The following is a 141,093-nucleotide window of genomic DNA, read 5'->3' as shown; positions in this document are numbered from 1 at the left end:
TTAATACACAGGGGTCTGTTCGCTGTGAATCCCCATTTCATATCTGGTTGCTCTGTGAGTCTCCCCAGGACAAAGCCAAAGGGCAGCATCACTCTGTGTGTGTTGGGCACCAAAGACACTGGTCAAAGGGATGCTTCACACTGCCCAGCCTGGCCAAAGGGGTTGAGCAGCCCCCTGATACATTCAGACTATGCAGGCAGCATTTCTGGAGGGGTGAACGGTGTGGGAATGGCTCAATGGGAAGGTCAATGCCCCACATTGCACTGGTTATCCAGCTCACTGGACCATACCCTGTGTAGCTGTCAGAGACAAGCAGGTTTTCATCTTGTTTCTCCACTAAAGGGTCACATCATGCATTAAAGCAGCACACGTGTTCCCATCGTGTGGGGAAGTTTTAGGAAGTCTCCCTTGTAAACCACAGAATTGTTACGAATGAAAACGAGCAAACCCAAATTGAGCAGGAGCTCGTGCTGTTGGTTTCTCCCCAGCCCTTTTACAAAGAGCTCCTGTTAGCAGCCTGCAGCCCCCTTGCACCAGCCGGCTTCAGGGCGCAAACCCACTGCAAACAGCAACCCAGGGCTGCCATTGAGAGGGATGTTCTGGAGAACCATGAGATCTCTGGGATCCAGAGGCAGGCAGGGCCATGGCAGCAGCAGGAAGAGCTCTGCTCAATCAGCCCACCTCCATGCCACCAGCCTCCTCTGCTAATCCCTGTTGCCTGCACAACCAGGATGGGTCAGGGTGGATGATTCATCATCTCACATCGGCCACCACCATCACAGTCACTGTGCCCGGGCTCTGGGGCTGTAGCTCTGTACCAGTACACCCTGTGCTGTGCAGAGGAACGGCTGCTGTGCTGCAGGACTCTTCTTTCCTTCTCCAATTTCTCAAAGCCATGTGGTGTGTTTGCATTAAATCTGCCAGATGAACCCAAGCGGGTTGCTCCAAGATGCTAATCAGCATCGGAGCACAGACATGAGCTGATTCAGAGGTATCACAATCCATTTCCTTAGCATGGCTTGGTCCAACTCAGCAGCCGCTTCTCTATGCTGAGATTGCTTGGTCTTAGAAAGAGGGAGCTGGCAGGGAGAGCCCTGGGGGCTTGGGCTCTAGTCCCAGCCTTGCATCCACAATGATGATATCAGAGTGGCACAAAGTCTCTTTGATGTCATCCATAAGCAATCTGAGATCTTCACCTTGAGTGATCTTGAGCTGCAAAAAGAACCACCCCAGGAAGAAGATGCTGTTCTCAAGGTGACACTTGGGACTGCCACCCTGTAGACCCCTCCATGTGCTTCACACTGGCTGTGGGCTGGGAACGGAGTTGTCTGTGACCCCCATCCCCAATGCACTTTTAGAGCAGGCAGGCATGCCAGGCAGTGCTGGAGTTCCAGGGCACTATGGGGATGGGGATGCTGTCCCATGGGAGGTAACCCAGGATCTTCCAGCACCTATCCAGGCAGGCAGGTCCTGCAGCTCTGCAGGGACACCCACCCTTGCCCTTGGGACCCAAACCACTGGCCCAAATCGGTCACCCAGTCTAATACTCGAATCAGTGATTCTGAACAAGAACACCCAACCAAGCTATCCTGAACTGGTTCTTTCTAAATGACATTTGCTAAAAGCAAGAATGAGCAGAAGAGTCAGGGGAAACAGGGAGGCACGTTGCTCCAATCATTTACATCTCAGTGACAGCTTTACTGCATCTATTTCAAGCCAGCTTTGCAGAAGCCTTTTATCAAGCAGTGCACAGGTCTCCTACAGAGGCTGCGGCGCGTGTTTCAAGCCTGTAGAAGCATTTTGGATACGTCGTATGGACGGGCTGTGAGAGCATGGAAAGAAGCACGACCTCCCTTGAGAGCCTGCAGAAAGCGAATCCAAGCCATTTCTGGATGGGGCTCTTGGTTTGACATGATCAGAAACGATTTCTTTTTAGACTTCTCTTTGAAGTTAAACAAACTCAGACACAACACATCCAAACCGATCAAGAGGGTTTTCCCCACCTTTATAATGCTTCAACCTCTACGTGCCATCGTAATCCTTTCAGCTGCACGTGTGACGAGCCAACCAAGAAGGCAAATAGGATGCACAGCCCGGGCTGGTATAAAAATAGGCAAGGAAGGAAAAGGTAATTTCTCCTCCACCGAAGGTTCATCAACAGCTTGTGCTGTTCAACATCTGACATTTGCAGCCAGTGCTACCCACCCACAGCTGACCACAGCCCACCTGCTCTAGAGTGACTTGGTTGCTCATGTTCTGCTCCTGCTCTTTCAGCATCTCCTGTTTCTTTGGCCCACGCAGCAGCCACCTCTGGTGCTTTGCAGTCCTTGCACTTCTGAGTCAAATCCTGCCAATGCCAGACAGCAGGGACGTGCGTGAGTCCCGGAGCTCACAGATGGTGGGTAGAGAGAGCGGTCAAGGAGAGATCCTGAAGATGAGGTTGCTCAGTGAGATAAACACGACCATGAACACGTGGCTGCTCCTAAACCCACAATGATCCATCTTGCACTGCAAGTCTGTCCAAGCATCGACCTGCAAATGCATTTAAGCAGACCAGAGAGTGAGTTCCAAACCACAGCGTAACTCAAAAGCCATATGAAATCTTCCTCTTCCTTTTCTTTCCCTTTTAAAACTGAGCAGTTTCTCTATTCCTCCGAGGTGTGGGTTTAAATCAGCTACTACAGCTTCACAGATTTACCCCTCTGAATTTGCAATACTGGGTAAGGAAATTTGTCTATCAAATCAAATTTTCCCAGGGATCTTTAATAGGAATTCACTGCTGAGCAGTTCATACTCTCCCTAATGAAATCACAGGTTAATCAAAGAGCTTCTTCAGCAGCACTCAGTTGTTTGGATAAGACAGAGTAGAAAATGCTTTGTACTTACAGTTACCGAACTGAACAGCTTGAGGAAGGCTGCCTTAACCTGCCCTGGTTTTTAGTGTCACTGGTTTTGGGATCTCCATCCATGTCGCAGCATGGCAAATACAAACATCAGCAGGAGCAGCAGGATGAGGGCGTGCATCGCTGCACCATCTGGCCAAGAGTCTTTGTATAAACCTGCACAAGGAAAAACAAATATGTGCTCCATAAGTGAGGGAGATGCTCGGCAGGGATGAAGGTTGGGGATGTGGGAGGTGACGGCCTCCCTGGATCACCTCTGAAGCAGCTCCCTCACCTGCATCCACAGGGTTCTGCTGGGAATCAAGGAGAGGGAAGGGGCAACCACCACGATGGATGGGAGCATGGCAAAATCTGGAGGCTGTGGCCATGCATCAGTCTCTTAGACTGGGAAATGGCTCTTGTAGGGCTCAGTGGTAAGTGGCAAGACCAAGGGCTGCTTGGTCCCAGAAGCATCGCACCCAGCACTGTCCATCCATCATCTCTGACTGTCAGCAGCATCTCAGGTTAGTGCTTTGAATAGCATCCGGCTGCTCGGATGGTACCACCTGGAGGGGACATTTGTGCAGAGCAAGGGGCTCTTCTCAGTGTCCTCTGCCTGCCAAGATCCTAAGATGGGTTAAGGATTCCTGCAGCAGCTCCCTACTTTTGCAAGTCTTAGTTGTCCTAGATAATCCCACCACGTTACGCATGGGATGGGCAGCATCCAAAAGAGACAACTCATAGAGCTGTGTTGTCTGCAGAAAGCCCAAACCAACCAGCCCTAAACCCACCGAGATTCCTGGAGGAACCAAAGGAGGGTTTCCCTGCCTCCCTGCACACGGAGGCCTCTCCAGCAGGCACAGCAGGGAACAAAAGCCATTCACCCTCCAAATTCAGGTGGCATTTTTGCCACGTTATGTCATGGCATTGGGCAGGTTTGGGCTGTGGCATGTGGTCATAAAGCAAAGCAGCCACCCAGGGCTGGGGGTGGCAGGAGGGCTGTAAACCCCCCCCAGAAAGGCTGGAGAGTGCCTCCCATGCAGGACCATGGCATCAGTTTCAATTGCCAAGGCTTCTCCGGCTGCTTCAGGAACCACTGTGGAGTCCTCTGAGCTTTTATTAAGGAGCTTTGTGGTCTGCAGTCTGCACAGGTAGTAAACTACATGGGAATTAATCCCAAATATATTTGTAAAAGAGCAAAAAAGCATTTTTTTCTCCTTTTTCCCCCCCCTTTTTTTTTTAAGGAACAGCCTGGCATTTTGGGAGTTTATTTTGAAATTGAAATAAGGATGAATGGGGCCTACACTAAAAGAGGGATTGCGGCAAACAGAACGTCTCTGTATGGAATACAACAAGGAAATTATTCCCTCAAGGTGGAAATTTATTGCTCCGAGGTGGAAGGCAGAGTGTTTTAAAGAGGTTTTTAATTAATAAAGGGAAATGTGCCAAGAATGTGTTGCATGTTGGAGCTCCCTGCATTAAATACTGCTAACCTGTTGAGGGCTAATTGAAGCTTTAATTAATAAACACCAATGCACACAGAGGCATAAACAGCCTCCTGCACCTTCAGCAGAATGCATTCAGCCCTAGCACATTTTAAAGCAAGTTTCAGGCAAAGAGGTGCTGTCTCTGAGGATGCCAAGTGGGTCCCAGCAGGTCAGGACATAATAGCAAGGACCAAATGCCCCTGGAGCTGGGAAGCAGCAGTGCTGCAGGGCTTCGCAGGGTATTTATAGCATCCCTGGAACAGGAAGGGACTGTGAGAGCCTAAAGAGTTTTCCTCTTTGGTGTCTTTCCCTTGGTAGTGCCATTGGAGCCATTCTCCCCCCAAGCCAGGATGCGATTTCCCAGTGGCCCCAGTCCCTTAGGTGTTCAGTCCCGCTGACTTCCACCCAACCCTAGTGTTGCGTGGCCCAGGTTTTCAAGGCATTTAAGCTCTTTAAACTTGCAGGTTTGTGCCAAGCAGGGCTTTTCTCAAAGCACCTCAACATTTTAAGTGTCTCGGGGGGAACGGTGCCAAATCTTATCCTATGCGGCTTCTTCCTTGTGGTCCCCAGACGAGGCATCTCCTGGCTCAGTTCTTCATGTGAATAGCACGAGGCTCAACCCAACAAACACACGCTTACCCTCATTTAAATGTCCCCCCATTTTGCCGCGCATCAATTTGGTCCCTTATAATCAGCCAAACCAAACTGGAGCATCTGATCCCCCATGCTTAACCCATTCATTATTTCATGCCCTCCTACGTGTCCTCCCTTCTCCCAGTGACACGGAATAATTAACATATAAAAGTCTGGTGATAAGTGAAGTTTACGATGCAAACCAGAGGAACGAAGGCTCAGAAGTGAACATTATAAGAGCCCTGTGCCCATAAACATCCCACTTCTGGTGGGCTACCCAGCCAATTAATTACACGCAGAAATGCTGGCTGAGCATTCATTGCCCACATAAGCTCCTTGCTGCAAATCAAACCTCCGGAGTGGTCAGGAGAAAACTAAGGAGGAGATGGTGTGATGGAGGGAAAAATACACATGACAATACATGAGCAAGAATAGGATGTGGCCTATGTCCTATAGGTTGGGCTCTTTTGTGTCTACTCTGCTATAGTAAAAGATCAAATCTCTCCTCTTCTTTTGGGGAAGAAGAAACAGGGGGAAAACCAATGGCCAAGCTGCTTAAAAAATCAGGAATTATAAGTTTTTGCCTTTGCTCATGAACTACCACAAGCATCAGTCCCTATTAGGCCAGGCAGCCCCCAAAACCTGGGTACAGCAAAGCCTTCCTCTGTTCCTGGGCTTGGGATTCCCCATGTCTGCTGTGATTTAACCACCGAGCAGTGCTTTACTCTCATCCTGCTGCTGTGCTTGATGAGCTTGAGTAGGTGGGAGGTCTGGAGGCCTCTGTTCATCCCCTCCACGTGGGTCCAAGTGGTGGTGCCCATGGGCAAGATGTGCTGGAAGGAGGCAACAAGGGGGACGATGGCATCCAAGATGTTGTAGCCGCTCTTCCATTCTCCATCACTCCCAAGTGATGGGATCCACAAACAGCTTCAGCAAAAGCTCAGTGTGATGAAGAAAGCCTCTGTGACTTGGACAGAGGAGGAGGCGATGCCAGGCAGCTGCTGTGGCTGCCAAACCCCATGCACCAAACCAGCACTTCCACATTAAATACCCCCACCAACATCCCTCTGCCCATGGGGACCATCTCAAACGCGAGCCAAGCTCACCCTGCTGCAGCCATCATCACGGGTCACTGCCCAGCACAGGAGGGTCCTGGTCACATCCCAGCACATCACGCACCCCATCTGCCCCTCGGAGCCATTCACTTCCCTGCACAGAGCCTGGTCCTGCAGCCAGAGCTTTCAGAAACCTCCAGCATTCATGACTGGGTTTCTTGACATGAGCCAGGCCTGGCGATGTATTACTGGGATCTATAATTAAGCTCAGAGGTTTGCATACAGTAGCTGGCTTGTGTAAGACAAGGGAATCAAGGAGCGTGACCAAAAGGGATTTTTCAAAGTAAAAATGAAGTATTAAAAGGGTGCTTAAATTATCTGTGCTAAAACCACGGGGAGAAAAGGGCTGCCGTGGAAAGGACAGAACAATTGCATGTTAAGAATGATCATTATTGGGTAATGAAGGGATCTGAAGCTGAAATGCATTTCATCCAGGCCCTGGGCTAGAGCAGGCAGTGGCGCAGGGAAGGACAGCAGGCTGGAAGACACCCTGAGCATCTGTAGGGCCTGGACTCCCATCCCCTCCATCCAACCCCTCCTGGCTACCAAATCTGACCTCCACATAGGAGCCTCAGCACAACAAGCAGCAGCGGTTGGTCCCCACAGCCAGGGAGATGGTGCTGGTGGAGAGGATGCAGATCACGAGCATCGCCCAGCAGGGAGGCGCAGAACTCGGTGTCCTTGTGCTGTCAGAAACAAGGGCAGAGCTGGAGGAGCCCTGACAGCCCTGCCTGGACTCCTACCAACGTTCATGTGCAAATGAACTGTCAGCTCCTCACCAAAGGGTCCAATCCTGCGACAGATCACCAGCCCGAGCAGCACTGACATGAACACGGCCTTTGATGTCAACGGGACAACTCACATCCATGCTTGCTTCTTGCCTTGGGTCTTTAGGAGAAGGACTATTAACAATTGCCAACTTATTTCAATTAGTCAGCATCTCCGTGCTTGCCAGCCTGGGCGCTCTGCGAGCACTTGTTCCAGGACACACACGTTTGGCTGTTCCCGAGGTGCTGCTTTGTGTAAACCACAAATACTTGTTTCTTGGAGCAATGGTGGAAAAACTGAAGGTAGCTCATGCAGAACTCATCAGGTTCAAGGCAATCCCGTCACGAAGCTGAGGGTGGAAAGGCCAGAGGAGATGCACACACCTCTGAGTGTGAAGTGCAAGGCTGTCAAAACGGTGCTTTGCATGACTGAAAAGCACAATGAGGGAGAAGCGGAGCAGAGAGGCCCTGGCAGGCTGCGAGGCTGAGCATGGAGGCAGTGCTGGAGCAGGGATTGGGCAAAGCTGGGAATTGTGCTCATCACCAAAGCGTGGGGATGCTGCAGGCACCCCTGAGCCAGGGCCAAGCCATTGCGGGGGGACAGAAACCAACCAAAACCTCTGGTCCAATGGGATCTGCCCTGTGGTTTCACTGTGTTGAACCCCAAGGGCTCCTGGTGGGGCTGATGCAGAGCCATTTACCACTGGCACAGCAGCTGGGAAACATCCCAAGGGATGCTGCGATCCCTCCAGCCCCATCCTGGAGCTGGGAATGGGTCACAGACAAGAGGGAAGCATCTGGCAAGTAACCATGTCAGTCTGTCCTTCCAGCCTCGAGGAGCTGGGTGAGGACACATCCTCTTCAGCCTTCTGATGTCCGAACAGCCCTGGATGAGAGAGGTTAGTTAAGAGAAAACCAACCTCCTCCCCAGGCACTCCGCCACCGCACCAGTCTGGGCAGCCAGGAGGATGAGGAGGAAGGGCAGGAGGAAGCCCAGCACAGCCTGAGCCTAACTCACAAACCAACCCAGGCTGTTGCTGTCTAATCTGATGCTGCAGAGCTGCCTGTGGGGACTCCATCCCCAGAGCCCTCCCAGGGCCAAAGTCACCCCTTTCAATATGATTTTGGCAGTTTACTGGGCCCGAGCTCCCGCTCTAGGGAGAGGAAAGGATTATCCCCTGGCCCTGGTTCAGAGCAGTCCTGTGAAGGTGTGATCTCCAGCCTCGCAGGACCGGAGCAGTGATCCCAACCGCGTCGCTTGCTGCCGGCATCCTTCCTGCTCGGCTCAGCCTCAAGCCTTTGCTTTTTAATTTCCTGTGGTCACAGAGCACCATATGAGGGTCTCCCAGGGTCGGTGTTTCCCACACTGGGTTGGGGGGAACACAGTGAGCTCAATCAGCCTCTACACAGGGATGTTACCTGCAAGAAGGAGCTGGATTTCACAATGGATTATCCACATACTTCAAGCCACAATCAGTGTTAAAGCAAAGAAAACCCCAAACTTTCCATGGAATACTTAAGCTGGTGGCTGCTAGCCATGAGCTGAGCCTTACAGTGAAGAGGCAAATGGGATTAGTTTGCAGGAAGAGCATTGGGGTGCAGGCACATAGGGACCCAACACCAGCCAGCACAGCCAGGGAAGCTGGATACTGCTTGAGCTGCATCATTACGGAGCATCACATCACCTGGAAAAGACCCAACCCCTGCAGCCTGGCTACTTTCACTCAGAGCAGAGCTGATGCTGCTTTTCACAAGAGAAGGTGCCTTAGGCTGTTTCCTGGCCCAAATCCAGTGCCTGTCATTAAATCCTTGCTGTGTACCTTTGCTGTGAAGTTCCAGTTCCGTCAGGGAAGCTCCCTCCCTGTGGTCCTCAGCATCCTGCACTCACCACACACCAGCAGCACAGTGCTGGTGGAGAAGAGCTGGGGAGATGCAGGAGCATGGAGAGGCTGCAAGCTGGGTGCTGTGGATTTAGGGAGCTACACGGAGGTGGGTCAGGGCTCCTCAGCATCACAGGGCTGAGAGCAGTGAGTTGGGGATGCTGCTGAGATGGGGCGGGAGGTGGCATTCAATGGGTATTCACTGCAGTTTTGGGATGTGCTTCAGAAATGCTGGGAATCTTGTCCATAAAAAGCACCACCCCAAAATAAAAGGTTCTTTATCATGGAGGAAATCCCTGGTTCCTGCAGGGTGAAGCCTCCCAGCTCACACAGGGCAGCAGCCAAACAAAACCAAGCAGGGATGGAGGCAAAGGCACTGCCTGGAAGCCCTGAGGGAACCTCTTCATGCCATCGGCAGCACCAGGATTTCACTTGTGAGGCTGCCCCTGCAGCCAGCACTCGCTGGAAAAGAAAGCAGAAGCTGTTTATTCCCTATTTTCATTCTATTATTGTTGGTGTTGCACAGCAACGCTCACAAAAGGCACTCACAAGTCTGTGGGATGCCCAGAAGTTAACAAGGAATTGTGGCTAAACAAGCGCTGACCTAGAAACCCTGAGTGCTTCAAAGACATCCTGCCCTTTTCGGGGTGTTTTTGCCTCTTGGCTGCTCAGGATCCTCCAAGCACCACGGCTGCATGGCTCTGCCATAGCAGGATGCTGCAGCTCCGCAGCTCAATTGGCTGGTGGGGATTCTTTTTGCCTCGGAGTATGTAAATAAACATCAATATTCTAAACCAAAGACCTCCCAGTAACTAAACGTTATTTATCTTCAATTTCTCTGAAAACTAAACAGCTTTGTCACATATGTACAATAATAAAGCAGCAAATCACAGCGGAGGAATTTGATGTTATTGGTTTTATTCGCAGCGCACGCGTTTGGTACCCATTGCCAACAACAGAGTTTTCACAGCTCGTTAGAGATGTTGAAACTTCGAGGGAAGCTCCTTTCACTCCCCCACCAGTGACAGGAGACATCACAGCCTCCCTGCTTGCTTTAGCTCTATTCATCCCTCACAACAGTGACTGCTTCCAAACCATACCAGGGAGATACTTCACTGGGGAAAGGCACTTTGTGAGCAGCGAACTTTGGAGCACGTACTCGGAATTTGGGTCTTTCCAGGTCTTAACTCGATCCCCCAAGTAGTGTTACCGATAATAAACCCCGACATCTTCCATCTTGCTTCCTGTGACCAATTAGCACATGACCGTGCACTTGCTAAGGCTTAACAAAAAATACCTTTCTTATTTTATCGACACCAACACTCGCGTGGCAGCCACTGGCACCGTGCACCCCAAATACCCGAGAGACCACACACCTCGCGTACAGCCCCCGATATAGACGCTGGCACTTGTGGATCCCCCTTCTCAGTAGCTGGTGGCTGTGTCATGCGAGCAATGCACTCAGGCATTTGGGAGGTGTCAATCTCCCCCGAGCTCCGCACCCAGAGCTGCTTGCAGGGCATGACCGTGCACGCTGGGGACACTGCAGCGGGATTGCAGAGCCCAGAGGCCCTTCTGCAAGCCTTAAGCAGGTTGAAATCTCCCTGCCGGCAGTGGAAATCTGTCTCGGTGAGGATCATCGGATAAAAACAAAGACTTTGAAACCAAGGAAGAAATTAAAGCTCGTCAGCGGGATCTGCAGCTCTTGGAACAATGTCTGCGATGAGTAATTGTAGCTACAGAGGGGGAAAAAAAAGGGTGAGCATAGCTCCAGCCGAGCCCAGCTTAGCAAGAATCCTGCTAATGCCGCTTCCTTCACCGCCGGCAGCTCTGGATGGTGCCCGGATCCAGCAGGTATGAGTGTTACAACACAAATAATGGCTCAATCCTGCAAGGAGATGAGTCCTGACCCGGCCCAGCCACGCACTCAGGCACATGCTGCACTTCATGGTGTGAATCTGGGCTCTTTTTGTATTTGCTGGACCAAAAGCTGAAGCCTTCAGCAGCTGCAGGACCCAGCGCTGCATCTGAGATGGGGAACGGCTCTCAGGCAGCCACACTGCTGCTGGGTATAGCTGCTGGGCTGTGGGTGCAAAAGGGCTCAAAGAGCCATCGGACAAGCACAGAACAAACACTGACTTGCAAAGCTGTAATTGCCAGTTGAGCTGCAACTCCAAGGAAGCAGCAGCAGCTTGCACTGATCTCACCAGCATCCCTTGTACTTGCCATGGGTCGCTGGCAGAGATGGAGGGACCAATTCAGGACTGACCCAGTCTGGCTGCTCTCCCACTGTTTGAAGTGCAGAGATGTATAAAGCTATAGTAGGGAAGTGCCTGGGCATGGAGCAGGCTCCTGTGGGCCCGGGGAACACCAACATGTGTGGCTGGGCTCCTGCTTTCATTCCAGCTTGTTAAGAGTTCCTAGGAAAGCATTGTTCAAAACTTACTCATTGGTGATTTATCTGCTACATCTGCATGCAGAGCCAGCGATGGCAAAGGACAAGCACAGGCATCCAGAGGGGTCACAAGACTAAGATCTTAAAGGCCAAGAAAGCTAAGCCACTCTTTACAAAGCATCCTGTCTCAGGAGATTTGGGAAATAAGGGTTACGAGGAATGAGGGATACCATTTACATAATACTGGTGGACACCGTATTGAAGTGGTTTACATCCTGGTTACACTGAGGCAGCAGCTTTGTCAATAAACTGAGCCAGCTTCACATCCCTTTTGGTCAGTCCACCGCAGTCGTGGGAAATCAGAGTTATCTGGACCTGTCAAAAAGGAAAAGAAAGGGGTTACAAAACCATTCTCATCTCTGCCACAATCAAGCAGCAATTCATCGGGAACGCTGTGTGTCTCTGGCAAACTGGTTTTACACGATGCTCCCCACCAGCAGTGAGCTGGATGTTCATTGTTCATCTAAACCAGAAGACGTTGTAGGCGGGGAGGCTCAACAGAGCCTGAAGTCTACCCAAAGTGAGCCCCTTCATAGAAGAAAACAGGCTTTGCACTCTTGGGCTTCACCCAAGAAGAGGCGTCTGATTAAATAACTCACTCTTCACGTTTAAATCCCACGGATGGGTTTCAGGAAGAACCTGGGCTGGGGACCAAGCTGCCAACGGCCCAGTCAGGGGCTCCGGAGTTTTGTTAAAACCCAGCACCTTGGAGGTGAAGAACTGGTTAAGCTTGCTGCAGATTCATTCCAAGAAGAAAAACAAACGGGCTGGTGCGTTGTGCTGTGACGCAGCTGCCTGCGCCGGTTTGTTTAGACTAAGGCGGATGATGCGTTGGGTTTGTCTCGCCTTCGACTGAGATTTCGGGAGGAAAGAAGAGGGGAAAGATGATGGAATTGTGAATAGTCTGGAAACACACAAAAAGCGTGAAGAGCAGGTGACCAGGACTTTGCCCAGTGGTCATTGCACGTCCCCTTAAACAGGGTGACCTGAAGGGCTGATGGAGAGGAGCCAGTGCGGGGAAGCCGCCACAGGGAATAGAGGTGGAGATGTCCTGCTCTAGTGAGTCCAAGCCATAGGCTGCTTGTCTGTATCTCCTTTCAGTATATTTTTACTGGTATTGCCATATATCCACCAAATATTAAACCAACTTGATACAGTGCAATGAGAAGTATTAGGAAATAAAAACAAAGGGAGAGCAATAATTTCCCCCTTCACACAGCACCTTTCATTCAAGGGTTGCCGTGTACCTTGTAACCCTTGTAAATACGAGACCACCATCAGTTAGGTAATATACTAAACAAATGTTATAAGCTGCTATGTTGAGACGTGGGAGCCTACAAGGTTTAGAAAATCAAACCTAAATTGAGAGTGCCAGGCTCCCATTTAGGTACCTACACAGACACCCTACCACCCCACACTGCTGGGCTCCTGACTTGCTGCACAGAAAGGAATGAGAGTTGGTGAGTAGTTTCCAAACAGTGATTTATTCAGGATGGCTAAATAAGAGTTTAAAGGCTTCTATTTTATTTTGAGAGGTGAAGCTACGGGTCCAAACCATGCAGCTGGCAGCAATCACAAAGAGCTTGATTCTTGATTCCTCACCACTACAAATATCTCAGGGTCTCTCTAAAAATCTCAAATCTCTTTATAAAGACACAATCTATTTCCATTCCCTCATCTTGTATATTATAAGCTACAAAAACAAAGGCAGAGAGTGGTTTGGTCTCCTTAACTTGCCATGCCTGTAAGTAGAGCTGGTGAACACGTTACCTTGCTGTAGACATTAAACCATTCCGGGTGGTGATTCATCTTCTCTGCTTGTAGAGCAACACGTGTCATAAATCCAAAAGCCTGAGGAGAGAAAGAGCAAAGAGGAAAATACTCCTTCACCTGCCAGGACTGGCAGGGGATCTGCAAGGTTCACTCCAAAACTCCTAGAGATGCTCCAGATTGCTGCACCTTGGGTTTGTGTGTGCTAAAGGAACATTTCAGCGTCTCACACCACTGGAGCGTTTCCTGAGACTGCTGAAATCATCTCCTTCAGACCCCGGTAAATCACTGCTCAGTGCTACTTACTCCAGGATTCAAAGCCATTGCATGAGATCAGTGATTTTACCTCTGGCATCCAAGTGATTTTAAACACCTACCCCAAACCCTTCATCACTTACTGCATCTTAGAAACATGCCATTTCTAATTAAGCATCATGCCACAGTGTTAATGATACAACTTCAAGGAACTCATCCTCTCATGTAACTGTTTTGCTATTTATTTTACTGGTGGGAAAAAGGGACAGGTGGGTTTGCCCCTCTGCTTTAGGAGAAAACATTTCCCCTTAAAATGAATTAAAATAGGTTTCCCCATCCTCTGCCCCTATATTCTGCACGGCACACTCCCCCAGGACACAGGTTTTATCACAGCCCCAAGAAGAAACTAATAGCAGGCTCTTGCCCAAACACTTCGGGGCAAATCACTGCATTAGAAAGAAAATTAGAATGTCCATGTAAATCAAGGATGCAATTACACAGCAGGGCCCAAAGGGCCTCGGTCCGTGAGCAGGACGCCTCTAAGTCAGCGGGCTTTGTTCCTACCCAGCTCCATCTACTGAGGTTCAGGACCTGAATTAACAAGCAAAACTAAAGTAACATCCACATTATAGTCTGGTTCATATTATAACACAAGCTCAACAAAACTCTACCTGATTTAGGTAGGTTTTTAGTGCTAATTCATGGAACAGAACGTATGTAGCCAGCATTCCGCCAAGAGATGGCCATTTCAAACAAACATGTGGTCAATGAATAACATATAATGGTTGATAATAGTTTCAAGTCTTTTTTCCTCTCACAAATTACAAAAACCTTTAAGTAAAGAAAGGAGTTGGTGCCTGGATGAAGTATGACTTTGTTAGTTGCTTTGCCAGTCAAACGAATGCAAACGTTATAATCAGAGAAAATCATTCCAATGAGGTTTGTCATTTGGAAATCACCAAACTGTCAGCAATTAAAAAGCTTTTTTCTTTGACCCAAGAGCATTCCAAAATTCAAGAAAACCTGACTTCCCTCGGTTTAGTTTTACTTGGAGCAAACAATTGCTTTCAAAAACTGCAAATGTTTCAGCAGCAGCTTTTGAAGCAGAAAGCTGCAAGTTGTGCATCAGATGTTTGCAATGAGTTGGGAAACTTCTGCATTAATAAAGCCAAAGGATTATTTGATTTAAATGGTTTTAGAGTGTCCATAGAAATGTTATTTCCAATACAGGAATCTATACACAGGAATGTCCCCAGGAATTTAAAACAGCAACCGGATTGCCTTTGTACAAACAATGAGGGTAAAAGATACACACTGTATTTATGAAGATCCCTGCTAGGCTCATGTTTGCTCTTCTGGTCTGTCCATCCCAGGAACTCCCCCGCCTATGCATACACACAGGTTACACTACACAAACACAGTTCATTGACTGTGTGATAATAATCATTGCTCCAATGAGTGAACTATGCAAGCAAATGAGTCCACTAAATTAATCTGCTCTGCAGACGTTCCTTCACACTTTGCGACTACAAATCCTCCCGGTTAGTGGACCACCAAATCCTCTCCAACCAGTGCACCACATCAACCCCCTGCCTCTTCCCCTGCAGACAGTAAAACGTCTTCAAGGTGGACAAAATGGACACCAAGCTCAAAACTGCCCATCTTCCCAAAGAATGCTCAACTTGGGGCTGTACAAGTAATGAAAACGAATTCATTCTGGCACAGAGGATCCTCCCTGGTCCTGCTGCTGATTGCTCCAGCTGACCACAACTGTCCCAGCCACAGCAACCCGGTGTAACAGTCAAGGACAAATGACGCAAGAGGCATGCCTACCTTCATGCATGCCCTGCTCTGCACATGGAATGCTTAGGGTTGGAAAGGACCTTACGATCACCTAGTTCCACCACCCAAAACAAGGTACTTCTTGCATTGTAGCTTATTTTAATGATACACAAAAAGTATCTCCCACTAAGAAAATGAGCTATGGTTCTACCAAGCAATTTCACCGATGCAATCTCCATTAAGGTCCTAAATACTTCCTTTGCTAATTAAACGCATTGCAACGCTATTGTTGATGAATCACCTTTATATTTGTAGAGCCGTAACCTTGCTTAGGGAAAATACAATTGGCTCTGGAAGGAAAAGATATTTAGGTTTGATTGGATATGAAAACACTATTACACAAAATCAGTTTGGACATTTCTTCACGTCTTGAAACTTGATCGGTAATTTGGTCTAATTGGTGATCAAGGAAACTATCTTGTGATCAATTAAAGTAATTACCACATTCCGGCGACACAACCAACCTTAATTGGAGCAGGAGTCTGCACTTCTTCAACGTGAATTAAAAATAATGGGAATTATTCTGCAGTCTGCAGTGCAAGATCATTGTCAAGCCTGCACTGGTGGGCAGAGTTTATCGGACCATCACACGTTTCTTGATGAAAGTCGGACAAGTACTTTACTCACGTCAGTAAGACTCAACGCAGTCTTGACTTTCACTATTAATAACAGAGATCTGCAGCCCCTTGGTCACTAACAAGAACTTTTATAGATCTTTCCTCCAAAAATAAAAGAGAGGAAAAAGAAAGGATCGGTGCATTTTCTAGAAGCCATAAAGAAGTATTAAGTGAGGGTTTGATGTACTAAATATGTGCTAAGTATTCGGATGTTTCAGTGACAGGCATATAAGACAGACATTTTCCACTTAATCCTTTTAGGACATTTGGGCTAAAATAACATCCAGGTTACCTTAAATAAGTACATCAAGTCACCCAAGTAACGCAGACTGCAGAGTCCCCGCAGGGAACCACGAAGAGCCATAGGAGCAGCAACAAGTGAGGCAGTCCTGCACAGACAAGGACATGCCTTGAGATCCCTTCATGCCTGTTAAGAGCATGAAAGAAGCAACTAAAAACTAATGGTGTTTCAGTCATAACGTCCTTTCCAAAATGGTTTTTAAATACTGGCAGCCACAGGATGTCTTTATGAGATAAAGATCAGGACTGCTCTTAGAACAAGTTAACTTAATAAAGTAAAACAAACCCCAAAACAAATCAGGTAACACACAATGCTCCAGGACTGGCCAAACTGCTTTTGAAAGTGACAAAATACATGATCACAACATAAGACTTAATGTGACTTTTGTTGCCTGAGAATGGGAAAACCAGGGCCAGACACTTTGCCGTCAGAAGTGGGAGGAAAGATGAAATTCCATCTGCCCCTCTGCACCACACAACGCGGCATGGCTCCGGGAGAACCACAGTATCCCAGAGCTAATCTGCTATTATTCTTCCTTTCACACTTCTTAAGCAAGGAATCAATTCATCTTAATACTTTTTAAACATGCTGCCTTTTGTACAATGCTTGCCAACATTATCTTGATGAGTTATACATCAGAGGAACACAGGTCGATATGTCGGGCTAATACATCACCCGCCCGCGAGTCCCTGGTGATGGATTACTGCAGTGCATCTCCAGAATGCAGCAGCTGACAGTACTTGACTCAAAAGTGCAGATACTCAAGGAAAACAGCTGAAAGGCTCAACAATAAAACCATACACACTTTTTATTTGTTTGTTTTAAAATGTGAACGCTATGAAGTGCGGACCAGGGCTTCTTAAATCCTTCGGACACTCAGCCAAGGAAACCATATGCTAATCACAAGTACATTAAGGTTTCTGCCTCCCATCTGTCATTATAATGCTGGAGGTAGCATTAACCTTGACCTTCTGCGGTGCGAGGGCTACCTGTCTTCCCTTCCCCACCCACACAGGCTTCATCTGTATCATTTATCAGTGGGGAATGAACAAGTAAAACAAGTTATAGAGTCCTTGTCACACAAAGCAAGAGAGGACTGTGCCTCACACATTTGCTTTCCGTTCATTCACCCAGAGTAAAAAACACTCAGGATACAGCACGTGTTCTCCTTAGCAGCTTGACGCTTACAACAACAATAAACTCAAATCATTAAGGTTCACTTCCAAACTGCAGGAGCTTTCACACATCCAGCTGATGTTACTACCTAAGAGCGAGCTACGGGCCAGCAGATAAAAGCAAAAAGCTCTTAAATGTTGAGCTATTGGAAGTTATGCTTAGCCCATCACAAGGGTTGTCATGATATTTTATGTGGCGCTCTGAACTAAAATGCTGGTTTAATTCCATTTACTCCATTAAGAAGGACTCACAAAGCCACACTCTTCATCTGAGAGTGACAGCGTGGCTAAAACAGCCAAAGAGAGGAACTCAACTAGTGATGGCAGCACAGGAGGACAGGCATTCATTCTCAAAACCATGTACCCATTTTGGGATTCTTCCCTGTTGGCATCATCAACCTACCTGAACCATTCCCAGGGACACTGGGCCCATGTGGCATTAGGTATTTTCCTTTTCCTTCTTTCAAGCCTTGTTTGGATTCATCCATGACATAAATCAGGGGAACACCTTCCCGTTGCCCTCTCCCTTTTAAACATCATTCCAAGAACAACAGGACACAATGCAACTAAAACACACCCCAAAAAAGGGCTGAACTCAGCTTATTCACATCCCTATCCAGTGAGAGTGTGTCCACATTTCCCTACTCCCTCCATCCCCCATCATCCAGGCACCCCCAGAATGGTCTGGAGGTGAAAACCACCTAGCAAACCACTGGCAGAGATCAGGTTTTCTCCTCTTTAATAGCTTGAGCAGCAAAGTATTGTGAACGCAGCCAATCTTCTCATTCCCAACGCATCACTCGTGATGGGGGAGAGCAGTATTCCTAACCCTGAAGGACATTAATAAAGAGAAAGCAGGGAAGAGGAACGCTACCGACACACTGGCATGCACTGAGATGCCGTTTCTGTCTTCATAATAAAATGTGAAGCTGTAAAAAAACCCCCGCAACTACAACTTCCAACTTCATTTCTGTGCTTTCCTGCGTTTACAATATCCCTTTCAAAGCCACGGCTGACCGCTCGCATCCCCCATGCTCCTCTGCACACATCATTTACACAAAAGTAAAATGCTCCTTTGCCCTCCAAAAAAGTTACCTATTTATATTCCTATTCTAGCTGTAAACACTGCTCTCCATGTTAGACCTGCAGCAGCGTATGCGAAAACCTTTACACCATGTCCCACAAAAGAAGGCTGTTTCTGTCTCCCAACACTTGTTTACAATTATGTCGGTGAAGAAACTAGCTCGCCAGCTCTATATCAAACATTTTTGACAGCAAAAGCACAAACACTGATCTATTCTAAGTAGTTTGCCACTCTCTGTAATCTTGGAAAAGGCAGTCTTGCCTTTGATTCTAAAAATGTTTATACTTCATACATTATGCAAATAGTTTTTATATATTAAGAAATAATGCAAGCAAAGCTCAAGTTAAATTTAATTCCCCAACAATAACCTTGCCAAAGCACTGATTTTCCTATTACAAAAATTATTCCAATTTGTTGATCTTACATTGGATGAAACATACTGTAACAATCTTCATAATTTATGTCCTGTTGGGACACTATGATTTAAAGTAACATAATACAGACCAGCATCACTGCTAATCTAAACCACCTGACCAGATAAACAACAGTTTCCCCTTCTCTCTTCATTGAGGGTATTTCTGTTTATTGTCATATGATTTACCAATTTCAAGAACATGAAGAATAAATGGAGGCAGAGAGCAGCGGAGCTCGGAGGCATGGCCTTTCCTCCACGGGAACGTTTCTCACACAGGTACCGGTACAATGTCAAGAGCTGCAGAAGATGACAGAAGGCAATTCCAGGAATGTTGTCCCAGGAAAAGGCCTAGCAGCTCACGGCCAAGGGAAGTTTATGCTCACTCAGCACAATCCAGACCAGGTGCTGCACAAGACGTGCCATGGTCCTAATGATGCTCGAGATGCAGCTCTCAGAAGAAGTCCAAGTCAAAGGCTTCTTCCAAGCCCAAGCCATGACATCACTTTGCCATAAAGCAGGTGTGAGCGTAATTTGCCCCATCTGAGATTCAACTGGTCTGAAAAGCAGATGCAGATTTTCTGCTAAGGCCAAGGGATGTGGATCAATGCGTGAAGAGGGTCCGAGAGGAAGGCAGAGAGCACTGACACGCTCTTACAGCCTTCTCCTTGCTTTGCCTTCGCCGTCCCTCATGCTTAATAAAACCTCAACAGCACAAAACCCCTCAACTTTCACCTTTTCTCAGCCCGTTTATATCAGGATTTTCATAACTGCTGAATTTATACCTATTTTTCTCCTATTCGTGATAATATGATACAAAATGTTACTTTCTATCACCTTCTTCCTCGTCACGTCTTGACTTTTCCAGCAGCCTCAGTGCCAAGGCTCATTTTCCCTATTCCCATTTTTATTACAGTAAGTGATTGCACCTGGATTTCACGAACAGAAAGCAGATAATATTCTCAGTGATTCAATGAACAGACTTCACACCAAAATTAACCACCTATTCCACCAACACGATTTACAGAGTCGATGGAGTAGGAGAACACGGAGATGTCTTAAAGCAGCACAAAAACTTCTGTCTGGGAGTGATAAAAGTCAATACAACCATACTAAAAAATACATTCATTTGCTTATAGGTAGATACAAATAATTATAGTTGCCCATAAAGATGACTGCAAAGCAGACATCCGAAATCCCAACCGAACCAATTCGTGATATATCACTTTGCATAGAAATATGCAAAATAGATGCCTTTTCCCCCCCCCAGTTCCTTAGCATTTTCAGTGAACACAGACTCACAAATGTTATTTTACGCATTAAAACATCTAGATGTCTAAATTGGTTTTTTAAGAAAATGAAGGAAAATAATCCCAGCTTCAGGACTGGATTAGAACATGGAAGAAATCCTCCAGCCACAGCCAGCTAAATGTGGCTCTCCACCTCCCAAGCCATTTCTGTGTGCTTTGTGCTAAAAAAAAGGGAATAGCAAGGTTGCATTTAGAAGGTTTACACCAAATAAAATAGCTATTTCAAGAAACATGACTTTTTAAAATGAGCTTTTTGCACCCTACCTAAAACCATGAAATAATACAGCGAAGCCCCCATTAACCCAGCACCTGCTAAAGCAATCAGTCACTTAGAATAATAAACTCTCCTGGCTGAGCAACTGAAGGAACAATGATAATTTCACTTGTTAACACAAATGTTTGGCCCAGCAAATCAAACCTGAGGCTGCACCCTAATAAAACCATCACACAAACCACTATAAAAATAAACCAGTAACAAGGTGCAGTCAGTCCCCAGTTCCAAGCTTTCCAATCCCTGCTAAGGGACTCTGCTCACTGATGTGCTTCATACTGCACAAGGATGCTGCTGCTCAGGCAATGAACCATCCTTGATCTCTCAGTGCCAGCCCATGACATGAAGCCATTGTAAACCAGACCAAGCAAGAATTAATTGAAGTGAATGCTCCACTTCCAAAAGGTGCTCAAATCCTCTGGCTTTTATAGAGCTCAGGTATGGGTGTAGAAGGGAGTTCATTATCCCATTGCACCACGTTCTGGATGGAACAGGCCTGGCTACAGAATGAAATACCACTGTTTTCCCCAGTGTTTCTTTTTACTTGCATGAGAAGGAATGACTTCATTCTGTAGACATGAAAGTGAAGCTCACATGCCATACATGCTGTTGATATCACAGGGAGTGCTCAGGCAAAATTCTCCTTGGTCTTCTGGCCAAGATTACACACACTACCAGTTTAATATCCAAGATCTTCTCTGCTGAGTATTCAAGGGTAATCATATCCTGCCTCTGATAATCCTCTAAATCTCTGCCATTTATGATGCTCAGAAAACATCAAGGAGTGATAAGAAAGGCATTGCTTTATGATGGATTAAGAGAAGCGGCTGGTCTCATGACCAGCTCATTTCATCTTCCAGCATCCTCCTACCCACTACACTGTCAGCTTTTTTGTTTCTCGTTGTTATGTTAAAGACAAGGTCAGCAACTCAAACATGCAACAAAGAACTCATGAAGGAGGCGCGAGGAATTTGAAGAGGTCTTATACTCACCCTCTTGGCCAAGCCAGAATCTGAAAAGACCTAAAGCTGTGAAATAAAGCAAACTGAGGAATATTTCCTGCAGATCCAGTCAGGGAAACATTTCACTCAACTATGTTGGTAGAGAATCCTCCTGTGTTGTCAGAATGGATCTTCATGCTTGCAAGCCTTTTATAGTAGAACAGAAACCCGGTTTCTCTTCAGGGCACCCTCCAACCTCTAAGCAGTTGGGTACCTTACGTGGCTTACCATGCCCACTGTTCCCTGTGCGATCTGTAGGTCAACCTGGACCTGTGCTTTATCCATCTCCTGCCTCTGGTATTTGGACGAGTGGCTGGAGCAGGTAATGGAGAAATGGACAAAGGCAGCTATGTTAAATGACATTACTACACCGTTTATACATGAGAACATTTGGAAACTGAGATACTGGCTCAGAGGGGAGACAAATACTAATTCTCCAGTGAACATCCAATTTCTGTTAGAAGTTCATAGGAGCACACCACAAAGGAAAACCCTTTGTACACTTCTGGGTTTATTAAGTTAGGCATTACAAGACACATGCATAAACACAACGTCCCGGGCTTGTACAACTAACAGTAGTTTTGCTTGCTACAAGCACCCAGCCCATGTATCACAGAGTAAAGAGTCTCCCAGCCTCGGACACCTTGGTCATACTCAGACATATATAAACCTATCGCTTTTCTCATCACAGCATGAGGAAAATCACAGTAAATCATTAAATCAGGACTCTCTAATCCTGGGAATAGAAAACGTATTCCTACAGAGCACCCTTAGCAATAAATGAACCCAACGGTGCGGAGCTGACTCAGCACAGGGTTCCCACCAAACCCCCTCCAAGCTTCATGTTTGTCCAAGGCAACTTTTCATCTCAGCCCAACAAAACTCAAGGAAGAAAAGGGCAACGGGAAGAGGAAGAAGGGAAGCTCCTACGAAAAACCTACATGAAGAAGGTTTGCAGCTTTACAGAAGAGGAATAAAGCAGTTCCCCTCTCCTCGCCCTGATAAACCGCGGCCCTGGCAGTGGCTTGGGAGAGCAGATGAAACGTTTTAGCCAACCGTGATTGTTTGTGAAAGAAATGATTCTGATCAACCCCTGAAATTGCAGCCAGCAGAAGCGCTGCTCTTTGTCACGTTAATCCGGCCTGACGGGGAGCGGCGAGCGGAGATTCCTACTGCGAGAAGAGCAGATGCGAGAGGTCAGCGCCGGCCCGCGACTTCAAACCCCTTAACGTGTAAAACAGTGTGCATGAAAGCCCGAGACGGCTCACGGCGGGATTAACGGATGTCCGCTAAGTGGGTTTGATGTGCTTTTGGTGAGTAATGGTTCATTTGGAAATAGGGGCGGTGGGGAAGTTCTATTTCAGCTTATTTCAGCCCATTTCTAATTGCAAGTGCAGAGAAGCATATCCCAAAGCGTGTGTCTCCTTCGGGGGATATGGGAAAGTGAGAGCTGTGGGAGGAAAAGGCAATTCATGGTTTGAAAACACAGGCGTTATCCTGAAAGCGAGGGGATGCAAAAGGTGGAACAACCAAGACTGAGGGATGCGCTGTGTGCATTTTATCAGCATCTTTCCAGCATTCCCATAAAAATCCATTTTAGTGCATAAAAAGCTAGAAGATGAGATTTCCTTAAGTGAAAAGGTAAAAGACTGTTCTGAGTGATCACCTTTTCATCAGCAGCATCAGCCTGACTTGCTCCTTCCCAAACAAAGGTGTCCAACTGAATTCAAACCCATTGGGTTTACCATTCCTTTTCCAAAGGTGTTTCAGCAAGGAAACAGCCCAAACTGCAGCTAAAATCAAACTGCGCTGCTCACACTTGCTCTCTGTTGGTACAAACGTGCGGCAGCCCTGTGCCCATGGCTGACAGAACGTTTGGTCTGCTTAATTCAAACAGAGTGAACAATCAATTTGTGCAGCTGAAAAACAGGAGGAACATTTCTCCCACTCCAAAGCTACAGGACAGCTTGTGAAACCCAAAAGGCACCTTGACAAATAATTCCTTCTGCACCTTGAGATCAATGCACGCAGCAAGTGCAGGGCAAACGCTGTAATAATTTCTACTTGAGTGATAATAAATCCATCTTTTAGGGAAAGCAGCTGCATTAGAGCCAACTGGAGAGCAGCCCAAAGGTCAGCTGGGCAGATTTAAGCAATGGCCTGCTTAAATGGAGATACAACAGATTTACTCGGAGGGGGAAACGCAGCAATTGGAAATGCCACTGCCCCCAGTGAGTATAAATAATAAAATAATGGTTTATTCTAGGGGAAATGTGACTTAACACATCAGCATCCCTAATCACAGTTCAATCACAAGAAAGAATTAAACCGATGCAACTTCTGCAACCCGGGATGCAACATCGTGCACGGTGGTGATGAAGGACACGTGCCCACTTTGAGGCTTCAATTTAAATATGATTTAATTTTATTTAAATATGATTAATATAATGACATTTTAAATAATCCTGGCAGCCTGACCCCGGTGGAATTGCCATGATGATATTGGAATGGTCACACCGGTCCTGTTATGGTGCTTGTCACAGGCAGATGGGATGTGAGGGTGGTGGGATCTCTATGCATAGACCTGGCCAGAGAGGAGATGAGATACCCCATAGTATGAAAAGGAGCAATCACTGCTCACCATCTGTCTCACACTGATCAGCCACTAATTGCTCCTATGCATTACAACTGTGAAGTTCTAATAAAGGGACTGAAGGACAAAACTAGGGTTCCCAGACATATAAGAAAAGGCCAGTGGTGAAGACTTTGCCTTTAAAAGATGTAAGAGGCTGCTGGTGCACCAAAGCAACTCTATTTAAAACAGAAGAATGTTGCCAAATGCAAAGCACTGGTCCAAAAACATTCTGGAGCACAGGCTGATCTTACATATGCTGCCCATGAGAAGAAAATAAATCCCTTCTTTCCCAATTCCCAGCATCAAGGATTTAATTCCTGCCTAGATGCAACCCTATTACGTACTTCCACCAATATGGACTTCCTCGCTTTGCATAATTTCCCACCAATGGCTACCAGCTAACTGGAAGCATCACTGGACACAGGACATGCTGACCAGGGAACCGGTGCCATCTCCTCCTCAGCCAGGCAAGGAGACTCATAAGCTTTCAAACAAGCCATCTCCTAAACCTTCTCCTTTCACTTCACCCCCAGCCTGAGCTCCCTGCCTTCCATGGGCAGTGCCAGGTAGCGGTGCAGCAGGACCAAGTCCAGGTCCTGCAGCTGCACCCTTACCCTCCAAGGCCGAGGCGAGAGCGTTATTTCCTGTGTCAATCACTAGAATAAGCTCAAGGAAGGTGCGAGCATCCAGGAATCATATATTTTTACTGTGCTCCACTCCCAGACACTACATTCAGCGCCAGCTCATTCAGCCTGCACGTTAACCTCTGCCAGTGCCCAAAGCTTCACTATCAGTTTCTAATAAAGGAAAATGTCAACGGGCAGATACGCCAGAAATTCATTATTCTCAGATACAAAGATTCTTCTCAACTCTCTAAATCCACTCATAAATAATTCTGATTTATTGTCACTCAGTTACCGCATTCATAAAGGCGGGGAAGTTAGTGAACAACCTAACTACCACCAGAAATACCTTCATAACTTCGCAGGTGCACAAATCACAGCATATGGGAGAGGACTCAAAGGATCATGGAAAACGAAGCAGTTTGGGAAAGCCTATATGAAAACCAGCACCTCCCTAGGTGGATAAAAAACGTTAACTCATTTCCATTCAATGGGCAAACGAATGCAAAACTCTATCAGACCAACAGTGCATTAAAATAGCGATTCCCCCCCCAAATGAATGAAAACAAGTTCATCTTTTGCTTAGCACAAGTGACTGTCGGGGGCTGAGGCTGCTCAGGCTTTGAGGTTAAACACAACTGACATAAGCTGCGCCTGAATCCAATCACTCCCCGCGCTCTGAGAAGATTCACATGCGAGAACTAAATTTGTCACAACTGGGTTGGTTTCCGATCCTCCCATAGCCAACTTGCTTTATTGTGACCCCCATTTAACAAATCAACTTAATGGGCACTGGGAGTGCCATAAAACTTAACAATGGAGTGATTTTTACTTTTAAAATATACTCATGAAGCAAAACGTTGGAGAGCCCCTTCAATACTGGAAATCAAATTAAATCTAGACATTTTTTAGCAGTCTTGACAGATATAATCCTAGTTACCATGTAAATTTATGGTAAGCTGCTGTGATATTAGCCACAGGTGCTACTTTTAATATATGGCCCGCATCTGGCTGGGAATAAAATTTCTCAGAGGACTGAAAATGACCTCACTATCAGACAATGGAGAAGAAAAAAAAACCCCACAAGACCGCTGTGGCATATAAAAGCTGGAGATGTGGCCCACGACCGAATATTTAACATGAAATTCATTTCAGCTCTGCAGATTGTAGGTTAAAGGATATTACATTTTCAATATATAAAAGGTGTGGATGTATTTCAGCCCAACAGCCAAAAGATTAAGTGCATAAAGCAGCAATGAAATACACAGCCTACTTATATAAAAACAACTTTTCCATTCTTTGATCGATGCAGAAGACAAAGCAATGTGCAGGGAGTTGAAATATCAACACCGATTACATTACGCGGACTGGCACCAAGTACTCCCATCAAAATAAGTCTAGAGTATCCATTGCATATCCCACCAAATTCATTCTGATGTGTAACTGGCATAATACAACAAGGATGATGAATTTAAAGGAGCAAATCTGAGCATGTCTCTCTATAGCTAAAGGAAAATAATTGGCATTTCAATGAGGGGAAAAAAAAATCAAAGCCTCTACCATAACATGCTCTGTCTGCTATTTTTCCCCTGGATTACAAGCAAGCAAGCTAGCAGATTTGGGAAGGAAATGCAAAGTGAGAATAAGTACTGATTTAATAGTTCCAGAGGTTTTGCACATCTTTAAATCACTGCTCAAAACCCAAGACTCTGCAATGGCAACGCAGCACATGTGCTTCTACTCTCCCTGCACACTGTGCTCCAAAGCATCTCCTCACTGTCCCCTCCACTCAGGCTCATCTTTCGCCTGGGTCCTGCAGCCTCCAAGCACAAGATGTATTTAAACCAGCTTCTCATGCTCTTAGAGCATTTGATTTCCTGTCATTTCATAAATGACGTTAGAGGTCTTATGGAGACTTCCTACATGATTTATTCCTTTTCTTTAAAAAACAACTTTAATTAAAAACGGACCCTATAAAAGAAAGCAGCTGTAAATGCTGAACCTGACCGTCAGTAAACTTGCCCACCTTTGTAATTTCCTAACTGCATTTTCTGCCTTGGCGTGATTACCTAAGGAAATGCAATCATACAGGCAGTTGCCCCTTAAACCTTCTGGTCAAATCCAACCGACTTTGACAAGAGACATGGAAGACTTGAGAAAGGAACCACGTACCCTATGGAGCCAGGCTGAGAGAGCTGGGCTGGTTCAGCCCCAAGAAGGCAAGGCTCCTTAAGGGGAGATCTTACAGCAGCTCCAGTGCCTAAAGGGGCTACAAGAAACCTAGAGAGCGGCTTTGGACAAGGGCCTGTAAGGACAGGACAATGGGGAATGGCTTCAAGCTGACCAAGGGTAGATTAAGATTAGATATTATGAAGAAATTCTTTATTATGAGGGTGCTGAGGCGCTGGCACAGGGTGCCCAGAGAAGCTGTGGCTGCCCCATCCCTGGCAGTGTTCAAGGCCAGGTTGGACACAGGGGCTTGGAGCAACCTGTTCTAGTGGAAGGTGTCCCTGCCTGTGGCAGGGGTTGGAACTGGAGGAGCTCTAAGGTCCCTTCCAACCCAAACCAGGCTGCGATTCTATGTGCCTGCAAATTTGGACTCACAAACAGCATGAGTGCTTTCAAGCTGCGGGTTACAAATTCCATAAGCCAGAAGTGTCATTAGCTTGTCAGCCTTACAAAGGCAGACCCTGCTGCTGATCGCTTTTAACTGAGCTAATCTCAGCCTGAAAGCTTCAGGAATCTAAATAACTCTTGTTTCACAGAAGTTTCATTTCATTCTCATGCTGAAAATAATACACATAAAGCAAGCTCATGTCTACACATTTGCACGACTTTATAATGAAAGTTGTGTTTATATTCCTAACATCTGTTGACATACACAGACTTTGTAAACCTGGCATAGATTTTAAAGGCACAGAATGTTCCATGCATCATGGACATTATCTGCGAGAAGCAATAAAGAATAGAGAGCAATGAATCCATTCATCATCCCAGTATCATCTGCAACACATAAATCTGAAATACCCTCCATGTCAGCTCAACTGCCTTGCTTTGCTGTTATTAGTATTTTACACACCTGATTTTACACCATCTGTAAAAGGGAGTGGGAAGATCACGAAGGAAATGATATTTCCAAGGCCTTTGACTTTTACTAAATATTCACACTTTCAATACTGCAAACAAAACATTTATTCCGTGAAATGAAAGATTTTGTTCCTACAACTTCTATATTCTTCATTGCAGAACAAGTAGAACACAGGTATGGCCCTACTTCTGCCATTTGTTCCCGAGGTTGTAGTACCGCAGTATTTACTAAGTCATTATAAACATAAGCATCAATAAGCATACATGCATCAGCTTCATTTACTTTCAGCTTCATCTTATTGAAAGGCAAATTCTTGCTTTCTATTTCCCTAACACCCTGGGGATCTGCACACTGAGCCCTTTCTTGCACTGCGGTAACAGGACTGGCTTCTGCCCTCTGCAACTGCACATGGTGACACTGCAGCTAGTTCATAACAATCAGCAGGTGAAACTGTGCCCTCAGGTATTCACACAGAACCTTGCTCCACCTGGAATCCCCTGCCCAGCTTGATGTTCAGTTGTGAATCCAATTCCCAACCTTCCGCTCTCCTTTCTTCCTTACCCGACATCCATAAAGGCCAACCAAGAGTGAAAGAGGCTGCACCAACATCTCCCAAACCATTCAAGATGCAATTCTTCTGGAGTGCCCTTTGTAAGGTGAATTATAAATGTATAGCTCATCACTTATTAATGAGCATACTTGAATATACTCAGCTTCCTATACTGGTATACTTCATCAGTCTTCAGATGAGGAAGACATGGATATGACCCTATCAGATAAATCTACAGTCAAAAACACCCCACAACTTTGTAAATGTTTGCCAAAGCAGTGGCTTTTCTCGGTATCTGCTGGTGCACGACACTGATTTGTCTCTTGACCTCTCTGTGGGCACACTGCCTAAGTCCTCCTGACCAAATTGCCCTAGTCACAAGCGTGCAAAACCACTTCTTAATTAAGGGAGAAAAAGAAGTCATTTCTAGTTGTGCACAACCAACAAAGACTTTGACCGTTCCCTGTCGGAAATGCCACTGCATGAATAGTCAAAGCACAAAGGCTGAAAATCTCAACTCCTCCAAGAGCTACTGTATCTCATTGGTGTCAAATGTGCTGGTCTCTCCCTGTTGCTCTACCAAATATCTCACCAAGGTTTCATGTGAGCTCCCTCTCATGGGCTTCCCTCCTTCCCTGCCCTCTGAATCAGCTGATACAGTTCTATGTGCTCTGTATTAATGTTCAGGTTTGAAGTGCAATCCAGGAAATAATGTACTCGTGGCTCCAGATGTGCTCCTTGTCCAGCACTGCCCTGCTCAGGACCTGGATTCTTCTGCGGTTGTTTTCTCTTTTGCTTTCACCCAGCTCAAAGGGGCCGGGAGCACCTCACTCACCTCCTCTCTACTGCCTGGGCTTTCCTTACCATGACAACTACTGTCTGAAAGAGCAAGAGAAGAGCCAGTGTTCCAAAGTGGTGTTTATCGAGCTCACTGTGGCTTCCTAACACATCTTGGTCTGGGCTTAGGCACAAGGTCTGTGTAAATAAACAGCGCACAGCACAGCTCCTGGTCCCTACACACCAATAAACCACAGCCTCCCTAAGCCTGGAGCTTGCTGCGTCCCTCCCACAGCAAGGAAAAGCTCAGCAAGAGCCATTGCCCAAAGCAAGCCCTGGGTTTTCTCTCCCTCCCAAGGAAGCGCTCACCTCTCTTGCAGAAACAAAACAGAAGGGAAATGCCTGCTCTTGGAACGTGATTCTTGTCTAAGCAATGTCATGACTCCTCAGTCGTTTAGGGGGATGCAGCTGACTGCAGATTTTGATATAAACTCAGTATTCCTACAGCAAGTTTGTGTCCAAGGTGTCTTCTTGTGAGTTTGAGATGTGGGTCGGGATCCTTACTTCTAATAGAAGTCCAGCGAGGTCTAACCAGCAGTCTGACGTGGTGAACACACTGTGAGATCAGCTACTGTGATTCATAGAATCATAGAAGATGCAAGACAGAATCATAGATTCATTCAAGAACATACTGGAACTCTGTCTTCCTGCTTAGGAAGTGAATGCATCACAATTTCCCTACTTTATTTGCCAAAAGTCTTCTATTTACCCGTTTTCTTCAAGGTTTTCCCTGATGAAAATGAACCCCATTGCCCATCACATATTTCCAGTAGTCACTTATAAGTGCTAGTAATGGGGAAAAAACCAACCCAGAATCAAATATTATTTCTCTAATCCCATATTAATGGCCCTGACCTTGATATTCTAATCAAGAAACTGTAATATTAGAACAAGCCTACTTAACACCTCCAAACCAGAATTAAGTACCTCCACCTAATGAGATCAGGATCAGAGAGCACCCATTGAGGCAAACCCGAGGGTTTGGCTCCACACAGCTACTCCCAAATTTCTGAATACAAATGTTTTCCCATCCGGAGCGCACGGAAATCAAAGCCATTGCGTTTCCTTTATATGAAAAGTGGTATCTGGCAATAATTACCTGATTAAAACTCTTGAAATTGAACTCTTTGTAGATGGCATCTCTTTCGCCCAACTCCGCCCAGCCCGAAGCCTTGAGATCCAGTAAAACCTGGTTCCTCTCCTCCGTCGTCAACCAGTGGGACTGTGAAGACTATTGAGGAGAAATGAACACAAACGTGACACGAGGGAGGCTGAGGCTTCCTTTTGTTCAACAATAAGAAAACCGCACATTGAAATCACAGTTATGGATTGCAGAAAGGTGAGGAGGTGGAAAATTCACTGTGTTTGTCATTTCATAGAGCAGCTTAATTTAAAGCAGCCCAAAAGCACCATTGCAGCTCGGTCAGTTAAGTGCTAAACGCTTCTGCACAAAACTAGGGAAAAGCAATAGGAAGCCACATGGACACCATGTACCTGTACCCACCCCTTGTTCATCTGAATTGCTACAGATGCTGTAACACTTGAATCCATTTTCAAATCTTCCATATAAATAAAGGATTATTTACATTATATTCTAAATGTACAATGATAAGGCTAAAAGAGATATTGGAGAAAATCTATGTCAAAAGGCAGAAGCAAACCAGGAGATTATATTCTATCTATCTTGTATTTTACTACTCCCAAGAAAACAGGAATATTATTCATACTATTCCTATTTTATTATTGCTAAAAAAGCAGGAATGGATTTAAGGATGATTTAAGGATAATTTAAGGATAACACGCACTGTTGTTTGTTCTACAAGCAACAAAGAGCTCTACTTAACAAGGAAAAGGAAGAAAACTGACAATACAGATGCAAACATGGGAAGTTACAAGTTACTGCTATGAGCACTCAATTCTGTAAAGCGCTTCTGTATAAATTTGTCTGATTTGAAGCAAGAGCAGCCTGTTTGAAGCCACTGCAAGCACAGACAGCACAGCTCAAACTACCTGCTTAAATACCTGCATCAGTGCCGGAGCAGTGCATGAAGCCAGAGCTTCCAGAAGGAAGTTCCATGGGGCATTTGCAAGAGGTTTGATATTTTCCCTCAAAGCAGAGACTAAAAGCAGTAACCTATATGATATATTGTGACCAATGGGTCTCAAACCCCCGCTCCCAACACAACACTTGCATGGGAAGAACCCTTCTCCCCAGCACAGCAACATTCCGATTGCTTTCCTGCGTGCACCAGCAGCCAGCACAGCTTTGTGAGAGCGTCCACAAAGGGGATGAGCAATTTTGCCCCAAAGCATCACAGAGACCTCGCAGGGCTGCGGGTACCACCAGCTCAGGGAGTATTTTCCCTTTGCCAGTTGGTGAGAGACCAGCAGGAGCCCCAGTGCCACCAGATGGGGCTGTGAGCCCGAGCAGAGCACGAATTAACGCAATTAAGGCGACCTGAGCGAGGCTTTAACGGGCAGGCGGCCAAAGAGCAACATTTTCACCAATAATAAGGGACAAAACCAACCCCAAACGGCATAAATCAATCTCACAGCGTCGCTGCCGCCACTTGTGTTCAGTTGGATAAACCCAGCCCAAGAGACAGGGTTTACAGGTCCCAAATGGAACTAATTCAGGCTCTCTATGCTTCAAATGCAACTTTGGACTTGCAAGAACACACCTATCAGATTTGTTGTTATAACAGCAGATGCAGACATCAGTTTCTAATGTTCTTCTTTTTCCAAGAAGATACAAGAATTGCCAAAGCTAACGGCTGGCCTGAAATACATTATCTAACATTGAGATGAAGTTAGTTGATAATATACAGGAATAATGGGGGTGGAGGGTTTTATTTGCGATAGCAAAGTCCAGGAGTGTGACCAGGAGACAGCACAAAGTTCATTCCTGTGGCTGGCAGCAGAGATGTTCTCTGTTAGGTTTAAGGATGTTGCAGTTACTTTCCTAAGGCCTCAGCTGGACACACAGGTATTGATGAGAAAATGCTGTGACTTGGAATGAAATCATATAGATCTTAATAGGCATACAGAGAATGAGCTTGATGCAAGCCCTGGAGCACAGCAACGGCAGCGTTTTGCTCAGGAGCAGGTTGGGAAGGCCATGCCCTGAGTCAGCCCCTCCAACACATCACAACTATATGCAGAAATGCGGCAGAAAGCAAAGGGAACTTGCTTGTAAAGGGAAGAAGAGAAGGTGGGAGATGCCACTTGCATCTGCACAACTCTGCATGCATAGCACCATGGCACAGAGCCCCTGGAGAGGCAGGAATGTGCAGTGAGACTGTTACTGATGAGTGAGCCACTCGTCAATAACAAGACCAGCACGGCGTGGGCATCAGTACACAACTACTACCTTAGCACACAGCATGACAGCACCCAACCTGCGACACACTGATACGGTGAGTTTAGCCTGGCTATTGGTAACATTCATTTCGAGGGGAAAAGAGCTGTTAGCTACATAAAATGTTAGTACAAGGTGAGGGTCTGAACCTGCGCTGCAATTACCCATTGGGTCCATGTAAAACACAAACACTCGCCCATGGGGTCGGGGCTCACGGCCGTGGCAGGCGGGGAACGCGGACGGCTCTACCCAAGCACGCGTGGCCGTGGCCGCACCCCAGTTCCGGTCCCCCCTCCCCGGCGGTCCCGCCACCCTCCCTCCGCCGCGCCCCTCACCATGGCAGCGCGGCTCCCACCGGCGGCTCCCCGCGGCCCCGCCGCCCGCCGCGCTCCCAGCAGCGCCCTGCGCAGCGCGGCCCCGCCGCCTGCCATGGCCCCGGCCCCAGCCCCGCCTCCCGCTGCAGCGCCGGCCCGAGCGGGGGAAGCGGTGCCCCCGCCGCTGCCTTCCGGTGCACCGGGACACGCGGCCCGGGGAGAACCGCGCAAGAGCGGCCCCGGCCCGCGGGTGGCGGCTGCTGGGAGTGGAGCGAGGGCGGTTCAAGGGGAGCTGCACTGAGCCCGGCGCTTCCCGCAGCGGAGGGGCGCTGCTCCCAAGACAGCGGTGTTTGTCCAGGTATGGGTTAGGAATTACCGCCGTTCCTGGGGAGGATCCAGCCCTTGCTCTCTAACTGACTGCCTGGCAGAGGCAAAACCGCTCCCATTCATTCGGATTCTTCATTCTTTATTAATAAAATACAGCCTGGCTTTAGCTGCAGCAAGACCAACGTTGTATCTGCGCAGTTTCCTCCTTGTACGCAGAAATACAGAGGGGAAAGACACATCCACCAGAAAAATACCTGATAAATAACTGCTCTGCAAACAATGAATCGTACTAGTTTTGTGTGTCTTTGTGTCATTTCAGCTCAATTTGCACTCTAAAGCTTCCTATCAGGGTGTTATTTCAAGCCTCCTCCGTGTATAAATGCCATGCAATCAGATAATCCAAGCCCCCACACAACATACCAGTCCATACCTCATTCAAAGTCTTCCACACTAATTACAGCTAGAAACCATATCAATTCTTTGCATAGCCTCAGCTGCAGCCTGTGCAACCAGCAAGCGTGCTGGTAGGTATCTGAATGAATCTCTGGGTTTGCTAAGTGCAAAAGGTGCAGGTGATCAGTACTTCAGAAGTTCATGCTTTTAGTCCTGTAAGAAAGTGACTTAAAAGGTTACACTAAAAACCTGATTTATTAAAGAGGAAGGCCAAAACATCTTTTTTTGCTCATAGTTAATTTTCCTGACAGTCAATTAGCACCATCGCCACCAAACAGTGGTTTGAAAACATTACACAAGCCAAAACCCAAAAATGATCTGTGTGGGTCAACACATCCTAATTCTATGTGTTTACCACATCACAGAGCAGCTTTAGTTCCTATGTCTGTAGGATCTGAAAAAGATCCACAGGTTGTATCAGAGCTGAAGTGCCTCTGCTCCCGTGCCAGGCAGTGCCACACAGCCAGGCCAGGGTGATGCTCTACACATCTTGACCGATGGAGCTTGAAGACCTCTTCAGGAGAGCAGAGGAGAACTGCACCACCTGTTTATGTTACAGTCCAGGAACAATAAACTGATCAGCTTAAGAAATACTTGTTTAGTTCATGGTTTTCATGTTTGTTTACTTACCACAGTAATTGCCACATATTTGCTTTTTACAGCTTGTGATAAATAAAGCAGACTTTTAGTCAACATTATAAATTACAACCACCAAATTCAACAGCTCATCCTTCTGTGCTTCCAGTCCATGCAAATTGCTGCTTTACCAATAAGCAGGAAATTCTCTTCCGGTTTCAGCATCTCAGATTATTCCTGGTGCTCGTGCTCTTGTCCCGGGATCAGCCACCGAATACTCTCTGTGCGCACAGTGGCGTAGAGGACAAAGCTGGCTAGGAAGAGCAGTGAGAACAGGAGCAACCAGTCTATGCCCTTTGTCAGAACGCTGGGCAGGGGCCCTTCCCAGTCCTCCTTGGTCACAACCACATCACTTTTAGCTTCTATTCCTGAAAGAAAAAGCACTTGATCAACACCAGAAATAATCGTTAAACACAGAGAAGCTGGTTCCATTTGGAGCTTTGTTCCTGATCCCAGCCTAAGGTACATGTACAGCCTCACAGCATCTGCGTGGCCTCTAGATTCGCTCCAACACATCCCTCTTGTGGTGGTGTCCCAGAACTGGACACAAGACTGCAGGGAGGCTCTCCCCAGAGCTGAGCAGAGGGGGAGAATCCCCTCCCTCAACCTGCTGGGCAAGAGGATGTGCTCAAACCTTCTAGCACCCTCTCTAGTTAAACACCATTGTTTCCTCCTGTTCTGTGACAGCAGCCCAGCGAGTTGAGTTCCTGCTTTCAGCACACTCTGAGGCCCAGCTCACTACAGCAACAGATTCTATAAACCTCTGCTGGGTCCTCTCTGGGTCTTCATGAAATTAATTTCAAAGAACAAACAGCAGGGAGAGGAAAGCCCAGCTTGGAGCTACAACCAGCCTCTTCCTCCCAATGACACATCAGGGCTGATTCACATACCTGTTTGATTAAAAATGAACTCTTTCAGTGTTTCCAGTGTCCTGTCTGTATGATTAAATCTAGCCATAGGCTTAGCACCTTGGAAAAGGAGGATATTGGGTACAGCCACAGTTCCAAATCTTGTTGATAAACTGGTGGACATAAAGCAAACACAATGCATGAAGGAGAAGAAATCCACTGGATAAAGAAACAAAAGACACCAACAATACACAAAGTGGCAGTTTTACTAAATTAAACTGACACTTCATAAGAAAAAAAAGCCACCCTGTTGTAAACCACAAAGATTGCCAAGGGAAATAAACTGATGCTAGAACACAGGGAGTGCAAGTTACCTGCTGTGCTGAGATGCATCCAGCGCCAGGAAGCGAAGAGTTGGAAACGCTCGAGGTAAGGAATTAAAATGAGGTGCCAGGCTGGCAGAAAAGCGGCACCACGGCGTGTAGAACAAGACCAATGTGCAGTCACTGCTGTTTGGGTTTAGGAACTCCATCAGGTCCTTAGAGAATGAAGGAGAAAACCAAACATGGATGATTATGTATTTGATAGAGTTGAATTCTGTGCAGGAACGCATCACTCAACAATCGATTACATAACTCAGCAATACTTATCAAGTAGTTGCACCTTTGTTTAATCTTTTTAATAGATGAAGAACTGTATTGAACCTTTTTAAAAGGTTGTTTTAAAAGCTTATTACTTAACAATATATATACACACATAGCCACTACAAGAAACAAACTAGAAATAGGTGCTGGCAATAAGCACCATTAACAGTTTCAGAGAGACACTAATCCACGCAGCACAAAGGTTGATGGTTCACTGCAGACACACAGATGAGACACAGGCACGTGGACTGAGATGTATCTCCATTTTTTTGTGCTCTGAATGACACAAAAAGCCTCCTTGGCCAGACATTTCTTCCCGTTGATAGCGCAGAGGATGTTACACAAGGACATTCACTCAGCCAGACACTGAAAGCAACACACACGTGGTGCTGAGGGGGTAACCCACCTGCGACACGTTCAGGATCTGCAGCGTTAGGCGCTCCATACCAGTCGTGTTCCTCTTTTCGCAGTTCACTTTGGGAGTCTTGGCGCTGTCGGTGCTGTTGGCCTCCTCGGCGGACGCAGGCGGCACCGTCTCCAGCCCGGCCTGCTCCCGAGGCTGGTTGCCCGCCGCGCCGCTGCCCGCGGCGCATGCATCACCTCCGGCCGCCGCATCGCAAACCCCGGTGGTCCCGGCGGCCGCCGGGCCGTCCTTCGCCTCCCCGGGCACCACCGAGAGCACCACGGCCTGCTGCGGCGTGGGGACCCCGCTGCCCTGCATCGCGTCCGCCATCTCCGCAGTCCGGTACCGCACCGGCTCGCCGCCGTCCTGAGAGGGGTCGCCCCCTTGGCAGCGGGGCTGCCCGTCCACGCTCTGCTCCGCCGCCCCTGAGCCGGGAGGGAGATGTCAGCTCCGCGCACCGCCCGGACCCTAGAGCTCACCGCGGCTCCAGCGCCGGCACCCCCCGGCCTCACCTGCAGGCAAGGCCCTGCCGAGCCAGGCCAGCGCCAGCAGCAGCCGCCACATCCCGATCCCAGTCCCGCCGCCTTAGCAGCACGGCGTCTCCCAGGACAACAGCCACTTCCGCCGGAGCTCTGCTCCACTTCCGCTTCCGGCGTGACACCGCCGTGCGTGTGCGTGCCTAGCGCAGTGAGGGCGGAGTGCCGCCATCTTGTCTTGGTGAGGGGGCAGCGGCTGGGCCCGATACCGGCTCCGTGTGAGCAGGGGCTCAGCGCGGGCCCGGCCCCTGCCAGCACCACACACACGGGGCTGGGTTTATCTCCTGCGGGGACCTGCAACCCAAGGGCCTGCTGCAGCCAGAGCCTGCCGGCAGCCACATCTGCCTGCCCGAGGATCTGCCTCTTTACCCACTGCAGTGAAGCACAGATTAGAGATTGGCAGGAAGTTCTTCCCTGTGAGGGTGCTGAGGCGCTGGCACAGGGTGCCCAGAGAAGCTGTGGCTGCCCCATCCCTGGCAGTGCTCAAGGCCAGGTTGGACACAGGGCTGGGAGCATCTGTGATTCTATGAAAAATCAATGTATTTTGACATAAGTAACCCGTATACTGAATATATGTGAACATGCAAGGACCGCCCCACCAAAATCTGAAGTCTTAATATATACGTGCCTTAGTGTGAGAAGGGGAACAAAGCTCCAACTAGAACCTAAAGCTTGCTACAAAGCAAGTAAGTCTTGGTGTCTGAACATACATTTAAATGATATCAAATCTTCATTGTTCGTTACATGGCAGAGAACACAGTGACCATGGGAGCAGTCAGGCAACTTCCAACACAGCCAAAAAGCCTGGATTCTTGTGCGATGTAATCCAAGACTGACAATACCCAATACTGACAGTCTCTTTACAATCAATAAACTGATCTCTTTTGCTCAGGGTATCACATCCAAGAAGTGATTTTTAGGCTAGGAGGGAGCAAGCTGTGCTGTGGAACTCTGTGCTGGACATACCCAGTCATCTTGAAAGTCATGTATGTAGAATCACCAGAATGGCCAGAAACAAACAAACTAAACTGGCATCAGATGCCTTTTTCAGGTAAAAGCAACCTAAACGTCTGCAAAACAAATGCAACTGACATTTAAATGTTTCAACCCCGTATTGACACGTTTGGAAGTACATGGACAAGAAAACAGTGGGCTGGAGAGCAAGGGAGGGGACAGACCTCGTCTGGCTGGTAGGTAGCACTGCCTTGCTTCCCCATCATCACTGCAAAACATCAGTAGAGGGAAAACTAAACTACACTAAACTAAAAAAGGGGGTTGCGGGGTATGCAGAGCACATCTTACCAACAAAGAGAAACTGGAATATTGCTGGAATACAGGGATAAATAGATCTCATTCATCACAGAATAATGAACAAGGAGCACCATTCCATGAAAGTGTAGTTTATGAGCATTACAAATTGATTTCCATGTGCAACAGAGGAAAAAAGAAGTTAGCAGCTTACTATTTATATGTAACTCCTTTCCTCCCCTCTTCTCATATTTGAGTGGAAGGGTAAGAAAAATTAAGTTACTGTAGCAGCATTTTCAGTTCATTAAAATAACCAATATTCCCCTGTTTTCTGATACCTTGCAATTCATTCAGGCTTTCTGCCTTAATTCAAACCTACGGAACTTGCCTGTAGCAAGCAATATACCTCTCATGCTGGAATTCAGAAAGCAAAGTATACTGAAAGGGTGGGCTTATTTAATTGCAACATCAATTTCATTCCATTTATCCAATCACCTGACACAGTGACCTCCCATCTCTCACCAACCCAGGGTGCATTCTGAAGTCCACACAGGCACAAACCCAGTCCATCAGTGTCAGTTACACTTAGGGAGGCAGCGGACAAACCCTAACCCTAATCTAAGGGTTTGAAGTGAAATGTGGACAAGGTACCCCAAAACATTTCAGTGCCAGTTTGAGTCACTTGTCTCTGACTGAGATGTCAGGCGAACAAACACATTTCCATATCCAAGAGGCATCTTCATGCAGGATTTAAATGCTATTAAAAAGAAAACCCAGGGAAAAAACAGTTAGGTTTTAAAGTATTAACTTTATTAATAAATATACATCCATATGATGATGTAAATACAGATCATGAACACTACTCCATTCCCATACACATAATTGCACACGAGTAGCTCAAGTTCATGGACATAAAAACATACACAGTATCTAATCAGGCTTTTTACAGCAGAGGATGGGGTGCCAATACTAGTTAATTTGATTACTGCTTCCCCCAAAGTAAACCTGTGGAAAAGCAAATGATGAAAGATTAAAGTATCAGAAAGTGGTTCAAATTTTAGAATACAGGTGTTTCTATTTGGGAAGAAAAAAAAAAAAATCACAAGGAGAAAGGTCTAATCTCTACTAACGTCATAAATATATTTAAGCAGTGTTAAAATATATGCATTAAAATAGAGAAGAATAAACTTTTTTTGTGGTCAGAAATGAAGTTTGCAGTTTAAAGTATTTACGATTGTTATCAGCTGTTTTAACTGTCAACTCTTAAGCGTGAAACATTATTATACATATAACAAAGACAGCAGAGTCACAGCTAATGAAACCATCAGACAAATGACTTCACATTGCTCTGCCTTTTAAAGCTCTTCAAACGTGGGGGAGGGAGTTCAGTTCTCATCTGAATTACTCTGTGTATTGTAGTTCCAAGTAATTCTTTTCACAGACACATCGCTTTTCACTGACAAGGCTTGGGTTTGTCCTGACTGAACTCGAGGATCTTTCATTCAGAACAGAGATCTTCAATGGCTCTTGATACACAGAACGGTTCGGGTTGGAAATAACTTTAAGCTCATCTAGTTCCAACCCCCCTTTCGATTCATTTCAACTAAATCCAAGATACAAGAACATTCCTTCAATGACAAAGCTAACTGCTGACTTTAAAGATACTATCTTTGCTATCAGTCAGCACTTCTGATGGTCTCTCATTTTTCTTCTGCCAAAATACGGTGCGAGCATCTTGAATATGTCCAGTGCAAGACTTTATAGTAGCAAAATTATTTGGTTTTAAAGTTTAACTAAATTTAATCAGAAACTGAATAGTAGTTACTATATGTATATTAAACAGTGAACTCGTATAGCATTATGAAGGAATAATAGCAAGCTAATACATTTCATTGATGTATAAATAAGACGTTAAAAACTTGATAATTAAAAGGAATTCTTAAAACCCAAACTTGACATGGAGATCTTCTGAGCAGTGTTAACACACAACAGTGATCCTAGCTTACCAATAGCTGAATTGTGAGAGATAATATAAAATAAGCAATTTACCCTTACAAGTAATGTTTTCATCCTATGGGGGGAAAAGGCCAGTTTTCCCATTGGTACTAATAAAGTTTAGGCATTAACATGCTGTTTCAGTGTTTCTCATGGAAAGAAAAGTGTTGAAAAAAGCACAATGTATTCTGCAGATTATACATAGGAAAAGCAGAAGTATTTGAAAATTCCATTTCTGGTTCACTTTGAACCTCTGTAACTTCCTTTTCCTTCTCCTCACTGCATGGCACCAGGAAGCTATAGCCAGATAGAAAATCAACTGGAATTTGGAAATGCCCAGCAGTGCCCTTCTGGGTCTCCTGGCTAAATCCAGAGTGCCAAGGAGCCCATTACAGGCTCTCTGAACACTTTTCTACTTTATGCTCATCATTCCACGATTGACAAGATTAATTGCTTTTTACTGGGATTATATTCCATCTGATGTAATTAATAAACACTGTAATGAACAGGAATTGCTTAGCTGATTTCATTATTTCATCAGCATACTCAAATACAGAATTCATTATACTAGCAGAACAGCAATACATCGGCGTTATCTCCTGACACACAGCACAGCACCATTGAGGAGATGCACGAGTGAGAAACAAACAGGAGCAACAGGATCAGCAGGAGGAGGTAAGAAGTGGAGTTTCTCCAAGGTACAGTGGTGACATGCAACGCGCTCCTTGCCAGTGAGGTGGGACGCTCCTGCGTTACTCCGTTCAGCTGAAGAGGAACTGCTTTCCCAGCTGAGCTCAGCAAAGAACTTAGAGCAGTCTTTTGGGGAAAAATCATCTGATTAAAACCAGCCAATACAACACAGATCCTGAGGGTTAACTCACGTTAGCATTTTGCATGTGTCAGAAGTTACAGCGTTCTGAGAAAGACTGCTAAGTTTCAGACTTGGAGTTTGGCGAGGAACAGAACATATAACTGGATTTCATAGCTTCAGCATGAAGAAACTCTACCTTTTAGTAGCAGTTTAGCTGCCATTAGTTCCTCTATCGCCTAAGGAGCCATCCAGTACAGTTGAGGTTCATTGTCTTAGTTGCCAGTGCATACACAGTTCCCCCAAAACAATTCAACACACCTATTGTAAAGTACAGCATAAAGTCCAGCTCAATATGTGTTAGGCATCACTGGAACACCTGAAGGCTTGCTGCTTTTTTCCTGACAAAAAAGGTATGAAACATGACATCTGTTTCGTAAGTTGTCATCACTGAAAGCAAGAGGTCTCATCAAAATGACAGCAGGCCAGAACAGCATTTATGTTAACAAAAAATACCAGCATCACTCAGCACAGGCTCTTCACCCAAACTTTTATGCTCCCCCAAATTTGCAATGTCTTTATATATATATATTCCCCCTCCCCAGATATTTTAAGCTACAAATAATAGCATATTATATATGGAAACAACTTAAATATAAACTTTCTTCCTGATGGAAGAAAGAAAGGAAAAGCTTTAATTCCAGTAAAATAAATGAAGCACAAACAAGCTGCAACATTGAAGAGTGATTTTCTGATGTCTAGATGAAAGTATTTTAGACGCACACACGCACACACATACTCTTTCACACTTAAAAATCAAACGCACCCAGTTGAAAAATGGAACATTTCTTTTGGATGGAGGGAAGGGTTTAGTTTGAGACAAGAAAGGTTATTTATAGAAAACCAAGAACAACTTTTTTCAGCTTGCATGCATAGATGGATTACTTTTTAACTGGAGTCTAGCAGTGCAGTAAACTGCATCCTGTTTGCATCAGCTATAGAGTTTGCTTTTATAAATCATGAAAATGGTGTCCTTTGGTAGATATATAAGCTTCCATAACTTAAATAAAAGTAACAAACAACAAAGTAACTGTATTTCCAGGAATATCTGGCAAAAGGAAGTCTGAAAACTTGGCAACAGTGTCTATTTAAAAACACTTTTGTCAGTGTTTGTATTTGTAAACATTATAGGTTAATACCTTAAAAGCTATTAAACTGTTGCCACCTAAGCACAGATTTTAAAGGCAAAACCCAGTGTAAATAGCTATTTACAGATTTAAGAACATACTGTTTAATATTGAGCAAGTGTGTAACTAGAATGAACAGTACTTAATGTCTTAGAAAATACTTCAGTTTTCAAAGGATTATCTGTAGTTTGGTATAGGTACTATTAGGCATTTCAAAACGACACAGCAGAATACTGTACCAGCAGAACTAAAGGAACAGCAGCTATCACCTAAAGGCAAATGACTTTGTGTTAATAAGGCTCTGTGAAGCTGTAACATCCTGTACAAATGCTCAGTTTTCTACAGCTCCAAAACAAAAAGCCACCTGAACTCAGCACTTTAAAAACAGGTTGGGGTTTTGTTTGTTTGTTTAAGTTTTTAAGTGTCTATCTGAGGTCTGTAGAAGCTCCTGCACAAGTAGAACATGCAGCTTGCTGCTTTCTTCATCAGGTTTTCTTAGCAAGTAAGAACTCAGCTGGCTAAGTTCCCTGTTGTGGGACAGGCCACATCATGACCCAAGAGCCAGCTAATTCTGTCCTCCTTATTTCACTTATTTAATGCATAACCACACAACTAGATTTTCCAGAAATTAAATGTAAAACTAGGGACACGACATTACTTAAGTATGGACACCAAGTCATAATGCATCACTTCAGACTTTCTGAGAAATGATCATTTAAAACCCACAAACCCCCCTTTAAGCCAGTGCCTTCTCAACATTACTTTTAGTTACTGAATTGCACCTGCAGGCTATGGCGTTATCTGAATAAAAATCAAAGCTAGAAACTCAGGCAAACACTACAACCAAATGCAAGAAACATGCCAAAATTCAGAGTAAAGCGGATTAGTAAGGAATTCCTAATTCCCTCCTTTCATTCATTAGGCTGTTTGATTTTGCTGCTAGTCTCCCCAGCAGCATGTACTCCTCTGTTATGCACCATAGGATAAGGAAAAGCTGCACTGCCACAAGTATAACTTAGATTTGCAAGCCGTGATAGAGCTTTAATGCTACCTGGAGGTCTGCCTGGGCTGACTTTGTATCCTGCTGCTTTAGTTGTACCCAAGGGTCTGCCTGGACTTGTCTTAAATCCAGCTGCTTTGGTGGTCCCGAGGGGTCGACCTGTGCTGGTTCGGTACCCTGCTGATTTTGTGGTCCCTGAAGGCCTTCCACGTTTCCCAGATCGGTTGAGGTTTTTCTTTTTCTTTAGTTCATCTTTTGTCTCTATATTCCTGCCACTTGTGGTCTGCAAGTGTGACTCGTTCAACGCATCTTGTCTCTGGCATGCAATGGGTTTGTGGCTGACTGCATGGCTGTATTTACTTTGCTGCGTGGCATACAAGTCAAACTGGTCGGCAGATCTCACATTGTCTTCGTTAAGGCAAGAACTCTTGCCAGTCCCACAGAAAGCTGGATTACTGCTGGCAACAGGGTGCATCATTTTCTACCAAAAAATAAGAGAGACAAATAGATATCAGTATGTAACAACACTGCAGTTCCACAAGTGAGAACATTTCAAAAGCTACCTCTAGTTCTTAAAACTAGTCCAAACTACTTTGTCTATTTGTAGTAGACAGTATTGATGTCAGTAAATTACTTTTTAAAGAGTTTTATTAAGCTTTCACTTGAGGTTTTGCATATACATATTATATATATAACCTTTACATATAGTTACAAAAGACAATTTAAACAGCATATGATTCAAATGGATAAAGAAGTAGTATGTTAAGGAAGTGGACAAGAGCATTTCACCAAGATATACAATATTCAGTCACCTGCTATGGTTTTAAAACCTTTCTAACTGAATCTCGTCTAAGTTCTAACCATTCTATTTGTAAGAATAACCTATCACCTGTGAGCCAAGGAAAAGTATGGTGTCATTGTCTTGATTATGTATACAAAGGCTTCTAAAGACCCTTTTTTTTTTACAGCAGCTTAATAAAACACTGATCAGTTTTGTCATTTCTTGTCACAACTGATATGAAAGAAAGAAACAGGTAAGACATTCAGCAAAGACTATGGTGTCACAGTTGGACAGCTGAGGGATGAAATGAATCTGTTATGAAGTACAAGATGCTGGACTGCAGAAATGCTACTGCTGTCCTAGTTAGAAGGGCAGGTACAAACTGCTGGTAATGCCAGCTCCGAGGTAATAACACAAAACTGACTTGAGCTGTGCTCTGCTTACAGAGGTTTATTTGTTTCAACAAGAATCGAAGCCCTGTCTTCAGGACAGCAGAAGGGTGACTCTCACCATGCTACCGCAGGTTAACCCCAGTTCCAATGGATGAAGTGGTGTCCAGCTGCTAGAAACCATGAACCATCACCGTCATAGTTACAAGCAACAGAGGGTGCTGAAGCACTGGCACAGGGTGCCCAGAGAAGCTGTGGCTGCCTCGTCCCTGGCAGTGTTCAAGGCCAGGTTGGGCAGGGCTTTGAGCAACCTGCTCTAGTGGAAGTGTTCGTGCCTATGATTCTATGAACTACTTCTAAGTAAATTGGTTCTGCTTATGTCCATCATATCAAATGCTTGCAGCACATGTACTAGGGTAGAATCACAACAATTAACAATATTACTGGTATTCTAGAACATTTCAGTATTAATGCTTCTGAATGCCAACTGCACAGATCAGATTTCTTAACAGGAGCAATACTGTATGAAGCCAGCAAAGCACTTGAGGAACAACACAGCAATATTTTCACCCATTCAACTATACTGGTTCTACAAGTTAAATAAGCTGCAAATACTCAGTTTAAGATAATATTTAGCCATGCTACAGAGAAGATGAAGCCAATCAATATCTGGCACATCAGAGTACTTCTGCACCCTGCAGTCATGCTGAGAGCACCAAATACTTCTTCCTGTGATAAATTTCTCTAGTAGATAAGGTCTGGAAGATTTATTGCATTTTCCATGCAGTGGCTCTGGAATATCACCTAGAGCGGCCCAATTTAAACTCTGCCACTGATTACTGAATTTATTTGGCAGTTATGAATGCCTCTTCCCAGCCAGAAAGCAGACAGCAGAGGCAGTCTATTTACCCAGGAATAAATCCCTGTGCCCTTTTCTTCTGATTACAATGGATACATTCCCTGCTGTAACACCCAATTTACCTTGGCTTGTCAAACACTCAGAGTGTATGCATTACTCCTGGGCAAACATACGAATATGGTTTGATGTCAAATAGTGAAATTATGATAGTCATATAGTTTAAATATTAGATGGTTCTAGCAGAGATTATCCAAATGCTACAACTCTGGTGTAATGCATGGGGTACAGTGCAACAAACATGAAACCACACTTGCTGCAAACGGAACAGGTAAGAATAATTAGCAGGCCTGTGCTTAACAAAGCACAAAGGAAGTAAGCTACAGGTCAGGAGACCAGACAGACTTTTCTGTGGAGCACAAAAAAGGAAACGTAAGATTTTCTACAATTAGCAGTCAAAAGAATGTTACCTTCCTTTAACCCCACTAAAATAAGGCCCACAAAAAATAGCTGAGATTTTTGAGGATGCGTAACTGCAAACATACTGGTTCTGATAATGCACTTCTGCTGCCGAGAGAGTAAGCCCAGCAGCTCTGAAAGGCTATTCATCTATTTGCTAATACACTGGAGGACACTTGGAGCAGTTACCAGCATTCTTGTCTGAGTACTCCCTTTAAACACTGGCTTCAGCCCCAAAAAGCCACTCGGAGCTCGACTGCCACAAAGAAGGATCAGTTCAGCTGCCTGGTATCCAGGGAACACACCAGAGCAGGGAAAAGGCACTGAATTATGTGGGGGCCCCTGGCATTTCTCAGGAGACTGAGCACTGCTCAGACTCATTCCAGCCTACATTACATTCTTATTCTCCGCTTTTTTTTCCTCAACCCAGGAGGATTTTTCCTACAGACCCCATCCATCTTTCCTGGAGAGAACCATCGCAGGTACTCCTAGACAGTGAATATACCCTGCTGTAACTGCCAAACATTGGAGCCTCATCACCATTTGCATGTGTTTTGTGTCTACTGTAATATCCCTGAGAGTTATAACTTTACATACAAAACCTGACTGATGCTTGTTTACCTTCCATCTGGCCACAGCCAGCATCACTGTAACTGATGAGAGAAGAAAGACAAACAAATCAGTAACTGTTTAAAATTTCTTACAAGAGGAAGTATAAAAACCCCACCGTCTTCGTGGAAAACTGCCAATGAGCTTTTATTGTTCTGCTTCCCCCCTCACCTTGCACCGGTTTTCATCAAACATGAACATTTCAAGTAGGAGCCGAGGTTTGTTTTCTGTGGGTTTTGATTTATCATAGAATCCCAGACTCTCTCAGCCTGTCCCTCTTGTGTTGCTGCCCCAGAGCTGAACGCAGGACTGCGGAGGGGCGATCTCGTCTACTGAGAGGCAGAATCCCCTCTCTCGACCTGCTACTCAGGCCCTGGGGATGCAGCTCAGCACATGATTGGCTTTCCAGGCTGGAAGTGTGCTCTGCTGGGTCATGGGGAGCTTGAAGACTTTTTTTTGTTCAAGTTTTAAAAAGGAAATCTGTAATTGAGCTTAATTCCCCTAACATGGACATCTCCAGCATAATTTTACTTCATTCACATTACAGCAGGGAATAAAAGAATGTAATGAGTCCGCCTGTAGAGTGGAAGCAGGTTTCTTGGCAGGGAGATACACAGGATAAATCAGAATTGGTATAAAATGCAAAGCTATGCCAATTTAAAAATAACACTAGCTAAACTGTATAGCTAAACACACACATGCTTGTGTGCAAGCCGCCTTAAACAAAACCAGCCACAAAAGTTTCCAGCAAAATAGAACTTATTTGGTTTAAATTTGTAAAAGATATTTGTAATGGTTTACTTAAATCAGTTTTTAAACTGATTCAACTGACTGGTTGAACGTCTCTGTTTAAACAAACAGTTAACATGAGGCCTTGAGGTAACATTTAGTTGCATTTCAAACAGATTTTTACTGGGACCTGGCTGTAGAGAATTTTCTGTATGGATCCTTTTCTCTCTGGTATTTTATTTTTATACAAATGCTGGGGAAGGGAGGAGAGAACTGGATAAGCTAGCTTTGGGAAAAGAGAGGCAGCATTAGAGCTTCATGTGTAACAAAGCACAGAAGCTTCACCACAGCTAGAAATAAAGATATAAACAGGTCAACCCATCCATCCAAGACCTGCAAAGCTTTGCTGCAGGGGCATTTCTGGACATGGTGAGGAGCCTTCCCATTAAAGCACAGCTGCATTGCAAAGTTAACTTGCTGCAGCCCTAAGGAAGTGAGTCAGGTTTTGTTTCACTCAGATGACAGCCAGGCCTACAGGTCAGTCAATACACAGCGTATGAAGTTGCTCTTACGGGTTTTTTTTGTACTTCACAGTCGAACTTGGTATGGTTTGCTTTCTTCTGCAAGGAGATGAAACAGAAGCCATATTATAGGCAATACAGACGCACCAAGAAACTTAAGTAAGTCCACCTAATTGCAGTGATATTACAGGTTTTGGACAGACAGAGTGCATCCTTGTAGCCCTAAACACAGGTTAACAAGCTACACAGTTCTAGCTTACGGCTACTAAAGCTTGTGTTATGATATGGCCCATCTCTCTCTAAGCTTGAAACTCTGCAGAGCCCCTCTGTTCATATCTTGTACACTACAAAATATTTTAAGATCAAAGCTACACAAATCCCTTGTCATAAAAACACCCTCCATCAAGCAGAATACTCAGTTCCCACATAAGCTGCAGGCAACTGCTCTGGTCTCACGCACCCCAACCTGCTTGCTCGAACTACAACCTGGTCAGCCCCACAACAGCCCTGACTTGACAATGCTTCTGACGTTAAAACACCCTGAATCAGAGCAAAACTGAACAAAGATGGAAGTAAATCTGTATGACAGCTCTCCAAATTATGAATATCAGGAAAGTACACTCCTATCGCCAACAGGGACAATTTTGCTTTCAATGAGGATTTGTGCATAAAACCCCACTCATTTTCTGAAGGCTTGCTCCGCTGAGCCGCAGTACTTTCAACAGAATCGATGGAGCTGTAGGAGGCTGCAGCAGCACATTTTCATCATCATCCAACACACAGAAAGCACATGACATACTACCTAAACCACAAGCAGCTACAAGTATTATTTCTGCACCTCACTTCTACCAAGTAAAGGCGCTGGAGTGGAGCACAGGAGCAGCTCTGTTCAGAATGCAGCTGCATAAAGAATGCTCTGTGCCACGCGCCACACGCAGGGGCTGCGTACCCTGGAGAATACCAAAGGGTTCCTTTACTTTGCAGAGAGGAGAGTTTAGGCAGCAGCAGGAGCAGAGATATTTTCCCTTTCAAGACTGCAACAGAGATACGGTATCAGTTCTGCTCTTCCCTCTTAGGGATAGAGGGTGTAAGAAACACTTTCATCACTCAGTTAAAAGAATGAGTTGTATCAGTTTCAATGTTCTTCATGTGTCCCTTTCACTGTCAGCTTCTTTTCTACACCTTAACTCTTGCTAAAGTACCGGCTTCCCCACGTCTTAAAAACCTGTAACTGCTCATTTTCACAATGTTGCACCTTACCATGTGTATTCCCATAAATGTAAATATTTTAAAAACACCAAGTATGAAATCCTACCAGTGGCACAACATGCACTGTAACACTTGACCCTGCATTTGGAACCTGATCTACTTCTGAAGCTGGATAACCCCTTTCACCAAACCATGCTTACAAAGCACTTTCCACAGCTGATTGCATGATTTTCATTTGACACTATGTAAAATACATTAAAACCAGCCAAAACACACATGATTTCTTTACAGCAGTGACTCACTAGAGCTACCACATGACAACATTACACTGCAAACTAAACAGACAACATGATTTTGAAAAGTTTCTTTCTCAGTCATTCTTAGTGCAGAAAAAAAAAAGGACTAAGAAATTTAGAGTTCCCCAAGCAACACAAGAACTTACAAGTACAGCCCTTCCCTGTGATCCAGGGCCACTTTCTTACATGACTGGAAGTTAAAGGAAGAGTTATTTGGAGGTGATACACCCACCCCTTCCAATTCCTCTTCCCCCAAGATGTGCTGGGCAGAGGGGGAGCCTTCCCTCCCAGTGGGGCTGTGATTCTTGGTCCTTACCAGGGAGCTGCAACCTGGCTGCATCTCTGTGCCTCTCAGAGTTCAAGTCTTTTGACTCGGATGCCCTTGGAGAAACACTGCTCTCCAACGCCTAACCACCAGCTTTGTATTAAAGACAAAGATCAGTGCTGCTCCCACAAAGATTAGATATTGTCAGGCAACAGGTAGGCTAAGTGTCAAGTAAACTGTGAGCTTTTAGGCATCATTCATTATTTGATTGAAAAACCAGGCAAACACGTAATCGTTAGGCTTTCTGACCTTAAAAACCAAGTAAGTAATATCTAAGGGCAGAGTTTCATTAGATGCTAACATCAGCAAGAACATCAGCTGAGTTCTTCCCACCCCAAAGTTAAGATCATATAACCATGTGATGAGAAACAGGACACTTGAAAGGGTTAAGACAGCTTCACAAAAATTAAGGAAGATAACATCAATGGTTTAATTAAGTGCACACCTCTGACTCTGCACTGACACAACTGACAGATTGGTTTCATAATCAATAGAAACCACTCTGAATCTGTATTTTTTCTGAACGGGACAATCTTGCCCTTTCCTCTTCTCCCATGCTCCCACTCCTTGTTCCAACACTATTGTGCAAGAGCAGGACAAACCAACACAAAGGCTCTGACCCAGGTGAAAACCAATCCAGCAGGAAAGCAAAAGGACCAGCTGGCTGGCAGTGAGGCAAGAGAGGAACAGAAACAAATTTCCATTGGAAGCACAGAGACAGACTGAGCTCCCAGGTCAGCTTAAGCCATGTTCCCCACTGGCTGCCACTGATCCACTCCCCCCGGTCCCAGTTACTTAAAAATCTAACCAGACCTCACAAAGCTGACTTTGACAACTTAACGGACTTAGAAGACTTGAATGAGGGGTATGACAAGCCCCAAACACAGCACAGGGAATAGAAAGGGGGGAAAACTCCCACAGCTGGGGACGGGGCAGCACAGAATGAAGGCAGCCATCAGGCCAGACAGACCGGCTTAGAGGAGTGAGGTTGTGAAACTGCACCCTGATTATTCTGGTTCTCTCATTACCAAACTTCAAGGCAATCTACATATGCATATGAATGATGGAGCAAGTAAAGATCTTTATAAAGAGAGGATTGTTAGCGTTTGTGAATTGTCCATTCACCTCAAGGAGCTATTCCCAGGTAAACAGGAGCAGACCACAACAACAGCTTTGAGGAGCTGGAGATGCTTGTTCATCTCCGTGGGTGTTCTCGCTCACTCGCTCCTCTCCCCAGGGAACAGACCTGATGTAGCCTGGAACAATAGCTCAGAGAGATACAAGGTGCTCATTCATCTCAGTAGGTGTTCTCACCTACCCTCTCCTCCTTCCCTAGCCTCTTTCCACAAAAGGATTTGGGAGCTTAAGTAGATGGATCAAACATCTGCCTGATGTGTGCTTACACAGGACTTAGTGCAAAAGGCTCCGGGCACCTTTCAGTACACCCAAACACCACCACTGCAGCGCACTTATGTGAGAATGCAGAAAGGCAAAGTCCTGAATCTGTTCAACAATGGTCAATGGACAAACACATGGGTCTTTTTTGTTTAAGGTTGCATCTAAAACCTGGAGGATACAGACAGAGATTACCAAGAGCAACTGTGGTATCTGAAATAGGAATAAACCATAATTTAAGAACTGTATTAACCAAGTGTTACTCCAACTCTTTCATTGCACAAAAATAAACACATGGATCAACGTAACTATCACTTTTTTCCAGAAAGCTACCCAGAGAGAAATGCATGCAAAGTAAAGGTGCAACTACTCACTAATTAATTACCCCAGAAGGACTATGCACAAATAAGGGTGTAGTACACTATCTGTAACTACGTGCAAGCAAATACACCACTTAGAGGCATTACTCCGCAACGCAAACACAGAAGGAACAGACCGGCGGGTATTCAGACACCCTAACACGCAGGTGAATGAAGGCACTACTTAGCTATGGCAAGGTAACACACCCGTGGACTGTATTCATGCGTTACAATTGCACACGCTAACGGAAACACGCTCCAAGTACAAGCACTGCACACACAGCATCCCCACCACGAGGGCCATGGGTGCTAGGGGGTATTAGTAACAATTCCCTGAGCACGGCGAGGCCCCGCTGGGGAGCAGCGGAAGGGCCCGGCTCCACCTGCGGAGGCCAAGGGCCAGCTGAGGGGACAAAGGGGCTGCGCAGCCCCATCACCGCCGGCGGTGGGTCACCGGGGGCTCGCCTCCCGTGTCACCTCCCTTGTGCGGGCAACAGGGAACAGGCCCCGGCCCAAAGCCCCGCTCCGGCGCAGGGCACGGCCCGGCTTCTTCCCGCCGGGCGGGGGACAGACGGACGGGGCGGCGATGGCGCAGCTCCCCTCCCACGGGGCGCGCAGGCTGGGCCCCCCCGTATGGAGGCCGAGAGATCCCCCTCAGCGGCGGGGCCGGACGCGGCCGGCGGTGGAGGGGAAGGAAGCGGAACGGAGCGAACCCTCTCCGCTCCCCTCCCCCGCCGGCCGCGTCTCCATCTTGCTCAGCCGCCGCCTCCCACCCCGCGGAGAAGGGTCCGGGGGACTCAGGCCCGGCCCGCACCTACCTGAGGGGATCGGGGCGGCCTGCGGGGCAGCGGCAGCAGGCGGGCGGGAGCGAGCGGCCGCCTCCCCCACACCCGCCGGGCAGCTGCAGGGAGCGGCGCTGCGGCGGGCGCGGGCGGGAGGGAGGGCGGGGCGCGCTCCCGAGCGGGGCCGCGCCGCGGGGGCGCGCGGCGAGCGTGCGCGGGGCGGGGCCGGCGGGGGGCTCCTCCCGCCTCTGAGGCGCTCACCGTGAGGGACCCGCCGCCATTTTGTCCTAGCGGGCGGGAGATCAGCGTTGCCTCTGTGACAGGGCAGGGAAGTGCTTGCATTGAGCTGCCTTTGCTATTCCTCTCCGTTATTCACATTCTTCTTCGCATCTGGCTCCTAAGGATAAAGCGCTAATTTATTGTATGGTGAAGTGAATCATAGAATCACAGAATTTAAAGGTCATCCAGTTGCAACCCCGTGCCACAGGCAGGACACCTTCCACTAGAGCAGGTTGCTCCAAGCCCCGTCCAAATACTATAAATGCTTAAGCATGTTCATGGAAGCTGATTCAGGATTTGTGGTGTTTCCATTACTTTGATTCGGATGGAGGAGCGTGGTACTTTACATCCCAAAAGTACACATGTTGTGTTATTGTACATGTTGCATTATAGTCAAGGTATTGTGGATTATCAAATACTTTGCCCTGTTTCATCCATCTCTGTCCTAGAGAGTTCAGCACTGCAGTAGCACTTCACTATAAGCAAGGCTTTATACCTTTAAGCAGGTATAAAGTTGCTGCTTCAATTATTTCCATGAGATTCCCATAGAAAGAGGATTTTTAAGAGCCCAGCACTTTCCGTAATCTACCCTTTTGTCTTCAGTGTCACTTTAAGCAAAACAATGTGACTTTGTGGAGGGCTCTGACCAACAGATTGCTTTATCTGCATGTTTGTTAATGACCACAACCGCATCAGTGCCTCTGTATTCATCCAACCCTGCCTGCCTGCTGCTAGCACCCTTGGGCCGCTGATAGTAGCACACACACAAACCTTCAAATCAGAGGCTCTACATGAGCATGGAAGTCCTTAATGACGTATGAAAGGGTCTGAAAGCTGTTCTGCGTTATTCAGATGAGGTCTTAGGAAATAAAAGCAGAAAAGAGCAGGCAAAAAAAAAGAACCTGCAGCTTTTACAAAGGGCTAATCCTGTTTTTCTCAGTCTTTCCCTCTCCTGCTGTTGTTTGGGGAGCTGACTGCTGTCCTCCAACCCTCTGGTATTCCATTGCTATGATACTTGGAGCTACTCAGGCCGAAAATTGCTGTGAAACATCCTGCCAAGATGATGGTTCGTGTGTTTTTGCCAGTGCTTCCTAATGCATGCAAGAACCCTCACTTGCAATGTAAGAAAGCAGCAGGGAAAAGCAGCATTTATTTAGCTTAATTTAGCAAATGATTCACTTTATTTACAAACCTCATCTTTCTGCTGGTTTTAACTCTTGGTTGGAAATGCTGCCACCAACCAAAAGTGGTTGAGTTCGATACCTCCTTGGTTATCATGTTTTCATGTCTTAGTCTGGAAGGGGATGGAAACCCGGCCATGCTCAGGCTCCTCGTTTATCAAGAAGAAACCACGGTCTCAACAGAACACAGAAGCAGTCAGACTGTAGAGGAGTGAACCTGTAACATGAAGCAATGAAAGGTTCCATGCTCACAGTGTTCAAATATGAATCTAGTAGCAGCTGTGCTAATGAAAACAAGAACCAAACAAAACATAAACCAAGCAAGCTCCCCAGAGCCTGAAACATGGCGTTGCTCAGGTTGTGAATCCGCTTCCGCCTTTGCTCCCTCTAGACTGCTCTCACTGGCAGTAGCAAATGATTACATCCATTATCTGCAAGGTAAACGATGCAATGAAATGCTGCCCCTTCCTACAGCTGGACTGCCAAATCCTGTTCTCCTCCTCGCTTTCTGCAATCTCCACATCTTCAAGGGGAGAGGAAGGGCCTAAGAGCACAAGTTCCTCCTCCTGCCAACACAGGAGCTTCTCACTGCCCTCAGCTATGCAACGTGCTGAGCAAGCAGGGATAATTCAGTGCTGTAACTGCCACCACTTCCTGTCCATTCAGCTATGAATTACTGGAGCTGATGATTTCTACAGATTCACTTCCTTGCTAACGTGCACAGCAGAGGAAACACAGGTTTTAGTTGAGATTAAGGATTTTCACTAAATACAACGTTTTCCTTGCTTGGCAGTTAGTTTCACAACAGTTGCCTGGGGGTGTTTATTGTTCTATGAAACATGTTTGTGATGATGACTTTCATACTCAGAATGGCCAAAGTATAAAATAACTTTAAATATCACACACTCACTCCACAGTAAGTTATTAGTAATTCCTTAGCTCACTAGAACAACTTAGTTATGAGATGCTCATTAATTCACCTCTGCTTATGCTGGTCAGCTTGACAATTCTGTAGCTGTTTGACAACAGAAGAAGATTTAAGTCGGTTTCAGATGCAAAGTCTCAGCAAAGCGATGTTTGGGTGGCAATCACTCAGCCTAATGGTCATTTATTTAAAAACAATTGTTTCCACTGTAGCTAAAATGATGAAAACAAATCTTCCTGCCTAGCACTGTGTAAACATTGTGCAAAATGTACATTTTGGGACAGACTGGAGTCCAGCTGTGTGCCTTTTATCTTCACATTCTTAGGTCGCTCCCTGCCTCCACTGCCCCGCTACAGCCACAGTAAGCTGGAAGCCACGATTTCTTCTGCAGATGCCCGAGCTCCAAGAACACCAACTTGTTTAAGCTGAGACCATATTTGGAAGAGATCTGGGTCAAGAAAAATAATCAAAGGGAAGTGCATTCCTGGAGCATCACGTGAGGAGGCCAGAGCGTGCAGGCAGGACCAGAGACCGTGCTGGGAGACCGCGAAGGGGCCGCGCACGAGTGACTCGCTGCGAGGAGGCTCATGGCAAGGGCTGGCTTTACACCACCACCACCTCACCCACCTATCTGGGCAGATGGGGGAAAGGTTCTAATAGAGATGTTCAGCAGCACATCATTGATAGTGAGTGTCCATGGCAGAAAATGGAAAACTAATTCTGGCAAGCTCTGCAGTATCCATCCTCAGACATACACTTACCTGTCTTCTAACCCTGCCACTAGCTTCACTAAGTAACACTCCTTCTTATGAACACATCTGAAGGACAGAAATACCAACATGCACTCGCTCTCCCTGAGACTGTCATTCTTTTTCTTACTTTAGGAAGATCCCAAATCCAGCCTTTGGTGTTCTATATTCAGCTATTACAATTCAGAATTTTAGCAAAGCTTTGCTTAAGAATCATTATTTTTTTGTTTTCCACTTGGAAGCCTTGAGAAAAGCTCCTACAGATGGCACACTGAGCCTCAGAATCTTTTATTCAATCAGCAGCCAAAGGCACAGTAGTCTGTGCTGCTTTAATTGTACAAGTAAAATCTCAAGCAGCCAAGACAGGGAACAGCTACGGAACATGCCAGGCTGTGATCTACTCATTACATTGTGGTTACAACTTTCACAGCATAAAAGACTAACAGGTAATGTAGGCCTTAAGCTGCCTATTTAACAAAACAAAGGGTGGTGATGATGCGCAGTGTGGCTGGGGTAGTATAAAATTCTGAACTGTGACTGCACAGTTTTCATCTTGCTGTGATTTCCCCCCCCCCACTCAGAACGCTGGCTGTGGTGGTCCTATCGTGTTTTCTCGGCTAGGGCACAGAACAAAACTTCTGCCTGTTCACCCACTCACTTGTGTAGAGAGGAGCCTCATGTGCTGCTGTATTAGCTCAGATACACAAACCACTGCAGCAGAGGGGTTGTCCTTAACCTTCACAGTGTAGTGAGGCATATTGCTGTATGAGTCTCTGGAGGGCTGCCTGCAAGGAGAATGAGGGAGCCAGCACAGCTGCGAGCAAGTCTTGATCTATCCTTCTCCTGGTGCAGACTAACTTCCTTCCTAACTGATGTGGACCTGCGGGGGCTGGACCTCAGGCTGTGGTGGAGGCTGCCATGGAAAATGCTGGCCCAGGGCTCCCCTTTGCTGCCTCCAGGGATCACCACTGCCTCCAGATTCACACACCTTCACCTACCTACACCTGAAAGTGCCAGTGTTCTGTTCCCTGAGAACAGCAATCACCCTGCGACCACCGCTGCATGATGACAACATCACATTACTGTGATAGGCACAAGCAAAAACTTATCCATGATTCAGTACCAAATCCACCCAAACCACCACTGTTCACTCAAGCACTGAAAACATAAGGCAACCTAGAAAGCTGGTAGCACATCGCCTTGGGCAAATAACAGAACAAGCTGTGCATATATGTATTAAAAAATAATAATAAAGAAGAAATACAGCATTCCTGTGCTCTTCCAACAATTGGCAACAGGAATCTGCCTCAGGCAGATTCCCTGGAAAGCAGCCAAACTGTGATGTTTGTAAAGATTTCGCCTATATCCATGGATACCCCTGGAAAGAACTAAATATAACATTTTTCATGACTGTAATATCTCTTCAATGTAAGTGCAGCAAACAGATGAGCTATTCAGAAAGACAGTTTCTAAAAAACATACATTGAAAGTATTTTTATTTTTGCTGGAATTTAAAAAACATAGGAATATTGACATTGCATTTAAAAACCCCAGGAAGTGAAAGGTTATACATGGTTGCGTCTCTGAAATCCAACAGTGCAAAGCTGGAAGTCACAAAAATGTCTCCATCATGCCTTTTTTAGGAGATACCAGCATATATATATGAACATTTTGAAACAAGGTTTTTAAGGATGTGTCAGTCTGTCCAAACTTGAGAGTGCTCTTCATTAAATACACTCAAATCTGTCACTCTTCTGGGGGCACACTGTCAAGAAGTCAGACAGTTCAACAAACAGGTTGTATGAACCATACCAAACCCCGGTTGCTAAGGGAAGGAATCCCGGTGTATTTAAAGGGAACCACAGGGCTTTAGTTTGAGATTTGTTTTAAATTGAGAAGTGTTCCTGTGTGTGCTGCTTCTCTTTGTTTTACTCACTGTATGAACATGGGCAAGTGCTACATTATGGATGTTCTTATCCTAAATGCATCCTGTTAAGTTGGTATAATCATTCCTTTCCTATGTTGCAGGTAAGAGACACTGACGTTCAAGTAACAGACAGTTGTATGCAAACAGAAAGAGTCATTTAAATTACCTGAAGCTTGGAAAGAGAAGTTGTGAATTTATACAGCCATGATGCAGACTGCATGATTTGTCTTCACCAAGGTTAAAGCAGTATATACACAGCTGGTTTAAAATGACACATCCCTTCTCAACGTGTCAGGTAAGAAAAGCTTTCTACAAAAGCCCTTTTGAAAGTCATCATCTTGAAAGTCTTCCAGCTGCTAGAATGACACAAGTCAAATTGCTACCATTTAGGCTCCAGGTAAGTAGACAGGAAGGTGAATTGCTTAGGAGTAGTAAGTGTCCATCATGAATACTAATGGTTATGGGGATGAGACCTCAAGAAGAAAGGTCCTGTCTGTCCCAGTAGCTTACTGACTGCAGTGATAAGTCAATATTTGTGGAATTCACTCATAAATATCATTATTAATTTTTACTTAAAGCCATGTCTTAACAGTAATAAAGATGACAACCCTGGGGGGGAAAATCACATTAAATGTCTATATACGAACACTATAAAAAAGTAATAAAATCATATATCATTACAAAAGAGGTTCCTCCTTTTTTTCCTGACAATTTATTTTTAAACCAAGCAGGCTTTCATTCCTATGTCAGAGAATGAGGGAAAAAATCAAATCCTATAATTCTGATGTTTAGAAAAAACCAGGAAAAGTCTTTTCATACTACAAAACATTCCACTTTACAAAACCCCACAGAGTTATTCTGTTACCTGGATGATAAAGACAAAATGGGACGTTTCAAGGATAAAAGATCTTAAAACTAGACCTCAAGTATTTCTGGATAAAATTCTCTTCCCTGATCACTGCAAGACTCTCTGACCTTGGGGGGAAGTTTGTACAGGGAGCGAATGTGTGTGAACCAGCCAGAGAGATGCTATGGATCAGGAGAAAATCCTGCCTTTATTCTAGTGGTGTATTATTTTCCCAGTATAAACTGATGTGATGTGAGCCATCCCCACAATATGAAGCAGGTACAATTTCCACCACGAATCCCAACACTGTTTCATTCACTGAACAGTACAGTCTGTCCGAAAAATCAAAATCTGGTTTATTTTATATTCTTTATGATGAAAAGTATATAAACTGCACCTTTAAATTAAATCATGCTCTGCCCAGACTGCTCTGCATTAAGACTGATAATTTTAGTGGAGAGAATTCAGATGGTTCAGCAAATATCCATGTTCTGTTAAAAAACGTCCGCAAGACAAAATAAAAAAGTCCTTAATTTACAATAAGCAGTGTAAACAGCAAAAAACAACAGAAGCCACAAGTGTCACGCACCAGCCACTGGCACACAGGTAACTCCAAATGCTCAGAGAACTTTGTATCTTCCTTTGTTGGTTGGTTGGTACGAATTTTGCTGCAAATAAAGGAAAGCAAAACCACAGTTAAAAGTGAAAATGGAGAAAGGAATTGTAATGAACCCCCCACTACTAAATCCGTATTACATGTACATAAGCAGCTGCTTAGCTTTGGAAAACATTTTTATGGGGAGGTCAATGATTTTGCAAAAGAAACAAAACTCTCCATAACGGCTCAGCAAGACCAGTGGAACTGACTGCTGATCTCAATGGCTACTTGAAGTGAAAAAGCCAAAGACACTGTATTGTGCAGTAGCATTGAATATTATTCTAGAGAAAGCCAAGAATGTGATTTCTCAAGACATTATCTCATTTCAAAAAAGGAGGATGTTGAACACAGCCATTATTAGCTGGGTATGCTGTGAAGCTAAGGCAAAACAAATCCTTCAATGCATATAAAGTATTAAAATCAGGGGAGTAGTTCTCTCCTCTCCTCTGCCTGATGGTGCTGAAATAAGGAAATGTATTGGGACCTAACTCTTTGAAGGGTCTTCACTCAAAAAGCAATGTTAATGTGTTATCTCCATCTGCTGGCTGGATAACAGCTGCGTGTTTGCCTGACTGAGCACAGTAACGTATTTTCTACGCTGTTCAGCAAAACAGTCTTTGAGATCTATAGGTCCCTGATATTAATAAAAATGTAAGCCTGAGTGTCAACATTTGTGGAAATGGATCTCATGAAACATAAATTAAGGCACTTTCCCTCTGTATTCTGGATATTTCACTCACCAATCTGATGAGCTCCTCTTTTATAAGTCGCGTGATTTCTGCCTTTGCTTTCTGTACAGCCAGTTCGTTGGCACCTGAAGACAAAACATACTTTAAACATTTTCTGTATATGAAGCCTACAGAATACCCACTGCTGGCTACTTTCAGAAACATCATAAAGCTTGCTGAGTATCCTCAACTATATGCTGAAGAACTCTCCAGTACTGAACAGACTGCCACAGCTAGGCTGTGTTCCAAGGAAGATACTTAAACCTGACAATCATAAATTACACTATTCAAAAATACCTTGGATGAGAGGTTTCTACTCTACTCAACCACTGTAAGATTTGCAAGATTTTTGTTGAAGTTAATGTAATTCCTTATACCTTTAACAGCCAAAACCCACACAATTCTATTTTCTTCCTTATTTCACAATGGCACAGATATCTTCATGCTTATTCTGAGAAGCATCTCTGTGATCCCCACAGATTATCTGACAAAGCGTATTACGATAAACGAGTGTTTCTTCAGTAACTGCAAAGTAACTACAGTGGGTCTCTAACTGAGCACCCACAGACATTATGACTACAGTGACTCCAGGTCCAATCACAAAACTAAACTCCTATCTTTAATGACAATATTTATAAAAACAATACATACTCTCTATAGCCAAATAAATCTTTCGTTCTCCTTCCTTGGGTTCTTTGCCCGGAGGGAAGTAAGTTCCTCTGATTGTAATAGCAGCTTCAGAATATTCACTGATTCTCTGTAGCGCTTCCTTGGAGGTAACTTTCCACCTGGCAGTCTGCAAGGTAAAGGATATGGGAGGATCAACATGGAGAAAGGCATCACACAGTTGACATTATAGACAAAGAGGAGCACTGTGCTGTAGCAATCAGTCACAGCACTCTATTGCAAAAACAGAGACTGAAATTTCATCTGCTTATTTTTATGCAGGTATATGTAGAAAGACCTGCATCTTGTGTCAGCAAGATAAAATTATAGAAGGAGAAATGAAAAGGGATGCATAGTACTATTGAAGCAAGAACTCTAAGGACCTTCAACTTTGCTACACTGGAAGTTTAAAACTTGTATTTTTTTCTTGTGATTTTCTGAAACGGCACCCGAGTATTTTATTTAGCACTTTTTGTACAGGAGTAGACTTCAAGGGCAAACATATACTCTTAATGGCTGCAAGTACTTCCCTTTAACAAAATAAATGCCATTTATTTCTACCCAGTTCACCAGTTAAAGACAAAAATAAGTAAACCTTAAAAATATCCATAAATAAAGCCTAAGGAATAAACACTGCCAGTTACTTATTCTCTCTCTAAGAGGTACCTTATCAACACCCATCATAAAATGACTCACCCATCATCAAGAGGCTGCCCTATGTGTAACTTACACGTGATGGTACTGAGTGGTTGCGTAGTACTTCTATAAAAACCAGCTTACAGAGTCAGCTGACTTCTTGCTTTAGGCACTGATTTTATCTTACTTTATCTCTATCATTTTGGATCTTTTTTTCAGTGTTACACATGTATGCAGCACAAGATGAGTCCCTCTCCCTTTAGAGGTTTCCCAGGGACAGTGATGATTCTCAGTGATGAATTTGTTTTTGATAATGTGGAATACAAATGGTCAAAATAACAAATGAGGTAGCTCAGGGCAGCAATATTCTCAATGGCAAAAATACACAGGTCATTAAAAAAGCAAAGAGCAGTGTCAGCAGTAGTATGGCCTTTGAAAAAGAAGCTAAATAGTGACAAAGATTTAGATGTAAGAGAAGTCATAGGAAAGATTTCTGTACAATAAGAAACACTTGGGGTTTTTTGTGATATTCTCTGGAATATGTCCAAAGCAATGTGCTAGGAAGTGACCACGAATAGTGCAGTAATTCCAATTAGGTATAATAGGAAATAGAGACAAGATACTGTATTGGCATAATCATAGTCTAAGCTATGAGGATAGACTTTGTTAAATAATGGTCACTTACACTTGATTATAGCAAAGTTGTTACTTGCCTGTGGGAAGTCATTGATCTCTAATTCTTCTTCGTATCTCTTAAAGGATTCATTTTGTCCTCCATCCTGTTTCTCCTCCTCCTGCTTCTCTATGGGTACGTAATTGAGCTTAGCATTGATTTTTTCAGCCAGTTGCTCTGCAATGGTCTTGGCAGATACAGTAGGAGCTTGAATTGTGCCTCCTCTCAGGATAGCGTTTGTCGCCTGCTGCATCACATCCTGTGAAAAAACAGGTCCGTGTTGGGAACAAGGTAGCTTAAGGAAGTCCTTTATAACCCAATTGTGTAATTTTATTAGTAATGAATTAATCCTTCGCCAGGGCAGACAAAGTATTTCCAGTTCTGTATCAAATCTTATTATCATTTTAGCTCAATTACAAATCCTGCAACTTGTAACTGGAGTTAGCACAGCACAGATGAGCTAAATAATGCAGTATTGTTAGTGGTGTGCAGAAACACTAAATGAAATGGCAGCCACGGGACAAAGAATTGAACAGCGGCAACGACAACAATAACAACAACAGTAATAGTAAATGCTCTGTAAAGAGCCTGACCTTGAAGTGGAAGGGGACCAATACTTGTGCCTCTGCTCCAAGATTCTTCTGGGCATTGATTCTCAAAGCCAGTCTTTTAGCAATTTCCAATTTCTCTGCATTCCCAGCGGATGGTGTGGGAGCTGACGTCCCTGGTGCTGCCATGTCCTTTACTCTTTTCTTTGAATTGAACATGCTTTCAATTTGTTCATCGATCTAAAGAAAGTAAGAGTTATTATATCACTGCATTTACCATTAGGCAATCTCACCAACCTAAAGAAAACACAAAGGTGCATTTAGTTTATATGCTTTTAAAGAAATTAATTTCATATAAATGGTAGGAGCTGGTCCAGAACTACAGCTCAGCAAAAGGAACAAATGATCTACTAATCAGGAAAAGGCTTGAGTACAGTGTTTACTCCCAAGGTCATAAACCAGGAGTCTAATGTAAGGATTTAGACATGGAAAAGGCTACAAGGAATTTCTTTAAAACACTGCAAGTAAAAAAACATTACTGTAATTGAGGCCAATCGTTCTCATTTCATTCTTATTTATACAAGATTATTATAATAAAAAATGTATGCGACACTTACATAAGCACACATATTAACTATAAAGTACAAGTAAGTCAGAAAGAGACTTTGTAGATCTTGATCTTCAAAGCTATTTACACTTTATACCAAAGAGTACATCCAAATCTACTCATGGAATTTAACCAATTAAGTCAGTAGCAAAGGACACAGAGTACCAAAAATCCATGTGTTCTGCAATGTGTCATGTAACCTACTGGGGAACAAATAAATATATTGAAAATCTTTAAGCAACTTCAATCTTATTTTCAGGTGCTTACATCCACAGCTGTATCTTCATCATCTGAGTCTTGCAAGCCAAGAGCTGCTTTTTGTAGCTTCTTCCTTTCGTTAGCCAAAGCCTGTTCGGTTTCATCAAACTTAAAACCTTTGCCAGAGAATCCACTGCTTTTTTTAATCAGCTTTCCCTCCTGAAAGCAAGAACAGCACTTTCATACTTGGAAGTTTAAAATCCCAATTGATAGTCACAAAATAACTATAGAAATGTATAAATACTTATTCTAAATTTTACTTTAAATTACTTATTTAAAAAAGCAAATCCCAGAAAATTCAGAAAGCTCTTCAAATTTAACAATGGTATTTTACAATGAAGTGTAATAAAAGAGCAGCGTTCATTCAGCTGATACAAACAATACACTATTGGGATTTTCTGGAAGTATGTATTTAAATGCTTTTCAAGTGCAGTGAAAAAGAACCCGCCAGTTTTTCTATCGGAAAAATTCTGAAGTCACTCTTCTTAGCATGAGCAAGATCCTCTGATGGCGAGAGCTCTAGAAACAACAATACAAATTCTGTGAAAGAACTTCATTATCTTTTACGTGGAATTTGATAAAAGCCAAAGCACCCCATACACAGTGTTTCCCTATCACATACCAGATGACAGTATTTAACTTCTCAAGAACAGTCCTGTAAATGACGTTCAAGATCCCAATCCCAAAACCATTTCCACACCTACCTAAGCATACGCATGTGGGCTCAGTGATGTCAGTGAGATGACTTATGTATATACACTGCACAACTACACCCACGTTCACACGCATTAAACTCAGCCTAAAGCCCACTACAGAAGAAAGAATTACTTACGGCTTTCTGCTGGTCTTTGAAGTCAGCCCAGAGCTTCTCCAAATCAGTAGGTATTGGATTCCCAGACAATTCCAAAGCCTTAATGATATCACCAGCATACCGTGCCTGATCCTCAGTAATGAATGTGTATGCATACCCCTGGTCAAAGTGAATATAAAAGATAATAAAGAAAAACCTCTAAAGACACCTTATCTCTAAATTTATGGAAGCACCCTGCACAGATGCTGTTGTTCTGGTCAATAAAAGCAGCCATGGTATTCCTGCTTAAACTGTTTTATCAGGAACAGAATGAATAATGTGATTCCCCAGAAAGCTGATCCAGAGGTAATCAACCACAGAGCATAGAAACGGAAGTTTTTCCTTTCAATCTTGTCAAGGTTAAAAGTTTGGAAAATAAAATCTTACAAATTTAGTAGAGCACATTGCCAACAGTGAAAACCACCCAAACTCTCAGCCAACAGATGGGATTTAAAAGAACATTCATACATCAGAAGAACAAATACGTTCCAACTTTTGTAGTGCTGAAATTCAGAACATATCTTATGCACGATCGCTCAAAACCCTGATATGCACTCTAAAGGAAAACCCTCTTCCCACCAATAACATAAACTACTCCCTCTGTAGCTGTCCCTTGGGAACACCTTGATCAAGCAATCAATGAGGAAAAATGTTCAGTAAAACCAAACCAGACAAGGGATGATACATACTTTATTGCCAGCTCGTCCAGTTCTTCCTGCTCGGTGCACATAATCTTCATAATGGTTGGGACAGCTGTAATTGACCACCAGCATCAACTGTTTCACATCCAAACCCCTTGCTGCTACGGACGTGGCCACCAGAAGTTTGCAGGTTCCATTCTTGAAATCATTAATGATGCTGTCCCTGTCATACTGATCAATGCCTGCCAGAAACCAGACACACAGTTCATTATCAAGTGCTGCTTTGTGCCAAAGATCCAAACACCAACTTCAAACCAACAAAAGCCAAGCAAATAAAATTCACAATACATTCATACTTTCACAGGCAAAACATATTAGCCAGAATTATAAATCTTAGTCTATTATCCAGAATAACAAAACTTTCATTTTTCCTGCTATCAAAAGCTGTTTACCATACCAGGATCTTCAAATGTTTCTTTAATATTATTTTCTATTTAACTTCTTATATTCAATTGAGACCTCATGTGGAGGCTTTGACTGTTCTCTAAAGCCAACAGAAGTCTCAGAAGAACAGAAGTATTTTTCCTTCTTCCACCAAATGAAGAGTGGTTTTGTACTTATTCATTACTGCATTTTTAAGAGCATTATATATAGACAGTTTTAAAATGTTTTGGGATGGACAATGTTCTAAAGAGATTTCCTCTTCTTGCTACTGAACTACTTCCATTCTGTTACTACTTGATGGCAGAAAAGCGAAACAACAGCTGCTATTATTGTGCAATCTCAAGTAAAAATATCATGTAATATCCCCCAATGGCATTCACTACTCTACAACAGCAAGTAGTTAGTAATATTCCCTGAGAGGTGTTAACACTCAGTAACAACTCTGTTGCACATTCCAAGTCAAGAGACATCTCCTTCCCACTTCTGAAGCAAAACCTGCTTAGGAAGAAATAACAATTGGTACTACACAGAAACTAAGTAGCTTCTCTTTGTAACTACCAAATACCAGTCTTCTTGTTTCGAGTTGTTAATATAAACCCTTAAGATTGAAGATTACCTCCATGAAGAGACAAGCAAGGGTAAGAGGCTCTCATTAAATCTTTCAACAATCCATCAGCATGTTCTTGTTTATCTACAAATATGATCACAGATCCCTTCTCTTGATAGTGTCCCAGGAGCTCCAGTAACTTCAAAAACTTGTTCTCCTCTTCTATGACAATCTAGAAAAAGACATACCAAAGTAGGAAGAGTATAACTTGTATCTTCAGTCATTAAACACATTCAGGGTGTATAAAAGTTATAAGGAACAGGAGATAACTTTTTCAGGTTGTTTCTACAGCCAGGGGCAAAAGTACTGTTCAGCTCAGTGGGATAAAACCAAGTTAAAACCAAAGTGATCACTGTGCATTTGCAGATTGGGGTGTTAGTTTATTCTGAGTTCACATTTAATAAGGTCTGAACTTCTGAAGCTAAAAGCTTTGTGGCTACATTGGCCTATATTCAATATTGCCAGGAGTAATTTTTTGCAAGCAAATAAGAAGGTAAGCGAGGCAGATGTGTGATACTTACAACATGCTGCTCCACGTCAGAACAAACAACGCTTCTGCCTCCAACCTGCACTTCTATGGGTTTACTGAGGATTCTCCGAGCTAGTGCCTCCATAGCTCTGGGAAAAGTAGCAGAGAACATGACAGTCTGACGGTCAGGCCTGACGTTGTCTACAATGCGCATAACCTGGTTTAAGAGAAGATTCCCTGTTAGTGCTTTAATTGAACTTCATACACAGATAAAGCTTTGAAGTCAGGGGCTATCTGCACTACACGGACTACAAAACTTTTCTTCACAGATTTCCTCTTGGGATGTAGATGCTGGCACTGGAAGACAGGGAAAGCTTGCTGGATGAGAAAGAAAGTGAAGTGGCAACGTGCAACCTGACAACAGCCCAGCAGAAAGCTTAAGACATGCAGCAGAAACACTACAGCTTAAGAGATGAAATACAGGAATTTCTCTAGTTTTGGAGGACAATATAACCTGATGGCAACTGACAGAGTCCTGGATGTCCAAAGCCGCCAGCAAGTAATTTGTCACTGACATTTCCAACATTTTGTTCCTGTTTCCTGCATGACTTTGCCAGGAAACATCAGGCTGTATAAGCAGGCTACAAATACTAATATGACATCAAGGGATTACATTGGCCTACAAGATGGCCAAAAGTATCCAAAACAAGTGTGTAAAAAAATAGCAAGTTTACATAAGAAATTATTGAAAACAAAGCATTAGGGAGAATAGAGAAAATAAAGAATCAGTTTAAACTGTTGCCTGTATGCAGCACATCTTGAACACTCATTGGCAGTGTAATAATAACAGAGCACTGCAAAATCCTCTAAGTGGCAAAGAACATCTTATGGCAGCATCATTCATATCCTTAATTACCTGAGGTTCAAAGCCCATGTCAAACATTCTGTCTGCTTCATCAAGTACAACATATGTGACTCGACGGAGATTTGTCACCCGACCTGGGAAAGGAGAGGAAAAAACACATGGGAAACAAAATCAAATGGAAATCAAGTTTCCCCTCAGGAATAACTTTTTAAATGTTTTATAGTCTCACTATCTTCTAACAAAGACATTAATTTATTGTTTTAAAAAATTCACTAAATGTGAATTTTCACATTCTCATTTTAATCAGGAATACATTGTGGGAAACGTGTAAGTATGCACAAGGCCCTTTTAGTTTGTCAAACTCTTCTCTTGCATACCATCATAGGGCCAGAAGAACCTGTAAAATTCAGAAAAGTGCCCTCGCCAAAACACATCATAAAACTAAGACTGAGATGAAGCAAGGAGCCACATCAGCCATTATCTGACAGCGACACCTGGAAAAAAACATATTAGAGATTACAGCGCATGTGTGGAAGGCAAAGCCCAGTGCTAACTGCTGCAGCCTCAGACAAACTCCTGTCATACATATCATCTGTAACGCTTCTTTGGAGCTAGAAATCGCTAGTTGAGGATAATCATACTAATTCTAAGTTAACTGCTAGTAATAGGCATAAAACAGAGTAAGCAGTCTTTGCAAAGTGAATATATAAAGATTGAAACCTACCCAGTAACCCTACTAAATTTAAGGACCACCCCAAACTCTGGGACAGCTGGAGACAAACTAAGTTGTGTATCTGTGAACATTTAGAGATTCTGATGGACAGGATAATTAGCACCCTTCCCAAACAAATGGCCAAGAGATTCCCTTTCACGAGAAGGATTTAAGAATCATATCCTCAAATGATATAAACATGTGAACACATTCAGCTCCAAACAGCTGCGGAGCGCCACTGTCAAATGCTCTCAGAACGGAACAGATTGCTTACACTTCCTACAACTACCACGCAGACTTGTGCCTATCAAACTACAGCAGAATCTGGTCCTTTCAGCTTCAGCAAATTGGAGCTGAATCCTCAAATTACTTGGTAGAGATTTAGCGCTGCATTTTTTTAAGTTAAGGAATTCAGACTTAAGGAACAAAATAGGTATTTCTTTATATCTACTTATCTAGTTAACATCTTAACACTTTCATCCCCAAATAATAACTTTGTAAAATTACTTGGGAACAGCATTAATGTACCTACCTTTGACGATTTAAGTCTTGGAAGCCCAGTTCTATATGTCTTGAAGGTACTTTTTCCACAGAAGTTAAATAATGTCAACAGTTTAGTAGAGGTTTTGATGTGGAATAATTTAATAATAAAACTTTATCTAATAAGCATGCAATGGTTACACTAGGACAAAACCTCTTAAAGCTGCAGTGGCTCAGTTGAATCAATCTGAATATTGGATATAAGGTCAATTCTTTTACTTCTGCACAGTTATTTAGGGAGGGCTTCTTTGGTTTTAAAAACCAACAGATAAAGGCAGAGTCAGAGGCTCTTAGGTGCAAGAGGGTAACTGCTGAGCTACGCTAATGATAATAAAGGATCAATGGGCAGACAAAATAAGCAACTCTTATATAACCTTTATTCACATACCTTGAAGGTAAAGAATTTGGACCAGCACATCTTAAGTTTAACAATGATAAACATTCTCAGAAACTCGAGAATGTAATTATTTCCTGTCCTCCCCAAAAAAGTCAAACCAGTATTTGATTTAACCTATTATTACTGCTATATATTCTCAATAGCAAGATAGTGCAGCCTGAAGAGATATAAGAAAATTCCATAAGACCATTTATCAAAATACATGATCTTTGAATTTGTTAGCATTACACAACAAATATACAAAACTCTCCGTAGGAAAAGGTTTTCTACTCACCATTGTTAGCTGCTAACATGTCAATCATACGCCCAGGTGTGCAAACAATTATTTCAGCACCTCTTTTGAGTTCAGCAATCTGATTTTAAAACACAGTGAACAACCTATTAGGGTGCAGTTTTGCTTTATCATTTTTTAAAAACATGTATCATAGAATCCCAGCCTGGTTTGGGTTGGAAGGAACCGTAAAGCTCATTCAGTTCCAGCCCCTGCCACAGGCAAGGACACCTTCCACTGGAGCAGCTTGCTCCAAGCCCCTGTGTCCAACCTGGCCTTGAACACTGCCAGGGATGGGGCAGCCACAGCTTCTCTGGGCACCCTGTGCCAGCGCCTCAGCACCCTCACAGGGAAGAGCTTCTGCCTAAGAGCTCATCTCAGTCTCCCCTCTGGCAGGTTAAAGCCATTCCCCTTGTCCTCTTCTTACAGGCCCTTGTCCAAAGCCCCTCTTCAGGTTTCTTGTAGCCCCTTTAGGCACTGGAGCTGCTCTAAGGTCTCCTAGGAACCTTCTCTTTTCCAGGCTAACAGCATACACTGCAATACAACTGTTGTACTATTGTGAATTGTAGCCTTCAGCAATCTAAGCTGAAGGACAACTAATACTTCTTAGAATTTTCAAGATCAGTACGTTTAAGGCTATGTTATGTGCAAATGCTTAAGCTCGTGTATTACTACCATTCATACAGAGAAAATCCATAATGAAGGCTGCAAATGTACTGGATTTATGGGAGAGAGACAGAAAGTAAATTCACTGCAAGAATAACATTAAGGTTCAGGAGTTATGTGACAAGTAAGGTGTGTTTTTTACATACCTGTTCGCTGATTCCTGTCCCTCCGTAAACACAGACAACTCGAAGCCCAAGTGTCTTGGAGAATTTCTTGCACTCCTTGGTGATCTGCAAAGCCAACTCGCGAGTAGGTGTCATGATGACAGCTGAAATGCACAGCATTTTCATCAGCCATTGTAATACAAAGAGATGTTCTTTATACAATAGAAGTTAATCTTTTGTAATGATGTTTATAGCAATTTACTTATGCTTTTCTTGAAATTACATTTTAAACTAGACATATAAATTCAGACAATATGAGGGGGTGGAAATCTGGTCAAAGTTTCAAAATCAAAGGAGTAAGATCTCCCAGATATAGGGACGGACAAGTGTTCTTGAAACAGCATTAGACAGCCCAATAATCACAAACAACATTAAACTTCATGGTCATCATTAATTCAGTTTAAAAAAGCCACTCATTAATGGATATTAGTAAGTAAATATTCCTCCCTATAGCCAAGAGAAGAACTGAAGACCCTTCTAAAGAATATGCTTGACTTTTCAGTTACTTAAATAGTGATGATGAAAATAAGAACTGTGTACCTATGGGACCTTCTCCTTCTTCTAACGCTCTCTGATCCATAATGTGTCTGAACATAGGCAACAGAAATGCAATAGTTTTTCCACTTCCTGTTTTAGCAATGCCAATCAAATCACGGCCGTTCATAATTGCAGGGATAGCCTGGGTCTGAATGGGAGTGGGCTTTTCATAGCCATGCCTTGAAGAAAGGAAAAACAAAAGATATTTTAAAGAACAAAGTAGGATTCTATAGATGCGAATTGTGAAGTCATGCTAAAAAATCTGTATATTCATAGTTACTGATACACATATCAATGCCATTCAAAACTACAGCTTCAAATGAGCAGCAAAAGCATGATACAAATGGCAGAAGGAACAGTTCATTACAACAGCCCAACACAGACCAATAAGTACTCTGATGACTATAAATGTAACATCTACAGACACAGATGTGTTTCACAATGTGACAAAGAAAAAGGTTTTTCTCATAAACATACAATAGAACACAGTGAGCAAAGCATGATACAGTTCATAAAGTGCCTGCTTACTTTTTGAGGGCAGTGAGAATCTTCATGGAAATACCACACTGTACCCAGGTTTTTATTGGTTTGGGGCAGCCTTTTCCCTTGACTGTAATCCCCTCCAACTCCAGCCTGTACACATTCACCTCTGAAACAGAGTTTGCATTACAACAGAGCCAAACTTGACATTTCTCTACTACCCTGATCAAGATATTCTTGAAGAACTAATTTTATCACCACCAGAAAAGCAGCTTTTAGCTTGTTATACATACATACAGGAGGTGGGTGGAAAATTCTCATGCAGATTTTACAGTCAAAGCCTCACATATAATTATATGAAGTTATCCATAATAGTTATCTGATTCAGTGTTTTTCTAGACAAAGTTGCTCCAAATGCTCTTTTTTATAGTCCAAAAGAATTTGCTGTTTCTTTGCACATCAAAACCTGTCAATTCTTTTCTTTAACAGGACCCAAGGCATTCTGGTTGTATCTGTCCTTACCTTCTTGAGTCATTTTAGCTAGTTCTGGTACTTCAACATAGAAGTTTTTCCTGAAAGGTTCATATTCAATCTTTCCATGATCCACTGGCTCTAGCAGCTTCCTCTGCTTGGTCTGATAGCCAGTCAGGGCAGTCTGGAGATCAACTTCCTCCTCTTCTGAGGAATACTGCACAGATTGTAATTTGTGTGAAAATTACTAGGAATGGTATTCCAAGAGGCTCTGAATTTCATTTGTGGAGGAACTTCACTCAGCAGCAAGTTATTCCTTACCCTATTAAATCAGATGCTAAAAACCCACTTTCACTTTGAGCCCCAACTGTTCTGTCACCCATTTCTTTCATGATCCTCCCAAATCTCAATTTTTACCACATTTTATATCACCTTCCTGACTTTATGAATACTAACTAGCAGCCAACTCATTGAACCCACATCCAGAGAGGGCAGCATACATCTATCTACTTGCACCACCTCTTCCTACTAAAACAGATTTGTTATTTACAGCCAATGTAACAGAAAATGCTTATATATTTGGCTTAGTGTGCTGCTGCCTACTTGAACACATGACTTGGCACCACATTTTGTAGACCTAGAAACAATCAAACTCCTTTCTACTGTTTCCTAAACTGTAACAACATTACAAGTAATAAGAAACTGCAAGATCAAAAATCCTGTGACTGTGGTTCTGCAAATTAACTAACTAAATATTTCTCTCCTGAGAGATGAATAAATCCCAGGACTATCCCCATTCTCTTGTCTCTTACAAGCAGCACATTGCCTTTCGTAGTAGAAATACATTTCCATTACCTCCATTGCATCTTGGTCATTCTCCATGAGCTCCCCTTTCTTCTTTTCCGACTCCACAGCTGCCTTTTTGGTTGTCACCACAGTTACTACTTTGGTAACAGTTGGTCCGGATTTCTATAAAGACAGTTAGTAAGAATTATTGTGCTATCATATATAGCAAACCCCGTACGGCATAAAATATACAGAGTATCTGTATTGCTGAATGCATTATGGTGGTTTGGGGTTTTTTTCTTCACTTCCTTCAATGAAATTTCATCAGAATAATTCCTGATACAAAGAGCTTGATAAAAACACCAAGAAATTAAAGCTAAGGCAAAAAGGCATTAAGTGCATCTAAATGACTTCTTGCTTTTTTTGTATTTCCCCCTTTTTCTTCCAAAGCCATTGTGGTATTAAAACACAAAGCTTAATAAGAGGTTTTACCTTTTCACTCCCACCTCCACCTTTCACACTTCTCATGTTGAACTTCTTGACCTCTTCTTTTACTTCTTCCATATAAGCATCCAAAGGATCTAACTCTTCATCTTCAACCTCATTGCCTTCTTTTTCTCCTTCTGCAGTTTCCTCCTCGTCATCTAATATGAACAAGAAAGATGGGAATAAAACAGACAGGTTAAGAGGAAAGTGCTCACATGTGTTATTAGTCTACACAAAAACTACAGTTCAGTTTTATTACTGTACCACTTTGCCTCAAATAAATCTCTCCAGTTTCTTAATCTCAATTGTAACTTAAACCATCTGAAGCCATGACCAGGTTTAGGTTTTGTTAGTTTACAGTTCTGAAAAGTAATTAAATGCTTCAAAGATAATGCAATACTAGCAAGAAAAGTATTTTAGCTGTTATATATGAAAAGTTAAATACCATCGTCATCTTCTAAACTCCATTTTTTCCCCTGTTTCATCTCTTCAATTTCCTTTTTCAGCTCTCCTATGTTTTCCATCGCCTTCTTGCGTTGCTCTTCCCGCCATTTCTCCACTCTCTCTTTTCGTTTTCTCATCTCTTCCTCTAGTTTGTTCTGATCAAAATTCTATGGTAAAACCCAACCAAAGAGTGAAAATTAATGGCCACTGGCTTTAGTCTATGCTTCTTCAAACAAATATAACCATTCTGTGAGTGTGGACTTCACATCCCCCAACTAGTCCAACAACTTATCACAACAGAAGTAAATGAGAAGAACTAACATCAACCATAACGTTTTCAAGTAAGAAATGCAGTCAGCTGTTTTCTTTTCATGAGAGTAGCTGGTGTCTCATTTGTAACCAAATAACAAATTAAACTTTCAGTTATTTACTAGGAAAAAGTATTTACCAGGAAATATTTACTAGGAAAAACCACTGCTACTCAGACCAGTCAGTTTCAACTCACTGTAGCCACTGACTGATAAAAGGCTGAAGAATTATCCTGTTACCCTGTACTTCCAAAGGTCCTTTGTGACTGGTTTATGCATGGGGAGCCCTCACCAACTGTGCAGCGGCTTCTAACGAAGGAAGGTTAGTAACAACGTTCTGGTTTAGAAGAGTCAGCTAGAACTGCTGGTTTGGGAATTCTTCATCTAGGCACAACTTTTCATATCATGGAATCAGGCAAAGTGAGCTTCCCTCTCCCTCTGTTCTTTGATTCCTGCTTGGGTCCAGAGGACGAGAATATTCAGCTCCTTTGCTGTCACCTAATCTGTGACAAATGAGAGATCCTTCAGGCTTGTCTGAGGTTTGTGGTCTATGAGGTCTAAGAGGTTTGAAATCTTAAATTGAGAAGAACGTTTCTCATCCCAAGAGCCAGAAACATACCCTGTGACAGCAGTGTGTGTTACTGAAGAGAATGCTCTCTCGTTCAGGGGGCATTTTGTCTAGCTCTAAGAACAGGTTTTCTTTTAATGCCCTAATCTATGGCTAACTTAATTCCTAGTTTAAATTCTTATGCTTTAAATTTGTAAGTATTAGAAGTTTCTACCTCAGTGGCCACGGTATTTGGGGTTCCATCTTTATCCTTCTCGTCTTCTTTGTCATCTTTGTCTTTTTTCTTTTCTTTGGAAACGTCCACACCGTCTGTCTTTTCTTTAGATCTTGACCTGAAAGGGAAGATAAAAGAGTTCTGAGAACATTAGAGCTTTTCTCAGGGGGAGGATACACATGTGCTGGACAGAAACAGAACTCTGAACATCCTGTACTGCTTTATGCTTTCAAATTCCTTACAGAGCACACTGCCTCCCTGGGAATCTTTCCATGTTATGGAAATATTCCTTTTAACTACCAGAAATACAGAATCTATTGGAACCCAATTCACATTGGTTCTCCCAACAAGCTTTATTAGACATGTTAAGCAGTGGGAACAGCTCGTAACAGTACAGCCACATAACATTCGCCTTGTTCTACAAACCAAAGCTGTGTCTGATGATTCCCTCCATGCTACCAACAGTTCTATGATGTCTTGTCAGGATGATACCAGAGAACACAAATACCTGTTTTCTGTTTTCCTGTTCTTGCTTGGACTGGAGGACCGAGACCGTCTGCCTCTGCTCCTGCTTCTAGAGCGCCTCCTCTCTCGGCTCCGGGATCTTCTCCTCTCTCGGCTCCGTTCCCTTTCTCTGCTTCTTGAACGTCTGCCATTGAACAAAATTGCATTTATTTAGCACGTGATCCCAGTGTAATTTTCACTGCTATTGAGGAACAGGTTGTGAAAGGAACCCAACAATCATCAAGACCACTAAGAGCTTACAAACTCCAGCATCAAGAAACCATTTAATTGCCAAAACCATTAAGCATAGTAAAACCTATCCTGGACAACAGCAAACTAATCACAGTGGAACCACATTGGTGTTCAGGTGACAAGTATTCCCATCCCCTTTGGTTGGGATTGGAAAGTCATACCTTTGGCGCTTCCTGTCCCGTGATCGAGACCTCCTCTTGTCCCTGCTGCGGGACCTCTCACGTCTCCGGTCTCGATCCCGACTTCTGGAACGTCTGTCTTCACGTTTCCTCTTGTCAGATGGAGAACGGCTCCTGGAGCGGCTGCCGGAGCGTCCCCGTGACGCGGAGCGCTTCCGATAGTGCCTGACCATGGATGCACAGAGACAGGAACAGTTACAGTGAGAGCAATCTGCAGTTAAAGGGTATTGGTCACATTTAGATTGACAGGCCAAAAATGATCACTTACTTACTTGGGCTTCTTGAATCTCTAAGCATTTGTAATCACCTTGCCAAACAGATTAATGTATATGTATATTAATCAGCATATATATGTATACTCCTAATGATGCTGGAATTAGAGGCATTGGTCATGTTTTTGCTTTGATTTAGAGTACTACTATAAGCACATGAGAACATTAGAACACGAAGAACAATTTCCTTTTCAGAAATCCACTGCTTTCCCTTATACAGAGGAAAAGACAAAGACTCTTTGAAGCCATCTCAAAATCTGACAAGCAAACACAACTGTTCTTTGCTGCTTTTTGTACAGTATATCATTTTTATCAGGTTAGCTACGTACATTGCACCTCTGCTCAACAGAAATGCTGTCCAGCTGCAATTCAAGAAACATAAACCCCTGAGCGTATGTGACACAGCAATGGTTAATGCTGACATGAAGAGAAATTCTATATCATCAAACATCACAACAGAAGTGTGAAGAAGTCAGCAAGGCCCAAGGGGTGTGTGAATGAGATGGGACTCTCTTTTTCTCCCCTCATTTAATGCTCTTATCCAACCACACTGTGGGAGACAGAAGGGCTAGGAACCCCATAGGAAACTCTTGGAAGTCACAGAGGGACCTCAACGGTGACCATCTCCTCTTCCTCCAATTCCTGATTTTCAGTCACCAAGCCAGAATAATGCCCTTGCTCACCCTCCTATAGCCCAGGGCCCACAGACCCGTTCTCCCAACAAGCCTGAGAAGCAAGAAGAGGGAAGACAAGACCTCAAGCCCTCACCTCCTTCTTTCCCTTCTGTCCCTGCCGCACAGGGTTGTGTTGCAACCATAATGGCACTAAAAATAAAGCTTATTTCAGCACCTTGATATATTTAGGTGCCGTGTACACTTGGCACCAGTACGGTAGTGCATGATATCCATACACTGCCGATCCACAGCATAACTGAATGCAAAGGACATCTGTCAGTGTAAGGGATCTCTGGTTTCCTTGGCATCTAAGCCACACAATGCCCTGGGATCTGCTCCCCACACCTCCCCCTTTCCAGCATTTGAGTTTCAGACAACCAAAATTCCTACCTTTCAAGTTTTCCCTTAGGGTGTGCCATAAAGCTGAGATGATTTCAGGGTTCAAAAGCCCCAGTCACTGCCTACCATCAGCTGCAGCACACGCAGCCCACCCCATCCATCTCCACTCACCATTCACTCAATTCCTGTGCTTTTAGAACTCTTTGTAAGTAGTAAAATAGAAAATGAATACACGTTTAAACCCACTTCTTACACTTGTTTTAGCTCAAACAGGAAACAATTGTCACTGCCACAACAGAAGCTGTCCTGTGATGAGAGAGGGGCTCCTGCTTCAGTGTGAGCAGTTTGGTGCTCAGCTCCCAGCAGATTTTGCAGCCTGAGTCTCTAACTACGTCCTGCTGCAACAACCTCTGCCCCAGCCAGCCTGAAACTGATTCAGAGCTATCTATGGGAGCAGAATCACTGATTTGAACCCAATCTGGCCCTTAAAATTTCACCTCCTCTACCTCTCTCTATATAAATCTCAGTTGTGGCTCTTGGAAGCTGTTACCCTGCAGGGACAACCACACGTAGGGCCTACTGAGACACTGCTTTGGTGTTAAAACCTCATGGTTTGGTTAAACCAGGAAACAGAGACATGTGCCCCAACAGCACGTGTAACATGGAGTTGGTTTAAAGCCCCGTAGATGTGAGCAGCTCCAAACCAGGCCCGACCTGAGACCCCAAGTACACGGTCACATCACCGCTATGCTGGCTACACCTCCTCAGGTGTGTTTATACGTGCTGAGAGAAGACAGAAGGTGCGCGATCTCACATAAACTTCGGAAGAAAGAGCAAAACCGTCTAACCCGGGTATACAAACCCAACCGGGTAACGACGCCACGGCTACTGACTTAAAGCGAGGCGACAAAGGCCAAGTGGGGTCAGCCAGGTTCGTGCCCGGTAGCGCCGGCTCTTCGGGCCCAACGCCACGGATCGCGTCCCCCGGGCAGGCCCGCGGCCCGCCGCCTCCTCAGCCCGGCTGCTCCCAGGGCCCTGATGCCCGGCCCCGGGTCCCCACCGTGCCCTCACAGCGAGCTCCGCGCCGGGCCCAGCCCCGGGGCCTGCCCCAGCGGCCCTCGGCGTGCTCGCCGCCCTTTGTTCCCTACACAGCCACCCGCACCGCGCCACCGCACCGAGGCAGCCGCGCCCCCCGTTGCGGTCGGTGCCGGCCGTGCCCCCGCTGCCTCACCTGGACTCCCGGCCCATGGCGGCGGTGGCAGTGCGGTCCCCCCGCTACGCGGCAGCGGCCATTCCGCGCCCCAGAGCCCGGGACGAGCAGAGGCGCGGCTGGAAGGGCCCCCCTACTTCCTGCCGCTTCCCACCTGCAGCGCCTCCTGCTGGCTGGAGGGCGCAGTGCCCCTGAAACGGACGGTGTCCGGCAGCCAGCCGCCGTCCCGTACATCCCAACGGAGATTCCCGGTACCAGGTCCCCGCCACCCTCCTCCCGAGTCAGACCAAGCTGCCAAGGAAGCGGGTAACAAATAAACTTTTAATAGAAAACACACAGTTTGGCACTGAACATGGAACAGAATCGGGTACAGCAACAGAGAGAGGATAAAAACGGAACAAAAGGGATTCAGGTGTTGCCCGCAGGTCACTCGCAGTGATGCCCATGCAGCCGAGGGCAGGTCAAAACCATCGGATAAAAACAAGCTACAGCGTTCCAGGTTGGGTCTCACAACAGATTCATTCCATTGCTTGAAGAGAAATCCCACTTCACCTTTCCTTGGATATCGGATGGTACAAGGGATGGAGTGAACACACCGCAGGTGAGGCAGCTCTGTGCTGTTTAGCTGATGAGTATCAACATTTCACACTGAGGATTAAGAATTCATTGCTTTCGGGAGATGTTAGTACAGAGTGTTTCGGTAGTTTATTTGTATTACATTGGGGCATATAAATAAGAGTCAGAACAAGTGCAACTTCAGAGCAAACTCATTATGTACATACCTCAACCTGAACTGAAATGACAGCCATTTCAACCTGCTGAAATTCCTGTCTAAAAGAAACAAATGTAAAGCTTCTGAATAAATATCTGTGCTAATAGAACCACATCAGAATGTTCCGCAGCCCAGTCCTGGGCACCTGTAAAAGAATCAGTAAAAACCAGCCTGGAAACAGTCAAATCAAAACATAAGCTTCTTGTTTTCATGCCACAAACAAACCTGAATCTAATGTAGGAGTCAGAAATGCTGTGCTACAGGAACAGCAGGAAGCCTGAACAAGAAAGGCAGCAGTAGAACACAGAGCCCTTTGCTTTACAGAGCCATGGTCAAACCTTTTGCTCCCTAAAAGTATTTCTGCAGACAAATACTGAGATAGACGAGTGTTTCCCTGTCCTAAACAAGGGCATTGCTGAGATTGCCTTAAAGTCCAGATTCTAAGCAGAAAGCTATAAGCTGACAACACTGCCAAATTAAGCTTCAATAGAAAGTTTGGAGATCATCAGTTGACACCTCCTTCCTTTCCCTGTGCAAAATTCATGCAAGATTGAGAACAAACACATTCAAGAGCTTCTCACGTTAACCAGAGACAGGATTCAGTTGTATTTGTCATCCTCTCATCTATGTGGCTGGACATAAAACCCCACCAAATGTTGTTCTCCCTTCCTCCATGTTCATGTGGGAGGCAGCTCAAAGCCCTGGGTTTGATTTCACTGTCACCTCTGGTACAGGGTTTAAACAGGAGCAGTCCCTGTGACTACATGGGGGCAAGGTAGGAAACACCCCAAACTGAGTTGAGATGAAGAGCTCTGCTGCATCAGAGGCTGAGCACTGCTGGGTATGATGCTGCAGGAGCAGAACTCCTCTGTTAGGATCCTATTTACAGGATAAACAGAGACAAACTGCAGAGATGAATGTCATATTAAAAGCTGTCTTTTGCAGTCCTGCAAGGAGCTGGACAACAAATAGTTCCCTTTTAAGTTTTCCACATAGCAGAGCAAGCAGCAGATACTGCAGGTCGGTTGCCAATATATACAGCTTTCCCCTCATAAAATTAACTCTTAAAATAAAGAAAAGGCATGAGGATGAAAGCACAGGAATGGTTGCACTAGGATTAGGTTGCTGGAAACTCACAAACAGGCGAGATGAACAGTTGTGTTTCTTCCTACTTTTCCATTAATGACAGTTGGAAAGAACAGGACTTTCTTTGTTGGTGTTTTTGCTTAGCTGTTTTGCACTATAACCATTAAAATGGATCACAATCACAATGTATAGCAAGGCAAGGATTAGGACAAGGTGGCATGTTTCACCAACCTCCTCCAGAAGCAGCTACTTGGTTCAACATTCGTAATTGGAACAGGAGAATAAAGGGATTTCTTTTATTTAGAGATTGCTTAAAGAAAATAGGAACACCACAAAATGAGTTCTTGTTAGCTACAGTCATACTGGAGATAGGTATCTATATGTACTGCTCTATGGGATTCTCTTTGTCCTCACTGAGAACAAAGGCAGCTTTGTAAATGCTTATGAAGGAGGCTGAGAAGGGCATCATCAAACTAAATCAAATAAATCACCCACTGACACTTGCCCCCTATTCTTCACATTTGTAACAGGCAAACACAGCATTAAATAAACTGACCCAATACAACTGGCAGTCTGGGACCCTGCTCTTCCTTTCCCCAAATGACTGGATTTAAGGCTCCTTTCAAGTATTTGATCAGGTTAAGGATTTTAATGAAGGTTGAAACCTGTCTGCACAGTCAGATGCTAAAGGAAAACAGTCCAGAAAGCTTTAGTGTAACTACTGCGGTCAATTCTACATCATGGTTCTTCAGAACCAAAAGCCAGAGCGAGTTCATGGCAAAAGATGAAAGTAAAGAAATAGACACACAGATCTGTGAAAACATCTCCCATTTTGCTGTAGGTGTCCATGGAGCGACTAATGACTTCCGCAGGGATTCCAGACAGGAGGAGAGCAGCGGTTAACACCGTCGTTTTCACCTTCTTCTCATACTAGAAGATAAAAACCCCACAGCGTTATGTTAGTTCTTGTGTTATAATCCAATCCTGCTTTACACGCTGCGGGTGTTGTGCCAATTTCACACACAGCCAGGAACATTCCAACTTCCTCGGGAAGAGCAGCAGGTTTGGATTGATTCTCTCCAGACATGCTCCAGGATTCACTTATCCCAGCGACAGATTCACACTGTGCTGGATGTGCTGGAGCTGAGTGAAAGGCTGGTAAGAGCAGACCAAATTCATCACACACATTATGTGCTGGCACTGGGGCTGTGCAGCAGCTTCTGTAGGAGTGGAGAGAGTCCCAGACAAGGGCAATCTGGGTGTGGGAAGCCAAGCCAAGCATCTCCACTGGCAGAACAGGATTCATCTCATCACACTACTTGGCAAGAAAAATACTGTTACTTTTCTAACACAGAAAAATGATTTAGGATTGAAAACCAACTGTTTCCTTCTATTTTAGGATGGCTCCATTTGGCAGTTTTAATCTCTGAACCCAGAAACGCCCCAAAACCTTTTGAAAGCTGATCTTAAGATGAGGAATCCCAGGAAGGCAAAGCCTGACAGGCAGGAAATGATGATATTGCTGGATATCTTAATTTAATCCAATCTACCTGAAGCTTTCAAGACTCTTTCTGGGTTTCATAAGAGAAAAATGAAGGCTAACGAACTGGTTGCCCTTATGTGGGTATGAACGCAGTAAAAACAAGCTGTGGAAAGGAGTAACCTCTTAAAGAGCTGATTTTGAAGACAGCAGAAACAAGATCAAAAAGCTGTAGCAGATGAGCTACTGCAAGTCTAAGCTAATTCTACTGTTTTCTGTTGTGACACATCAGATTAGTATACCTACTATGAAGTTTAGTTTCCAGTTACCTGCTTAACTACAAAAGAAATGCTGATTTATTCTGGTTTCTACAGGTAATCTCTTATTCCTTTTAAAATGCTAATTTTCCTTTTCAGCTATGGATTGAGCATCATTCAATCCTGCTTTGGGCTGCAGACCTGACAAGTCATCAACCAAATACTTGAGCACAATCAACCAGTGTAAGCATATAAAGCAAGAGATACAGCAAATCTTGCCAATAAGCAGCAAGTTTCACATACAAATACATGTCTCATTTCAAGTTGCAGTTCAAACTGATCCTAGGAATGGAATGCAGAGCCCTTAAAGCCCAAGGACTGTCTCATTTTATAAGGAACACCCTCCCAGATTTTGTCCAGGTATCATATGCAGACCACTTCGCTGACAGAGCACACAGTAACCCTAGAAAAGCATCGTCTAGGAGAGAAGCTTCCTAAAGACATGCAGGAACTACCTGCCTTTCCTGGTCAGATGCTTTTAGCATTGTTAGTCCACATTTTCCCAGCAACTTTAAAAGAGATATGGACTAAATCTGGGAAGATTAAAAGCAGTATAAGCTATCAGCATTTGGTAACTCTCAATCCTACAGTTTAAAACAAGGGAAGAAAACCTCACATGCATTAGTCTTAATACATTCTAAGCACAAGATTAAATTTAAAACATTTCAAATTAATTTAATTCTGAAATAATAATATTAATAAAAAATTACCTTTGGAAAGTACTTGGCCAGGCCCATATAAGCAAGTTGTAGAGTAAGAAATGGTGCAAATATTGACTGAAAGAAAAGAACATACAAAAATTAACGTGGTCAGAAGTAATAGCTAAGAAAACATACAAATTTAATGCTTCTCAAGTCATAAATTAGGTAGAAAGATAAGTTGTGGACAATAGCAATGATTTTTCAATACCACAAGGCTAAGCAGACAATTTACATGTTAAAAATAAGGTTTCCTTGAGCCTAAACCCCTGAGATAACAGAAGCACAGAGCAGTGTGTAAACACGAGCCCAGCAAGCCAGGAGGTGGCAGCCTGGACCAGGCACACACCGCTGTGATGTACCAGCAGCACCGAGGAATTGCTTTGCTCAGGAGACTGATACATGAGTAGGATCTGCTTATCATGGGACAATTATTGCTGTTCTTACTCTATTATTCTTTTCTAGATTCCAAACTAGAAGAGCAGTTGATTCATGCTCACAGAGATGGGACATAAGCTGCAATAACTATTGCAGAGGTTGTGCTCCTCAAACACTACTGACCAAAGATGTGCTGCGTAGAGGCTGTGTAAGGTAACAGATGCATCTCAAAGAATTTACAGATCATTTTAGGTTTAATACAATTGTCAGAAACATAAAGAGTGCCTGAAGTTCCCATTCAGTCACAACTGACAAACTTCAGCCCTAGATAAAGGGTATTTCACAATAAGTTAGCAGTAAACTAGCAAAGCAGAAAAGGATTGTTTGCTTCCCTGCACTCACCAAGTGCTTGCACACAAACGCCCTGACTGTGATGGCAAGCACAGTACATCCCACCAATCTAAAAATGCGGAAAGAGTCAAACTCCTCCGCTGCATTCCCATTCTCCTGGCTTGGCTTCTCGTTCATCAGCTGGTTCCTCAGCTTCAGAGCCTCTTCAAATCTGGATAGGTACTGGTCTAATCCGTGTCGAGGTGGCCGTGCTGCAGCTTCAGGTGGCAGTTCCCCTCTGCCACGGTGACGGAGCTCGCTTGTGCCCTCATTGACAAGGTCTGGTGTTTTAGTGAACAAGTCCTTCTCCCCTTTGAGGTCTGTCATGCCGGCTGCATGGTCAGCTGTGCCTGCCATGCTACAGACAGTGTCACCAAGCACAATTCGCTTGGAAACGGAAGGAATGGATTTATCTTGCTCATGCTGGAGCTTTGATTCTGTGTGACTTTCATCATCTAGAGAAGAGAAACAAAACCCACAAGAGTTATGCACACCAGGTATGTAGAACAAGACTTCAGCCATTCTGGACCAGGGTCGCTGCTTCCAAAGTGAAAAGATAGATTTATGGTTAATAAATGTGCTAATTATTCATCACAAAGCCATTTGATGAATACATTTTAAAAGAAATGGACTCAGCTGATACACAACCTCCTTGTGTATCAAAGGAAAGGTTTACAGTCAAGTTATACACAGATGGTAATGGAAATGGAAGAGCGCAGCATGGACCAGACTGAAGCTGCTCTCAGCATCGCCCTGGCTACACGCTCTCCACCAGCCTACAAAGAGCCCTTGGTGTAGCACATGCTTTGAATTACAGAGCACTCTTCTGAAGTGGGGCAGGCACAAGACAGAAGCTGTGCAACAAGGTCGGAAGTTGAAGCTATCAGTCAGCAGACACTGGACTTCCTTAAGCAACAACACTGCATGGACAAGAGGAGAGATGTTTCAAATACACGGAGCAACATTAAAAAGGACAAAGATTTATGGAAAGTGAACCACACAGAAGCAGCAGTAAAGACTGGCAAATGAGCAGGCGATAGAAGCAGCATACTTTGGCTTGTTCTTCTCTATTATCAGAGGCAAAGCTGTGTTAACCTGCTCTGTATCCAACCTGAAGACCCCATCTTACAGCAAAAGGTGATGCCAGAGAACAAAACCAAAGCAGGAGGTGTGCAGAACAGGTCTGGTCCTACCGGAGAGGAACACTTAAAGAGAATTATTCAGTATTAAAGCAGACTGATTCATGGCTTGTGGGCATCTTTGTCAACTGAAATGTGGGAACCCTTTCCTGACGAGACAGTTGGCCTCCTCGATGTACACAAATGACCTCCTAGGAAGCTGCAATGAAATCCTGCATGCCAAACACAAGCATCCAGTGTCTGGTTATTACCCAAATCAGAGAAAACTTTGACATAAAAACATAACTATGAAAGCAAGCAGTAACTGGATGAAAACACGGGGGACACATCGTTTCAACTGAGACAAACTACTTGACAGCTTGTGTGCTTGCTATGGCAGAGCAAGCAAAGCAAGCACAGGCCCGAGACCGTTTCTACGGCGGGTCTCTTGAGGACGGCAAATGGGTTTACTCTGCTTAAAGCACCACTGAACCGAAAGATCGCGCTGACGACTCGAGCAGCAGACGCTGGAGCTGCCGCCCTGAGGAGATGCGGCAGCAGTAACGGCAGGAGGCGGCCGCAGCCCCGGGAGCCCTCACACCACCGCCGCCTCGCGGCTCACCCTTGCCCGCCGCGGGCCGGTGGAAGCCCATGATGCGGTTGATCCGTTCCTCCGAGTTCATCAGCAGTTTCTTCCGCCGCAGCTCGGCTCGGCGCTGGGAGGCCGAGAGGCCGGCGGGGGCCCCGGGGGCCGCTCCCGCCCCGCCGTCCTCCTCCATCCCCGGTAGAACAAGGCCGCGTCGTTACCTCAGCACCGCACAATGGAGCCGCCTCGTATCAGCGCGCATGCGCCAGCACCGCCCGGAGCTGAAGCAAACGCCGCCATGTTGAGTGAGGGCAGCGGCACAGAGGAGAGCACGAAGAGTGCTTTTGGCGGGCCGCGCTCTCTGCCCGGGCGGTGCCCGCACTAAAGATGGCCGCCGCGGCGTCGGAAGGGGTACCCGGCACGACGAGACGACGTGTCAGCACAGTGAGCAGGCGGGAAGGCAGACCGGGGAAATGGCCGCCCTGAGGAGAGCCTGAGTGACGGAGGGTAAGGGCTGCGGCGTGCTGCGGGGAAACAGAGCGGCCGAGGCGGGGCGCCACGGTCTGGGCGCTACCGGTGGCCCGCTGCTTTCTTAGTGTGGTTAAAATCAGTAAATCAGGTACCTCCGCCTTGCGTTCAGTGAGGAAAACCTGTTTAACAACGCGATGTAAAAGTAGTACAGGATGGCAACATTCTCCTTATCACACAGAAGTGAAAGCAGCGTTCTCTATAGAAGCTTAAAGTATTAAAGTGAACATTTATGTTTCTAACCAGAGTAATATTTACCTCACCCTCCATAACTAGAAAAGAAGTTAAAACTGTACAAAAGCAGCAGGACATCGGAGGTGTTCACAGGGCTCAGCTCATGGAGCTGTTCGATTTCAAGCACCCAATAGTTAAACCACAAGCAGAAGCTGCTCCTCAGCTTGGGGGAGGTTTTCTGCTGGAAAACCATTGGGTGTGCTGTGCAGGTGGATTTAGGGAGTTAATTGTCCTCTCTGGGCACATGCCAAAGGAGGGACGAGAGGCTCCTGTTTACTGGAGTGCCAAACAGATGTTTTTATGTGTACATGAAAGCAGTACAGTGTAGGGAAATGCCTTCTAGGGAACTGCTAGGCAGCACTGCCCAAGGGTCAGCTTCCCGAATCGTATTCCCAGCACTATGTTAATAAACAGCTGAAGGGATTGAATGTACACACTGGGAACAAGGACCTGCCAAGGACTCCAGATTTACCGTAACATCATAGAACAGGGAGCATCTTTGGTTCCTGGGCTGCATCACCACAGCGTGAGCAGGTCGAGGGAGAGGATGCTCCTCTTTGCTGCACTCTAATGAGAAGTACCCGAAAGCCAAACCAACTGAAGACAGTGACACAAATGCTTCCCATCAATACGTCAAACTAATTACCTTCAACATCCTTGACACTGAATGACTTGCACTCATTAACTCAGAGTGCGCCACAGGCGCTGCACTCAGAAGCAGAACTCGGCTTCGAGATCCTGTCTGGAGTTCTGCAGACCAATGCTGGAATGGCTGCTAGTTCATTGCCGAGTGGTGAATTCAGCAGCAACAGGTCAAATCATTACACTGGCGGAAAAGCTCTGTGCTGACAAGCGCAGTTAATATTTCTACAATACAAAGTGATTAAGAAGGAATAGGAGAGGATTCTATATTCAAAACCTGCTCAATACAGAGGTCGAAGGACCAAGCTCATGCATTAACTTACATACGTGAACCAGAAGCAGCAGTGATGACAGCTCATAAAAAAATGGGCAAACATAAGATGGGATGACTTTTACAAAAAGGTGTTGAAAGGATAGGATGTTAAATGAAGATACAGGATTACCTACGGTAAAATTGATCACTTGGGATCACTGCTGAAGGCTAAATTCCAATCATCAATGGCAACTGGCTCTTAAGACCAGCTCCCAGCCAGCTGGTAAGGTACCACATGGTGGGGTATGGCCCCACTCACCTTGCTGGAAGAACACATCCCAAGGCAGGACTGAGTACCAACACTGACTGACAGAGGTGCTCTGCAGGAACAGATTTTCACCAATTCATCAGTTAATCACCTGAATATTATATGTTTTATCTAAAAATAGAATTTATCCCTTGTTGGTACATGGCATTTAACTCAATCGAATACGTTATTTCTAAGAAAGCACTGATGGACTTGCATGAGTTCTTTCAATTAATTTTATTGAGTAGCCAAATCTGATAAATTAGCACAGATAAAATAAGCATTTGCATGTGTTACAAATGACTTTTTACAGGAATAAAACAGTGAAAATTACAAACTGTAAAAAGGCAGACAAGTAAATCCTGTCTCAGATTCAGAAGGGGGAAGATTTATCACTTCATACTGAAGATCATATGTTTGAGTTCAGAAAACAAAGATTTAATATTACAATATTATACACTACTTTACAAGATTAAATTTACTATAAGGATTACATCCATAATAGTAAACAGAACCTTAAAATCACATTTAATGGTCCCTTACTTAACAGCCATTCTGTATCTTTGATTAAATTCTGTTAAGAAGTTAATGCTAAATAAAAGTGAATCATTCTAGTTATTGCAACACAATCTACGTGGAGTCAGACTCAAATAGATTAAATTAAAAACGAGAATGAAAGCAAAGTAAAATGGATGGTAACAATGTTGGCTGAACACTAATGTGTCAAATACAGATAAGAGTTCAACAAAAAAGAGTCTTCAACTAGAAAAATAGAGACCATTTGCAGTGGTCGAGTTGTCGTGCTGAGATCTAAGTACTAGAGCCACTCTCGCCCGTTTTGGCAGTTCACCTTCAGTGTCCTTACTTTTCAGTTGTAGGTAAAAGTGACAAATCATAAGTAGTTTCTGCGTTCATCTGTCCTGTACTGCCCCTACAGCAATACAGGGTGACCCAGCAGGCTTTCCCACTGCGAGGGAAGACACTAACAAAGCTCAACACTGAATTCCTTCCAAAGCAAAGAGGACTCCAAGATTTGATTCTTATCATGTTTTGCTCTGTAAAACTTAGGGACTCTAATTTGAAGCTGTTAATTGCCACAGAGATTGACATCTTTACCCACTAGTCTGGTGTACATAAAGCAATGAAGCCATCTCCAACATTTATGTCTTAAAAAAAGAGTAAGGGATATAGTAACAAAATACAGTCATAGTAAGAGACACTTTGGGGGGACTGTTAAGATACAAGGATGATTTTCAACATCTGAGTGATAATATACCCAAAACCACAAATTTAAGTCATAACCTATGCAAGTGCATAGCTTCCATTTATGATTTAAATGAAGAGACCCCTTTCCCCCAGGAAAAAAGTTAAATCAGGCTGTGAAAACTTAAAAACCTCTTCACTATGACTTAGAAACTGTGCAATTCTCTGACAAGCTGTTCAAGTAAATATACTCCTATTTGAAGGGGGAGAGCAGATAGGGAAGCTTCAGTTGATTCTCTAATAGTCTTTTCATGCTATTTTAGACATTGTTCTGAAATTCAGCTTCTTGTGCTCAAGCCACAAGAACATCTTCCCTCAAGGAACTCCCCTGAAGTAAGGCAACTCCTGACAACCACGTGCAGCTACAGCCTGAAATGGCAGCAAATGATTACCTACGATGCCCTTGGACATCTGTATCACAAATGTAAGTTAACTAACCTCATCACAGTGCGTGTCTGGCCACTTACAAGCGTTTCACCTTTTCAAGTTACTTGCCCTAGGAAGCAGGTTTTGCAAGTCCTTTATCACAAACAAAAAAGCAAACCAAGATTTTTCCATATGAAACACTTCCACAGGCATTGGTATACTGTAACTTAAATACTCTTTATGTTGGTAGCTATCAGCGATAGCTTAATCTCCACCACAGGACAATGATCAATACACTCGTAAAATGATCCAAGTATTTCTGTGTATAAACTTTCACTTCAAGGCCAATGTCACCTTCCCTCTGGGGCTCTGGCAGGGATCTGAGAGTATATTTAAAGCTCTTATTTGGTGCACCCTGGCTTTAGACCTGGGCTCACTACACAGCTGCAGTAAACCAAAAATGAACTGAGAACTTCAAGTGTGTCTCAAACCACCAGCGAATCTGCAATGTAAAATATGTTTGTCTTTGGAAAAAGAGTGTCTTTCTGAATTTTAACCTCAGGATATTCAATGCTGTCTCCAAACATTAGGTTTGAAGTGCTGACACACAAACTTGCTTCAGAAACACACTAGATTTTAGGGGCTAAACATTCAGTAATGTAAACAAGAGCCAAAAGTCTACTAAACATAAACCAAAAAGTCTGAGAGAACCTTCCTTGCCCTTCCCCTCCCACCCCATTCGCAAACTGAACTATTCCTTTCACTGAAGAGAAACAATGTTTGCCATCTAAGTCTAATTCTGCTGCTGTCTCAGTCACTGACATTACGATGTTCTTAATACAGAACCCACTCCTCTCCACTCTTTTTTAGTTCAAATACTGACTTATTAAAAGCTTTATCAAACTCAGCCATCATGTCCAGGTTAAGCTCACCTTTAGTCCTGTTAGCCACAATCCCTGGATTCTACACGTCACAAGTATTTGTTCGTTTCACAATGAACAGTTGTTCATTGCTACTTTAAGCTTTACGTTTGAACATTGAGATGCTCTGTCTGTAATCACTGGATGCACTTAAAACAATTTCCCTGCAAATCATGATCAGTATTGTGAGGTTTTGTATCTAGCAGCAAAAAAAAAAAAGAACAATAAAAAGGCAAAGAGTTACAGAAATATACATTTTGAACAACAAAGAACTCTTTATTTTACAAAATGTATTTCACCTTTTAGTATTGCCTTTGTAAATATACTTCATGCTGCAACTACTTACAGTAAAAACATGATTTGCAGCAAATTAAAGGTGCTCAACCAGTTCCAACAGTTTGATTTTCTTTTTTTTTAAGGTACACTATTATGTAGTAGCACATTTGATTCTCAGATGTGGTCCTTTATTTGCTTTAGTTCGTTGAAATCACAGTGAGAACTTCTCATCAACTGCCTCAGGCCACAGATTTAATGAAGATATTACAAGCACAATCGTTCTTTACTGCAAAATCTTTCCTTAAAGAAGTGAGCCAAAGGCTAGTGTTTCATTTATTCACTTGCTGCTGTATATGAAGGAGGAATTCATAGTATGATAAGGCTGATTCTGTTCTGTCTTCAATCATATTTTGCAGAAAACTTGATTTCAATGGACTGTCATCCCTTAAAAATGAAAATATAAGTGTTTGAGGGAAATAAACATTTGCCAAGACCACCAGTGCAATGCATTCATAAAGTTACAGCTCAAGTGGCAAAGCTATTTCAAGAGCATAAGGACATATGAAATGAGGATCTCAGATAACCCTTGTCATTAATCCTAACAAGTGCACTTATCAGCATTCACTTCATTATCTGACATTAACTCAAGATTGTTCTGTGACATTTAGTCTTTTTCAGTCTGTGGCAATTCTAATTGGCGTCAACTTGTAACAAGTCATGTCCGTTGTCTGATCTGTTAGACACAGCACGCACCATTTCAAACTTCCATTAAGAAAGTCCAGTATATGATACTGAAGTATGTGTTAAGAGATCCCTGAAGAAGCACAAATACTGTTAAAAAATACTTACTTTATTATATATAGTATAGGGAAGAAAGGTCTCTGTTCTCTCAGCCAAGAAACGAAAGCTGTTATTCTGATGGATTCTGCAGTGTCAAGTTCTGGGAGATGTGTCTAAGAGGCAAAGGGAATCATTAATACATAGAGGACAGTTTTCAGAAGAACAGTGAAAGGACTCTATCCTCACTGAGTATAAAGGAAACCCAGACAGATACAATTTGTCTAGTCTCATTTGAAAGGGCTTGAGACAGTCAAGCGCACTAAACTAGTATAGCGATATAGTAAATAGCAATTAGCTGTCAGAACAGTGGTGACTGAGCTGTGATCAATACCTATGCAGAAACCAAAGGATTTCCCACTCACCCACTGTGCTTACTATTGGCAAGTATTCTCAGTCTGCTCCCACAAGTCTGAGAAACTTACTCACTGCCAGCCTCTTCGTACTGCGCTTTCCTGGGAATAGCTATAAAGGTTTACCCTGGAGAAACTCCAAGAGAGTTTATTTCCCTGAATCTGGATTTATAGTGAATAATAACTAAAGGGCTAATACTTGAATAGTGGTATTGAAGTTCTCATGAAAATAATACTTTGGTAGCACTGTATCACTGATGTACAGCAAGGCAAGCACATACCATGTTCTGTGGTATCGAACCATAATTGGGAACTCCAAGGACTTGGCTGATAAAGCTCTGCCCACAGTTCTTCCCAATCCACAGAAACATTACCTGAAAGATAGCCAGCAGTAACATTAATAACATTAATCCAACACAGAACCACAGCTCAGCAGTCTCCTCCACATTATGACTTCTCAGAAAGAACATGTCAAGTAAATCTGGGTACTTTTTAAAATCCCCACCACCACCCAACTTACAGAGCCAGCATCCATAAGGTAAGCACCATCCCTGCTCAACTTCTCCACTGACAGCTGGAGAAGGGGTGGCTGAGGTATAGTTCTGTCATTTATGTTAAGAGCCCCCTGAGGGAAAAGGCAAAAAGAAAAACAGTGGTTCACATCTGAGGCATTGAAACAAGCCCAAGAATCATAGAATCATAGAACAGTTAGGGTTGGAAAGGACCTTAAGATCATCTAGTTCCAACCCCCCTGCCATGGGCAGGGACACCTCACACTAAACCATGCCACCCAAGGCCTCATCCAACCTGGCCTTGAACACTGCCAAGGACGGAGCATTCACAACCTCCCTGGGCAACTCATTCCAGTGCCTCACCACCCTCTCAGTAAAGAATTTCTTCCTTAGATCCAATCTAAACTTCCCCTGTTTCAGTTTGAACCCGTTACCCCTTGTCCTGTCACTACAGTCCCTGATGAAGAGTCCCTCCCCAGCATCCTTGTAGGCCCCCTTCAGATACTGGAAGCTGCTATGAGGTCTCCACGCAGCCTTCTCTTCTCCAGGCTGAACAGCCCCAACTTTCTCAGCCTGTCTCCATACAGAAGGTTAAATAAGAATAGGATGTGTTACACTGAATACTGAAGCTGGACCCTTTTTCTCAGTTCAAATCATACTTAGAGTGCATAATTTACTAGTAAATCTCTTCATGTTTTATTCAGAGAGGGTGTACTTCAACTTCAGATAATTACATTCTAGGACAGGAATATCAGATTTGTTGTGTACAAAAGATGTGATTTCTGTAATTCAGGCTCTTACATTCACTGTTCACAAGAGCTACTTTGACATTTTACAATGAAGGAAGCCACAGACGGACAAAAAGCACATTGTACTGTCTTTATGTACATGTGATTTATAGTGAAAAGATAATGACACAGGGCAAAAAGTGAAATAATTTAGAAGAAACCTTTCCCATCCATCCATAGCCAGAGCACAGCCTCTCCAGAATTCATCACTCCAGTCCCAAATAACAAATAACTCTGGGATCAGACAAACAGACCAATACTCACCTCATCTGTGAGGTTATCGACTCTGTACAGGCTGGGATGTGTCATGAGCATGAGGTAAACAAGGGGCTGGTTCTTCACTTGACACATGGTAAAAATGCGTTCATCTAACCGTGTGCTCGTCCCAGTTTGAAATGCTTTCTGCAAACAATCAGGTGTTTCATTTGGCCATTAAAGCAAAGTGATATAAACAGAATCTAACACACCCTCTATTGAGCATATATAACTTATTTAAGTTGTAGAGGTGAGCCATAAGTATTTTTTCCTGGTATTTTAGGACTGCTATTTTACTTCTCTATAGTCCTTTCAAGTGTTTCACAGATCATAGAAGTCTCCCTATTCCCATTGCTGGGTTCTAGAATTAACCATGACCTTGCACCATCAATCTTTTCTAGTGAGCGCTACAGCTGAGGTAAAAGCATTTTGAAATGCATCTCTTCTAACACACACCTCAAAAATGCTACTTGATGGAATTTAGAAGAATAAACATTGGAGCAGTTTACAGTTGGATTCTACATATGGAATCTTTGGTAATTCTGGATTTACAATAAAGATGTAGTCCTGCATGTTGGGACAAAAAAAACCCAAACAGCTATAACTGAAACAAGGGCTTGCTCCTCCCTCTTCACTGGGTCAAACACTTATAAAGTCTTCTACATGAAGAAGTTCAAGTATCAGTATGAACACGCTGCTTAACTCCTTATCAAGGGACATGAATCAGAAAATTCCCTCTAGATCAGGAAGCCAGCTTGTCCAATGCTTAGAATGACCTCAAGCGTCAGTTCAGGGAAATCCAATCAAAACTACTTACATTGAGCAAATATTGTGAAAGGCTTTAAACCTTTGGCAAGAACAGCCAGCCACCTGTCTTGATATCCACACTGAACTGCTGTGTGGATCTATGTAGCCAGAAATGCACAAGAATTATTACTGAAAACACACTCTACCAGTGCCACATTCCATAGCCTAGTCAGTCTTTAAGTTTCCTATTTCCTTGCTTAAAACATTTATACCATTGATTTTATGCATACTTCTAAACTCCTGCTTCTCAACTAGATCACTCTCCATCATGGTAATCTTTCAACGTCTCTATCCCCTGTTGCCCTCTGCAGGTAAGAGAAGGCCTGTCCGTTACGCTGATGTATTTACTCCATAAAAATCTTCAAATCCCTCCACTTTCGTAACATAACAGACTCCAAGGTAAAAACACATGTTCACCACGTGTAAAATTATAAGTTATCTACCCAGGCCTGAGAAACAATTAAATAGGCTTTGTTCTACATTGACCTTTCAAGTCATTAAATTCTGGCATGCAGAGAAATGGAATGTTGTCTTGAGAAAGGCTGGTTCTATTAAATGATCTAAACCAAGCAACTTCCCAATTTTGAGTCCTATATACACTGAAAGAGAAGACAGATGCTATTTTGCACATCAAAGAAACATCCCTTTACTTCAGGTTGACATGCCAAACAATCATCCTCTTGCACAACTTCCTTTTAACTCTTACCTGTTTTAAGAGTGCCAGTACATAAAGTGGGAAGAGCCGTAGCGAGGAGGGGGCTGTGAGACCAGGTTGTTGAATGCTCAGAACTGCTGAGCGATAAGCAGATAAAGAGTCTATCACTGCATTGACCAGAGCATCCCGAGCATCGCTCAACGTAGCGGAGACTGACCGGTCCACAGCTAAAAATAGAGTACAGAGCTCATGTAAGAGGCTTTCCTCCCTTGGTAGGAATACAGTCACATGTGTTCTCTCTTCTCATTAACATGTACTTCCATGCATCTTAATAAGCTTTTAGTACACTATCGAGGAAGTCAAGACAAGTGATTCAGAAAAAGCCAGGGATGATGCATCAGATTAAGTTAAGGTGACTACATACATCTACATTCAGGAAGAAATTCTTTACTGTAAGGGTGGTGAGGCACTGGAATGGGTTGCCCAGGGAGGTTGTGAATGCTTCATCCTTGGCGGTGTTCAAGGCCAGGTTGGATGAGGCCTTGGGTGGCATGGTTTAGTGTGAAGTGTCCCTGCCCATGGCAGGGGGGTTGGAACTAGATGATCTTAAGGTCCTTTGCAATCCCAACTGTTCTATGATTCTATGATCTATATTGACACCTTACCTAAGCCTATCATTAAAACCCTCTTAGGTTTGCAACTTAGAAAGCACTCTTGGAAAGAGAGAATCTTTTCTTCTAACATTACTTCCCAGAGGATTACTGCTCAGAGCCGTAAGGATATCATCCCTACATATCCAAACATGCTTACCCATATTGGCTAACAGCCCAGTGATGGCCTGTACATCTGCCCCTAGGTAGACATCACTCAGTGTTGTTACAACAGGTAAGCACATGGTGTGGACACGAATTCGTCTTTCCCCTGTAAGAAAAGAAAACTGTAGTCTCCACACATAGTGTTTGTTTTATGAAGCAACAGAACAAATGCCAGTGATTAGTCAATAGCAACAGAACCCTAAGATTTAATCTAATTTATCATACACATGGTGAATCAGGCCATTTCCAGTACCTTCTAAAACAGTTATTTCTCAGTTTCTGGGTTAACTCTACCTATTTTCAGACCAGAAGTTTCCCAAGAAACTTCCTGGTCTGGAAGAAGCAATAACATCACCAACATGCTGGAACACATCATAGCTGTGACCTTGATATTAGATAAAATAGTTGAGGTAAGCTACTGCCACTGAATTGCAGCTGATAAATAGACACAAAGAGACCCATCTGAGTACTGTACTGCCGATGCAGCTAACACCACCTGTGCATCTTACCTTTGCTGGATGTGTACAGAAGAGCTGACTGAAAGGAAACAACCTGCATATCAGTAAGACTCTCTTCTACTGACATTTGCACTGCATATCCTGCATCTGGGTTCACGTTGGGTAATGACAGCAAGTCTGTAGATCGTACAAAGAAGTTCCCATGGAAAGTGTGAATGGAGAGACCTACAAGATAAGCATTGTACTGAGTCAATTTTATGTTCATAGTTGTGAAGTACAGACACCATTTACACAGCTGCCATAGATGGCTCTGTATCAGAATATTAAGATCCTTCCTGATGAAATAAAGTATCTTCAGGAAAGGTAAATATCCCAGAGAAGACAACTAATCCATAGAATCCACAAAGCCTAGCAGAAACCAGGCATTTGGAAGTCAAATCAATGCAGGATAGTAGTAAGTCTCTAGACTATAAAAGAACTCCCTTCTTGAAACAGCAGTCCAACAAAATCTCCAGTTTTAACCACTGTAAAATGGAACTTGGATGCCAGTAAAGGTGCTGCAAATACAGTCTTTAATAACTGGTCTGATTCCTGGTACTGAAATACTCCTCAAAACATTCCCAAGTAACAGCAAATGCTCCTTTCCCCTCCCTCCCCTCTCCAGTCCAAAAAAGCTGTGTTCAAACCTTTGGTGCATCTTATCCTCATGACAGCCTCAAACCCGATCTTTCTAGTCAAGTATCTCTTCAATTCCTTTTGCAACTTCTCCACCTGAACAGGGTTGTGTTTATGGTGGTAAGACTGGTAGTAGTAGACACTACCTGCAGAATACCTTGATATACAACCTGAAACAAAACCAACACACATTGGCAGAGGGCAGACAGTTGCTGCTGTGGTTTTTAAATATACCAGTTGAATGCAATACTCCCTTTAATTATTAAACTCTTCACACCCACAAATAGCTTTTACATAGTTACAGACCTGCTTTCAAAGCCAGGTCTGTGTAACACAACTCTATGTATTTAAGGAGTTTCAGGTATGAAATAATTTTCCATTGACCTGAAATTACAGGTGCATTGTCACTTGAAAGTTGGGTTAACTGGGAAAAGAAAATTCAAATGCTAATGAAAGTTACTCTAAAGATGTTTGCACTGACAGTTCAAAGGCATAAAAGGAGGAAAGTATTTCAGCCACTTATACCAGGATCACAAGAATCCTGACTCACTAAGGGAGAATATGAAAACAGCTAAGTTGAATCACGAAAGATTGAAGGATTACATTCTATTCACTGTCACTGCTCATCAAGGATTAATTTGCATCTTATCACATTAGATTAATTCAAATCAGGTTCATGTACTAAATATTAATGTAGATGCTATGTATTTGCCAGAAGTACAAGAGTTACACACCCCAGAACAGCTTAAATATGACTTACCTAGAGAAGCCAAGTCTGAATATTGTCCACTAAGAAGAAATAAATCCACTGCAACCTGTTGCCCTGAGCAGTCCAAGGCTAACTTCTTGTAAAAATCAGTCGATGGTGTCAGGTGTATATCCTGTTAATACAATGGGGTATTACAAAATACAAAGGAAATGCAAACAGGTTAACACATTTACTACCTCTTTTCAGGGACACTAACAGTTGATTCTCCATCACTGGTTACAGGGATAGCATTGAAAAAAAATCCATTCATTAACCCATGTTTACAGTGCTTGGGTTTGGTTATTTTTGTTCTTTCCACTTCTTTAACAAAGGCAGGTTAGCACAACAAGAAAACCACAGCATTAACCCCAAACAGGCAATTCCAGAACCACCTACACATACAGAAGAGGGCAATAATTTCTCAACCTTTTTGCTTCCCTCACCTTTGCAGTTGCTCTTTGGTTTGGCTCTTCTCGTGACTTCAGCGCTCCCATTCCCACAGATGGAAGCTGTGTCTGGAAGACAGAGATTCTACCTCCAGTAGGGGACATCAGTTTAAAGGCAGCCTGTAGTGCAGGCCCCAGGGCACTCTGAGTTTCCAGGGACTTGGTAAACATCTGCGGCAAGGCCTTCAACAGATCTTGAATTAGCTACGATTGAGAAGACAAAAGCATTAAGACCAGGAGCCTTTGGAGTCTTCTTTCTTTATAGAGCTGACTGCTGAACATGCAACAACAGGTATTAACACATCTAATATTAAGGTAGTGAAGAAAAATCCCTAGCAGAAGTCATGTACTGTCTTGTCTCAGGGTAGCAAAAGTTTACAGTCACACAGATAAAAGACCTCTGTCTTCCACCTCAAACTCTGCATTTAAACTGTGGGTGTTTAAGTGCATTAAGTAACACAGAAATTATCGAGCATATCCCAAACTATGTGAAAGTCACTAAAGTTCTTACCTCTTTATTTTCATTTAAATTTACTAATAAGTTTTCTGGCATTGGGATAAATACATCTGGAGGGGGGGGGAGAAAAAATAGTATTTTAGTTACTTTTAAAAACACATCAAACTTCCCCCAATTCTATTTGCCAACCACTACACCTCTTGAAAAAAGAATACAGTATCAGTGTGTAAACCCATTTAAACATCACTATGTAGATTTCTTCTTTTCCCATAGGGAAACTCTAACTCTGTTAGATTAGCAGTCAACAGGGGTGAAGGATAATCAAGATTATTAAGTAAAAATGCACAGCAAAGACTTTCTAGTGTTCATTCTGTCTTACCTATAACATACAGTGAAAGGTGACTTGAAACTAAAGGCAGAAGGAACAAGCACTAAGCATCAGTCAGCACAGAATCTGTAGGTATTTACCAAGCATCAGTATTTTGGGGAATCACAAGAGAAATCCAGATAACATTAAAGTGGAGGTTAGAAGGCTGTCTTCATGTTTTAAGTCAAGAACAGCCACAGCATTCTCACACATCAGGGGCTTCACATAAACACACATGAACACATGCTACTTGTAAAACCATTACTGGAAAGACTAATGAGCTGGTCTCGAAGCTTCTACCAGGTATATTTTTTAAGGGCTGTCAAACCCAGCAGCATCAGTAGATACAAATCCCAGGATTTATTTCTGCATACCTTCAATATCTGAAACTATAAGCATCTGAGGCTGAGAGAGACCTTCCTGAAGACTGTAGAAATGGATTGTGCTGTCAAACGTTATGAAGCCTATTTTTGTTCTAGTGTTCCCAGGAAGCCTGAAAATGAGACATATGGTGTTCAGCAAGATGGAATTTCATTTCTGCAGGCTTGCTTTTTTTGAACCATCCACTGCACCTCTCTGTGGTTGTTACCAAGTAGTTTGCTTTACAGCTACGCTGCAACAGCTTGACTCAGTCAGTGTGGAGCAGAAAAGGAGCTCATAGTAGAGTCACTTAGCAGACACTCAATTTTTTAAGAGGGTAATAGGAAATGGAAGAAAAGGAAGAAACAAGCTGCAAAATGCGAAGCAGCATTTAGATGAGTTCAAACAGCATGTATTTTATCAAAAATATATTAGATGTATGCTTTCCTTTCAGCAGATCCTTACCTACATTTTGGCTTTTAAAAAATACGTTCTAAAGACATCATAAATGTTATATTTATTCCTTTTTGGGATTGGTGAAGCAAATAGGAAAGAGCCAGATTGAGAAACAAGCCTCAAAATTACCTTTTATACCAGTGCAGCTGTGATGGGAAAAAGACTATGGCCTTACACTATGTTTTAATACAGCACTGACCATTGCTAGCCAATTCTAGGAAATGTCTCTTCTAGACAGGCAGTACAGGCACAGTGATGCCTATCACACGCATCATAAGAGGAATAAAAATAGGAGATTCTAAGATACTTACAAGTCAAGATTGTCTAACAACGTCTGGCAGACTGTATTCAAGTATCCTGTCTCTATTGCATTATGAGAGACATCAAACACAAAGAGGTACACGGGTGGCTGAGGGGGACGTAGCTGAGGAAAGAAAAGATTACCTTCAATTTTCAAAATTAGATTCATTAGATGGGGTTTATTTATTCCACTGCAAGTTTCAGCTCTCTTATAACAGCGCACAGATAATAGCTACAACTTCTGAATGCATTTGTCTCTTACTGGGTAATCTAGAAGTACAATTTTCTTCCACAAGACCCCAAATACATTCTAAATATAGAAGAACTTTGACATCATAACTGTTTAGAAAAGAACTTTCTGAAGCGCTTCCCAAGAGTTCTCAGATACACTTCTTGAGGCAGGAACTGTTCTACTGAGCTGGAAAGCATCATCTATTACAAGGCTTTTTCTGACTTCCCTTTGGAAATAAAAGAGGGCAACTAGAAGTAAATAAAGCCTTACCATATATTCAGATGGAGCCATAAACTCAATCGTAGCATTCTGGACTTCAGGTCTTTTATGAGGTTCTCCATAAACTCTTGTCACAGGATTATACATGAATTCTTCAGGAACTATGCAGACAAATTAGATATTATTACTTCACACTAGTATTAGCTGGGCTGCATTTTAAAACAAATACATAACTCTTCTCTGTGCCTGTTGGCCAATGCTTCTTGGAGAACTATGCTAGGCAGGGCAGCTACTTTGTCACCTGCTAGGGTGGCAAACCACATCAGACTTTCTGTGCTTCATTAGTGACGCCCTGTCTTTGCTCATGGGAAGCATTTCTCATGTCTCACAGCCTCAACTGACAAAACCCCCTCATGGCCAACAATATTACAGTCTCAAAGGCCAAGGTGGGCAAGGCTCACCTTAACCATTGAAAGCAACAAGCATATTTAATACCTACCATCATTCACTCTATAGCACAGATTGCATTTCCATCTCCTTTGGTCTAGAAAGCTGACAAAAGGGTTAATGTATGTCCGACAGGAGCGGCATCTCACAATAGTACTTGAAGTGACCACTGGCAATTGCTGGAAAAGAAAAGCTTCCTGTTTTAAGACATCACCACACTGTAGCTATGATTACATTATCTATACTGTGCTTCTTGCTTAGCTAGTCAAAGCAGACTTGTTGAAGAAAAGGATTTCTGCAACCTCACAGCATCCCCACAATTCCTCAATAAACAGGTTGGAACTGAGCTCTAACCTATTCAAGTGAGCAGGTTCTCTTTTCAAGCCTCTCAGGTCTTGCGTTTTACACTGATGGCTTAAGACCAAGCCCTATGCCCAGTAAAGACCAAAAAATCAGAAAAAATATCCCACATAATTGAAAAAATTATTCAAATTGTGGAAAATAACAATGTTTAAAAGAGGCACTGCTAAATTCACAGTCTCCTGGCTATCTGAGGACATCCAAACCCTTTTCACTCTGTTAACTCTTAATTAGGTTTAGAATTAGGACTAGGTTTGGTACAGGAAATCAATAACTACAACTGCTATGTGTCAAGATAAAGCTATCTAAGCAATTAGATGTGCTGCCTTGTGTCACAGTCCCAGTGCTGTGCTGCCTCTAAGCTGCTGGAGTTTTTGATGAAGTGGGGCTTCAAAGCTTAAAACTGGTAGGGAGAAAAATCCAGAAACATGACAATGATCTGCCTGGAGCAGGGAAATGTCCGTTACCAAGGGAATTTTTCTGGGCCACACTTGCTCTTCTTTTATAATTCGTTGTCCAGCTCTGGACTCTAGGGAAGGCACAGTTGAGATTTCAGCATTTAAAGGTTGGAATATTTGTCATACCGATAAGTCTTTGAAAGGATGAAGCAGGAGCCCCAAAGGAAGCTTGGCTTTATTCAGTAAGGCCTGAGTTTGAGGAATGTTAGTCAGGGTACAGCGGAACAACCTACATGGAGGACAAAGAGTTATTTTTAGAGGCTTTCAGATAATAAAAATGATGATTTCAGTAGTACAGAGCATCCTTTATACTTTCCTAGAGCTGCTGATGGTGAATTTCCATCTTCTCCAGCTCTGTCATTCTGGTTTAGTCTTAGCTTGACCCACAGTATGTACTTTGAGTTCTTACTTTATACACACACTCTAAACAGAACTGTCAGTCACTCAAGTCAAAGTTAAGCCTAACAATGTTCAAAGTTACACCAAGCCCTTATATACTGTGTTATTTTGGGATACCATGCCAAGGTGGCCTTACACACAAATCTGAACCAGCAAAGTTGAAAAGGATGTCTTAAAACTTAACCACTATAAGCACAGACTTCAGAACTCAGTCATTTCGACAAGTGCAGATGTGCACAGCACCTTTGCAACTCCCGTTCAGCTTGTTTGTATGAGCAACTTCACAAAGATGCTGTTATTTCCTCTATCAATCATAAAAGGCCTTGCAAAGCAGGAATACCAGGTTATACACAGCTTGGCTGGTCTCCTCAGAGAGATTACTTGAATAAGCAACTAGCAGTGTCTTGTTTGACATTCCATTTACTCCATTGTTTAAAAGGTTACTATTAATACAGAGGTTTCTGCATTGTCAATCTGTTGTATGCCTCACTCAAATGAGTTAACCCCCATTGTATCTTTTCTGAGTCATGCTTATTGCCAGCCATATTGTAAAGTTTGTTGTAATGTACCTATCTATCACTGCCCTGCAAAACCCGTATTTTAACTCATAACCTTCTACACACAATTTTCTGTCACAGTTTAAGCCATTTACCACCTCAACACAGCAAAGCCCATTTTCAATGTTTTCTACTCGGAGAGTTACGCTTACAAATAGGAATGTATACTTCAATGAATTATAGCAAATGGATAATCTTACTCAGGATTACAGTTGAGCTTCTGGATGTCTTCATGCAAGTTTGGGACTGGAGCCTTCAAGAGGGTTGTAGGAAGAATATTTCTTTCTTGAAGAAGATTCACAGGTCTTAATCCTTCTTGCTGCAGACTCAGGGCACCCATAGATGCACTTAGGTGATTAGTGCCCAGGGCAGGCTAGAGCCAAAGAGAATTTCCAGAATTAACACCAACTCCTTAAATAATGGAATGGTTTGTGCTGGGACCTTAAAGCTCATCCAGTCCCAACCCCCTGCCACGGGCAGGGACCCCTTCCACTGGAGCAGCTTGCTCCAAGCCCCTGTGTCCAACCTGGCCTTGAACACTGCCAGGGATGGGGCAGCCACAGCTTCTCTGGGCACCCTGTGCCAGCACCTCAGCACCCTCACAGGGAAGAGCTTCTGCCTAAGAGCTCAGCTCAGTCTCCCCTCTGGCAGGTTAAAGCCATTCCCCTTGGCCTGTCTCTAAAGGCCTTTCTAAAAAGTCCCTCTCCAGACTTTCTGTCAGCCCCTTTAGGCACTGGAAAACTGTTGTAAGGTCTCTTCTCCAGGCTGAACAATCTCAATGAATAAAGCCCCCAATTAACTTAAATAACAGACTTATTTCCCTTCCTTATTTTTTTCTCTTCTGTTTACATATTAACTGTCATTATATTACAACAATATAAATAGTTTGTTACATAAACTTGGACTTAAGTATGTAACACCGTAGAGGTACATGTCAACATACAGTTGCTACAAGCTCTGGAACTTCAGAGGCTCAGCTGACAGAAGTGTTGGTCAGTTCACTTTGAAAGCTCAGGAAAAACCCAAATCCTTCAGCTAACACTGGCAACCCAGGGGAAGGAAACCATGCCAAAAGCGGCTGAGTATTTTTAAGAGAAGCATTCTGAACATATTCAAGGATAGAACACTTCATAAGGAGCTGGCACATAGCTTTTCCAAACTGGTGCCAATGCATCAGCAACAGCACTTCTTTCAGGCTGCGTCTGTCATCTTGAACAACCAGCACTCCACACAGTGAGCCATCAAAGCAGCACCCCACATCAACTGCCACCTTTTCTTTACACCACAGGTAGTACCAAGATGAAAACCAGACAACCTTTACCTGGTGGAAATGTTTTGATCCATCTGGATATTGCAAAGCAGATGCTTGCATTCCTGGTGCTCCGGGTGCAGAAGTATTTTGGTAGCCTGGCGGTAAGGCAGGGTAAGAATACCCAACACTTCTGTTCATCTTAACATTTGGCGGTGCAGGAGAAGGATGTGGAGTTGCTAGAGGCAAAGGAGACAAATACCTAAAATTAACTGCTGAAGAACCACAGCTTGCTCAGTGCATTAATGCAGCAGAAGGGCTTTTTGGTGGTGGTTAGTTTCTAAGCATAAACACTACCACTGCTGTCAGCTCTGCAAAGTGCTCTTCACTGCTTTACCATACTTACAGGAGAAGATGTGGTACTTGTCAAGGCTTGACATTTCATATTTAGTTTCACGACAGACATGGAACCAAGTGTATGGGTTTGTGCATAAATGCCTAAACTTCTACCTTTACGTAGTAGTAAAAACTTTCACTCCCAAAGCCTTACCTGTGAGGCCACCACCTTCTAGTGCATCGTAGCTGTTCTGCACCGCAGCCCCATCACTGGCAGCAGATGTAGCATCACCTATTAAAGACAATCCCAGTAAAAACTTTCACGAGCTACTAATTGTAATGAGGTAACTGCAAAGAAATCCTACTTTGATGAATATTAAGATTAGCATTAGTTTGGATCTTCTTTGCTTCTGCCACAGGATGAAACTGAATCTTGGCCTCTTGGCCTGGTGACATGACCACAACAGTGGACATTCATAAAACACCACAATCTTTCTTTAAGGAGAACAAAAGCCCCTACACCTCTGGTTGAATGAACTTTTAGGTTAGGTATTCACCGTAACTTCCAAGCTGATACACTTGCTTGGGAACAGGGGACACTTCCTCCCCATCAGAGGAAGTGTCTGTAGGCTTGCTGCAGTTTTGAAAGTACCCTGGAATTCAGGTGCTGAGTTCCCTTAAGAACTTTTCCCACTGATAATTCTCAGGAACACCAAATTCCCTTTGCTTACACGCTTAGTCCAGTACTGCTCACACCAAACTCCAGCAGTTCTGATGTGATCACATACCAGTCAATATACAAATTCCAGCAGAGATAAGAAAAACCTTGACATTGAGGGAATGCTCCCAAAGGATAGCTATTTGTAAGGTAACTATGTCTAAATATATAAGAACAACTACCTATTACTAAGGAGAAGTAGATACTCAAATTCATTATCATTAAAGTCTTCAAAGATGACCCAATGGAAGGAACTACATTATACACTGAATCTGGCTGGTATGCACCAGTAAACCTACTACACAGACTAAACATTTCTGTCTCTCCAGGGCCTTGGAAATGTTTCTCTTCATTATGAAGAAAAGCCTTTCTAACCCAAGCAGTTTCTAACGCATTTCATATGTTCAAAACGAAGCTAAATCTGAATATACTATTCCTGTCCTCACACAGCTATCACATAGAAGAAAGTGTCAATCTGAACATGCAAGGAACCAACAGCTTTGACAGAACAAACTATGTGTGCAAAAATAAAACTGCCGACTACCACATGGCCCATCCTAGGGCACTAAATGCAATACGACTGCAGGTCTGTTTGATACAGAGTTCTTATGCAATGGTATATTTGTGCAGGGCCCACAGGAGACCCAGAAAGTCAGGTATTCTGTGTTTCTATATGTGCCTTCAACAAATGACACTTAAAAGCCTTCCAAAAATGAACAAATCCAAGATATGCGTTTCAGCGATTTTACACAGAAGGGAAGAATCAGGCACAACTACAAGGAATTGCAGGACCCATATTTTATCTCTCTTTGCAGAATAAAACGATACAGGAAGCTATACACAGCTAAAATTACACTAGATTAGTATCAATTTTACCATTTGAGTCTCTAATAGAACATTGTAGTTGACTTTAGAGGTTGCACATTAGAGCAAGTTGAAACGTTCAAATTCAAAGAGAGCACGTTATTTCTTACCTTCTTGACTTGCAGTTGAGTTTAGCAGGGACTGTGTATTAGGTGGTCCTGCTGTCATGGTTGAAGGCTTAATTAAAGGTGGGCCACCAACTGGTGGAGGGCCTAAGGGTGGCCTTGCAGGAGGGTGGAGTGGAGTTAAAGGCTGAGTCACTGGTGGAGGAGCAGATCCTGTAAAGAGATTCAGCTTTAGGAAGAGTTTAACCCATATGAGGAAGTCACAGAAGGTTTCTTACTAAAACGCAGACTGAACTCTATGCTTTTTATTCATATGATAAACAGCATGAGATACATAAATCCTGATATGGATGCAGAAGGTTTCACAACCGCAGGTTGTTTCTGTCGCGCTTTTCTCATACTGGGTTCCTGTAGCTATTATCCATGTTTCTTTCAGCTTTTTGTTGCTATTAAGAACTTCAGAGGTAGAGAGAGCATCCCAGTTCAGTTAACAAGGGTCTACACATTCCTTTTGACAGGATGCTCATCTTTCACTTCAATAATCTGATGCAAAACAGCAATGTCCACATTCTACAGCTACTAAAATTACTTGGGGAAAAGATTTCTCTTGGGAAAGCATCAGCAATTTGCAGTTTGAATGAACTTGCTGTGCGAGTGCGAGGTGCTTTGCTCTGGAATGTTTAACCCTCTGTGTTAAGAGTCCCAGGGAAGTTTTTAATTGCTTCTATTTTAAAATTCTAGGACTTTCTCCAGCCAAGACATTTAGAAACCCAATTGCTTTTTTCCCACCTTCAAACAATACCAAATCCTAAGAGCACTTCTGCTCCTTTGTTCCCTATTATTCCAGAGGCCAGTATAACTGCCCTTTAACTCCAGGAAGGCACCAATGTGTTTTAATATAAAAGGTAGCCTTTCAAAAGATAAGGCCGAATTGTCCAGTGTTACCAGGTCTCAATGTGGTACAGAAGCCTGTAAGCTCAACAAGATCAAAAAGCCACCACACAAAATATGGAGCTTCATGAGCCTGCACATTACAGAGGATTTAAGGGAGAAGGGAAAGAATAAAAGGAAAAGGGGGGGAAAATCATATCCAGTGAAGCTACCTGCTTGTTCAGTTGTATTTGATACTGCAAAGCTAATTAATAATGGCTACATGCAGGCAACACTGTCACAGAACTTGGAAGAGATTCTGTGTCTAAGGGGCTGCCCATAGTTGGCCATGCAGGCAGGGAGCTGGCAGACCTTTGTTCTGAGAATGAGCATAATCACCAAACAAGCTAAACTTCTTTTAAAGGTTACCATTGCTCTACAAAACCTACCAGAGGAATTGCTCAGGAGGATTCCCCATCGAATGGATACAGGAATTCTCTCATTCCAAACACTTGCTCTCATTTCATATGCCACTTCCCAAAATGTCTCAGCGTTTTCCTCACTAACTGCAAAGTACTAATTGTCTGTGCCAATAAACTGCCAGCATAAGTTCCATAAACTCTGTGAGCTTAAGACAGTTTGAACATCATAACAAAATGAGTCAGGCATGGAACACAAAGCTAGCATCAAGGAAAAGCTCTGGTGAGGCTCAAAAACATGAGAAAGAAAATATTTGCTTGAACATTTACAGTATTTCTGTATCTATCTCCTATTTGCAGGCTCAGTTAAGAATCCTCTAGAACAGCAAACAGCAGTTTAGCAAAGAGAAACCTGCGTGTCCACTTCGTTTCCATAATCATCACAAATTGCATAATGGAGCTGGTTGGTGTTAGGAAAGCTTCTCACCACTGCACACAGTAGCACATGAGCAGCAGGAAGGGAAGTCTCACACTTTCAGAGGACTTTCTAAACACTGACCATTATTATTAGTTACAAGTCTGGAGGAAGGAAGCTTCTCACTGAACTGGGCTCTACCTTCAATGGCACAGAATTGCTTTGCAGTTTTCTTTCCAGGCTGCACTCATACTTTTTGCATCAACCTGACTGAGGCTGTTCACTGAACTACCTGAATCAAGTGAGTAACAGAAAGGCCAACAAGTTTTAAACTGCAAAAGACCATACTCACTGAACGGGACCAGTTTTCAACCAGGAAGTCCTCAAGTCCCCACTCAACTGAAGCATGTACCCCAAGGAACAGTGAAGGTCACACGAACAGCATTACCCCCACACAGCTTCCCAAAACCATGACAGCATTCAGGAGTGACCTGCTCCAGCCAGCTGAAATGCCTGACCAGTGCCCAGAACTTCCATTCCTAATCCAAAGAAACCACCCCTGTATTTGTGCTGTGCTTTCGCTCAAAATGCTCTGTTTTACAACCTCATTGTACAGGCAAAACATCGCTGTGGAATCAATTCTTCTTTTAAAAGGACACTGAGAAAGGGACATTGGTCAAATATCGGAAGATTATGGTTACCTGGCTTCATGTAGCTGTTCTGAAGCGGGGGACCTCCTGGAGAAGCAGCATATTGATAACTACCTGGAGGATTTGTATTTCCTGATAACGACAACGGTGGCTGAGGTGACCCTGTCCCCGTCACATGAGCCAAATGGCTTGTTTGAGACCCAAGGGGCTGGCTTGTGGGAGCCTGGCTGTACTGCCAGTTTGAAAGCACTGGTGGGGTAGCTCCAGGAGGAAAGCTACCAGCAGACGATATAGCAGCTGAGTTTTGCAATGGGGGCAGCAGCACTTGTGGAGCAGGACCTGTCTGTTGTACTGGGGACCCAGAGAAAGGTGCCAGTGGTGGTCTGTTGAACGTCTGCCCAGGTCCTTGGTAACTGTTTAATTGAGAAACATTCTGAGAGCCACTATAGTTATACTGTCCCAAAGACGGATGCGGAGGAACCTTGGCCGGCATCTGATGGGAATACGATCCTGGAACTGAAGGGCTGTATCCTTGGCCATCCGGTAAATGCATCAGCTGATTCTGAACAGGACCTGGAAGAGAAAAAACTACAAACCCTTTAGAAAGTCAGTGTTGGGTATCGCTTCTGAAAATAAGAGTTGTTCCTGGGAATCTCTTTCCTGGGGATTTTAGTCTCCAAGCCATTTTCATGTTGGATTCTTAACAACCAGGTGTGACACTGCTTCAGGGGACATGAATGTGGTAGTATTTTGCTATCAACACTTACATCAGTGTTTTGCTTTACAGCAGCCTCACAACCACTCGGCATTCCAGTGCCTGAGCGCAATCCATCCTCCTGGACTAAAACTCACACATGGCACTATTTCTATCCTCAGGAGCACCCAAACCAAGCCTACCGAAGAGGAGAGCTCTCCCACACAGCTGGCAGCAGTACAGGCGAGCAGATCGAAAGCAGAAGCATCCATTGCATCACGACTGTGTTTCACTTGACGACTGACACTAACTTCAACTTCAGCTTACCACAAAGACACGAAGAGCCACTTTCAGCATAGGTCACCTCGGTGCATCTCATGTGACAGAGTTAATCTATGGAAGTTTCTGCAGTTAATTTTAGTAAGAGAACTATTCATACACATACCACTTGTGAGCAGCCAGCTGGTCATGAACATGGAATGAAGGGTAGTTTCATCATAAAATAATTCACCAATCAGGAAGATAAAACTGGATGGGTTAATGGTGCTTTATGTATTTGTGGGTTGGTAGAGCTGGACTAAGTTTTACTCATTGAAGAAAACAAAACATTGAAAAAAGGTTAAGAACTGTCCAAAGAGGAAACAAGAGCATCATCAGATTCCTGCTTCATACGGAAACAGAATATTGTGAGATTTCCAGCATGACAAGAGCTCCATCAAGAAAATCACTACTACAGGTTGTTTCTAACACTGCCACAAACTATACATTTTCAAGTGAAATCCTTAGAAGCAGAATACACCAGATAACACATGCCAGAGCCAGCCGCGACTCCTCAAAAAGTACGAAACCACTTTGCACTGTGGCAGTCATATCATGGTTCCTGTCACCCCTGAAACGCGCAGCTGAATACCAGAGACACTCCACATACACAACTAAACATCTGAAAGCAGAAGTCCTCTTCATGGTTTAGAGATACAATTCTTTTCTTTGCAACCCTGTACTATTTTCCATGTTGCCAAGAGAGGCTGTGGCTGCCCCATCCCTGGCAGTGTTCAAGGCCAGGTTGGACGGGGCTTGGAGCAAACTGTTCTAGTGCAGGGTGTCCCTGACCATGGCAGGGGGTTGGAACTGGAGGAGATGTAAGGTCCCTTCCAACCCAAACCACTCAACAATTCTATGATATATATTTATCTTAGATACATATTTACTATACAAGTACTGGGAACAGCTGCCACCAGAATGAACTCATTGAATTTCATTTAACATTAAAACAAAGACAGCTGGTTTCCCATTAAACATTCTAGTTACACTTCAGAAGGCGTGGAAGTTCACATTTCCAAAGTAAAATAACTTTGAACTTCAGCATTTCTGACGATAACTAAAACTAAACACAACATACATCAAAATACTTCACTAGGACAAACACTGCACCGGTCATTCAGCTCCTCATTTCCTAGAAAGCCTTAGGCTGTGGGTCACAAACAGCTGTTACTGCACTGAATATCACCAGTATCCACACTCACTACATTGCCAAAGCAGTAGTACGTGATCTCACCCTCATTGCCTCTGTTATTTATGTATAAAAAGTCCACACCATATTATTCTCCACCCATTAATCTCAATATGCCACTTATTGTTCAGTTAGGTGATCCAGTTATACCCAACTGTCCTTACAACACTGCTCATAAGTCTTAGTAGTTAATAATTCCCTTAGATCAGTGGTGTCTAAACAAAAAGCTTGCAGTCAAAAACGCTAACAACTGATCCACCTTCCAAAACTACCTTGCATTGTACCAGATAGGTTTGCAACAATCGATTTACAATGCCCATTGTAAATGAAAACTTGCTAACTCTAAGAATGAAGAATTCCTACATGATGCGATGCCTCCTGTCTGCAGCAGCATGTACATCAATATATTACTGTAAGCTGTAAGAAAAACACAAAACAAATGCAAATTAACTTCATAACTTGATTGTCCACCTTCAAGCATGACTCTCTAGTCCAGGCAGGAATCAGTGTACTCGCACTGATGTCTTACACACTGTTTTCCCTGCTTGAGGAATAAGCTGGAGAATAAAGCAAGGGAAGTGAGGTGAAATCCAAAACTGACTTGATATTTTCTATGTTTTCAATAAAATATCAAATCCACCACAGCACAATGTTCCAAATTTCAATTTTTAATGTCAGAAGCTCAACAAAAAAGCCTTGATATCCTGCGTGCGGTTCATGTTTCCAAAACAATCCTGCATAAAGCTGCCAACAAAACTAAAGCAGCAGCACTGAGAGGCACAAAACCCCCTCCAAGGGGCTTCACAGTGTGCATAATCCCAGGACTTGCTGTTTTGCTGCTGGCAGGTACCCATCTTGCCCTGACCTCTTCAGTCAGAGGACATACAGGCCCTTCAGCTTTCCCCAAATGCTGCTGCTGGTTTTCTGTGCTGTTCTGTGAAGCCGAAACACAACCAGGAATTCAGTGTTGACTGAAAAGCTGGATACCTGTATGGCAGCAAAACAACTGACACTTGGAGACCAGAGATGACTTAGTAGTAGAAGAAAGACCACCTACTTTTAACAGCAGAAGATGCCTCCACAGGAACACAAGGTCATTTAACATTTCTAAAAGATCAGGAATGGCACCAGAATGCATTTGAAGGTTGCCTGATGGCTTTATAAAATGAGGAGTCAAACTGTTACCACAGGAGGCTGGGATTCAAGTCATTTTCTGCCACACAATTTCACTGTCACCTCCTCCAAGCCAGTTCTTTAGTATATCACTTTCACCAGCCACAACCTCTCCAACCCCCAGGGAGATGCAAGGATAAACAGATGGAAAAGCTCCATCCCAACTGAACAGCCACGGGATGTGCCACTGCCAGCACCCACTTCATCTGACCCTGACCCACTGCTTTCCAACCCAGCAGCTTCTAAAGCATCTCTGACCTTGAAGTGCCATCAAGTAAAGAGAGGAAAAGAGTCCTAAAATAACTGTTTCTCCTTCTTGTTTGCACTTCAGGTCTATTAACTGGAGAGCAAATTAGTAACCTTCAGTTAAACAAATATGGAATACTGGTCCTATTAAAAGAAAAACACGGATGAAATAGAGGGAGGCTGCTGCTAAGCAACCCAATGCTCCATGCTAAACAATTTCCCAGTCAGCACACAGTGCTGCTGTGGCAATTTACTGCCTTCACAGACACGCGAGCTCGGGGAGGCACCTGCAAGCAGTAAAGCGAGCAGCAAGTGGAGAGGAAGCGCTGACAGCTGTAAACCAATTCATCATCCTGCTGACAGCTCCCTGTGAGCACCCCCATAGCACCCTCGGTACCCTCCAGACTGTTATCAAAAGCCTTGTTTTTACTGTAAAGGTCAAGGATGGCAGCACCTCCTCAATGTGTATTTTAAACACTGCTAAGAACGGGCCATGCTTGAATACTCTTATTTATTCAAAAGCCAGCAACCCAAATCTTCTCTCTAACACACCATAACAACAGTTTAATTTTATTATCTTGCATTTGCCTAACTCTGAATTTCAGTTCTTTACTTTTCATACACCTGACAGCCGGGCAGCCTGAAATTCCTCCTCCTCCAACTGCCTCTCCAGAACTTCCATTATGTGCTTAATCCAACTACAGGGGAATCAGCAAACATAAAGCAAATCCAGCCAGTAAATCATCTCACTTCACTACTCCATTAGCTAACGTCCTCTTTGTACACGCTCCATGTAGACCAGAAGGTCTCCAGAAAAGAGGCTCTCTCCAGCCTGTGCTCATACACTTCCCACTTTCCTGACCCTGTATACAACAACACAACTCTTTGTGGAATGTCATTCTGCAGATGACTTTGATGAAAATAAGCTGCAAAGGAGGAGGGGGAAGACAAGCCAATCCATTTAATTACTCATGCACACAGCAGAAAAATCAGAAGATCTCATTAGAACTGAACTGCTTATGATGCAGCCCAGCTACTCAAATGCGGACGTGTGTAATTAAGGAGCCAAGGACGGAGGATGCTGGCTGGGTATGGGAAATCAGGAAACACTTCCAACAGCACTGATTTCCACACAGGCAAAGAAAACAAATACAGAAACAAGGCTTGTGTTGTGGTTCTTTCCTCCTGGCTGAAAAGGCTGGTGTCACCTTCAAAAGATGTATTTTGAAGGGAAGAAACTTCAATATCTCACTTTAAAAATCATCATAGAACTCCAGGTTGGAAGGGACCTCAGGGACCACCTGGTCCAACCAAAACCTGACCTAGACTGGATGTCCCAGCGCCCTGTCCAGCCAAATCTTAACAGTGTTCAACAGTGGGGAATCCACTGCTTTCTTGGGGAGATTATTCCAATGGCTGGGTATTTCCATTGGGAAAATTTTTGCTGTAGTGTCCAACTGGAATCTCCCCAGAACTAACTTGTGCCCATCGCCCCTCATCTTCTCCATTGTAGAGATATATTTTGAGGATAAGAGAGCGGTCAGGACTTCCCCGGATCGCAGCTCACTCACGGCACAGGGCGGTATCAGTTTTACACCACTGACAAGGCAAATCTCGGCTGCGCCGTAGCCAGAGTCCCGCCGCCCCCCCGCCGGTGATAACCACAGTGCCACATGTACAGCTCCGTTCCAAAGGGCCCGAGGCTGTGGCCCCGGCTGTGTCACGGCCTCCAGAAGAGCCCGGTGCGGCCCGCGAACGTCTCGCCTCGGCTCTCCAAAAGGAGCCTCTACCGGGTCACACCCGGAAATAGACCGGAGAGCGCCTCTGTCCCGACAACCGACCGGGACGGGGTTCACTTTCCCCGGCAGAGGCTTTACCTTATCCTTAGTGCCGATTTGGGCAGGACGCGCTCCAGCCACCACCGCACCGCAGCCCCCCGCACCCCCACCGGGCCGGGCGAGCTCCCGCGGAGCGGGGGAGAGAACCGAGGAGCCAGACCCGGCCCGCTCCCGTTTCCCGCGGGCAGCGGCCTGCCCCGCTGCCTCAGCAGCGCCGCGGGAATCACCCCCCGACCAGGCCTCCTCTCCCCACCGCCGGGCCATGCACCGGCACTGAGCTCACCGTTGCTGTAGGGCTGCTGGCCAGCGCCGTTGTGGCTGGGGTAGCCAGCGGGGGGCCTGGCGGGCTGAGCCATGGCGGCGGGCTCGACTCGGCTGTGCCCGTGTGGCGGCGCCCGGCCCGGCTCAGGGGAGGAGGAACGGGACGGGCCGGCCTCGCACCGGAACTACCGGGCAGCGCGCGCAGGCGCACCGCGTACACGTGGCACTTCCGGGAACGGCGCGCTGCGGCAGTGGGCGGGGCCTGGCGCCTTAAAGGGGCAGGGACAGCGGCAGGGTGAGGCCACGGGTGGGCCTAAGGTAGGTAGAGAGGTGGCACCGGGCCGGGCAGAGCTGGGGCGTTGCACCGGGACCGAGCCCGGCGGCGGTGCGTGTGAGTGCGGCCCGGCCCGGAAGGAGCTGTCGGGGGAGGGCGCGGAGCGGGGCGCAGCCGCGGGGTTGTGCGTCGGTGCCGGCGGAGCGGAGCGTCCGCAGCTCAGGCGAGGCGGCTGTGGCGGGTGAACGCGGGGGGCGGTGAGGCGGCCCTCGCGTCCTGCCGGGGCGGCCCGCGGTGGTTGGGCCCGGGGGTGCTGCGGCCTCCGGGGGCCCGGGGAAGGGGCCTTGGGCTGGGTTCCCCCGTCTCGTTCGCTCCAGGAGAGCTGGGGCGGGGGGCACTGGGCCATGAAGCTGCCTCTGGGGGTGGGCAGCTCCGTGTAGCGCTGGCCCTACCTCCCTTGGGGCCTGCGGTACTGGGGGTGCGATGTCCCGTGGCCTCCAGGTGCTCCGAGCAGCCACCTGAAGCATCGTAGCGACCCGGCAGCGCTGATGTTGAGCAGTGTTATTTATTTGGCAGTTACGGCTTTTAAGGTTTATTGTTTTCGTAAGTAAGTTGCTGTAGTAGGTCCTACAGTGCTCTGACAACTGGTGCTGGTGAGCCGTGCTGTCGCTGAACCACTGCGTTCACTGCCTTTGACCCCAGTGTGCATGTGGCTGTGCTGTCCTCGCACATAAACTGCTCTTTCGCGTGTGCTTGAAATCTTTGCCACCTTCAAATAGGTTGCTCAGAGCAGATGATGTGGTAGAACTTAATTTAAAGTAGTTTTCCATGCAATATCCGATCTTTCTGGTTGCCAAACGGGTTAGTAACAGACCAGTGTGATGATTCCTCTTTCTGGGATCTCAAAGATGACTTGCTATCAAAAACCTGATTAAAATACCCAAAGAAAATCTCTGCTGTTCCCTCCGTTTCCAACTCTGTCCCTTTTCTCAACTTTAAAGATACCACATCCAAGTGCGGTTTCATATCATAGAATAAACTGTGCTGTGGAGGGCAGATCGCAGCTTTTTTTGCTGATCTTGATTTTTATTGTCCGTGGTAATGTTTTATGATGCTAAAATGTTTATATGTGAAGTTACAGCTTCAAGTGATCGAGTTTAGATCCGCCTTGAAAAGCTGCAAGTCCAGCCCTAAGAGCAGACTTCAGGCTCTTGCCCGTGTTGTGTTTTCAGCTGTAACCATGGCTGGGGCAGACAGAGGTTTCTTTCCTCTTGCTGTGGGCACCTGCCAGGCGCAGCACAGCGTGTTTCCACTTACTGCAAGAGCTGCTCCGTTTGGGTGTTGCTTCTGCTTCCTATTGTTCCATGAAGGGATTTAAACCTGTCTTTAAAATCCTGATATCCTCTCTTATCTAAGGCTTCACAGGCTTTGGAAGCAAGTGTTTTTCTAACTGCTTCAGAAGTGAAATGATGACTCTTTAGCTAGAAAAGTGCAGGTTGAGAGTACAAGGAAAAAGTCTTCCTTTTCAGACTGTAAAAGAAGTAAGTGTGAGTTTTCTTGCTAGTCCTCTCTGTCAGTGATGTTCCATTCAGGAGGCTGCCTCAAGATGTTGCCAAAGGGTGGGATTTCCACATCCCTGTGGTCAGAAGTGGTTTCCCATAAGCAAACCCCTCTCTTTGATCTATAGAGGAGCTTATAGGGCTCCATGTGAGCTACCAAATGATGCTTTGCTGATGAAGTAATGGTAGCTAAGATCACTGGAGACCTTTTGAAGTGATAGCCCTCTGTTGTTGGTGTCATGCTAGAAAATCAGCTTTCCTATATTTAAGGAGGCATCAGGAAGTTGGCAGTAACTGTAAAAACGATATCAAACTTGTGCCCAGCACCACATTTCATTAAAAGCTTCTGCCTGCTTGGAACTGATTATTTACAGGGCAACCCTTGAAGTCATAGCATCACAGAAATAACCATCAAGCAGTGTTTCTGCCTGCGCTGCAGCCTGTGGACAGTGATTGCCGGAGTGTTCATTGTTCTGCTTTTATGGTATTTTTAGCATGAGCCTGAGAGCTTGTGTCCGTGTGTCCTGAAGAGCCTCAGCTCTCCCTTAGTTTGGTGTCTCTCTGATTTGGACATGTTAGCAGCAACTCTGTCAAGAGTGCAGCGCCGCTATGGCTTTATTTAATGGTTTGATTTGTCGCTGCTGCGAATGATGTGGTTACTTTTCCTGTGTGATAAGGGCAGATTTAATATCTCTATTCAAATACTACCTGTGTGCCTTTACAATTAACTGCCCATTTTTGCCTCGTTTTAAAAGTCTTTTCCTTCAGTCACTGCCAGCTGATACAGAGGCTGCTCTGGGTGTGTTTGGGTAGCTCTATTTCCAATACCCCTTTCCGTGTGGTGATGGAAACTTAAGCTATGTTAATGCCACTTCAGCTGTGTTTGCAGAGTAACCCTATTCAGCTTAATCATTTGAATCTTACCCCTTAAAGTCTTTCCCGTAACACACAAAGATCTTGTTTTCTCCTTAACTTTACTTGATGGAAGAGGTTGATACAACCAAAGGCTCTGAAGTTATTCGCACCTCAGTAAGCTGAGCATTTCTCTTACATCACGCTGTTTGCCCTGGTTTGCAGGTTGAGTCGATGGTTTTTTTCTAAGCCCCACAGAGGCTTTTCTTGATCGCTGCTTTGCTCAAGCAATAAATAAATCTGCTGACGTGTGTGTTCTGTGTTTGCTTGTTCTTGACCTTTGCTTTTTAGCCGTGCAAGGGACAGTTTCAGTGGTGACGTTGTGTAGCTGGGTGTTTAAGCATGGCCAAGGGTATGTCAGTTGTATTCCTAAAACCTGTGCCTGTTACAGCTGATGTGTTGTTATGATGGTAGGTATGGGGTTCAGGGTTACTTATGGAGAAGCCAAGACTCCCAGAGCTTTGTCATCGGAATAGGTTTTGTCACTAAACTGTTCTTTCTTCCTCTTTCCATATTATCTTTCCATGGCAGACCTGTTGTTGTATAGTGGAGAAATTCTGTTCTTTGTCATGAGTGTAATTGCTTAGACAACTGGATTTTGGTCTGGTTCTGACCCATGTTTTGACTACCATATGCTGTGCCTCAGGGTCAGAGCTGCCCTCAAATAATCTTCTGATGCTCCAGGGCACCTCTGCAGCACCAAAAGGAGCATGGCCGTACAGCCTGCAGCTGTCTGGATACCTCTACCAGCTGCATGTAGCAATGCAGTCCAGTTTCTCCAGGGTAGTTGGACTCCAGCGTCCCCTGATGTTAGCAGGTTATGCACTCCAGTAGGAATTAGCTGGCTAAATGCTTCTAAGGATGTTGCCTTTAGTCTTCTGAGAGGTTTTCATGCTAGACACTAATTCACTGTGTCAAACTGGTGCTTTCAGTGTGATTATCCTCACTTTAGATAATGAGGAAATTCAGATGAAAGCTAAGAAATGGATTGCTCATGGCTGTGCAGTGAACCCAGTGATGGCTTTATTCTTGTGCCCTAAAGCATCGCCTTGGCAGTAGTGACCTGTTCTGGGCGCTCCAGGTGTGGTTATAGTAATCCTGACTGCTGGCAGCTTGTTCTTCTCTTCCTGGATCTAAGCTGAAGGAAGGAAACATGGTGTTTGCATATCCTTGCATTTAAGGTTTAAATTGTGGCAGCCTGTACAGGACACTGCAGGTCTCTGAATGGCAATTCCAGTACTTTGTGCTAAGTACTTGTTCCCCATTACAAGCCAAGCAGACAGGTTTTATGCAGACAATAGGGATTTATTTGGTATCAGACTTCTGGGGTTCTACTTCACAAAGCTTCTTTACCACTTCTTATCTCTGCTTCAAACCCCAGCAACTCCCAAGGATGGCTCTGCAATGACATCCTCCTGTTGCCCTCTCAAACGTGCCATCTTCTAGTTGGAAAGCGTATGTGAAGATCCCATTTGAAATCTTCAGTTGCCCATCACGCACGTCCACCAAGCTGTACTTAAGATAGAATTGTTTTGCCTTTTGCAAAGATTTCCGTCCACAGAAGTCTTTCCAGGGGGAGGAAAAGGTCTTTGCTGTTGAATCACAACATCTGGATTCTATCTTCCATTTCTGCACTAGGATTGTTAGTGCATTGTGGGGTCACTTGACTGGTCCATGATACAGTTCACCAAAACAAAATTGGGGTTTGTTTTTAACACAGGACTTTGAATTACTTTTGTTACCTATAAATATCTTATAATATTTAATGTGCTGTTCTAACAAATCTTAATGCATTGTATTTTCTATTTCAGGCTATAGGATTCAGCTATGTCCTTCATATTTAATTGGATTTACAGCGGTTTCAGTAGTGTATTACAGTTTTTAGGTAAGTTTTCTTTGTTTAGTTTATTTGGTTTGATTTATTTCTGCTGTTATTGTATAAAATGGCTGTTCACCTTTGTTATCTTCAAACATAGCCGCTGGTTAAATAATATTTGGTTTGGTGTCTATTCAGTAACATTCAAACAAAAGCTTCATTTATCAATACTGAGTATTTCCAGAGCATGCACTCTGCTCAGTCTTACATTAATCCTTTAACCTTGTGAGAAACCCTACGTTTTCTTCCATGAACGTAACGGGTTTAGTTTTTCTGGTCATACTACATTTGAGCTGGTGTAATTCAGGTGATTCTTAGGGAGTTTCTCCTGGTTTTCCTCTGTTATAAAGACCTGAACTGGGTTATTTTAATTCAGTTCTTTTATATATGAGGATATCACTTCAGAATCCAAGTATGAGGGGCTGCCTAAAAAAGTAAGTGCTGGATATTGAAGCCCTTACTCATATTCAGCAGTGCGTTACTCTGTGACTGGTGTCACTGAAATCAGTGTAAATCTTCACTGTCATCTGCTGAAGAGCCTCAGGAAAGTATTCCCTGGCCAAAAGAGTCTACATTATCAATCCAAGGTGAAATATTAGCTTGTGCAAAGCAGGAGGGGTGGGGAAAAAAAGAAAAGGACCCCAAAACCAAGCCAACAGTGAAGAAAAAGAATGTTTGGGTACTAAAACAAGGAGCAGAAGCTACAGATCACATAGGTGAAAGGCACAAGTTACAAGTTCAAAGGATTTAAATTGAAGCGGGTAAAAAGCCCTGGAGATGAAGGAATCATGGCGAGCTGTGCCACCTGCCTTTTATAGTTGAAAGTTGAAACTTTGCTGAATGTTAGACCCTTGGCCTGCTATTGAAATACTAGCCAGTGAAATTTTAACTATGTTCGCTAATCTTTCTTATCGCCTCTTCCTTACTCCAGCAGTGATTGCTGCCCACTTGGCCATTCCTGTACACGCAAAGTCTAATTCTGGTGAAGGATACTGCAGCTTGAAGTGGGAAGCAGAATTACTTTCAGTGTGTCCCTCTTATTTTAGAGGAACTGCTTTCTCTTTGCATTCTCATTTGCATTTACAGTTGAAGGCTGATTATAGCATTTGGGAAACTCCCTGCAGTTCCCTGTGCTGTCCTGTCCAGTCAGCAGGCTGATAAGATCACTTCTTGAAGTACATCTTTGCACACATGCGCTTTTAGAATGCATAAATCATCCTTTTTAATATATATACATAAACTCTGGTCTTGGTGTGGCTAATAACTGATGTGTTGCTGCTCGTTCCTCTTGTGCTTGTATGAAGGGCACTTGGGAATAGGAAGTGTTTCACCTGATCTGGGAGCAGAGACTCCTGGATGTCCAGGCTGAGAGTGGCAAACATATTGCTGTTTTATTATGGTTTAGTAAGATTCTGTTCCATTCTCAGGTAAGCGTGAGCTGGAGTTTGTCACTGTGGTGTAAGTTAATATATGAAAATGTTTGCTCGCTCCTCCTTTCTTTATCAATACTAATAACTTTCTCCTCCACTCTATAGCTTAATAGTTAATGCGTATTTGGGTACATGAGAAGGTGAGTTTGGAAAGTAAGAGTTGTTGTATTTGAAAGAGCTGTGAGGACACTACAGTACCTGTAGTAACAAAGTTCATAAATAGAATAAGCTGAGAAGTGTGTAACTTGCAGGAATGAATATTCTTTCATAACATTCCCTGCTGGAATGTGATCCCAGGGCTTAGCTTGAAGGCAGAGGGAAAGGTGAGCAAACAGCAGCAGTGTAAAGGTCAGCCAGGCAGAGGTATATCTGCCACGTGTGGCATCAGTGGGGCTGTCTGAGCAGCCACCAGCACAATGGCATCACTTAAAACCCCACTGGATAAAAGATGTTTGAGGATAACACATTAAAACAAGAAGAAAAAATGAGGGCTCCGGAAACTGATGTTACTGCTCTGCCTGCTGCCCTCCTGGTGCAGGGAGACCAAGGGATGCTGTTAATGTGTCCTTTGAACAGCTACCAGGAACTGTGGTGAATAGGACATTTGAGCTTTAGTGATAAATGTGGTTGTGTGCTTCACAATGTTTCTGTATCATCACAGTGTTGGTAAATGAAACTTCAGCCTATTGCGGAGCACCATAATGCTATGACTATAGTAAAAGATCCTAGTGATGTAAAAACCTCCCACATTTCAGTATTTAGTTGTATTTTGCAATTATTCTTACACAGAAAGGAGAGAGGATTCTGTTAGGACCAGAGCTCAGGATTGATTTTGAGGAAATGTAACTTCAGCATGTACATAATACGTATTTCCTCACCCACTGTTGTGTGTTGTGCCCTCTCAGAAGGCTGTTGGGGTTGGTAGTGGTTCCTAAGGAGGTGTATAGTATCCAGCCACAGGTCTTGGAAGAGGGAGTAAGGGAAGATTTTCTGCTTTAAAAAGGCAAAGTTAAGACACTTTTACTTTAGCGTTTTTCTCAGTACAGAACATGGTATTTAAGAAATGTGGTTTGTCTTTGCAAGGTTTTACTTCGAATGTCCATCAGTTTGAAGCCGTGAAAAATAATCCTGGCATAGGCTGTGGTGTTGACAAATTAGAAGAGAATTGCCCTTTAATAATGTCAGACTTCAGAAAATGTGGTGTTCGTGTTTTAAATGTCCTTCCTCTCCTTCACAGCAACTGTTGCATTCACTGGGCTTACAAATAGGCGAAACAAAAAGAAGGAAAAGTCATTTTTGTAAAGATGACAAGCAGTGACTAAAATCTCTTATTGCTGTTATGAAAATGTTATCACATGCCAGCAAACGTGTCAGAAGAGCCCTGATGATGCCGTTCAGGTTATATCCACACCGTTTAGCTGGGGGTATGGGTGAATGTTTCTTCTTGTCAAAATAGTAATGAACCAACAGAAGAATTCATACTTACACTGATGTGACTGTTATCATTGAAACCAGTTTCTCTGTAATACCCTGGTTGAAGCCCAGGCTTTATTTTTGCCTCCAAGTTTCCTGTCTTTGGTAGCTGAACAAAGCCTCCTCTGTTGAGGTCCAGGGTGGTCTGTATTTCAGAGCCCAGTCTTGGTGCTGTCCCTGTATGCTCCCTCTCCACCATCTGTGAGCAAAACTCTTCTCCTTTTGGGGCAGCATAAGCTACACTGCCAAGATTTAGTCCTGTTCTGGTGTGGTTTTCCCAAGAACATGTGTAAGTGCATTTACACAAGCGACACATTTACATCACTTGCATGCATCTCCCCTTCCTGCTGAGTATCCCACAAGCAGCACATGATACACATAGCGCAGTAGGCACAGGAGCAAGTGTGAACGTAGTTCGTATGGCTAAGAGAACGTGGATAAGGGCATTGATAAAGCACACAGTGGACCTTGGCTGGGCTGGATTTTGTACTGTAACACTTTGTTCCTGGGGGTAAAATCATCTCTAGTGCTAGAAATGAACTCCCTCCAGTTTAACTGATTAGTCACTGGGTGTTCCTGTGTTCTAGGACTGTACAAGAAATCAGGCAAGCTAGTGTTCCTTGGACTGGACAATGCTGGAAAAACTACACTGCTGCACATGCTCAAAGATGACAGACTGGGACAGCACGTCCCCACGTTACACCCCAGTAAGTTAATATCACTGGTTCCATAGCTAGATGGTATTTGTAGTGTTGCAGGAAGTGCAAGATCTGTGTATACATCTTAAGACCAACAGTAATTGGGGGGAAACAGGAATTTCTGGGATCTGTGGATATTTTAGGTCATATTCAAAAACAAGTGTGTGTGATAGTTCAATGTGGCATATTTAAAATAAGTAACAAGCAGAATAATGGACCTGAGAGTCAAGATTACAGAAGTTGTGGGAAACTGGGGCTTGTACTGTTTGTGAGCAGCTTCTCTGTGGAGCTGGAAGACCAGCATTGAGGTCATTTATGTATCCTGGTTTGGTATTTTTATTGGCTCAGAGGTTGCTGTGTAATTGTTGTCCTGGTATTCTCGCAAGAGGAGAAGTTCAACAGAGGTTTAAACTCTGGATTGGTGAAGTCCAATAAGGAGGTGATAAGTGGGGAAAGATGTGAAGAGGAGAAACCTTGAACAGTATTGCACACGACATGTAACAAGCCAGGTGCCAGAGCCGAGTGTTGTTTGTGTAATGTGTAGGGATAAATAATGTATGAATATTCCCTCCTATTAGCATTGTAGATATTCCACATGTGTTCTAATGGTTAATAACATGTTGTTACACAAACGTGTCGCTGAGTTTGAGAGAGAATGTATTACTCTGATTTGCTTCTTGAATAACAAAATGCTGAAAAGAACCAAGAGACAAAGTAAAATGTACCTGCTAAAAGGTTAGACTGTTCCCATCCACTGCGTAATTCTTACAGAGAAATAATTCTGTTTCTAGCTTCAGAAGAGCTGACAATTGCTGGCATGACTTTCACTACCTTTGATCTGGGTGGACATGCTCAAGGTAAGAGAATACATTGATTCACTTCACTGAATTGAGTCAGAGCTGTCTACAGTCGGCTTGTTTCACATCAGAGCTATGACCATGCTGCAGAGATTGACTTCCCACACTCTTTAATAGCATGAAAAACCTTCATTGCTCTTTTGTCTGTCTCACCACTTGTCACAAATCCCAAATACAGTTTGGCAAGAGCTGCAATTGTTGGTTGATACTTGTATTTTGAAGAGTATTCTGTACTTTGAATGACTTACACTTACCACTAAGCTTTATGCTTCAAACTTAGCTTTGTTGATGTAATTCTTGGGGAAAGGAAGCATGAAAAGTTTCAGTACATCAGTGTGCACGTGGGATAGGGTGGTGGTAACTGTGGAGGGAATGATACTTTTGCTCCATTATTTCAAGCTCTGTAAAACATGAAGTTGCATCCTGAAGAGTGGCAGCGTAAGCCAAGACTTAGAAAAACCCTGTTGCTTCTTAAGTCCTGATGTGCATCACTGAAGTTTGGGATAACTTCCTTTTGTTTTTAATTTGCACCTTTCTGTAGCTCGCAGAGTGTGGAAAAACTATCTGCCTGCAATTAATGGCATCGTATTCTTGGTGGACTGTGCAGATCACGAAAGATTGCTTGAATCAAAAGAAGAACTTGATGTAAGTCAAAGGCTTTGGAACATTTCTGGGAGTTTGAAGTGATTTCTTAGTACCCAATAGAGCTCTGCTGCCACCTGGACATGAGTAATAGTGATTTGACCACCTGTGTTCTACATTAATCTCTCTTTATTTCTCCTTTCCTCTGTAGTCACTAATGACAGATGAAACTATTGCAAATGTGCCTATCCTAATTCTTGGTAACAAGATTGACAGACCTGAAGCCATCAGTGAAGAGAGGTTACGAGAGACGTTTGGTCTCTATGGCCAGACAACAGGAAAGGTAATGCTCCTTTTTCCTTTGTGGTTTTCTTTTTGTGGGTTTTTTTTGTTAAGGAGCGAGTTTGTGTTACATTTGTGTTGACTCCAGTTCACTCCAACTACATAAAATAAATGGAGCTTGACTTATGAAGTACTTGGTACATAATGACCGTATATAGAAGGATTTCTGGGATCTCTGTGTGTGCGTGTTGGATGCATTTCTACTACAACTTTTTACATCACTTTCAATGCTGCAGTTTTTCAGAGAGAACTAAGCTGTACTGAGGATAATTTTGAAAACTTCAGCTTTCCTATGCAGTGCTTTTAAATGATGGGCAAGTTCTCAGAGGCTGTAGTTTTAGTGAGAGCTGTATGAGAAAACCAGTCTTTCAGTAAGTGACTTTTCTCATTTGAAATGCAGACTTAGTACAGTAATTTGTTACTTAACATGTTTATCTAAAGCTTAGAAATAGGTTTACACTGTTGTAAAAGCCTGAGTTTTGAGGTTGTGAGAGGAAAAAAAGTTCCTACTGGTATCTGTAACAACAAGGCAGATTCATATTGCAGATCGTTGTGATGCTGCAACTCTTCTTAATTTAAGTACAGCCTACTGCTTGTAGGAGACATTTGGATACAGGGCACTAGAAACAAGTTTCTTTCCTTTGCCCTTGGAAAGACATGTCCCTGCAGCTGACAGAGCTCTTCCAGTGTGGCTCCTGTCCCAGCTCCGGTGGCAGGGTGGCTCTGCTGAGGAGGGCACGGGTCCTGTAGTTCCTCTTTGCTTGTCACTCTTAGATGCTTCCCTTAAAGCTCTGAAACAGAGTTTAGGTTGAGCAGGAACAAATCTTCACCTTGTTTTCTGTGTAAAAGACAACAGGTTAGTTTTAGAATAGGTGTAATGGGCTATAAACAGTTACTACTGACTACTTATTATTCTTTTTTATCTTGCCCTGGTTTTGACAACACTGCATGTAGTCTATGAAGTAGGAATACCACTGTGAATCTCCAGTTGAGCAACAGCTTTGTCTCACTGTGCTGATCTTGGCAAGCAAGCAGCTTGTGCTCTTGCTATGGTCAGTCCTACAGTTGGTAGCAAATGCTCCTTTCATCTGTTTGGAAAGCTGTAGGAACAGAGCAGGGAACTGCAGCTAAAAACCAAGCACTCAAAGCCCCTGTGTATATGCTTGCTGTTGGAGAGAGTGAAGTATATGAAACTAGAATGCAAATCATAGAATCACAGGATGCTTTGGGTTGGAAGGGACCTTAAAGCTCCTCCAGCTCCAACCCCTGCCGCGGGCAGGGACCCCTTCCACTGGAGCAGCTTGCTCCAAGCCCCTGTGTCCAACCTGGCCTTGAACACTGCCAGGGATGGGGCAGCCACAGCTTCCCTGGGCACCCTGTGCCAGCGCCTCAGCACCCTCACAGGGAAGAGCTTCTGCCTAAGAGCTCATCTCAGTCTCCCCTGTTCTGGCAGGTTCAAGCCATTCCCCTTGTCCTCTTCTTACAGGCCCTTGTCCAAAGCCCCTCTTCAGGTTTCCTGTAGCCCCTTTAGGCACTGGAGCTGCTCTAAGGTCTCCTCAGAGCCCTGTCCTCTCCAGACTGAGTTTTACAGCAGTACTGTAACTTGGAACACTCCTGTTTCCCTGCAGGGCAGTATACCATTGAAAGAACTGAACGCCAGGCCGCTAGAAGTGTTTATGTGCAGCGTGCTAAAGAGACAAGGCTACGGAGAAGGCTTCCGCTGGATGGCACAGTACATTGAATAATGCCAAATCCCATCAGTACGTTCTGTCCCGTGTCTGACTATTAAGTCTCCTCTTTATTTGATCACTCAGTGTGCGTAACTTGAATTCATTTGACTGTTTAGTTATTAAAAATACACATTTTTAGCTAATTATATCATGTATGCTAAATTGTGAGGATTGAGGAATTACTTCCAGCAGGTTTGTAAGTACCACAACCTGTGAGCTTTCTAATCCCATGCCATGTTCTTTTGCAGCTTTTAATTTAACAAGCCTCCAGCACCATTTTTGGTCCGAGCGACTTTCCAGTACAGTACATTTTGAATGCACTTTTTAACAGCTTAAAGAAAACCTACAAACATGTGAAGAATATTTAAATGCTTATGTTTAAATTTTTTTATGTACTTTTTTGAAACTGGTTTTATAACTTTGAAGTCTATAAACCATCTTTCAAGGAATAATAAATAGCTGATGGAGAATTGCATGATGCCTTACGGTTTTCAATAATACACTTTCTTATGCAACGTCATGCAATAAATGTCAATCCCGTTTTTGGCTACTTCAATGGAAGATGTTTCCTTTTAATGTGTCTTAACCAGTGAAGCTGCCTGGTGACCTGGATATGTGGGATATTTTCCTGAAACACAGGAGGCCACAAAGTAGTTTCATTGTGTGTTAGAGTAAGGTGGCTTTTTCAGACTAGCAAATTGCATTTAGCATAGGGTTTTGCGTTAGTAAAAGAGAAGAATCTGATCTGATGCCCTTATAACCACCACCTTTACAAAGTACAAGTAATGTCAATCAGTTGTGCCAGTGTGAATCTTGAACTAATGTCAAAAGTCTCTTGAATTAAACCCCTGAAGCAACAAGTACAGGTTTTTTTTCTGAAGAAATTAAGAATTCCTTTGCACTAAATATTCTGTTCCCAATTCAATCAGATTTGGGGTCTGCCAGGAGGTTTGCCTGTGAAACTGCCAGCAGCAAAGAAAATGGGACCATTGCTGCTTGTAAAAATGAAGTAGCCCACACTCAACTGGCCAGGTTGAGTTTTGGTGGTTTAAACTGGGCCAAGCTGGGTTGGTTTTGGCGTGTTTCCCCTGCCACCCAGCCGATGTGGCTGCTGGCTGCCTACGTGGCATATTTCTGGGGTAGAATTTGGTTCTCTGCAGCCTTTATTTCCACACTCCTGACTGGTTTTCCCCATCTTTGAGTGCGTTGGTTCCCCAAGGAGAAAGCAGGTTACTCTCAAAGAAAGGGCATTGAAGCACATGTATCTGTCAACATCTTGATGCTGGCTGAAACTGCCAGCTGTGGTTGGTGGTTGGCTGGAGTGGGGATGTTTTACTCTTTACTAGGGAGGTAGGGTTTCAGCCCTGGAGTTGCCATTTCATTGCGATGAGCTTGAGTTTCACTGTGTAGTTCATTTTCCCCTTGGACAAGTGGTTTTAACTGAATCCCTTTTACTCACTGTTGTAGGTCTGCTCCAAAATACTTTAGGCTTTATGTTTGCAGTATCCATGGCAGCAAACAGATTTGTCTGGTTTGATGTCATAAATAACTTCTTTGACCTGCTGAGCTTCAGTGCCCAATTTAAAGCCTGTAGACTCCTAGCAAATAAATGAGACTTACTCCTTGCCCAGATCTGAACTTGTCTGATTGAATATTGATGATCAGTTCCCCACAGTCCTAGACTGTGCATCTGAATGAGATGAATAATTCAGAACCTAACTAATGTAAATTGTAACTGAACCTTATTACTGCACAATCATATGCAAAGTGCTAAGCCTAGTTTGTGCATGGTAAAGTTCAGAGTGACAGGTATCTGATAGCTTTTCCAAATCATAGAATCATATGACCAACATAAGAGGATTCTGCATTTAAACTAGTGCTCAGCTGCAATGTGTCTGATGCATAAATCAAAACTGGAGGTAAGAAATGGCCTCTCACCAGCATGTGGACAGTATGTGAGTCTTTACTACCTGTAGCTGTCACATAAGGGACAGGCCTCTTATTTTCCCCTCTGGCTTTTTCTGATGGTGCTTATAATGCAGAGAACAGCTAAATCAGCCGATGGTGTAAATATTGAAAGTACTTACTTGCAGAGTCACACTGTGGTGGTGTGGGAGACTTGGGACTGTGTTGCCTGTGCTGTATGGAAATGAAGCTGGAGGTGGAGGTGTTCTGCTGCGGACCACTTCCAAAGGCTGAGCCATTGCGTGGGCACGGAGGGGTCCTCATCACCTTCTCTTCCAACCAACTGTGAATAACATTAGCAGTAAGGAAAGGGATCATAGTATTAAGAAAAGAGAAGGGAGGTGATAGTGCTTTGAAAGTGTGTGTTAAGAGTAATTCTTAGTATTATGGGAGTACTCCAATTTTCATGTTTCCTCCTGTAGGATGCTAGTTTAAATGTGGTTGTAATAAGGGCATGGCAAACTCTCCACCTTGTGTTTATCCACGTGGGTATTGTGATGGTTCCCATTGTGGGAATAGCTGATCAGCACTTGGTTAAATACACAAACAATCTTGCTCTGTTTCATTTCATTCAGTAGAGGAAGTCTCTTTCTTCTGTGGTTTGTGTTCTGCTGTGCACATGAATGTGAATGGGCGTTGTGTGTCTTTGTGTGAAGACTTCATTAATAGACAGATACAATGATGAGAGCTTTTCTGGTGGTTTTCATTCCTGTACCCTCCACATCTCCCCATTCATTTATTTCTGGAGGTTGCTTACTCCTGTGATTGTGACCAGTCTTAACTTGAACAAAGCAACGTTCGCATTTGGGTCCTACTGCTGTGATTTCTTTTTTCCCCATTCTGGACTATGCAGAACTCAATTAAACATCACTTGAAAGAATGTGAAAAAGGAAACCCATTAATAAAGATGTTATTTATGAAGTGTCTTGGTTTGGTTTTATGTCGTGACAGTTCTTTAAGAGAAATTAATTCGTGTTTCTAAGATATTGATAACTACTTCTGACAAAGTGGCCTGTTTTTCACTGCGGTGACCCCATACAGTAGCATCTAGGGGTTGAATAAGATTTATTCTGCTTGGATTTAATTAAACTCGGGGTTTAGTACATATTGTGTAACTGAGAGGCATTGCTGTATTTCAGGCTTGGTTGAATGAATGTTTCAGCAACAGCAGTTGGCATTGGAGATGGGAAGGATCTTTGAGCTTTCTCATTTATCCTAATGCCAGATCAAGATTATTGCATTAATTCCTGTATTCAGTGTTTAGGTGCTGTCTGATGTGCCAAAGATGACCTATGGCATTCACTGCAATACAACACCTGCATGCCTGTGCGCTTTACTGTATTCTAATAATGACTTGAAAGACAAATAGGGCATTTGGCATCCACTTACTTATAATTGAAGTCAGGAAAATGGTGGTGGTGGTCTCCAATCCCAGTGAATTTGCAGGTCTGCTTGAAGTCAAAATGTTCTCTTGTTTGTGCTGTCAAGAGTGGTTGGTAGTTACCAACCAAAGTCTGGTATTGACTGCAACGTGCTCTGATTTAGTGTAGGTGATGTAATTGTTAATTAGGGATGTAAGAGTTACATTAAGACCAGCCTCATCAACTAACTGTCAGTGGGGAAATGTAATTTACTTGCACTTAGATAAACCACTCTTTGCACAGTATCTCAGCAGGGAACCGAATGTTTTCTGTTTTGAAATGTGCTGTAAATGTTTAAAAGCCTAATTTATATAATAAACTGCAGAAGAAAAGCTAAAGATGAAAGTGGTCTTAAACATGTTCTTAACATGGTGTATGTTATTATGTTATCCCATTCTGGTTTGAACAGGTAGTTCTTCTCAGATTATCAAACCCAGGAGAGAAGTGTGCGTGGTCTGTGAGCGAGTTTGGGTTCTTCAGCTGGGTATAATAATAAATCAGTCTTTTCTTTACTAGGGTTTCTGTTCAGGTGTGCATGGAAGCAAATCCTCTGCTTGGAAAGCTCTGAACATGGAAGAAGTGTTTCCTTTGTTTCAATTTCACAATGCAATAAAAAGATGTGATTTGACAGGTGAATGGGGCTGCCTCAGGATCCAGCTGCCCTCTGGGATCTGCCGTGTGTGGAGTGGGGATTGCCACTGAGTTTAAGTACGTATCAAACTGAGTCCACTCAATGCTGTTGGGCACTGCCCATGGGAAGGAATATTAACGTACTGTGATAGAGAACTGCTTTAAATCCAAACTCGATCTCCTTCATTTACGTTTTTCAAATGGTTTCTTAGTTGACGCTTTTGAACTAGAATTAGCAATGTGTTTGGTGAGCAGTTATGGTCAAATAATAATTAAAAGAACATATCCCTTGGGTTTCCCCTGACCCCATTCCTTACGGCACGTGTCTCATCACAGGAAGAAATTGATAATGATATTTTAGAGCCTTTGGTGCTTTTCCTTCCAGGATCTCAAAGCTTTCTACCTGCTAATCCTGCCTCAACATCCATGTGAGGCAGAGGGCTCTTCACCTGTGAGGAAGGTGGGGTCTGGAGGGTTTAATTCACTCTTGGTCACTACCTGCATAAGAGCTCTCTGCAGCCACCAGCAACATGGCAAGAAGCAATGCCCCCCTTTACCCGGGACCGTGTCCTAGAGTGATGCCAGGAGCCTTCATCACGTGCAAGCTACTGAAGGTACTCACAAACCATGTGTAAATCAGTGGTATTTTGGGTCACCTCCTCTGCGTTCTTAGCAAAAAAGCTGCTCTAAGTGTATGCCATTCACTGTCAGCTGTGTTGCACCCAACTATGACAATATTTAGTAGATAACAAGTTAAAAGAGCAACACAAAAACTTGCAATGTGTGGAGTGGGTGCAAAGCTTGGATCTACTTGTAATTTCTGATTCTCTTTCCTAAAATTGCAATGTAAATAAATGCTATCATTGTAACAGGAGGATTTAAAGGCATGTTTTCAGTATTGGGGCTAAATGCATCATTTTGCCAAAGGCAAACAAGAATTTATACTGTTTGGCTCGATATTTCCCCCCCACAGAGATGCTACTTCACTATCAGAGGGGTTTGATCAACTTCAGGAGCAGCATTAGCTGGAGCAAACCCCTTGCAATAGGTTGTGGTGGAGATGAGCTATTGGAGATGTGATCTTAGCAATTTGATGGTGCTTGAGTACCTTAACCCATGAGTAGATACAGCGGCTTTATGGACATGGGGCGTATTGTGACAAGCTGCTGCCTGGGCAGGGATGGGATGATGCTTGCAGTATGTGCAGAGGGAGAAGCTGAGCTAAGGGGGTACCCTGTTGAGAGGATCTGCAGTAGCTCAGGTTTTGTACATGGGTTTTGAGTGAAGGAAGCTGCTCCCCCATGAAAATGTGGCTCTCAACGAGGAAGGTTGGAATCTGGATTAAGTTAAAATCATTGTTAGAGGTTTGTTGAAACCCAAAAGCTTTGTGGCAGCAGGAAATGGGGCAGTGAGCAGGCTGGAGAGGGGTCAGCACTGGGGACCATGACTGGGGGCTGCCCTGTGGGTTGTGAGCATCTCTAAGACCAAGTTCCTGGCTTATGCAATGAAGGAAGGGAAACATTAACTGGGTTGAAAGATGTTCTCTTGCCAGCAAGGTAAGAGGGAGAACAATGACAAACAGGGCTCCCAACGCTGCTCTGCCACAGCTTGTTTGTGGGCTGACCCCAGGGCTGGTATTGGGAAACACTGGTGGTTGTGAAAGCAAAGGGGAGTGAGAGAAACCAGTGATAGGAGCTGTGTTCTGACCAGTCTGTGCATGCTCTGGTCATGCCATCGTTTGTCAGCTTATGTGGAAATCCATCCTGCATCCTAAGCTGGGCTTTGCTGAGCCACTGAGCAGTGCTGGTCCTGGGTGGACCCTTCCCCAAGGACAAAGCTGAGGTCACTTGTTTGATGCTTCTGACCAGAGATAAGCATGAACTGCAAAACTTCAACCCGTATTTTAAGCTCTTTTATACCTTGTTGGCATTTGGAGCTGCATCTTGAGCCTAAACTGTTGGTTCCAGCCCCAGTGCCCAAATGCTGTTTCCTCGCTGCTTTCTCGGCAGGATTTTGGTTTTGGTTCAAAGCAATTGGAGCTGTGAAAGACTCCTGTATGTGCCATTTAACTCTTCTATTCCTTGCTCTTTAAGTGGATGCATGTAATATACAATATGTAAATATATACGTATGCATATATATATATAGACACAAGGTTTAAAATAAATCTGTTCAAGATACTGTTACTAAGAGGCATTAACATGAAATTGCAGAGGACATTGAGTGCGAGTCTGTGCTTGCAGCAGGTTTTAAAGGCTAAAAGAACCTCAGAAGGAGTTTGCAGTCAGGCAAATGAAAAGCTTCTGCTTTGCTGGTGAATAAGTAATTACAGGAGACACTGGGGAAAGGCAGATGTGCAGCTACAGCAGGGAGAGCAGCTGGAGCTCTGGGTGCTGCCTGCGGAGCCGGGTTTATGCAGAGCAGGAGGCAAAGCTAATAATACCGCTTGCCTTTCTGTAGAGCCTGTGCTTTGTTCCTGGCACCAGAGGCACTCGCAGCCTTGGTGTGAAGCGGTTTGGGTGTTCGTGCCAAATGAGATGTTTACTCCGGTGTCTTAGGAAGCGTGGCCCATCCGCTTGCTCTGTTTGTGCCTCTTTGGCTGGTTCTGGAGAGCTCCAGAAGGAGCTTGTGTTGATTTGACGTTTGCACCCCAAAATCTGTCTTCTTTTGGATTTATAGTCTTATTTTGGTCTCTTTCTCATCCTTCTACCTGCTGTTACCACTCTGTAATATCCTTTCATTTCCTCATCTGCTGCTGGAATTGCCTCCTGAGGTTAAAAGCCAACATGAGTTTTTCCCCCTTCTGGCTCTCTTGGGGGGAGCTTTTCCTCAACAGTCTGATGCTTACAATCCATGGGAAGAAATTTGTCATGGGGCCTTCTATCAGAGAAGGAATTCTGCTCGTGTTTCCAGAAACATCAGAACGCAAGAGAGAGTCAGGATGCCGCTTGCACGTGTTGTTTGCCATTATTATTTGGGGAGCAATGAGGAAAACCAGAGAAGTTCCAGTTGCTGTTGGAGTTCGCAGCTGCAAGCCTGACTGCAGCGGAGAATGTGTAACAGATCCCCATGCATGTGACTGGGATGGAGTCTATTTATGTCTCCATAAACATGGAATTATGAAATACCCGCTGTGGAGATGGCGCTGCTCAGGTCCTGGCCTGACCTGCTCAGCTCTCGTTGGACTTGCACCTCCCTGGGAGTGCGCAGTGGGTCTGAACTCACTGCAGGGCATGGCACTGCTGGGAGATGTTTATTGAAAGGGAAGGAGGTCAAGCAATAAAGCAAAGAACCCCCCAGTACGTTACCAGGTAAGAGAGGAATGTGCTGGGGGTGAGTTTGTGTAATGGAACCTTACCTTGTGCACAGAAGAGCCCTTCACAGAAAGGAATCCCAAAAACAAGGTCGTATTTTCTTTCGTACAGTCCAGATGTGAAATCCTTTAAACAGATGTGGCTGAGACCTGGATTCCTTCTGCAAAATAATAATAAAGGGGTGAAATAATAAGATACTATCATGACAATAAGATTGTGAAAGAAAGACAAGAAGATGTGGGAGAAATGGGTTATAGGTTGTGTATACTTTTGTACCTATTAGGTGGTACTGATGGTGACCAGCATGGTACAAGGCTGCGGTGGGGAATGAATAGCTGGTCCTGCTCCAAGTCCTCTCCTGTTGCTGCTCCTCTGCTGGAGATGTGTCCCTTCTGCACCACTGGGACAATCCCAGGCACCTCTGCATCAGCTCCTGTGCTGAGCCTGCATCCCAGGTCCAAAGGTCGGTGATGTTCCTGCCCCAGATGATGGATTCCTCCCTCAGGTCCACCTTAGCACAGCATCTCCTCAACCAGCACCCATGCTGGGCATAGCTCGCTGTTGTAGGCAGGCTCAGGGAGCCTCCTTGGGATCCGGAGCCCATTGCCAGAGGGGATGAGTGGCAGGGAGCGGGCTTTGTGCTGGGTTGCACCGGGCAGGAGCTGGGACAAGCAGCAGCCTGTGCAGGCAGGAGAGTGGAAAACCGGAGCCTGTGCTGGGGACTGGGGGAAGAAGTCATGAAAGGAAGGGAGAGGGAAAGCCTGGAGGGGGGGAAACACCAATGAGATCCTGGATTTATGCAGCTCCTGGTTTTACTGTTTCAGAGCAGAGGCAATCCAACCCCTGCCTCATTGCAGCAAGTGCCTGAGCAGACCCTCCATTCGCACACAACGTCCCCAAACCTTCCTCTTTCTCCTCTGTAATGTAGCTTATAGACACATTGCATCCCTGTGTTTGCTCCCTTTATCCTCTTTCTGTATCTCCCTAGGGAATAATCTGCTCCCAGCCCTGGTCCTTGGGAAGCCTGTGCTAAGACTGAACGATGAGGTGAAGTGGAAGGAGCAGCATCCCCCTGCAAGCTTTCTGCAGCGCAGGAAAGGTCCTTGCTGGAAAGCTGAGCCTGGCAAGGAGGGTTCAGTCCAGGCTGGCACATTGCTGCTGCTCAAGAGCCAAAGAAAACCCCCAAGCCCCAAATTCAGCTCATTTCCCCCATAAAAATAGAGCCATGCCCCATATTGCATGGCTGGACATGGTTTTCAAGTGACGTTCTTTTCTTTGCCTTCTCCTGTTACTGTTAAGGCTGCTCTATGCCTTGTGCAATCCTGCCCTTGGGATGAATCCCAGCCCAAGGGAACCGTGACAGGAGTTTGCTGGAGCGCCCTGCCTGAGCTTGCAGCTCCCTCTGACTGCAGCTGGCATTCCAGGATATCAGAGCTGTGGTTTATGTTCCACAAGGAAGCGCAGCATCGTGTGTTCAGGATAAGGTGCGGAGCATCATTTAGCCTTGACAACTGTGGGATTTAGAGGAAATAAAGCATCCAAACTCCTCAGTTTGTTTTGCTTTATTGATAGTTATTTAGTAGCAGACGTACACAAGGAGCATTACTGAGGTCTGGGTGCAGAAGAAGAGCAGGACCAAGCCTTCCACCTATGAATTTGAAGGCTATTTTTTCCTCATTCAAAATACACTCATCCCTCACACTGGTGCTGCATTTGCTGAGCAGGGGTGCTGTATCCCTGGGTGGCAGAGGGGAGCCGAGCTCCAGAAGAGCTCGATTCGGCTTAGATTCAAACAGATCTGTGTAAGAGCTTCAATGAAGTGGGTAATTGGGATGGTGGCCTCTTTCCCCCATGAGTTCTACCAGATGAGCAATGTCTCTGTGACGAGCCGCTGTGTTTCTGCTGGGTTTTGGAGGCTTGGTGTTTGCGGGTATTTCTCACTAGCACTTAGATCCTTACCTCTTCCTTACAAGTTGATGTACTTGTACTTAACCAGGAGCCGGGCTGTCAGTAAGACGTGGTTCCTGCCACTGCTCTTCATAAAAGGTGATTACAAAAGCAAACAGAACGATCGCTCTGGGTTCATGGTTGGGAAGCTGGAACAAAATGAGGCTTAAACAGCAATGAGTCAATGCAGCAATGAAGCGCCTATTTAGTGGTAAATAGCGGCTGGCTGCCATTCCCTGCTCCCAAGCCCGTGTGCCCTGGAGGGCTTTGGAAAGGGGTGATGCAAACTGATGAGTCACAGTTCAGAACAATGGTTTCTTCATGCGAAATGACTCAGGATAAAAGAAAAACAGGTTTTTCAAGAGCTGAAATTAAGAAGAGGAATAAAATAATGGGACAGCTTTTAACCCTGTGCTGAAAGTATTCAATCTTCTTTCTACAGAGCAAGTGGTTGTGGTGTGTCCCCGAGACCAGTGGATTAGACTGTGCCTGCTTGCATGCAGTTAGCTTTCCACTCTCAGGGTGTACATGCAGACAACCAGAGCAACAGAAGATGAATATCGTGTGTATGAGCACTAAGTTTGGTGTATATGTAGCAGTGCCTCATAACATTGAATTGCAGTGATTTCTCTGCATCGTGCTCCCTACGCTCTCCTCTTTGTCCAGTTTAATGTAGAAGGTTGGTTCCATTGAGAGATGAGCCGCATGCTTGGGACCTCGACAGTCAGTGCCCTCTGCCCCCAGCCTGGCCTCCCATGGGTGCTGCAGCTCCTTATAGAATCCCAGCCTGGTTTGTGTTGGGAGGGACCTTAAAGCTCATCCAGCTCCAACCCCTGCCACGGGCAGGGACCCCTTCCACTGGAGCAGCTTGCTCCAAGCCCCTGTGTCCAACCTGGCCTTGAACACTGCCAGGGATGGGGCAGCCACAGCTTCTCTGGGCACCCTGGGCCAGCGCCTCAGCACCCTCACAGGGAAGAGCTTCTGCCTAAGAGCTTCTAAGAGCTCATCTCAGTCTCCCCTGTTCTGGCAGGTTCAAGCCATTCCCCTTGGCCTGTCCCTACAGGCCCTTGTCCAAAGCCCCTCTCCAGGTTTCTTGTCAGCCCCTTTAGGCACTGGAAGCTGCTCTAGCATATACATATGAGATGTTATAGCATATATATATATATACACACATATATACGTGCTGTAAGGTTTTATTGCGGAAATTGTCACCTTAGAATCTGAACTCAGATACTTCCTATTTTTAAGGATTTCATTACATCAGACCAGTTAGGTAAAGGGGAGGGCAAGCTACCCTCTGTCAATGAAGACGCCGTAATCCGGTTAATCCAGCAAGCCAAAAGAAGGGCTCATTTCCTTCCTCAGACTACGTGTATCCACATGGTGAGTAGTGGATTTCCCAACGCCCTCCCTCATCCCTCCGCACCCTGCACCTTGCTCCGTTGGTTTGAGGAAGGAGAATCCCAGGTCTCGATGGCATCTCCCCACTGCCAGTGCTTCTCATCCTTGGGTCCCAAGTCCTCGCTCGAGGCCGGGATGCCCTCGGGAGCTCTCCTGCTCTCGCTGCTTTCCATCCATAGGTGGCAGCAGGCTGTAGACTCTTTAACCTCTCCCCGCTGCTGTTTCTCAGGAGCTCAGGGCGTTGTGCAGTGAACTTGGGGGCACAGAGCCTGGTCTAAGAGAGATGAATTATGTTCCAGGGAGCAAAACATCCTTTGCAGCTCTTGGCTGAGTTGCTCTATGAAGACAAACAGCACAAAGGCAAACGCAGGGGTAAGAAAGGGCAGATGAGCCCCTATTTCAGGCCAACACCAGCAAAGAGCAGCAATTGTGTTTGATAAGTTACCCAGGAAAAGCAATGTGGTGACAGCTTTCCCTTGTACAAGCAGGGGGGTGCAAGAGTCGTGTTTATGGTGCAGATTTAAGTGGCTTTGCTCAGATTTGCTTTTGCACTTTGGGGATGTGGGGATCTCTCTTCGCTTTCCCCTGGGGTGATGCCTGTTTCCTGCCTGGGTTGGTCTCTGCCGCATCCCCAGGCAGGCTCAGTGTGGTGGGGACATGGGGATGGCTCAGGGGAGGGTTGTCTGCTTCTCCTCCAGCAGCACACAGAGTTTGATCTGCTCCATGGTGGTAATCACCCCACTGCATGTGGTGCTCAGGATCCTGATGCTTCCATCTGCACCAGCATCATGCCATGGCTGCCCTGGGCTTTGCAGTGCCATGAGCCAGCCCTCCTCCAGCATCCACATCCCAAACCCCCTCCTGAGGATGGAGAAGATAAAGGATGCGGGTCAGCATCAAGGCGTTTGTACTCACAGTGATATTAAGGTGCAGGTCCTTACTAGCACTGTTCGTGTATCCTGTGCCAGAGCCTCAGCACCCTCACAGGAAAGACCTTCTGCCTAAGAGCTCATCTCAATTGCTGCCAGGTTCAAGCCATTCCCCTTGTCCTGTCCCTACATCTCTTGTCCCAAGCCCCTCTCCAGCTTTCCTGCCAGCCCTATATTTAACATGCTTCAATACATTTGTTTTCCACATCCCACTCAAGGCAAAGAGCTGCTTTCACTCGATGCTGGTGCAGTGCTGGTGCCACTGCCGGGACATGGGAGACCCTGTGCCAGGAACCTGGTGCATTATCCCACGCTGCCAGCGTGTGGGAATTCTCCATCCCCACGGCCCCTGCTCCCCGGCAGGGCTCCAAAGTGAAGCACGATCCTTGTTTGCACCCCGTGCCTGGCTTTGCAGGCAGAATCACCCCTATTTTGACACCTCTCAGAAGCTCGCAGCAATGAGTGACGGCTCTTTGAGAGGAGCAGCAGCTCCGCTCCGGCTGCCGTTGACAGGAGCAGATGACAGGAATATGAGTGCTTAATTATTATGTAGTTAAGTTGAAGTGATCATTTATGTCTGTTTAGTGTCTAACATAAAATAAGCTGGTGATCTCAGTGCAGTTCGCAGCGGCCTTTGGTTAGAAACCATGAGCATGCGGGATGTGAACAGGGAGACAAGGAGGTCCAGGAGTGGGTTCCTGCATGGAAGACTGGAATTCTGTGGTATTCTGCCTGGATTTGGGTGGCTTCTTCCCTTCTGCACTCCAGGAGATTCCCAAGGAACCACTCTCGTGTCAGAGAGCTGTGACAGCCGTGGTTCTTCATAAGATGCAGTATAAAATGTGCAGGATGCAGGGATGTTGCTGTGCAGGTGTGGTCCTCGGAGCCAGGCTCACTGTGGTCCTGCCTGGCCTAAGGTGGGAACCCTCAGCCCCCATCACTCTCACCGGTCCCAAGCACCCAGGAACACCAGCAAAAAGCCCCTATTCAAACCACCAATGAACACCCCAGCCTCTTGGTAGCCCTCCAAAATCAGATTTCCTTGGAAGCAGAGTTCACAGGATGGTCCCTGTCCAGGGTAAGCACATGCAGGGATCTTGCCATACTGTGAGCATCCTAAGGCTGAGCGTTGGCAATGGCTGGTGCCACATGTTGTGACTGTAAAGGACACAAATGAGTGCCTCTTTGTCTTCCCATCCCAATCCAGGAATTGGGGTTTTCAGCCTGAAATTCTATTCATATAAGCTACTCAATACAGCTGTGCCTGCAAGATACTCTTACAAGGCTAAAACCCCCTTTTCATTTCAGGTTAATGCTGGTGCTGGTGGGATGCTCTGCTGTAACACCCAAAAGCTTCTGTACCCACAGGTGGGAACGGCATGAGGAGATGTTCTTTAACCCGAAACCTTCACCACAGTTCGGCTTTTTGGTGGTGTTTGATGCCATTGGTGGTGTTTCATTGTTATTCTCTCAGCAACAGCGTTAGGGAACGTTAGAGCAGGTGTGAGGCTGTTTGGGCTCTAAAGGCATTTCTCGTGGTTCACATCTGCATCAGGCAAACCAAAGAGAGGCATCACAGTTATTGAGGGGAATTTACAGCTTAAGCATCACACTTCCTAGAACCCCCTTCTGCTCAGGCTTGGGCTATTGGTGCATCATCCCCAGGCTCCATCTGTGCCTGCTGCTCCAATGCATCGAGCGCCTGCAATTCCTTCCAGAAGGAGCTGAGCCTCTGCTCGAAAAGGCCCATTCCTGGCTCGAGCTGTCCATGGCTTTCATCCGGAAAGGACCTCAAAGTGCTTTTGAGCTGCGGGACAGGGCATGTGGCAGCTCCTGAGGGGCTGGGCACTGAAAGGGGGTGATGCTCTCCCTCCCATCAGGAGGGTCCTGCTCAGTCTTTACAGCAAGCGCTGCTTTACATTGATTTGCATGATTGCTCTGCATAAACCATGCGGGGAAGTAACCGCTGTGCAGCCCTGCGGTGTTTGTACCTAACACAGACTTCGGTGTCTCCCCACCCTTCCCCTGTGGTTTGCTGCTTTGTTTGTTGTATTGATGGTGAATGTGGTGCTTGATGAAAGTGCTGGAGCCGGGACCTGCCCCTCCACGTGCAGCACAATGAGTGGTGAGGTGGTTTCTTCTATTCTGTCCCATGGGTATGAAGCCGCTCTGCAGGTACCCAGTGTGATCCCCATGGAAGCTTCAAACCAGCCCATGCATTGCATGTCCCATAAATGCTTTTCCCAGTGCTGGGATGTCTGCCATGGAGGCGGCAGTGCCCAGGCTGGAGCACACACCATCAGGAGCTTTGCCAGTGACCTTCTAGGACCTGCAGAAAAGAGTGATTCCCATGTGTTGCCACCATGAAAGCGGCTCCTTTGTGCACATCCCTGCATCCCTCTGGGTCTCTTCTGCTCCCATCCATTCCATGTCATTTGGAGGAGCAGTGATGGCTCAGCCTGCGGGGCTGAAGTGCCGCTTTGCCATCGAATTAGGCACGAGAAGCCATAGAATTATTGTGGTAACATCTTTATACCGCTTTCATCATTCAGCAAAGAGCACTGCATGCACAGGGCACGGGGAAGCTGACGGTCCTCAGGCTGCGGTGATGCTGAACAGCCTGACGTGCCTTGGGGATCCCTGTCCCTATTCCCATCCCTGTCCCCACTGCTGGGGTGGGAAGGGGCTCAAGCAGGGCTGCGCTGCCAGCACAGAGCCTGTGCGCTGCAGCAAGGGGAAGCTCTCTTGGAGCAAAGCCTCTCTCCACCACATCAGACCCAACCCAAACTGCTTGGAGAGCCGCGCATACCCTGGGGAGGAAGGGGGGGCAGCCCCAGTTTCTCTCTCTGGAGCCAGCGGGCCCACATTGACCACAAACCCCAAACAGCAAAGCCTTGTAAGAAGCAGCATCCTCCCGAGCAGGGCCGGTGGCTGTTGAAAGCGGTGGCGCGGGGAGGAAGGAAGGAAGGAGGGGGCCGGTGCTGCCGGGAAGCCAAATCCGCTCCTTTGGGCTGGTTCTCCTCAGCAGCCTGCGGGCAGAGCGCTGGGATCCTGTGTCTGGGGCTGGCACCGGCTCTGCGCTGCGGAGGTGACTCATGTGCTGCATGGGGAAGGTGATGCTCTCGGTGTCTCCTGCCCCAGGTGAAGGTGGTAGAACTGCGCCGAGGGGAGATGATGGCCACAGGGTCTGAGCCCTGAGTGGGACAGGCAGAACTGCAGGACCCGTGTCTCAGGAAGGAGATGTTGTGTTCCCTGCCTTGAAAACTTGGGGTCATAAATGCACATACAGGAGTGGGGAGCAAGCATCTCCCCATGCTGCTGAGCTGCACTGAGCTGTGACAGGGCTCAGCTGCGCAGGGCAAAGCCAGCGTGGAGGTTTGGGAATGAGGCTTGGCCATTAGAAGAGCGGAGATTGGGCTGGGTCAGCTGAGGCAGCATTTCAGTCCTTAGATTTACGTTTGATGGTGGCACAGGATGAGAAACAAAGTCCTTCACAGGCGAGCTTAGCTTGTCAGTCCTTTTGCTTGGATTGGATCCAGGAGCATGCCCCATCCCTGGCAGTGTTCAAGGTCAGGTTGGACACAGGGCCTTGGAGCAAGCTGCTCTGGTGGAAGGTGTCCCTGCCCGTGGCAGGGGTTGGAACTGGATGGGCTTTAAGGTCCCTTCAACCCAACCCATTCCATGATTCCAAAAGGAGCTGCAGCACCCATGGGAGGCCAGGCTGGGAGCAGACGGGACTGTTGAGGTCCCAGTGAGCCTGTGTCGGTCCCCTTCAGCCTCCCCCCTGCCTTCCTCCCGTGGGTACCAGCCTCCCCCTGGTTTCGGTGTCTCGGGTCTCCCCATCCCCCGTCGGTTTCGCTCTGAGTTTCAGGTTGGGATGAGTCAAAACTTCAGAGCAGACGCAGCTGAAGCTGCCGCCTGCAGCAGCGCTTCCCCGTGGACCAGCGCGCGGGAGCATCCTTGGGGACACGGAGCCATGTCCCATAGTGGGGCACAGCCCTGGTCCCGCAGTGGGGACACATTCCTGGCCCCATGCCCTCCCCACGAAAGACAAATGGGCACGAAGTGAAGCAGAGAACGGAGTTGTTTTGCCTCTGCTCCTGCCCTTGCCTTCAGAGAGCTGTGAAAGCCCATCTGAACTGGGTTTAGTCAACAGCTGAGTCTGGGAGGTGTTTCAGTCATTGCTGGGAACTGACTCCTGGTTCTTTCTTGTTGTTCAATTATGAGCTAATACCTTGCTTTTTTACCCCGATACAGCCCTTCAGATCCACACGAGCCCCAGTCAGCAAATCCTCCCCCGCTCCACGATCCCCCCCATCTTCCACAAATCCCTTCTGTGGACACACGCAGACACCACCAATGCAAAGTGGGTTTGTAAATGCAGGATGAGCTCAGTGCTGTCAGCACCCGGCATCCTCAGCAGCCAGCAAACACCTTCAGACTGGGAAATCAGCCAAAGCGTGATTTCTGTGAGGGTCCAAGTGCATTTCCTTCTGGCTAGCAGGGAAGTGCTGCCCTTGGGTTGCTTGACCACGTGTTTGTTAGTGTAAGGTGATTCTGTTTGCATAGGCAGCATTGTCCAGTGAATCATAAGGAGAGGGCAACCCTTGGCTATGCCAAAGATTATAAAGTATATAAGAAAAGCCAGCCAGCAGTCTCATAAGCTGGTAAATGGCATCCTGCGTCCTCCCATTGGAAAGCCGAGTTACACTGAGATTACTATTTCATTTGGGAAATAAACCTGCTCTTACTCTATGCAGTCCATAAAAGCAGCCAGGCCCAAGGTAATCCCTGCGGATGAGCAGGCTCCAGGAGTTTGGAAACAGAGTCCCCACTGCAAGGGATAGACCAGGCACCAGGCTGTGCCCCCTCCATCTTCACTCGTGCATGGTTCTGGGGGAGCTGGGCTTGGCTTGTGGTGCAGATGGGGTTGTTGGTTGGTGATGAGCTATCCTGAAGGTGAGATGCTCTCCTCCTGGTCTCAGCCTTCTGCACCCAGGAGGGAAAGCAGAGCTTTGGTGGTGCTGAACAAGAATCACAGAGGAAAGAAAGAGGAGAAACAGAATCTATTGATTTGTCCGGGCCGTTTTCCCCTGGAATGAAGAAACAAACATTTTCCAGCACCTTCTCCACACTCTCTTTTAGTTTTGCTGCCTATTGGGGCATTCTATGATAAGGTGTTTCTGCCAGGAGCTGCAATTGCTCCCATCCTAACACAGAGCTTCCCTGCTGCTGCACATCCAAAGCAGTCCTCTCAGTGAAGATTACAGCCTTCAAAAGTCCATTTACTTTTGCTCTTAAGGCACTTTAACCAACGTTTACCTTTGAAGAAGTTCATAGAAAACCACCACGAAAGCTCAGCAGTTCACCATCGCTCCCTCGTTATTTACCACCAAACCCAAACGCCACCTCGCAAGCAGAGCTGTAAAAGGGACCTTTCAACACAGGCTTTGCCGGGTTTCCTGGTGGTTTGGTGTATTGTGCCCTGCATTTAATGGGCTCTTTTCCAGCTTCCCTGCTGAGACGATGCCTGGACCCAAACGGGAGGTGAGCAGAGAGGGCCAGAGCAATAAAACCACCCAGAACCAACCTTCTTTTCCCCCTTGCAACTCCTACACTCCTCACATGGGAAACACTCCGCTACCTTTGCTCTCCGTGTAGAACAACTCAGTGCATATTTGCCTTGTCCCATCCGCGTGTTGACATTCTTCATCCTTCTGTTATTACAGATGCTGCAAAGGCAATAACCCTGAAATGTCACAGCTGCGGAGTCGTACGGCGCGGATACGATGCTGTGGTTAAATAATCACTCAACATCTAAATAGGAGGTGTAAGATGACAGAATCTGCAAGAGCAAGAACACCGCAGGGTGCAGTAACGGAGGGGTTCCCATCCCTGCTCAACCTGGCAAATTTTGCACGGCCTGAGATGGTTAAGTCAATTTGAATCTCTTTTAAAGTGCTGCAAAGCTCATGTGGAGCTCGTCCCTCTGAGGTCTAGAGCTGCTCCCTGCTCCTTGCTTTGCTCCCAGCAGCGTTTGGCAAGCTGGTCAGCAGAGGAGGCTTGTAAGGGACAGGCTGAACAAATGACTTGATAGGAAAGCCGTTCATCAGACATCAGCAATCCCCATGGAGGTACCATGTGGTGGGACAGGTTCAAGCTGTAGCTGGGCTTTCCAGGGGATGCTGGATGCTGCACTGGGCTATTGGTGCCATGCCAGGCACCTGAGCAGCTCTGCTGCTCCTCCTCACCCAGTGTGCTTCTGCTGCCTGCACCGCTCAGGGGCTTTCCCCATCACTCTCCTGAAGCTTCTCCCTCCTCTTTCCCGGAGAAGGCGATGGCCGGAGCAGCCACCTCCCGCTTGGCACCATGGGAACAATT

The 141,093-nt window shown here is 44.6% G+C and overlaps 7 protein-coding genes across 27 annotated transcripts; 1 reads left to right on the top strand and 6 right to left on the bottom strand.

Moving 5' to 3' along the window:
* Positions 1 to 9,682: 9,682 nt before the first annotated feature.
* Positions 9,683 to 34,273, bottom strand: PCBD2 (pterin-4 alpha-carbinolamine dehydratase 2). 3 transcript variants are annotated; one of them, XM_080627336.1, is made up of 5 exons: positions 32,684 to 32,787; positions 30,090 to 30,221; positions 12,990 to 13,070; positions 11,390 to 11,534; positions 9,683 to 11,184 (listed from the first exon to the last, which is right to left on the bottom strand). In XM_080627336.1, exons 1-4 carry the CDS (start codon positions 32,777 to 32,779, stop codon positions 11,439 to 11,441), a joined length of 405 nt encoding a protein of 134 aa, XP_080483462.1. In that variant the 5' UTR covers positions 32,780 to 32,787; the 3' UTR covers positions 9,683 to 11,184; positions 11,390 to 11,438. The 3 variants fall into 3 exon arrangements, with proteins under 3 accessions (XP_080483462.1, XP_080483463.1, XP_080483461.1); XM_080627337.1 differs by lacking the exon at positions 32,684 to 32,787 and adding an exon at positions 34,073 to 34,273 and having other exon boundaries at positions 9,683 to 11,534; XM_080627335.1 differs by having other exon boundaries at positions 9,683 to 11,534.
* Positions 34,250 to 36,681, bottom strand: TXNDC15 (thioredoxin domain containing 15; the record flags this gene model as incomplete). The annotated part of the gene is given in 7 exon segments (XM_080627327.1): positions 34,250 to 34,446; positions 34,969 to 35,099; positions 35,301 to 35,464; positions 35,977 to 36,398; positions 36,486 to 36,553; positions 36,555 to 36,643; positions 36,646 to 36,681. Coding segments are annotated over 7 exon segments (1,107 nt in total).
* A 1,864-nt stretch (positions 36,682 to 38,545) lies between these two features.
* Positions 38,546 to 57,990, bottom strand: LOC308226034 (UPF0461 protein C5orf24 homolog). Of its 7 annotated transcripts, none has more exons than XM_080627334.1 (3): positions 51,719 to 51,856; positions 42,799 to 43,228; positions 38,546 to 40,961 (listed from the first exon to the last, which is right to left on the bottom strand). In XM_080627334.1, the coding sequence occupies exons 1-3, from the start codon at positions 51,797 to 51,799 to the stop codon at positions 40,921 to 40,923; spliced, it is 552 nt and encodes a 183-aa protein (XP_080483460.1). In that variant the 5' UTR covers positions 51,800 to 51,856; the 3' UTR covers positions 38,546 to 40,920. The 7 variants fall into 7 exon arrangements, with proteins under 7 accessions (XP_080483460.1, XP_080483454.1, XP_080483459.1 ...); XM_080627328.1 differs by lacking the exon at positions 38,546 to 40,961 and adding an exon at positions 53,000 to 53,029 and having other exon boundaries at positions 40,997 to 43,228; positions 51,719 to 51,854; XM_080627333.1 differs by lacking the exons at positions 38,546 to 40,961; positions 51,719 to 51,856 and adding an exon at positions 57,955 to 57,990 and having other exon boundaries at positions 40,997 to 43,228.
* On the bottom strand, positions 53,000 to 76,647 carry DDX46 (DEAD-box helicase 46). 3 transcript variants are annotated; one of them, XM_080627319.1, is made up of 24 exons: positions 76,511 to 76,647; positions 73,977 to 74,159; positions 73,568 to 73,708; positions 73,060 to 73,177; positions 71,971 to 72,136; positions 71,532 to 71,683; positions 71,109 to 71,222; positions 70,305 to 70,470; positions 69,831 to 69,951; positions 69,306 to 69,481; positions 68,748 to 68,869; positions 67,939 to 68,017; positions 66,067 to 66,149; positions 65,203 to 65,367; positions 64,691 to 64,853; positions 63,679 to 63,872; positions 62,972 to 63,109; positions 62,149 to 62,298; positions 61,320 to 61,514; positions 60,767 to 60,985; positions 59,403 to 59,547; positions 58,764 to 58,837; positions 57,955 to 58,033; positions 53,000 to 53,134 (listed from the first exon to the last, which is right to left on the bottom strand). In XM_080627319.1, the coding sequence occupies exons 1-23, from the start codon at positions 76,525 to 76,527 to the stop codon at positions 57,986 to 57,988; spliced, it is 3,129 nt and encodes a 1,042-aa protein (XP_080483445.1). In that variant the 5' UTR covers positions 76,528 to 76,647; the 3' UTR covers positions 53,000 to 53,134; positions 57,955 to 57,985. The 3 variants fall into 3 exon arrangements, with proteins under 3 accessions (XP_080483445.1, XP_080483446.1, XP_080483444.1); XM_080627320.1 differs by lacking the exon at positions 53,000 to 53,134 and adding an exon at positions 56,071 to 56,871; XM_080627318.1 differs by lacking the exon at positions 53,000 to 53,134 and having other exon boundaries at positions 57,701 to 58,033.
* A 150-nt stretch (positions 76,648 to 76,797) lies between these two features.
* On the bottom strand, positions 76,798 to 83,657 carry CAMLG (calcium modulating ligand). The gene is made up of 4 exons (XM_080626831.1): positions 83,351 to 83,657; positions 81,623 to 82,065; positions 80,855 to 80,920; positions 76,798 to 79,277 (listed from the first exon to the last, which is right to left on the bottom strand). Exons 1-4 carry the CDS (start codon positions 83,505 to 83,507, stop codon positions 79,086 to 79,088), a joined length of 858 nt encoding a protein of 285 aa, XP_080482957.1. The 5' UTR covers positions 83,508 to 83,657; the 3' UTR covers positions 76,798 to 79,085.
* A 1,839-nt stretch (positions 83,658 to 85,496) lies between these two features.
* Positions 85,497 to 111,535, bottom strand: SEC24A (SEC24 homolog A, COPII coat complex component). Of its 4 annotated transcripts, none has more exons than XM_080626829.1 (23): positions 111,395 to 111,535; positions 105,702 to 106,223; positions 103,342 to 103,509; positions 101,864 to 101,941; positions 101,386 to 101,552; positions 100,265 to 100,437; positions 99,235 to 99,337; positions 98,343 to 98,469; positions 97,895 to 98,004; positions 97,404 to 97,516; positions 96,651 to 96,769; positions 95,964 to 96,019; positions 95,450 to 95,656; positions 95,019 to 95,139; positions 94,270 to 94,428; positions 93,635 to 93,808; positions 93,121 to 93,231; positions 92,362 to 92,537; positions 90,858 to 90,995; positions 89,814 to 89,918; positions 89,575 to 89,667; positions 88,953 to 89,056; positions 85,497 to 88,547 (listed from the first exon to the last, which is right to left on the bottom strand). In XM_080626829.1, exons 1-23 carry the CDS (start codon positions 111,465 to 111,467, stop codon positions 88,433 to 88,435), a joined length of 3,312 nt encoding a protein of 1,103 aa, XP_080482955.1. In that variant the 5' UTR covers positions 111,468 to 111,535; the 3' UTR covers positions 85,497 to 88,432. The 4 variants fall into 4 exon arrangements, 3 of the variants coding, with proteins under 3 accessions (XP_080482955.1, XP_080482954.1, XP_080482956.1); XM_080626828.1 differs by having other exon boundaries at positions 105,702 to 106,238; positions 111,395 to 111,532; XM_080626830.1 differs by lacking the exon at positions 89,814 to 89,918 and having other exon boundaries at positions 105,702 to 106,238; positions 111,395 to 111,532.
* A 118-nt stretch (positions 111,536 to 111,653) lies between these two features.
* SAR1B (secretion associated Ras related GTPase 1B) lies at positions 111,654 to 131,730 on the top strand. 8 transcript variants are annotated; one of them, XR_013957804.1, is made up of 11 exons: positions 111,654 to 111,690; positions 115,929 to 116,002; positions 119,484 to 119,603; positions 120,386 to 120,451; positions 120,993 to 121,096; positions 121,245 to 121,376; positions 123,004 to 123,135; positions 127,123 to 127,199; positions 127,507 to 127,735; positions 129,958 to 130,898; positions 131,424 to 131,730. XR_013957804.1 is itself a non-coding variant. In XM_080627192.1 (8 exons), the coding sequence occupies exons 2-7, from the start codon at positions 115,945 to 115,947 to the stop codon at positions 123,118 to 123,120; spliced, it is 597 nt and encodes a 198-aa protein (XP_080483318.1). In that variant the 5' UTR covers positions 111,654 to 111,690; positions 115,929 to 115,944; the 3' UTR covers positions 123,121 to 123,135; positions 123,354 to 125,996. The 8 variants fall into 8 exon arrangements, 4 of the variants coding, with proteins under 4 accessions (XP_080483318.1, XP_080483315.1, XP_080483316.1 ...); XR_013957805.1 differs by having other exon boundaries at positions 130,035 to 130,898; positions 131,424 to 131,729; XR_013957806.1 differs by having other exon boundaries at positions 130,719 to 130,898; positions 131,424 to 131,715.
* Positions 131,731 to 141,093: the final 9,363 nt, after the last annotated feature.

Source organism: Psittacula echo (genome assembly GCF_963264785.1).
Source record: "Psittacula echo genome assembly, chromosome: 11".
Taxonomy (NCBI): domain Eukaryota; kingdom Metazoa; phylum Chordata; class Aves; order Psittaciformes; family Psittacidae; genus Psittacula; species Psittacula echo.
Note: the sequence above shows the minus strand (reverse complement) of the source record. Positions and strands in the feature narration are given on the sequence as shown.

Bases quoted from the DNA above. Each gene is read 5' to 3' on its own strand.
- PCBD2 (XM_080627335.1), bottom strand. From the start codon at position 32,779: ATGGCAGGCGGCGGGGCCGCGCTGCGCAGGGCGCTGCTGGGAGCGCGG. The intron at 30,222-32,683 runs GTGAGGGGCGCG...TCTCCTCAATAG, and splicing joins GTGGGAGCCGCGCTGCCATG to TCTTCACAGTCCCACTGGTT. The intron at 13,071-30,089 runs GTAATTATTGCC...TTCTCTCCTCAG, and splicing joins ATTTCAAGAGTTTTAATCAG to GCTTTTGGATTTATGACACG.
- LOC308226034 (XM_080627328.1), bottom strand. From the start codon at position 51,799: ATGCAAGCACTTCCCTGCCCTGTCACAGAGGCAACGCTGATCTCCCGC. The intron at 43,229-51,718 runs GTGAGCGCCTCA...ATTTTTTGGTAG, and splicing joins ATGGCGGCGGGTCCCTCACG to AAAATGATGCACCCTGTTGC.
- DDX46 (XM_080627319.1), bottom strand. The intron at 73,178-73,567 runs GTATTTGTGTTC...CTTCCCTTTCAG, and splicing joins AACAGGAAAACAGAAAACAG to GTCAAGATCTAAAGAAAAGA. The intron at 59,548-60,766 runs GCAAGTAACAAC...TTTACCTTGCAG, and splicing joins AGATCAATGACTTCCCACAG to ACTGCCAGGTGGAAAGTTAC.
- CAMLG (XM_080626831.1), bottom strand. From the start codon at position 83,507: ATGGAGGAGGACGGCGGGGCGGGAGCGGCCCCCGGGGCCCCCGCCGGC. The intron at 82,066-83,350 runs GTGAGCCGCGAG...TCTCTTCTCTAG, and splicing joins CCGGCCCGCGGCGGGCAAGG to ATGATGAAAGTCACACAGAA. The intron at 80,921-81,622 runs GTGAGTGCAGGG...CTTTTCTTTCAG, and splicing joins CGTTTGTGTGCAAGCACTTG to TCAATATTTGCACCATTTCT.
- SEC24A (XM_080626828.1), bottom strand. From the start codon at position 111,467: ATGGCTCAGCCCGCCAGGCCCCCCGCTGGCTACCCCAGCCACAACGGC. The intron at 94,429-95,018 runs GTAAGTCATATT...GTTTTGTTTCAG, and splicing joins TTCAGACTTGGCTTCTCTAG to GTTGTATATCAAGGTATTCT. The intron at 89,919-90,857 runs GTGAGTATTGGT...CTTTTCCCTCAG, and splicing joins TCGATAACCTCACAGATGAG to GGGGCTCTTAACATAAATGA.
- SAR1B (XM_080627192.1), top strand. From the start codon at position 115,945: ATGTCCTTCATATTTAATTGGATTTACAGCGGTTTCAGTAGTGTATTA. The intron at 119,604-120,385 runs GTAAGTTAATAT...TTCTGTTTCTAG, and splicing joins CGTCCCCACGTTACACCCCA to CTTCAGAAGAGCTGACAATT. The intron at 121,097-121,244 runs GTAAGTCAAAGG...TTTCCTCTGTAG, and splicing joins AATCAAAAGAAGAACTTGAT to TCACTAATGACAGATGAAAC.